The 144,179-nt window shown below is 39.1% G+C and overlaps 2 protein-coding genes across 2 annotated transcripts; one reads left to right on the top strand and one right to left on the bottom strand.

The window, feature by feature from the left end:
* Nucleotides 1-52,984: 52,984 nt before the first annotated feature.
* On the bottom strand, nt 52,985-53,990 carry LOC134384620 (peptidyl-prolyl cis-trans isomerase FKBP3). The gene has a single exon (XM_063106265.1). The coding sequence runs from the start codon at nt 53,960-53,962 to the stop codon at nt 53,288-53,290; it is 675 nt and encodes a 224-aa protein (XP_062962335.1). The 5' UTR covers nt 53,963-53,990; the 3' UTR covers nt 52,985-53,287.
* Nucleotides 53,991-65,214: 11,224 nt separating this feature from the next.
* Nucleotides 65,215-141,605, top strand: C8H1orf87 (chromosome 8 C1orf87 homolog). Its single transcript, XM_063103747.1, has 11 exons — nt 65,215-65,321; nt 84,752-84,968; nt 96,144-96,284; nt 96,963-97,223; nt 99,366-99,487; nt 103,708-103,873; nt 110,273-110,370; nt 128,855-128,916; nt 133,382-133,461; nt 135,314-135,521; nt 141,445-141,605. Exons 1-11 carry the CDS (start codon nt 65,215-65,217, stop codon nt 141,603-141,605), a joined length of 1,623 nt encoding a protein of 540 aa, XP_062959817.1.
* Nucleotides 141,606-144,179: the final 2,574 nt, after the last annotated feature.

Raw genomic sequence — 144,179 nt, 5'->3', positions numbered from 1 at the left:
GAGCAGAGCCAGGATTCAAACCTAACTTTGCCTCTGAAGTTTAATCTCTTTCTACTTACTTCATCGCCTTTCTAAAGTGGAATAGGAATATCTCAGATAGGGATGGATGGGGTAGTATTTATTAGCATCAACCTAAACCTTGTGCTCTTCCAAGTTCTGATAGATTTGCTCCAAGGAGCCATTAAGAAAAGCCACTGATCCAAAGGCTATAAATTCACACTTTCCTCATACACAGCGATAAGCAGCTATTTAAAAACCTGGGTAATATCTTCCTTAAAATAAGTATCAGTTGTCTGGGCATTTATGCTCTATCACTCTTGGTTTTTCCATCCTTGACTCCATTAATAGAATTCTTCTTAATTCCTTTTCTCTTTTTATGGCTTTGCGAGGAGCTAATTTGCAGGCAAAATTGCTAATTTTACAGCTGCTTTCTGCTTTGTCAGCATGAGACTGACTGAGGAGTTATTAATAGAAGAATAGGATTCCCTTTTCATCCTTTTGCTCTTGACTGTTGCAGGAGGTGGGACAAAAATTCATTATTTAATAACATTTGTTCTTCTTGAAAGGTCATCGTTCCAGCCTTTCAGTTTCCACTAAACGCTGTAGCAGTATCAGCAGCAACAGCAGCCACTTTGTCTTCCTGAAAGGCTTCTGGAATTCCTCCAGGTTACATGGTTGGTAAAAGACTGTCTTCAAGATCCACCTTGGAAATGGGGTCCAGGATGGGAAATTCTTTCAGTATTTCTGTGCAGTGTCCAAATAGTAATTCCTATTCATAAAGTATTTGTAAGTGCCCCCAGTAACCTGCATGCAGATTCCTGGAGTGGATGCTAACTGTAGGCCATATCAGTTCATTGCATTTGGCTGCTAGTAGCAGAGATAGAAGTAACAGTGGCCTAAATAGGAGGTAAATTTATTTTTCACATTAATACGTCTTGAAATAAGCATTCAGAATTGTTATAGTGCCCTCACATTGTCATTAGGGACTCAGACTTCCAAGTTGACCCAAAGTCTACTTCAAAGTTTAGCATTTGGGAGCTGATCCTGCACTCCAAAAGCATCCTTAAAGACCCACATACAGACTCCTAATACACATCCATCTTAGTAAACACGGTGAGAAAAGCCCACCCAATCTCAGACTTGACAGATCTCAATAGAAACCAGTCTTCGTTACAATTTTTTTAAAAAATTAAATATCTGTACATCAAAATGAATAAATAAAACAAACAAAACAAAATGGCAAATAAAAAAAGGAGGGAGGGAGAGAGAGAGAGAGAGAGAGAGAGACACCAGGGTCTGAGTCTTCCCAGCATTCTACTGGGATTCTCCAAATTCTTTATATTAGATCTGCAAGGAAACAGCCAGGTCCAGTTAATCAAAAGGCTGGATTGATAAGCCCAAGCTACTGTCACTATCATGTGGTTTCTATTCCCAAGGTTGACCCATGGTCTAAGACATATGTGATTCTAAGTAGGAATCAGAACATGAGGGTAAAGGGCAAAAGGGGACAGATCAGCTGTCTCTCAGTCTTACAGACCTTTTGCAGAAGTCCCTCCAACAATTTCCGTTTATATCCTCAAGCTGCAAGGGAGGCTGGGAAACAATGTTTTTGTCAGCTGGATACATTTTTGCCTCCAACAAAACTAGAGGTTTTTACTAAGAGAAAGGATAGGATAATATTGGAGAGCCAGAGCATATCTGCCACATGGAGCAAAAGGATGACTAAATACATTTAGCCAATAACCCTTTATTAAGTACCCATTTTGTGTCTAGAAATGAGAAAATAAAAAATTTTGATTCATTTCTTTAAGAAACAAAATCTTACATACCTTTGCTCATGTTGTCTTCTTAGCCTAGAATGCTTTCTCCTTCCTTGCTCACCTGGAAAACTTCTATTAATTATTCAAGGCTGTTCTCAAATATCACCTGCTGTCTGACTCTTCTTGGAGTTTCTACCTTCAAGTCTGTCCCAGGAAGAAATCAGTTCCTCAGCTTTGTCCCTGTAGCACTTTATCATTACTGCCATTATGCCACGTACTTCCTCAGAGGCAGTGAACACTTCATGGGTGGTGGATAAGGCTGGCTTTGACTCCTAGGTCTGCAACTTTGGGCTAGACACTTTTTTTGCCCTTTGAGCTGCAGCGTCCTGTCTACACAATAGGGGACTGTTGAATCCCACCTCAGGGGCTTTTGTGAACATTAAATGAGATGATACGTATCAAGCACAGCTGCAAGCAATTCTTAAACTATGTTAGTTTATTTTACTATGTTCTCTCATGTGCCTGTGTTATGATTTACAGAAAAAACAAACAAACTTCTATCTTATTTAAGGTACTAGTATTTTGTGGGGTTTTGGGGTTTTTTTGGTCACATCCAGCTGAAATTTAACATACTAGTTAATTAAATCTCTGGAGATATATTATTCATCTACTTTTTCTTAAAAACCTACTTGAGGATGTATTTCATTCACAGCAGAGAGACATCAAAATTCAGTAGTGAAAACTAGGGAAGCTTGAGATGAAAAGGCTGTCAATGAACACTAACCCATGGAACCTAGAATTAAAACTGGATAATGATATAGTTGTAAAATTTAGTTAATAATAATAGATCAGTATTGATTCATAGTTGTCACAAATGTACCACACTAATGTAACATGGCAGTAATAGGACAGACTGTGTATATGGGTGAGAAGAGGTCATGGGAATTATCTGTACTTTCTGCTCAATTTCTCTGTAAAACTAAAACTGCTATAAAAATAAAGGGAAAATTTTTAAAAAAAAAAAGAAATTAAAGCACTACAAATGCCCACAATGCCTGCAACCTATTTTCCAGGAGGGGTCTAGGAAAAAAAATTTTTTTTAAATACATATAATGTAAAAATAACAATAATTATAATAAATAGGTATAAAATTTCCAGGTCATATAAACAAAAAGAAAAAATGGAGTAAAAGAGCAGAAATGAATGAAAGCAAAACTTTGCGATTGTTCTTATTTTTCACAGAGAGAGTCAATAGACAGCATTCTGTTGCTGAAGATGCTATATTATGAAAATACAAACGTGAACACATTGCTTAAAATTATAACTATGAAAGGAGCTAAAAGCAAACTGCACACCTTTCAAATTACTAGATGAGAAGAACAAAGACAAAAATCTTAAATTATAACTAAAGTCTAAATTATAATGAATATCTTTATCCTCCCCCTGAATAAAACAAGCATCTTAAAATACTGTAATTCTGATGGTTTACCTCCTGGCTTACATAGGGTCTTTTATAATATATTTCAGTTTCAACTCGTTTTATTTTAAACCTATGAGTTGAACATTAGTATTTGTGTTTTATAGAGTCAGTATTTTTATTTTCCACATGTTGACCAGGTTCTTTGCTCACTATTCCTTCGTGAATCCCTGATCATTTCTTGTGGGACTGGTCTCCCTTTTTATTGGAATACATATTTTATAGGTTCCTTTATTGAGGGTTTATTGGTGATAAATTTATTCAGTTTTATTAAAACCTATTTGCCCCCTGATGTTGAAAAATAGCCTCACTGGGTATACAACTCTACATTTATAGTCATTTTCTCTTAGTAGTCTAAACAGATTTTCTCTGTTGTCTTTTAGTTTCTGTTGTGGCTGTTAGGAAGCCAAGTGTCTAATTATTGTTCCCGTGTAGGTGGGCTGACTCTTCTTTTTATCATTTTTTAAAGATTGGGCTTTATCTTTAGTATCCTTTTGTTTTACTATGGCACATCTAGCTGTAGTTTTCTTTTATTTAACCAGCTTGAGATTCACCGGACTTCTGTCATCAGGTTGAAAAATTTTTAATGACTGTCTCTTCAAGTCCTCCCCTTCTCCATTTTTCAAAATTATCTTTTTGAAAAACAAAATTGTTTTGGTTATTTCAGCTGCACAGGTGCATCTCTACAGGGATTTTTCAATATTGATTTCAATTATGGAACTATAATTAGAAAAATGTTAGACCTCTGTATTTTATTCTCCAGTTCTCATAAACTTCATCTTTTATATTGTCTATATCTTAGTTTGTATTCATAGTGGGTAATTTCATAAGGTGCTTATATAAGTCATTCAGTCACTTTTTGGCTGGCTTATCTGACACGATTCGTTGTTTAAGTTTTTAATTTCGGTTATTACATATTCAACATTTAGAAATTTAAAAATTTTTTTCATGTCTTCCAGTTAATTTTTAACAATTACTTGGCCCATACTTGAAGTCTTTCTTTTGTTTCTTTAAACATACTGAAAATATTTATGTATTAAGTCATATAAGCATATTGAAAATACTTCCCTTATGTATACGGTCTGTTTTGGCTGTGGGCGTTTTCTGCTGACTCTCACTCATGATGGTTTTGCTTTGTGATTTGTGTGCTCTGTGTGATTTGTGCATTTTTGTTGTGGACTTATGTTTCTTGGGACTATATCACTGGGATTTCTATGAGAACGAGATTAAGGGTATGTCTTGCAAGAGAGGAATTGTCTTTCTTCCTCTCTCTTTCTTTCACTCCTTCCTTCTTTTCTTATTTCTCTCTAGTTCTTACTTTTATATGTGATATTGTGATTTGGGGATCTCAACTATTTGTGGGGTCTCTACCATCTCAATTGCCTAAGATGCTCTACAAGGTGTAATCTCATAAACACCTTTGCCTCTGTCTTCATCTCCCATGTCTCTATTCCTTCCTCACTCTGAGCTAGCCACACTGTCTTCTTTACTCTTCAAACATGCAGGCTTCAGGATTTGCCATTGCTAGTTTACTGTGCCTGAAATACTCATCTGTCAGGATCCCAAAGGTGATACTAGGTATCCCTTCACCTCCTTCAGGTCTTTGTACAAAACCATCTTCTCACTGAAATTTCCTTAACTCATTTATTTAACATTGCAACCCACATGTCATCTCAAACTTGTTGTCACCATTTCCTCTTCTGTTTTTCTCCAGAATATGTTTTACAAACTCACATATTATAGTTGACCCTTGAACAACATGTATTTCAATTGCACAGGTGCACCTATACATTGATTTTTTTCAATACTGTTTTCATGGTTTCCACACCCACAAAGTCAAGCAGCTTTGGATGGGAAATATGGTATTCACAGGATGTCAAATCTATGGATATGGAGGACAAACTTTTTATACGCTCGGTTTCTGTGGGGCTGCCTGTAGGACTTGAGCATCTGCAGGGCATCCTGGAACTAATCTCCCGTGGATACTGAGGGAAAACTATATATGTTTAACTTTTTTAAAAAATGTCTGTTTCCCCTGCAGAATGTAAGTTCCACAAAGGGAGGACTTTTTGTCAGCTTTGTTCACTGATGTATCTCTAGCACCAAGCACAGTGACAGTCACATCAACTCATATCAATTATGAACCACTGAATAAATAAATAACAATATAGGTTAAAGAAGAAATGTATTTATTTTTTGAATGCCATAAGAATATTATGACACAAACTTACTCTAGGTAGTACTATGAGGTCTTAGCAGGCCAACACTCCCACTGCAACAAGCAAAAAAATGCCAAAAGTATTCATAAAATGATATTGTTAAAGGGCTTTGGGAGCAACAAAGACTAAAGGAATTGGAATTGCAGGGACAGAAGAGCCTTTCTAAAGTGAACTGAGTATTACTGACATTTTCTTTCCTCAGGGTGTGGCCCATGTAAAGGGTCTCCACTGGGGTACAGAGAAACCAGTGAGGGTTTTGGTGGTCACACATAGTAGGCACACATAGAAGGCATGACTGATTTGACATATGAAGAACCATGATATTCTACCACACACAACCAACCAACTACACACACACACGTGTGTGTGTGCAAAGAGAGGAAAAGAGCAGTGGGGGAGAGATTTCTAAAAGCATCCAGGGAAAAAAGGCACATGCCTAGAAAGGAGCAACAATAAAACTAACAGCAGCCTCTTTAGCAGAATCTATGGAAGCCTGAAGACAATGGATGATGTTTTTAAAGTGCTGAAAGAAAAATTTCTCAATTTATAATATGTATCTAGCAATCATATTCTCCAAAAGTGAAGCCTATATAGGAATATTTCAGACAAAAAAAACCAAAAAACAAAAACGCTGTAAGTTTTCATCAGCAACAGGTCTACAAGTAAAGAAACACTAGAGGAAATTTTTCTGTTCGAATGAAAATGAACCCACATGGAAGAACAAAACTGCAAGAGGATAGTGGAGCACTAGAAAGGGGAAGTATGTAGTTAAATATATAACAATATGGACTCTTTGAAATAATATCTCATGGAATCTATAACATCTGTAGAAGTAAATTATATGAAAATAGTAGTAAAAAGGGGGATGGGGTAAATAAAGTTATACTGTTTTAAGCTTCCTATATTTTCTTCAGAGTGGTAAAATTTCTAATTTAAGGTTATTATAATAACTCAAGAATTAATGTTGTGGTCTCTAGGTTTGAAGTGGAATCACCACTTCAAACATCTGCTCACTTTCTTTTCTGAAAAGCGGTTTCACATTATTGCTGTGGCCAATATTAATTTCCTTTACTTGAGAATTTTCTTGAGCTATTATGCTTATTATTTTATTGAGTTAACATGCTATGCTCAGTGTTTTTGATGCATACTTTTTACTTCTTTTAACAACCCTCTCCATTTTCAAGATGAAGAAATTGTAATCCAGTGAAATTTAGTTTTTTGGCCCGTTGTCCAACAGCTAGCTGAGTGGACAAACTGGGATTTGAAAACAACTGACTTCAAAGCTTGTGCTTTCTCCACAGTCATGTGCTGGTCGATAAAAAGAGAGAACATGCAAATCAATGAGACACTGCTGTCCAGTCTCTGAGGGGTTAATATTCTTGTCCTCTCCTCTACCAGCTTCTGGGAGGAAGGCGTTGGGTCTTTGCCACTACAACATCTATCATGACATCAACTTCAAAGCATTCAACCTGGTGTTTGATCTCATGCCTGCCTGCTTTTCTGACACACGCTGGAAAATAAAAGTAGGAAACCAGGAATGGTTTAGTCATACTTGTTAAACATTTATGGTGCCAGTCAGGAAAGATGTTGACCTTAAAATTATGCATCAGAAGCAAACATTCCATAAAAGAAATTGGTTCAACAAGAACGAAACCAGTGAGGCTGGGGAGAGGCTTCTGGTTACCTGCAGAAGACGTGAAGCATAAGTAACCACCGAATGCTATGCTTCCTCTGGCTTTTGCTATTTACCGCACAGCTTCAGGGTGGTGTGGTTTTGTCCTGTACATATGTTTTTCATGAGTGAAGTGGGGAACTCAGGCCATTTTTGTAGTTTCAAAGACATAAGGAATAGGAAGTGGTTTAGAAGGGACAGAAAAGTAGGCAGCCCACTCCTGCTGCTGTATTCTGTCTGCTTTCTCATTGTGTGACTTGTCTAAGTCAGGCAAACTGGAGAATTAAACATTTGTTACAGATACGTCTGCATTTTGCGATCATTTCTTCAACATATTTTTTGTGCAGTAAAATATACATAACATAAAATTTACCATTTTGACAGTTTTGGAGTGTACAGTTCGGTGTACATTCCCAGTGCTGAGCGACCACCACCTCTATGGAGTTCCAGAACTCTTTCTTTATATCCCAGATGGAAACCCCATATTCATTAGCAGAAATTCCCTGTTTCTCCATTTTCCCAGCCCCTGTCCACCACTAATCTCCTTTCTCTCCCTATGTATTTCTCTATTCTGGACATTTCAATAAATGGAATAATGCAGTATGTGGTCTTTCATGACTAGCATCTTCTTTCACTTAACATCGTGTTTTCAGGTTTCATCCAAGTCGCAGCGTGAATCAGTACTTCCTTCCTTTTCATGATGGAATAACGTTCCATTGTATGGATAGATCACATTTTGTTTGTCCATTTTTTATGAGCTGATGAACATTTGGGTTGTTTCCTCCTTTGGGTTATTGTGAATAGTGCTGCTTGGAGATTCCGCACAAATCTATTTGTCAGGTCTTCAAGAGAGTCGTCAGAACCCCACCACGCCACACTTTCCCCAAGTGCCCCAAGGCTCCAAGCCTTTGCACAGGCTGTCAGCCCCACCCCGCATGGCCGAGTCGGTTTCAATTTCTTCTTCTCAGGGGCTGTCTCCTTCCATCTTACGAAAAGTAGTTCCTCCTCGCTGTGCTAGTCTCCATCTCAGGCTCTTCCTTTGTCACATTTATCACAATTTGTAGTGAGGCGGTTAATTTTGTTTAAATAAATAAATAATTTCCTGCTACTGGAATGTCATCTCCTTGAGGACAGGAGACCTTACCATTTAACTCAACATTAATGACACATCCAGCAAAATGGGCTTTTGAGATGTTATCAGACCAGGTCCCCTGCTGGGCTCCATTTAAACTCCAGGGTATAAGGTGTAGCTTAAGTACTCACCTGTGCAAGGTGTTGTGATGCAGTTGGTTCTGATCTTACCATTTGGTTTAGAAGCAGCCCGAGCACACTGAGACTTTTAAGCCAGTCCTCTCTCTAGAGTGTCCTTTCCACAGATATTCGTCTGGCTCACTCCCTTATCTCCCTCCAGCCTTTGCTTCTTTGCCTCTTCCTTTGTGAGACATCCCTTAACAATCCTCTTTAAAATTAGGGGTGGAGGGGAGAGGATCTTTTTTCTTGCACTTCTTATCCCTTTTTTTGGACTTGTTTTTCTCCTCCACACTCATCACCATCTGACACACTATCTTGGCAATTGCCTGCCTCTCCCCACTAAAACGTAACTCCAGGAGGGCAGAAATTTTCAGGTTTGGTTTGCTGTTGTAATCCAGTACCTTGAACAATTATCATGAGTATCAAGTGTGCAATTAATATTTGGCGAATGAATGAATAACTACATTAATGAAAAGACTTTTTCCTAAGGGCAGTGGAGAAATGTAAAAGTCTTTGAAAGATTTGTTGCAGAGGAGTGATCAGATTTGCAATGTTTTATCCCCAGAGACTATCAGAATTTTCTAACCTATCCAAGTTTGAGACAACTGCTCCTCTCTTACTTACTTGTCTTCCTACAAGTATAGGTGTGCACTAGAACCACGTGTTTTCTCTCCATCCAATGGTCCATAAAACAAATACACAGACTTCCTTTGAGCTGTTTAAGCATTGACTTGAGTAAATACAGAAACACAGACATAGTTTAACAAGTAGAAAATAGCCACCAATTTAAATATTTACTACAGGCTAGGCACCTGTACTACTGAGAATAATAGCTCATTTCTATTTCTTGTTTACAACAGGCCAGGAACTATAACTACTATGAATGCATCATTCTCATAAAAAGAAAATAAATTAGGAACTATTATTATATCCATCTGACAGATGAGGAAACTGAAGAACATGTAAATCACGTGTCATACGTGCGACTCAGCAACTCTAAACCATGATTCTAAACACTATATTTACATTTCTCTCATTTCATCCTATCTCCCATTAAAAGACAGACACCATCATTTAACAGGAAGCTGAGGGCTTGCCAAAGGTCAGATAATCAATGGCAAATCTACAGCTGGAGCCAGGTTTTTCTGGTGTCATAATCCTTTACCCTTTCCACTATGCTACAATTGCTCCTCCAATTGTACAATCAGAGGACAATCAGAGGACACAAAAATACATAAGAAATTTTATTTCCTTAACTGTCTCCAATCTACACCAAAATATAAATCATCTGTGATTCACTGGGAATCCTCAATTTCCCTTAGAATCAAGCCTACCAACTCCACTTTGGAATACATACTAGGCAAAGTTTCTCAGCCTTTAACCAAAGTTGAAGGCAGGTTGGCACTGCCAGTCTGTAGATTTCTCAATCACATCTAGACCAGGATGTGTGGAATTCTGTGACTCCTAGCTTTGAGCCACTAAGTCCTAACAGTGACCCTAGACTGCTTGGGTTCTATTCTGATTCCAAGCTGTCAGAAGCATGATGTGCTTCCCTAACTTGTACCCAGATGTTCCTCTCCTGAGCTCCATCCTATTCCCTTCCAGTGATGTCTATGGTTCTATTTCCTACAAATCATAGTATCCTATCACGGGCTGTTTCTATTATTTCTTAGTAGATTGCCGTGGTCAGTCTTATTGGAAAATAGGAAATAACATTTATTGTGTGCTGGGGGTTGTATAAGCTGTATTTCATTTAACTGTGGCAACAATCCTAGGAGTCAACTATGTATTATTCTATCCCTTTTATAGGTGAGGAAATAAACATTTGGAGAAGTGAAGCTCAAAGTCACCTAGCAGGTAAGAAATGATGCTCAGAACAAACTTTTGTTCAACTGTAAATTTGCAGTTAAAATTATTTCCACCCTTGGATATCACTTTAGTTTTGTCTTGCTGAACAATAAAAACAAAAACAAAAACAAAAAAAACCTTGAATTTAACACAACGCCCATTTTTTATCTCATAGCTCTGTAGGGCAGAAGTCTAGGCACACGTCTGGGTTCCCTGCTCAGGCTGAAATTAAGGTGTCAGTTGGCTGTGTTTTTATCTGGAGCTCGGGGACTTCTTCCCAGCTCATTCCTGTTACCAGGACTGAGTCCCTATTTCCTTGCTGGCTGTCAGCTGGGGCTATGATCAGCTTTTAGAAACCAGTCCCATTCCTTGTCACCATGCCCCCTTCAGCTTCAAGCCAGTAACAGTGCATTGAATCATTCTCATGCTTCTAATCCTCTGACTTCTCCTTCTGATACCAGCAAGAGAAGACTCTATGCTTTTAAAATGTTCATGTGATTATATTAGACCCACCCAGGTAATCTCCCTTTTGCCATATAACATAATCACAGGAGTGACATCTCATCATACCCGTAGGCTTCATCCACTCTCAGAGGGGACAGTATTAATACAAAGATGAGGATTAGCAGTGGTCATCCCTTGACTTGAGCCTGCCACAGATGTAAGCCTGAAACAAGGCCTAGTGTTTCACTGGCAGCCACATGGCCCCAAAGCAGTTACCAATATCCTGGGAGCATTCCTACAATCCACAAGATTCCTAAAATAGCCAGGAGCAGATTTACATCTTTTTTATTTCAATCTCTTCTGGTTTCATGAGATTCCTTTATTCTAAGAGTTGTCTGGGCTAGGTAGGGACTGACACCACTAACCATTAATGTATATGAGGATGAAGAAGGAGGTGTGGGAGAAACCAAAGTAAACTTTTAGATAGGTTTATAAGTCTAACTAAAAACTGGAAAAATATATCAATAAATAGTAGTCAAAATTACTTTTTTCCTTATCTTTTTGAAACGTACATTGGTTTCATACTTTTTCCTTATAATTTTTGTGTTCTCACTGAGTGTCATGTAAACTCCAGACTGTAAGAATTAAAGCTCCAGGCTGGTGCCAACACAATGAGCATTGATGTGGTCTAAGACGGCTGCCAGCAATTGGTGCTGTGACTCAAAACGGAAAGGGATGAATGTCTCTATCTAGAGAGATGCTGGGCTCTGCCTTCCCCTACACACCACAGCACATCAATGAGATAAGACATCCACCTCAGTTTTAATAAATGCTCCTGAAGAAGCATCAGAAGGTAGCATTCTTTACTGAAAGAACAAAAGGATCCTACAACACTCCAAAGTGGAACAGTATGTCCAAATGCAACACTTCGGGCAGTAGGAACCTTTTCTCTACCCTAGGATTTCCTTGTCATCTCTCAAATCAACAATTAAATGAAAATTTATGGCTACTAGTTTTATGAATAGTTCTCTTCTGTAGCCTTTCCTGAGACCCTGAGAACTTCCAAAATACTTTGTTCTCAACTCTGGAAGAGACTGTGAATCTTTTTAGCTTATATTGCATCATTTTTCTTATCACTTCTGTAAGGCAATTTCCTTCTTGAGAGCGGAAACTGTGCCTGATTGTATATTTTTATATAATTCAATGTCTGACACTAATAATTGATTTTTAAAAAATCTAGTGACCCACCACCACTCAAGTCAGTGGTTTATATTATTTTTGGTTTATATTATTTTTATGTTAAAATTGGTTTATATTATTTTTCCTGTTGCGCTGTTTTATTTCTAAGTCTCCTTTAAGACCAAGATTCCATATTTATGGGTTAATGGATTGAATTAAGGTACTGATTGGTAGTGAGCTAACAAGCTTCTGTCTCTGCTTACAGCTATAGTGTGAGCTTTCTGAGAGCATCTGGAATAGATGTACAAGGATCTAGTGAAAGCAACAAAACCACAAGAATGAATTGACAAAAGTCCAATAGGAACTGGTAAATCCAGTGGGTACCACAACCTCTTGCATTACTCAGATCCATTTGTTCTCTTACCATATGAAGCTCCAGGACTACAGTATAATTCCTTTTCTTTCTTTCTTTCTTTCTTTCTTTCTTTCTTTCTTTCTTTCTTTCTTTCTTTCTTTCTTTCTTTCTTTCTTTCTTTCTTTCTTTCTTTTCTTCCTTTCTTTTTTAATTCTTCTTAATGAGGGTCTTCTAATTCCTTCTCTGAGAGGAGAGCTGAAGTCCAATAACTCACATTCAATATGATGGTCAATTGGATCTCTTGGAAGAACAAAGTAAAAGAGTTTGTAGAACAAGCTACAACCCCACTGCTGTGGTTCATCTAGAGGGCACACTTAATATTCCTCCAGTCCCTCACCCACTATCCATTCTACATTGTCCTCATCCTCATCTAGCATGTCAACTGGTCTGGGTTGTTTGCCCAATGCAGTGCCCTAGACCTTAAATCCTAAGAGGTCTGAGTTCTTTGTTGCTCTATTCTGGTTCAAGCACGTTTTCCATAGATGCCAATAGTCATTACCAGGCATGAAAGTATGAAGATCCCCAGTGATTTCCGAGGATTCCAGGCTTTCCCCCATAGTGTAGTACTACAGTGACAGGATAAGCTACCGCAGCCAGTACAGTAATGCTCTTCCCAGTCTACTGCTCTACTAACACATGATGAGCCCAAAGTGATTAGGTGGCAGTCACAGCACCCGGTTTAATAGGCCTCTTGCTGTATCCTTGAAAAAGAGTTTGCCCCACAGCAGAACTAGGTTCTGTAACCTGGCAGAGCCTGAGATCAAGGGAACGAAAGCTCAGATTCCACAGGCGCATCACTGGGCATGTCGTTCCCCGGAGCCGTGGATCTTAGCCAAACAAGACAGAGTACCATCAGTTCAAGGTATATGCCTTATCTTTAAGGAGAGCCTCCCATCCCTTCAAACATTGTCCTGCAGCCTGTACCTGACTGAATCTTCAAAGGCCACCCCACTCTTCTATCAGGATGGCTGTTTCTAGGTGATAACAGTACAAAGTAAGAACACTATACCCATAACCATGGACCCATTATCATATCTCCTTTGCTGTAAAGTGCATCCCTTGATCAGAGGCAATTTTTTGTGGGACCCACAGCAATGGATAAGACTTTTTGTAAGCTTTCACATGGTAGTAATGGGAAAAGCTCTTTAGGAAGGAAGTCAAACTCCTACCCTGGAGTATGTGTCAATTCCACTTCTTACTCCAAAGTGAAAGGATTTTGATGTTGTGATCTGCCACCAGGTGGCTTCCTGGCCTCCCTGTGTTATTTTACCTTGCTGTTTGCTGCTAACAGCTTTGTACTTGGCAGTGACAATGTCTAGAACAGCCTTGGTGAGGGAGAGTTTCTGTTGTTGAACCCATGTGTAACCTAAATGCCTGCCACCATGGCCACTGTACTAACTGCACAAGCACTGGTGCCAAGAAAATAATATCGCTGACTTCTTAAGCATAGGTCAGCCCCTGCATTGAATATTCTCTGGTGGCATTAAATGCAAGACATAGAGTTCTGCTCAGTCTGACAATTGTCCCTTTGTTCCTGCTAAGACACATTAGACAAATCTTAGAATTCCTTTGGTTAAAAATTTTTTGCAGAGCTAGGCTTGTACTTTTCTGTCGGGCTTGACTGAGACCTGACTCTAATTATCAGCCAATTGGTAATGAAGGAGAGTAAAGGAGGAGTGAGTCTTGACAGAAAAAGAGTGATCTTGTGAGGCACCAGCTCCAGGTGAAATGATTACATAGTCTCCAGTGAAGGGGAGGCTATTTTCTTCTGGAAAAGATGAAGGTGAGGATTTTACTGGCTAGAAGGGTTCAAGAGAATTTGGGGATTCAAAATTCTCAAATTTCGTTTACTCAACTGTTACCATCCCAGGTCTAATGGTTCTATGTTTTTTGAGTCCCTGACATTAGCATAGGAGACCAAAGAGGTCTATGCAGATATCTCCTTTGTAGCTCAGTCCCCCTTTATAATCAGTTCCTGGGCCTGATTTCATCACAGTTGTACCCTATGACTGCAGGAGATAAGACTCCCTTTAAAGTCGTCATAAATTCCTGTAGTTTTGAGATATTCCTTAAGTTTAAATTGACTTTCCTGCATCTTTTTTTTTTTTAAAGGAGGTCTCTAGTGCTATCAAAAGTGGCCTTTATAAACAACCTTGTTTCCATACCAATTAAGGGCTACAACGTCTCGGCCTCCCAATGTTATGCCCTCCAATTGCACTGTGCCAACTTTCCTCAGGTAAAAACTTAAGTGATTACAATGCATAGCATCTTACTACCAGCAATGGGTTCTTATTGCTTTTAGACAAAAGAGCTACACAATTTAAAAATCTTGTTTGCTAGAATTACTTCTCAATTTAGCCATGTCTCTATGAAGCAGAGGTTAAAGCATGGATTGATGTGATGATAGTTCATTTAAGAGAAGCAAACCCAGAGGAAAGAGGGTGAGGAAGAAAAGATGAAATAAGGCAAGGAAATAGGAGAAGCAGTGCAGTGCAATAGACCTCACTGGCCACCTTTTCCCAGCAAGCTAGGAAGACACACAGCAGCTTGTTGTCACATGTGCTTGCTTGGCTTGCAGGACTTGTTTGAAAGGTCTACAAAGAAAATTTTCATTTCAGAGAAATACACAAAAAGATAGATGGAATTATCTGACTAGCTCTTCTCATTTGTCATTGCTCTTGGTTTGTCCCATTGCACTAGATGAACTCCTGTGGTAACTCCAAGCTACAGCATCCTCTTTGCAAAAATATCTAACCTTGAAAGTGACCAAATGTTCAGAAACCATATAAAACAGTAAGAGAGCATGATATAAAATAGACAGATATAACAACTGATTCTTAACTAAGGTACTGCAGATGATCGATCATCTATGAAAAAGACTGGGAAAGAAAAAGAGAATGGGGCCCGAAATTCATAGAGAACTCTTGGGAATTTTCTTTTGATATCAATGGTTATTTTAAGTATCTAGAAAGAAAAATCATAACATATTTTTTGTAATTCTACCCTAAAAGCAAATTTTTTCTTTCACTGCAACTAAATGGCAGTGACATGAAAACTAATGCACAAAAATTTTAAAAATTATTTACTTAAATAGTTTTTGTTTGTTTGTTTTACCTTTGAAACAAAGCAAGTACTCTTGAGTGGCCTCTGGGCCCATACTAAGGTTGTTGTATTTTTACCTAAAAGTAAAAAAAAAATTATCTAGTTCTTTTACGGATACATACTTCTATGCTGTTGCTACCATATTATCTAGAGGCCACTGGATTGTATATTCTCAAAGACAACGGACTGTATGTTTTAGTCACCAGTGGATGTGGTATATCAAACTTGGTAAGCATTAAATTACTATTTATGAAATGATACAATTAGTCAATTGATCAATCCAAAAAATCTTAGATACTTTTCCATATGTCATTTCTAATTTCTCTTAGTTCCCTCTATTTAAAGTCTTGATTCTACAGCAAACAGAAATTGTATTTATTAAATAGTACTTGAATAGACCTTTGCAATCTTTCTCATATCCCTTCCTCAGTTCAGTAAATATGAACACTGAAAATTATATAAACCTGTGGCTAAAGGATGAGACTTCTAAATGCTATGAGTTTAGTACAGGGGTTGGGCATAGCTGAATTTCATCCAGAGTACCTTTGAAGGACCCATAATGTTATTTCATGTTAATGCTCATAGATTTCCAGGGGATATTTGTTTTCCTTACAAATATATAAAAAGACAAACATCAGATTGCCTTTTTGTAGACTTGTTTGACAAATCACTCACAATGGATTCATATTTTACCTATCATGAGCCAAATTTTCTCTATTGATAGCATTTTTTTTTTCTTGCCACTGTCTTATTTAATACGGCATAGTCTATGGTTAGTAGCCATAGAAAACTGTGAACTTTGATACCCATCATGGCCTTCAGCCCAGAGCATGGGTCTGGATGATTCTCTGTGTCATGGAATAGGACTAGAAATGGACAGATAATTGGCATGGGCTCAAAATCATGAAAGTGTACTAAAAATCCTGTATCAGGATTCAACATGTTTAATATAAGTTGACTTTGTCTATACTAACCAACTGAATATAGATTGTCAGAATTGATTTTGGGAAGTCTGAGGGGTCAGTGGAGTTCTTAAAGAACTCTGTGGGAATGGAAAATGACTCTCGGGCCAATAAAAACAATAGAGTTAAGAAGAGAAACAAGATATTAGCTATAAATAAAAGAAACTAAGTGCTTCTCACCCTGGTGTCATCAGACATCCATAATATCTGTGCTTCAAGTGGCAAGTGATGCTAAACAGATAACAACTAGTGGAGTTGATGGCTTCTTGGTAAGCAAGGTGGGACAGGACCATCTCAGGCAATCAATGGGGCCAGGCCTGGTTAAGTAGAAAGAATTTTCCTGTTTGGTCCAAAGCTGAATGCACATAGTGGAGTCTTGGGAAAGCAGGAATCTGAACACAAGTCTCACAAGTTGTCCATGCCTGCTCAGGAAGAGGAATAAAGGATCATTTTTTAAGTTAGTTGAATGGCTCCTGTAATCTATTATTACAGCATATAATCTGCTGGTTAAACTTCTTAACATCTTTGATGTAAGAGCATTTGCCCATATTACAGTCTCAGAAGTAAATATTGCTCCTCCCACACTCCATGAAGCTAACAACCTGGTGATGTCAAAGAAGATTGCACGGGCTGCCCTCTCCATTTTTTAATGTACACAGACAAGAATGTTTTAGCAGTGTTCCTTTCTTCCACACTTTTCCTCCTGTTGAATTCTTTAACACTGGATTTTTCCCTCTATCTTACTGAAGTGATCAATATTCTTTGTCCCATGGAATAAGTAACCTTTGAGGATCCTCAGACTACTGGTTTTCTTGTCTCTGTCTCTGAGAGCCAATATGATGTAATTATAGGGACCATAAGGCTAGTGACAGGACACAAAGGGTTCTAATCACAGTTCTGCCACTAACTCATGGCAAGGCCCTGAACAAGCCACTTTTCCTTTCTAGGTCACAGTTTTCTCCTCTGTCAAATAAGAGCGTTCAATGAAGAATTTGTACGTTCAACTTATGGTTTAAAGATCCTTTAATTCAAAGAGTAATTTGGAGTCTAGACTTCCCTGAGACTTTTAGGCACCTCATTTACTCCAACAAAGATTAGATATTCTGGATATTAAGTATGTTTAATTCCATGTGTGTGGAGAAAGTAATTGTTAACTTTGTTGAAATTTGTGAACTCTTCCAAGTTTACTTTAGGTACCTTTGAGGAACTCTGGAAGAACTCATTTGCATATCTGATCTGATATTGGCCTGAGCAATTGGAAACATGACTCTCAGGTGGACAAATCACTTAATTCTCATAAATGGGTCAGTTCCTCTTGCTCCTCTTTGGGAATAGCCTTTCTGCTTGAGAATATTTTAAGGAAATGGGAACTATTCAATGCCTTGTGTCTTTCACACTCTGCCTCTCAGGTCCAATGGACCTTTAGCAAATGCACAATCTGAGAGAGAGTCAGGACGTTACTAAGGCATTTTGCCAATGCATATACATTTTGATTCAGTGGTTAGTGCTTCTCAATATTTTACTATCCTCACCATGGCTGATTGAATGTGAATTCTTCATATATACAGGTTCCCAATGGCTTTTCTTTCCCCCCCGCCAACAGACCCTAATATATAAAGCACAGAAAGATAGAACAGGGTCCCTCAGGCAGCTTAACTCTTCATATATTTGTGAAAAATGCTTCAAAGTTGGCAAAATGCCAACTTCTAGAGCCCTTTAGAATACTGCTTGAAGGAGGGAGCTCATGTGATATCAGATGCTGCAAACTCTCAGCTCCTACCAGCCACAGAATATGTTTTCAATAAATGTTTTCTCTTGCCATTGTTCCTATTATTGTTATTATCACCATCATCATCATTAGAAGCAATGTCAATACCAGAATTGGCATTCTACTTTTGGCGACCCTTGTCTCCAGACCACATCCTCACTGGAGTTCTAAGAGTTGAACTTAACACACATGATATGTCTAATGCCTCTGTTTCTCCTCCAGATCCACTCTCCACACTTCTGCATCAGTGATCCAGGAAGCTGACCTGTATGAACTATGTTAATAGGCTATCTTGCTCTTTAACTACCAACTGTGTTTGGCCAATAAGGAATACCAGTAAGAAGTCAGAGAGCACGAGCAAAGCGAGGCTGAGTGTTTATTTTCCTGCTCTCTCCCCGTAGGGTTGTGGGTTGGTTAATTACTGTCAACCAAATTTCTCATCCCCTATCAGACAGTTCTCTTCACACAGCTATCTCCGTATCCAGGTACCAGTAACCACTCTCTCCTCTTGCCCATCAAGCTAGTGTTTCAAGCTAGTGCTTTCCTGTTACTAACCAGAGAGCACTGCACTATTCTTCATGGTTTACACACATCCAATCACATCTAGGCTATTAAGTCCATGAGGACAGGGATCTCTGTTCTGTATTCTTCCTTGCTGTATCTCCAGCACCTAGAACAATGCCTGACATGTATTATGAACTTAAGAAATATTTGAATGACTGTGTTTTCTAAATATGGCTTTAACATTGCTTTTACAATGTTAGAAGCTCTGTTTAAGAAAAAGAATGGACAAATATCTTACTTTTGCAAAGTTTACAATAATATATGACCTTATTTCCAAGGCCCCTCCCAAGACCTTGAGTGGGTTCCATGCAAAGGAAAGTCCCTGAAACTTAAATTTCTCTAGCTTCATCCTGCCTCTTCTTGAATCTCAACTCAGAGTTTCAAGGAACCTGTCAGTTGCCTTCACAGAAATGTGAAGAGAACAGTATGGTGTAATGCGAAAAGCACAGAATTGAGAGTCAGATAAACATAGGGGGGAGTTCCACTCATCTGCTTATTAGCCATGAACTTAATCCCCAAGAACCTTGGTCTACCTCCTCCATAATAGAGGCATAGTAAGTTTTCCTTCAGAGCACTGTCGTGAGGATTACCTGCAATAACTATGGTACAAAAGAGGTGCTTGTTGGCTGTTCAATATTGCTGTGGTGTAGGTATTTCCCTAGAAGGCTCCCTTCCAGCTGACTTGCTTTCTGTTAAGATCAGTGACTTCCCTGGTAGGTCCTCTGATAACCAGTCTAAGAAGCTTCTACTTCAGGATCAGACCATGACCCTACTCACACCAAGTCCTAGAGTCAGTTCTTGCACAATGAAAAGTGCAACATCTCACACAGTTTTCCTGCTACCAAATGCCCAGCTCTGTTCATCAGGGATTCCTTTATGTCATCAGCCATAACTCAGCCAGATCTCTAAGGAGCCATTTAAATGCTCTAAGCAAATTTTTTCATTGCTTTCTCAGAAGAAAAGCCTCCCCATATTTCATTTTCTAAGTGATCCTCAAAGGCATGTCAGTGGCCTTCTACATAAACATTTTATTATAGGGTTGAGCAAGCCATATTTTAGAACCTGTGTTATTTTTTAAAAAATTCTATGTGCTTTGTTATTAATGTTCCCTCTTCCAGTTACTTAAATATGAATTACACCCAAATCCTTGCTTAAACAATGCAAACTCCATGAAGATAAGAATGTTTGCTTTCTTTGTCATTGCAATCTTCTAATAGAGCATAGTGACTGATGTGTAATAGATACTCAATAAATTTCTTTGGATTAATAAATGAATGATTGGAGATAGTATGCAGAATGGAATATCAGAGAGTGTTCTAGGGGATATGAGTTATAAGGATAAACTAAGAAATCAAAAATGGGAAATATTTTATACCACAAGATTCACATGATATTTAACTCTTTTTAAATATAAGTTCTTCATGATTGCAGGTACTAAAGCAGAAACTGTTGAAATTCTGTCAAGAAACCTGTAGAGAAAAATCTTTCATTGAAAAAAGGTAGAAGTTGCTTACCTTTCATTTTAATTCCAATTCTAAGAATATATGATTTCAGAAATGTACACTGCCTGTGTTAAGTAGTGGTTTGTAGCAATTTGGGGACCTAATTGACCTTGGAGCTCATTCCAGTTCCACTATACTAGCTTCAGTACCTTTACCGAGTTAACTTCTTTGAGCCTCAGTTTCTGCATCTGTAGAGTGAGCACAATACTGGCTTTACAGGATTATTGTAGGTTAAATGAGATAGTAAACTTAAGAGCCGTCAAGCATCACTATAAGTATTTATTAACTACTCAATAAATATTAAATGCCTTCCCTATCTCCACACCTCAAACTCTCACTATTATTATTAATAAAGTCAGACTATTTAATAAATTCTCAAGGATGCCATGTAAGAAAGAGGCTCGTACTGCAATTTGGAAGACCTGGTCTCTCAGTCTGTCACTGGCCCTAACTACTTTTGTGACTTTTAGCAAGTCATATGCCATTGTTAGCCTCCAATTCTTCAGGTATAACATGAAGGACTGAGATTAAAGACTTCCTTAGATTCCCACAAGTCCTAAGATATGGTATTTCTTCAGAAAGCTCAATTCACCAACATTTTGAAATGCTTCAAATACTCAGAGTAATATTAGCTAGGAAAACCTGCACATCCCTGTTGGGTTTGTGACTATTACAAGCAGGATCGTAGCGTGAAACTGAATCTGACTAGGTCTCATGAGTGTATCACTGTGGACTCTGGGCTTTGTGAAATGCAATAAGCCACGTGTAACTCATTAGCCATAATCAACCTGTCTTGGCAGGTATCCTCCCTGAGGCAGACCTCTTCCACAATAATTTCATTTCTTCCTGAAATGAGACTGAAGAATTAATACACTGCAGCTATTAGGACGCTATTTCAATTTTTCAAAAGGGAGTGTTCTTGACCTGGGCCTAGTACCCCTGCTGCTGCTACACAATGGAGCCTTCCATCCACCTCCTTCTTGAGCTTTCCCTTTAAAGCCCAAGAAACTCATTCTCTGCTAAACAAGTCCTTCCTTAACCACAGGGGGGATCAGATCATTTTACCCTCCTGCCTGGAAACCCTGCAGCGCATTGGTGTGTCTTCCTAAAATCTGATTAGTTCTTCAAATAAAGAGCCTGATCCCTTACCATTATGTTCTTCTCCCCCTAGGAATCATTTTCAATACTGGTAATATGAATAATAAAGCATAACATTAAAATGGGGTGAGCTAGTCAATGAAGATGAAGAGAAAGGAGTCCAGAAAAGACTCTTTTGCCTCTAACTGGGAAATTAAACTGTCCTTTCAGTTTTGGTCATAAAAGGAAGAAAAAGATTTCACTCAACTGTGAAGGTAAAAGATTTGATTGATAGAGCTGTTATCCTTAGTTAGCTTTATAATGACTTAGTTTAGATGGGTTGATCTCAAGAAAAAATGGATTTCAAAAGTATGCTTCTGCCTCCGTGTCTGTATCTCAGTTATAGCTTCCTTCCCTCCACCCCATAGCACTTTCTCATGCACTTTCATCATTAATGAGTAGTGCTCAGGTTCCGGATGATTTCAGGCCTCAATTTGCATATGCCCTGGCAGATCCCCCTTGCACTAAGCTTTGAAATGTTCTTACGCAGAGGTTCCAATGAGAAACATATGTCTCTGCCACTTGCTCTGACTCCAGCATTCACAGGGCCTGCTTCACTGAGACTTTTCAGGAAGTTTCTACAGACCCGAGTGACCCCAGATCGAAGGATCTAAATGGATACCACTGGAGTTTCTGCTCAGAAAGCATAAGAATACTGCAGACTAAAAAAAAAAGTACAGAGATAGGGCCATAATATGGATACCACTGTTCACAAAAGGCTTTCAGAAAACAACCCCAAACTAGAAACCAGATTGCTTGAGTTTTGAATCAACAAAGGCTGACTAAGCACCCACTGTAAGTTGGAGCTCCACATCCACAGATTCAACCAACCATGGATTGAAAATATTCAAAAAATAAATAAACAAATAAATAATAGTATAACAATAAAAAATAAGATAAATTTTAAGAGTGTAACAACTATTGCTTAGCATTGACATTGCATTAGGTATTATAAGTATCTAGAGATGATTTAAAGTATATGGGGGGATACATGCAGGTTATATGCAAATACTACATCATTATATGTCAGGGATGTGAGCATCCATGGATTTTGGTAACCGTATGGGTCCTGGAAACAATCCCCAATGCATACTGAGGAACAACTGTATTTCAACCTCAAATCCATATATTAAGGCGGTCAATATAACTCTATTTTATCACGAGAGGACTGAATCTCAGAAAAGTTACATGACTTCTTAGGGTCACAAAATTGTTTCAGGGTTGAAATTGGAAACTCATGTCTCCTGCCTCAGTTTCTGTCTTTCTCACCTGGGTCTGCTACTTAATAGCTGTGTGTCCTTGGTCACTCTCCCCAAGCCTTTTCTTTTCTATAAAATGATGAGGATGGACCTGAGGACTGCTCTAGTCCCATGATGCAAAGAGGGAGAATTCCCTGCCCATCTAGAATGGAGAGAATTGTTACTAACCACCTCTCAGAACTAAAGGAACAGCATTACAACTGCTCTTTGTCCAAGGTCAAAACCACGAATCATTAAGTGAAAAGTACCTTGCAATCACTAAGATCCCATTTTTCCAATGGTCATGGCTGCTCACAGCTTTTGGGGTCCTTCCTCACTTACTTTCTTCCTACTCCTCTGCCTTCCTCTCTCCTTGATTCCCAGGAGTATGTCTCCCTCGATAGCAGCGCCCCCCACCGCAGCCAATAACTGCGATTTCCCAGTATGCATGCCTCTCCCCTCCCTAGTGTGCCGTCTTTCCTTTCTTCATTCAGTTAACTCAAACACATCTTTAAAAACCAGCTCCATGGTCTCCTCTTCTGAGAAGCCTGCCTTGACTCTAGCTCAATTCAGATGCCTCTCCTCTGTGTCCTCACACTCACCATGAAGACCTTGCTCATATCAATGCCTCCTAGTGGCCCAGTGACTTGTTTGCCCCTTCACCAGATTCAGAACTCCCTAAGGACAGGACTTTGTTGAATTTATCTTGTGTCCTCAGTGCCTATCACAGTAACTGAAGCATAAACGGTGCTTAGAAAATGATTCTGAGTGAGTAAATGATTCAGACAAGATTGATCAGGAAATGCCTAAAAAACCAAATGGGAAACAATTTCTATTTCTTAGAAGCCAAAGTTTTTCAGCCACTGTAGGGTTTTGCTGACCTATACAATTATACATATTGCTCTCTGCTGCCCCTTTCTCTCTCCTCACATCTTATAATAGAAGGAATATTATCTAAATCCATTCTGAGATTATCTTTCCTTTGTTAAAGTTTAGCATCGTGCTCTCAACTTTCACTGACAAATGCTATGAAAAATCACCCTAAATACCCACTATTGAGGTTTATGGTCAAGATGGCAGAATAGTTGGCCACCAGAATCACTCTCTCCCACAAATCAACTAATTTACAACTATTGAAAAGCAATGACAGCCAAGCTGGGGCCACTAGAGCTCAGGAGAAGAGGAGAAGAGACCTACAGAGTTTATGAATGCAGGAAAAGCCACAATGAGGGAAAGAAAGTACTGTTCCTGCCATTTCAAATCCCAGCCACTTCAAGGCTGCAGTTGGTGAGTGTGCAGAGCAAGAGCTGGCAAAAGCCACTGCTGTGCTCTTCATATGAAGTTGCTTGGAGGCAACAGGGGAGAAGAGGGCCTTGGTGGCCCTCAAGCCAGCCAGACCACTAACAGGGTTCCTGTGGACCCACATAGGAGCAAGGAGCCACAACAACTGAAAAAAGGAGCCACTCAGAGACCAGTGAATCATTACAAGGGACCTGTGCACAGCCTTTCCCATGGGAAGTGTTTGGATGCAGGTGGTGGGGGAGATGGGCCCACCTGTGGAACATTGGGACACAGCATGGACAGCAGATCTGCCCACCAATCAGCACAGGCCCACTCTGTGTAGACTGGTCAGGAATATAGACCTGCAGGGAGTGCGGTTTACTGAAAGGGCTCAGATCCAGGCCAGAGTTTCTACACAACTCAGGTGTATGGGATCTCACAAGACCCAGAAGGACCTACAAAGTCAACCATTAAAAGCTGAGCTGCACAAAAGCCTTCCCCAGGGAATCAGCATCAATGCAGCAATTTAGCTCAAACACAGGACTCAAGTGCTGGTCCCAACAGGAAGTTCCCCTATTTTAGAAGTAAGCAAAAGACAACAAATTAGTTTCAGGGCAGAGTTTAAGTGGTCGAGACAGTAAATAATCCAACACAGAACTGAAAGAAAAAACAAAGTACCCAGAGATCAGAGACAAAGTTTGATATTAATTAGTAAAGGTCTCATTTCACCAAAGAACACATATAACACCTAGAAGGACCAGAAGTCCCCTGGGCTACCAAGCCAGAAAGGGAGGAGGGCCAGGGACCTCAGCCATGCCCCTGACACCAGCAACCAGTCCCGAGGGTGGGGACCGATGGCCTTGGCCACATCCCAACACTCGTAACCAGCCCAGCAATGACCACCGAGCCACCACAGGAAGCACCCCAGGCTTTCCAACCAAGACAGTGGGGGACCTCAGGCCTCAGCTGTGCTCCCTGCAACACCCACAACCAGCCCAGCAACAACTATTGAGGCATTGTAGGAAGTGCCTTGTGGTCCTGAGCTGGATGGTGGGAGGCCAAGGGCACTGGCCACACCCCCTAACACCCACAACCAGCCCAGCAATGACCACTGAGCCACCACAGGAAACACCCCAGGCTCCTGAGCCAGATGGTAGGGGGCTGAGGGCTTCAGCCACACCCCCTTGACATCTGCAACCAGCCCAGCAATGATCACCAAACCACCGCTGGAAGCCCCCTGATCTCCCAAGCCAGGGCAGTGGGGGCCAAGGGCTTCAGCCACACCCCCCTGACATCTGCATTCAGTTCCAGCAATGACCAAGCCACCACTGGAAGCCCCCTGGTCTCCCCTGCAGGAATGAGAGAGGTGCCATGGGCCTCAACCATGGCCCCCCTTCCTCCTTTTCCCACCCTATTTAGTTCACCCTTCCCGTCTACCCCTTCCACCCAAATGCTCCACAACAACAACTTAGAACATAAAAATAGATGGAGTGGGGAACTGACCCCTCCTCCAACAACTAGGCCCACTGTTGCTGCCACGGACCCACCCAGGGTCCTGAGGTATGGAGCCAAGGACCGACCCCTCCTCCCACAATCAGGCAAGGAACACACCAAATATACCACTTCCTTGTGAGTGGCCCACCACAGCCACCACAATAGCCATGGCTGCTGCAAAAGCAGCAAGATGCCGCAACCACCATGCAGATGGCCCACCAGCCACTCGAGTGCATTGACACAAGGAGACTTACCAGCAGAGACCAAAGAAAAGAAGAGGATGTCTCTCTCCACAAAGCCCATTCCAGAGTGACAGAAAAAGCATCTACTCTATGATAACAGTGGGGGACGTGAACATACCTCTCTCCGCACTGGACAGATCATCTAGGCAACAGATCAACAGAGTAACCATTACTCTTTCAGAAGGAGAGAAGAAATCTAGGGCTATCAGAACTGGGAGGGGGACGGAGAGGGGGATGGCGAGAGATTGGACAAGGGGCATAAAGAATAAGTGTGATTTGTAATAATAATTAAAAAATCTCACTACTGTTTCTTATGAATTCCCACACTAGAAATTTGCTATAGGGTTTAGCTCCAGGGAAGCTTAATTTCCCCTAATGAGTTGGTACTCTCTCTCCTCTTTGACAATATAAGCTACATAACCAAATACAATTTCATTTTCACTTTAGTGTCTAGGAACTTCAGAGTCAAATTTCTTGTCCTATTATAACAACTATATATAACTATCTGGTTTGCATATTTATATATTTTTTATTTTATTCTCTGTCTACTTCAATTCTGCCGACATTTATTGAGACCTTATTTTGTGCATGAAATTGTTCTAGAGGCTTGATGTACATCAATTAACAAAACAGATATAAAAGTCTACCCTCATGGAATTTACCCAGTGGGAGGTATAATTTTTACGTATATCATACAAACCATTTCCAAAATTAATGCAGTACATATGATCTAAACTTGATGCTTTTATTCATTAAATACCTGGCTCCTTCTTTTATAATGCATTCCTTATATCACTCATCTAAATTTTGTAAATGCTGACGTTTACAGATTTTAAACCTACAAGAAAAACATAAAATACTGGTGGAATTAGAATCAACTCATTTCTGACATTCATAAATAATGGTAATAGAAAGTTTATAGGCAGCTTTAGTAATCCCTAATCAGCGTTTTCTAACACATTAGCAGTTGGTGTCTGGAGTCTGACATTTGCTGCGAATGAGTGCCTGACAGCTTTTGTTGTAAGTCTGGGCTGCTTTTGCCTAGTAATTTACTCCCTGTTTTCTGGGGGGAGGAAACTTTACTTTCCAAGCTGCCCTACACAGGGTTGATGTCAATCTCCCAACCCACCCTGCAGCCCACTCCTCCTCCTCCAACACTAACTACCCTGAAGGTTTCCTAGCTAGGGGTCAGATATGACTTGTACTGTGACAGCGAGGGCTTCTCCTGAGATGCATTAAGTGTTCAAAAAGATCTAGAGAGCTTTTTAAAAATTTACTCAGGACCTTATAAAGACAGCAAATGCATATGCTGAGAGCTGAACCCACTTCATAGACTAAGAATATACATTTTGTGATATGGTTAACAAAAGCATAATGTATATTCAATTGTACATATTATATCATGGGAACCTGATATTTACGTTCTACTCAACCTCCCCAAAGGGTCAGTGGAAACTTTAAGAATGAAATGGCTGAGTGAATGAGATCAGTTATGTCTCTCCTCTTTCCTGTTCTTGTCTGGGCTCTTCTGGGCCTCAGACTGCTCCTGTACCCTCACTGCCTGTTCTGTCAGAGTACCTGACCGATGGACATGAGCTGAAAATTATCGCTCACTATGAAAGAAAGTAGAAATCCACTCATTAATTCTGGCCTCACCTACACCATCTCTGTTTAACTATTTCACTCATTATCATATGGGCTACACGTACAACAATGCTATCTAATTCAGCCTAATTCACTGCCCAAGAACTTAATGAATTGCTATTGCGTATGCAAAATATGCAGAAAGTGAAGATAGAATATGGAAAAAACAATGGCAAAGACTTGAACCTGGTACTAAATCACTCCTGATTATGTAACTGAAGGATATTGTCACCTTTTGGACCAAAGGGTTCTGTTTGTCTTTGTATTTGTTTTTAAAATATTGATGGAAAAAATGTGACTTTCGTACTATAGCAAAGTAGTAGCCTTTCCACTTCACCATTTAAGTATCTGGTTCTCTTGATAAATATCCCACATTCCCAACAGTTTCTTTTCTTTTATTTTCAGGCATTTGGTGGGAAAATGTGCTCCCAAGCTGTTGGTACAAGATGCAACATCAACAAATGGCAAAAGCATTTTACTCAGTGAAAGAAGCCAGTCTCCAAAGACTGTATTCTATGTGAATCCATACATAGGATATTTAGAAAAAGGCATAACTATAGGAATGGGGAACAAATCAATGGTGGCCGAGGTTGGAGGAGGAGGAGCAGGTTAGCCTAGAAAGAAAAACATGAGGGATCTGGGCCGGGTGGGGATCATTATTCTGCATCATCATTTTAGGAGGGTTTGCATGGGCCCATGTATTTGTCAAAAACCACTGAATTGTACACAACCAGGAATGAATTTTATTATATATAAAATAACAAATAAATACATGTTAAAGGCCATGTGATTTGTTTGCACAGTGTAATGGGAAGAACTTTGGCTAGGTACCTAGTAATTACGGATTTGCAACACTACTTAAGATACCGAATATTTATACCAAGTTTAGTTATTAACCCTTAGACTTACAATGTCAAAGCCAATACTAGAATTTTGCTAAGATAGATTCAAGTATTTAAATAACAGACTATCATAGAGTCTAAACATTGAAAGAGATCTCGAAAGTAATTTATCATTTAAGTCTTTTCTGCTTCTTCTTTTTTGTTCCTAAAAGCCTTGAAAACAATTACTTATCCAACCATTTCTCAAGTAGATTCTCTATTTCAACCCCAGTGCCAGGCAGTGGGTATCACAGCAGAGTAAGGCATGGCTTTTATCTAGGAATAGCTCACAGTCTAGCAAGGAAGAGCAATGTATAAACAAATGCTGTATGGCTATTCTACAATCAGAGTCTGTGCTAGAAAGAGTAGAACCACACAGACGGAGTGACTAATTTTGCTTAGCTGGCTCAGGCAAAGCTTTTCAGAGAAGGAGCAAAAAGCAGGTCTTAAAAGATGTGTAAGAGTTTATGTGGTTTACATGGTTTTGATGGTGGGGAAGGGCATTCCAAACTGAAAAAACAAAAGCTATCTTTTATGTTCATACCTATTACTAACAAAGTACCTTTCGTAGCCCGTGCTTCATGATGGGATTCTGAATGCACACAGGTTAAGACCAACTTCAGGGACACCTAGAGCACAGCAATCTGCCCAGAAACCCCCTGGCCCATTCAAAGAAGCCAGATCATCCCATGTGGCCTTTATGATCCTTGTTCTTGCCCATCCTCTGGGGAAGTACATAGAAGAGGCCCAGACCCTTGATAATTTAATCCTAGAAAAAGGTTGCCCCCTGTAAGGAGAAGTTCCACACTGAATTTGTGTTTATCACAGTATTAATATCATTTAAAGGTATCATTAGAGAAGTTGCAGGTCCTTCCCTTGGCATGTCAGACATGGATATAAGGTCTGAATGTTATTGTTTTCCAAAGAGAATATTTTTAGAGAGAATGAAATAAATTATCTGCCTCTAGGGAAATTGCTGAGCTCCTTGGAGAATGGTACCAAATAATCATACCAAAACCATCAAATCTGAAACATCTGGAATCAGATATTTTTGGAATACACCTCAGAAGCTATATATAGGGTAGATCAAGGGAGGACCCTGCTCTTGAGCTAGACAAGCTAATTTGATTTAGAGCCACAGACAACAAACTGTTTCATGTCCATTGCCATCTCATGCATCTCCTTTCTTGAAGATAACTGTAACATGCTGGTTTGATTTGAAGTTACCTGGCAGTGAGATGCACCCGTGAAATCTCATAAGTACCAGATTCTTGATTTCAAGACTTGTATTCATTTCATTGCAACATGCTGCTTCTGAGAGAATAAGCACGCTGTTTTCCCCAAGACCCACTACACCTGTTAGCAGAATCCTGAGTACTGGAACCCAGGATTGCTAAATTTCAATGGGAAAAAAGGAGAGATTGGAGATGAGGAACATGAGTCCAGGATATGCAATGATGGAACTTCCCACAAAGAAGAAACCTAATAACTAGAAGGAGTTAAAAAGAAGCAAAGTAAAGGGAACTAATTATGTATTTGTCTCTGTGCTAATTACTCAATCAAAGCCAGTGATAGCTATTAGTATCTTCATTATAAAGATAAAGAAACCGAGGCTGAGGGCAGTGAGTGTCTAGTCAAAGGATACTATTAATAGGGGGCAGAGTACAGATTGGAATGAAAATCAATCTGACTCCAAAGCAAAGCTCTTAACCACTCTTCTATTATAAAATAGAGCAGGAAACCAAATTGTACAGTATATATCAGAGCATACATTGTGAACTATGCAGTATACAGAGACCAACCTTCCCACAGCCAAGAAAGAGCTCCTGGCTAGAGATTACCTTCCCTCCAAAGTCATAAAGTCACTCAAACCTGTTCCTCCAACCACCTGGACACCATCGTAAATGTGGAGTGGACAACGCACTTGGAACAACTAGGCATTTAACCAGTGGTGGCTATGTAATGCACGAGACTCCACACTGGCAGCAACCAATATACTGTGGTTAGCCAGATTAAGTGGAGTTTTCCTGCTAAGCCAGCACAGTGGCCAATCCTCAGAAGGATCAGATCCATTACTGATAATGCAGTAGCTATGTTTTCTTTTGTATCCAAATGTAGCATGAGGATACAACTTCTCAGTAAATATGAACATCACTGTGATATAGTGAAGTAAACACACAGGGAACCATCCAATGTATTACAGAGAAATCTCAACTAACTTATGGGTTCAGGTAAGGCTAAGGAGGTGTTTGTGAGCTGAAATCAGAGGTAGTAAGAGATAACCAGGGAACGGAGTTAGGAGAGCAACCCAGGCAAAACAGCAGCTATGCCACCAGAGGTAAGAAGCAGCAAAGGGAAAGTCCTGGAAAAGACCTTGTCACCATTTACAGCCACCTGTCACAGCCAAAAGTGCTCTAAAGGAATTTGCTGAATAAAAATAAAATAAAACTCTCTCTGGACCTTCAATCAGCCAGTTGGTTAAAAGCTCTCTGCCCAATTTGTTCAATATTCAGTCCTACAGAATGATCGATTTGTCTCCCCAACACTAACTCATTGTCCAGCAAAATCTACTTGGTTGGCTTTCCATAAAACCCTCATTCTGGTTATTTTAATGTTCCAACATAGCTGGAAGTTGCAAAGTTTGATTTGAGTCCTGTCCATACGTCCTTCATTACTGCCAACATAAAATGGCCATTTGGTGGGGATACTGCATATTGAAAAGGCCATAGTGCTACAGAAGCATATTACTAAGACATGAGACTAATTAAAATCCTTACACAAGCATTTGATAAAGAATTTAACCTTTTTGTTCCTCCCTTTTGAGTGGAAATCTCGTATCCCCTTTGAACAGTGGCTTAAAGATTGCAGGAAGACATCAGCTTTTTCCAAGTCATAATAACCTTATCTGAATAGCACTTGATAGTATACAATATGCTGTTAAATTCATTCTTTCACTTGCTCCTCCCACTTTCACCTGTGTGATGAGGACAGGACATAGACTATGCTTCACTCTAATTTATACGTGATCATACTGGGGCACCAACTTTAAGTACTTTGTCTAACTTATTGCTGGAAAATAAAAAACTTAGTAGCTTAATAATAAAAACGATTTTATTGTATCTCAAGATTTTTCAGTTAAGTATCTGATTCTTCTGTTCCAGGTAGCACTGAGATCTCTCAGTGGTATTCGCAAGGCAGACAGGCTGGTTTGGAGGACCAAGAATGGCTTCGCTCATGTCTGGGGCTTTGGCTGGGACAGCTGGAAGGTGGGCTCAGATGGGACTTTTGACCAGAGCACCTCCACATGGCCTCTCCAGAATGGTGGTCCCAGGTTAGTTCCAAAAGATAGTGTTCCAGCACAACATTTATGATATAACCTTGAAAGTCACATAATCACTCTCCTGTATTCTACTGGGTCAAAGCTGTCACAAGGTCACACAAGTTCAAGGGAAAAAGCATAAACTCCATCTTTACATGAGAGGAAAAGCATCAACCACCCACATGCCTGCCAAGCCAGGCAGGGACCAGAAGGAAGAGGCTGGCAAACCAGATAACATAGACTCAGGGGCTGACCAAAAATCTGTGGACAACTGTGTTGATCTATCATGAAAAGCTAGAAACCCAGATTTTAATGTGAAATCTCTCAATTTTAAATCACTGATAAATAATTCAGAATTTTAATACACAGTTTGCAATCTCTACTCTACATTACACAATTTGAACTTTCTGTTTCGTTTTTATGTCTAGAGGAAAATGAGGTAATTATTTGTTCCTTTTAAACCAAGAATATAGTTTGCAAATTCAGGCTGAAAACCAGACAGCCCCAGATTCCAATCCTGGTTTTGCACTTGCTCACTCTATGGCTGATGCTAAGTCAATTATGCTCTCTGAACCTGAACCTATAGTCTCATCCGTAAAATGGGGATAAAAATAATAACCTGAGAGGACGGCTGTGAGAACGAAATGAGGCAATGTGTGTAAGAAGCCCAGCGTAACTCATGACACATAGTAGGTGCTCAGTCAATTGTACTTATTACTATGGTAAAATCTCCTACCATACTATAATGTAAAACAGCACGGAGAACTTTCACCAAGAATCAAAAGCCCTGAGTTTTATTCTGGGCTTCTCCTCTGGCTATCTTGCTGATTTTATAATTTCAGAGTCTCAATGACTTCATCTTCAAAATTGGTATGGTAATAACAGCCCTACCTACCTCAATAAGCTGGGGGATCAACAAACTAGGTGTGGAAAAGCTTCATAAACTGCTACTAGTATTTAAGGCACAATTAAAATACCACCACGGATCATTAACATTCTGACCCCTAATCAGATATCAGAATCAGAAAAGCAAAGAACACACTCTCAGGAATGACTGTAGGCTATGGATCAGCATCAAGGAGGCTAGAAGGTCAGAAGCCCCTGCAAAGCCCAGGTCTACTTTAGGCTGTGAATTGAAAAGATGTCTTAGTCTGTTTTGTGCTGATCTAATGGAATACCTGAGACTAGGTAGTTTATAATGAACAGATATTTATTGGCTCACAATTCTGGAGGCTGAGAAGTCCAAGATTAACATGCCAGCATCTGGCAAAGTCCTTCTTGTTGAGTCATCACATGGTGGAAGGAGAAGGAGCAAAGAGAGAACAAGAGGGGGCCAAATTTGCCCTTTTATAAGGGCATCAATCCCACCCATGAGGGTGGAGCCCTCATAGCTTAACGCCTATTGAATGTCCCACCTCTCAGTACTGTTACAATGGCAAGTACATTTCACTATGAGTTTTGGTGGGGACAAACATTCACACCACAGCAATAGAGTACGTGAAAACAGAAATCGAGATTCGTACAGAGGCTGAAGGACCAGCTGAGCAGCATGTTGAGCACTGGACTTAAGAGTCAGGCCATTACTTAGATGACCTTGGGAATGTCACTTAATTTCTCAGAAGCTTGCTTGAATTTTTCGTGGAGAATATGAATAATATAATCTCTTCTTGAAAGGGTTAATGTACAGGTCACCTGAACAAACTCATGTGAATATCTGATGATATCTCATACATACTCTTAATGAATGTTTACTAAATCACCCCCTGCCCCCCCCCCCCCCACAATACAATTGATAAAACTTGAATAAGCTCTGTGGATTATATTAATGTCCATTTCCTGCTTTGGATATTGTGGTACAGTCATACAAGATGTAACCACTGGTGAAAACTAGATGAAAGGTACACATGGGTCCCCTCTGTACTTTTTTTTTTTCTTGCAACTTCCTGTGAATCTATAATTCTTTCAAAATAAAAACTTAAAAAAAAAAAGTTAGGGAAAACAGTAGAATGTTAACCAAACAGAGAGAGAGAGAGAGAGAAATCAGCAAGACGCTAATATTAAAAAAGAAGGAAAGAAGAGAGTCAAAAGGCCAGGAAGGGGGGCCAGTGGGGGTGGGAGAGGCCTCTACAGATATCCAAAAAAGGTAGATGAAGCCAGTAGGGTAACAAATAGCTGTGGGGCACTAGTCCTAAGTCTCAAAAGGGAGGCCATCTTTTACAGCCTAAAACCTTGCCTGGCTAATGTTCTGTTAAGAAAAATATCTCGGGACCCAGCTAGACCAAGGACTGTAGACAATAATTGACAATTTGGAGCATGTGACTGAAAAGAGAGGGGGCACTGTGGAATGCAGGAGGAGACAGGGGAAAGAATAGAGGCCACTGGAAAAAAACACCACAAGTGGATCATTCCTCAAACTGGGTGTGGTTTCATATGTGTCCTAAAGCTTGCTCTGAGGCAAAGTCTTGAAGGGTACATTTGGTTTTCCTGCAGATTGGGGACCATTTTTTTGTTTATTCAATCCACAGAGAGGTTAATTATGCTAGTGACTGTGGTTGGAAAACAATTCTTGGAAAATGCTTTGATAACAACAGGTTGGCAGTGTATGGAAACCATCTGCTTCCTACAAATGTTAAGGTAAACTTTCAAATTTGTGAGGTTAGCAATTACAGATTGTATAGTAGTTTAGTGGAGTGAAAATACATGCTGTGTTGATGTAGACTTTCTGGATCTTCTTGACACCCAGTCTAAAAAGGAACACCATGTTATGAGAAGGATGGTCTTTGAGCATATCAAAACTTTAAGTCATCTTTGTTTGTGTGTATTATGGCTAACAGAACAAGAACATCACACAAGGGAATAGAATATTTATACTGAATGTCTCCTAAGTAAATTAAGCCTCTCTGGTTTGCTCTTGCCTTGACCCACTAATGGGAACAGGATCATAGATGCAAGATTTGTTTCTTATAAAAATATGCAGTTTATTCTACAAAGGAACATAAAATGCTGCTCCTCTGACCCCGTGGTGTGAGCTGCTCTCAAGGGTTGCAATTGTGGTGGTTCCAGCTGCTTTGTCATAGAGTGCCCACTCCCCGCCTCTTCTGGCTGCAGGGCCCCTGGGCTGGCCACCTCCACTCTGGAGGAGAGAAATGGAAGCAGCTAATGTGCTCCCAACTTAGCAAACACTGTCAAGGCTGCTAATTCATCACTCTAAAGGGACTTCTCAAAGAGAAAGATTCTTGCAAAAATCATTCAGCTCAAGCTGCAAGAGAACATTTTAAGTAGAGTGGAATTCAAAATTATGAATGGCAGCGGGGAGTGGGAACAAATCATATTTGCTGATGGAAATGAAAAATCTAGCTGGTCCCTCGTGGTTTCAGCTTGCAGAGCAACACCTTATAAAGCTTAAGCCCTAGGGGGCTTGTGTCCATTACCTACTAAAGAATGGCCATATAGATACAAGAATTGAAGGTTTAGACAGTCTTAAATATGCACATGATTAACACTCTCCACACAGCATTTTCAGCCTGACTGTCCATTTGTGATGCTTCTGTTAAGATTTGGAAAGGCAAGGAAAAACATGTGTTGTCTATGTCAATTTGTATGTATGCACATCTATAGGGCACAAGTAAGAGCTGAGAGCTTAAAATCAAAAGGTATTTGTTTGAATAGAGACCCTGTCACTACATACTTGACCTTGTGCCGGATATTTAAACTCTCTGAATCACAGAATTCTCATAATTAAAACTGGATGAATAATATGTCTCTTATAGGATTGCTGTATGTGACAGACATCTATTTCCTTATAAGACAGATACCTGTTATTCTCTCGTTCTTTATTAGTCAAGCCCAATTTTGCTTAGGTGTTCATACTTGCCCTGGCTGTGTGATCAGAGAAAGGCCCCCTCCCCAGGCCTAAGCGGATGATCTTGACCAGTCCAAGCCAAACATATTCATTCAATGTCCCTGGACACAATTAGGTTTAGGCATGGGTACGTGACAAAATTCTGGACAAAGAGACATATAAGGGAAGGCTTTGGGAGAAAGAGTATTGCAAAATGGATTATTCACACTTAAATGGAGACCCAAAAAAGATAAACTTCACTTTCCCACCTCAGGATAGTGACAGCCGCATTTAAACCTGGAGCTGCAGCAGCCATTTAAGGACCATGAAAACAAAGCCAAGAGAATTTCAGAGAAGTCAGACCAGATCAATGACTCAATGACAGGATGATAAATTTATTGCATTTAAGCTACTGTTTGTTTTGTTTGTTTGTTTGTTTGTTTACTTGCAGTAGTCAAGGGAATTCTATCTGGTATAATGTAGGAATCTAGTAAATAATGTCTCTGGAGGAGTATCCTTTAGATACATGATGAACCAGAGGCAAATGGAGCCTTGCCAAAGTTGCAACCCAGCTTCAAGTCATCACAGTCCTAGATTTTATTAAAGTGATCTGTCTTCTATTTACCATCTAGAAAATACAGTGAACTCACTCTGGAGGAAAATTACATCACTTAAAGATTTTATAAATTCCCATACACAATATCTGGCATTCAATTATGTCATACCAAACATATCAACAAACAAGACTAAAAGAAAAAAAAAACAGACAATAGAAAAAGAATCAGAGATGACCTGGTTTTTGGAGTCATTAGACATGAATTTTAAAGTAATATGAGTAATATGTCTTAAATAAATAGATGGCAAGATGGAAAATATAATCAGAGAACTGAAACTTACAAAAATCAAATAAAAATTCTACAACTAAGAAATTCAATAATCCAAATTTAGAATTCAACATGGACATAACAGTGAACCAGGAATTAGATCAATAGGAATTATTCAAACTACAGAAAGGAGAGCAAAAAAGATGGAATTTTTAGAAAATATTATGAGACATATAAGAGATGATTTAAAGGTCTAACACATACAAATTAATACATATATATGCATATATACATATGTGCATACATACATAGATATACACATATATGCATATATATATACATATATATAATTGGAATCTCAGAATCACATAAAGTGAAAAGAGATAAAAAGGGTCAAAAGCAGTATTTGAAAATTAACAGCAGTATTTGAAAATTGTAAAAAATTGACAAAAGACATGAAGCCACAGATTAAAGCGGGATATATACAAAGAAAACCACACCTAGGCATATCATAGTAAAACCACTAAAATCTAAAATCAAAAACATTTTAAAAGCAGCCATAGGAAAAAACATATTTATCTTCAAAGGATCAGTAAGACTGATGGCTGTCTTCAACAGAAACTGCAAAAGCTGTAGAACTATAGAAATACTATCTTTAAAGTACTGAAAGAAAATAACTATCAACCCCCAAATCGAACACTAGTAAAAATATTCATGAAAGATGAGAGCTATCCTTGGTACCCAACAGAAATAGCTGCTTATATCCTCTCCCAAATGTACAAGAATGTACATCATGGCTTTATTTTTAATAGCCAGAGTTGAAAAACAAGCCATGTCTATCAATAATAGAATGGATAAATAAATTGTGGTATATTCATACAATGGGATACCTCATACCATTAAAGTCTACGAGTACTCATAGAATATGGATGAATATCACAGACGTAGCATTGAGTGAAAGAACCCAGAAACAAAAGTACATATTGTATCATTCCATTTGTAAGATGCTCAAGAAGAGACAGAACTGATTCTTGGTGCGAGAACACAGCTACAACTACTTCTGTGAGAAGTATCTTGTCTGGTGGGGAGCATGGTGGAGCTTTCTGGAGTGCTGTAATTTCAAAACCTTGACTTGGGTGTACACATGAAGGAAATCATCAAGCTTAACACTGAAGATTTGTACTTTTAAATGTATATAAATTATTCCTCAATGTTACTTACATAAAGAAGAAAAAAAACAAAGAAAAATAAAGAATACATAAAAAATATCACCATACAAGCAAACAAATATGCCCTTACACAATTTGTTGCCAATAAAATTACACTAAGAGAAATGCTAAAGGTAGTTCTTCAGACAGCAGGAAAATCATCCCTGACAATGAAAGAAAAATATAGGAAAGAATTAAGGACAAAGGAAAAAGTTCCATAAGAATATAAACCTGAATGCATATCGTCTGTACAAAACAGTAGTGATAATGTTTCATGAAATCTAAAATATGTGTATTATATTGCTTGACATAAATGAAAACATCAGGAAGACAGCAAATAATTCTGTTTAAATGTTCTAAATGCTAGGAGTGTCTGGGAAGTAGAAAAGATCTAATTTATATTAGACAGTAATTAGTTAAGGATGATGTAATTTCTGGGAAACCCACTAAAAGAATGGTAAAAGAATATACAACTAATAATTACATTAAAATACACTGAATAATTATATTAAAATAATATAATAATAGACAAAATAATAAAATGATAGGGTAAAGATAATAGAACACACGCAAATATATCTGTAAATACATTAAGTATAAGTAGACTAAATATTTCGATTAAAGACAAAGATTATCAGACTGGATAAAACAAAACACAACAGCATGCTTCTTGTAAGAGACACTCTTTACATATAAAAACATAGACAGACTGTGGGTAAAAAGATGGCTTCTTAGGCTGAATTTCCAGAGCGGCAGACACTGACACAAGGATCTGAGTGCAAATACTTAAGTATGAAGTATATGCCAAGATCAAATGCAGAGGAGTGGGAAAATAAGACAGGGAAAGGAAGGAATACAGGATGCATTAATGAATGGTTTATTTCTTGAAGCAACTGTAACTGAATCCTGCTATGGACTGCTGAGAGGTGATATAAAATATGTTTCAGAGTTATCTCAACTGAGAGGTGAGGAAACGGGGCATTTATCCTTAAACTCCCATACCTCAGTGGCGGGAGCCTGCACCTGGAAGGTTACTAACTCCCCCCCCCCCACTTCCTGCCTACTCCACAGTCAATTAAGATAAAACTGTCAGGCCGAGTTGAAAATGCCTTCACAGGGAATCAGCAGGATGCTCTGGCACAGCCTGGAAGAGTTAGTGCTGAGGAGCTTCCGCCACAATTAAAAAAACATGTAACATGCAAGCACTGGTTAAAGGAAAAAACTAGTATGGCCATGCTAATATCAGATAGTGTATACTTTAAGGCAAGACACATTAACAGAAAAATTTTTAAAAGATTACAAAAGATAAAAAAAAATGTGCACTTATTAATTATTATGAACTCAATTGCATAGCTTCACAATAATCATATATGAAACTTAAATTGACCGAAGTAAAAGAAGAAATAAATCTATAATCATAGTTGGAAATATTAACATGCCTTTTTTCAATAATTGATATATTTGCTGACAAAAATATCAGTAAGAAAAGAGAATTGGATAACACAAATCATGCACTGAAACTAATTGACAAATACAGAACACTACAAGTGAAAGCAACAGTAGCAGAACACACATTCTTTTCAAGTGTATATAGGACATTTATCAAAATTAGCCATATGCTAAACTGTAAAACAAGTCTCAACAACTAGCAAATGATTGAAATCATACAGGATATGCCCTCTGACAACAGTGGTTTACAGCTAGAAATCAATTTTTTAAAAGCCTAAATAGAAAATCCCTGAAACTGGGGCCGAGCCCGTGGCGCACTCGGGAGAGTGCAGCGCTGGGAGCGCGGCAACGCTCTCGCCGCAGGTTTGGATCCTATATAGGACTGGCCGGTGCACTCACTGGCTGAGTGCCGGTCATGAAAAAGACAAAAAAAAAAAAAAAAGAAAATCCCTGAAACTGAACAGTATGCAAAATATTTCTAAATGACCTTTGAGTGAAAGAATAAACCACAATAGAAATTAAAAAATACCTGGAATTGAATTATAATAAAATCATAACATACAAAACTTGCAGGATGCTGCTGAAGTAGGCTTAGAGAAAAATAAGTTGCCTTAAATACAAATATTAGAAAAGAAAACTTAAACTCAAAGTTTTAAGTAATTAAATCAAAAATATATAATAAAAAAGATTTTAGGAAAATGAGCAGAAAATAATAAATGGAAAAAACACATAGAGAAAAGGAGCTAAACAAAAGTGATTATTAGATAACAAAATGAAGAAAGCAAGACCTAGCAAGATTGATAAAGGAGAGAGAATAACGAAGTGTGAAAAAGAGCATATCACAACATATCTTACAGATTTTTAAAAAGGTAATGATATGATATTATGAATAACTTTATGCCAATAAGTTGAAAAATTTTAATGAAATTGCCAAATTAAAAAAAAAAAACTTGCCTAAACTAACAAAAGAATAAGTAGAAAATCAGAATGATCTCTATCTCTTTAAAAAGTTAAATTTCTAGTTTAAAACATTTTACCAAAGAAGTCTCCAGACTCAGGCAGCCTCACTGGTTAATTCTTCCATATATTCAAAAAAGGAAGTATCATCAGATTTCTACAAACCTTTCCAGATATAGAAGAGGGGGGAAGTTAACTTTATGAGGCTAGCGTAATCTTGGTACAACAACGTGGCAAGAATATTACAAAAATGAAAATGTCAAAGCAATCTCTCTGAAGAACATATAAAAATCATAAATAAAGTATTGACAAGTCTAATCTAGAATTATGTAAAAATGACAAGACACCAAGATCAAGTTGGGTTTATTTCAAAAATAAAAATTTCTGGTTGGTTTAGTACCCAAAGTTCAATCTATATAATTCAGCATTTTAAGAGAATTAAGAATAAAATCATATGATAATCTCAACAGATAAAAGCATTTGCTGAAATTCAATGCCACGTTTTCTAAAAACTCCCAGTAAGATTGGAATAGAGTGAACTTCCTTAATAGGATAAATAATATTTTTTTAAAAAACATATCAACTATTATACCTAAAAGCAAAATATTGAAAACTTCCCCTCTGAAATGGGGCATGAGACAGAATGCCTGATACTACCATTTTTATTCAACTTTGTATGGAGGACCTGGCTGGTACAATAAGTCAAGAAAAAAATTAAAAGTATAAAATTAATTGTGTTTTTTTGTAGCAATAACAAAAATAAAATTTTTAAAAAATACCATTAACAGTACTGTTAAAGACATGAAATATTTAGGAAAAAAATTTAATGAAAGATGTGCAAGACTGCTACATTCACAACTATGAAACATTACTGTATTATTCTGTTTCTGTTGTTTACAACAAAATACACAGAACTGGGTGATTTATAAAGAAAACAAAATTTATTGCTTACAGTTTCTGAGGAAGTCCAAAGTCCATCTGGTGGTGGTGACAGTGACCCAGGGGTCTCACATTGCAAGATGGTGGAAGCAGAGAGAGCACACAGAGAGAAAGACAGGGTCTCCTCTCCTTTTGAATCCCTCAGAACAACAACCCTGACCACCATTTTTAATCCGTTCCCTAAGGTATGATCCTACAATCTAATCACTTCTTCAAGGCTCCACCTTTCAATTACCATAATAGGATTTCCCACCCTCTTAACGGTCACAGTGGGGACCAAGTTTCTAATACATAAAACTTGGAGGACACAATTCAAGCTTCAGTGAGTTTGGGGGGGACATAATTCAATCTACTACATTCACTGAAAGAAATTTTTAAAAAACAAAATAAATAGAGGGTATACTATGCTCATGGGTAGGAACTCTTTTATACCATAAAAGTGTCAAATACCTCCAAAACAGTTCTACTGATTCAACACTATCTCATTCAACATCCCCGGCAGGATTTCTTATTTGTTTCTGTGAACGATGACCAGGTAATTCTAAAATCTGTGTGGAAATCAAAAGGCTAAGAATAACCAAGACAATCACAAAAGAGAAAATACTGGGAAATTTACCTAAAAGATATCAAGACTTGTTTAAATCTACATTAGTTAAGACACTGTAGTATTGGTGCACTGAGAGACAAATACATCATTAGAAGAGAAGAGAGAGTTCAAAAACATGTCTACACATATACAGTCACTTGATTTTGACAGTTATTTTTCTGCAGTGCAGCTGGGAAAAATGATCTTTGCATTAAATAGTACTAGGTCAATTGGAAATTATAAAAACTAGGAGTAGGAGAATATATTTGCCATACATATATACAGCAAAAAATCCACATCAAAACTTAATAATAATAATAATAAAAGCTTGCAAATCAAGAAGAAAATAAAACCTGAATGGGCATTTTACAAAAGAAGATATCCAAATAGCCAATAAGCATATAAAAACAAAATGAATGTAAGTGAAAGTACTTTGTAAACAAGTTTTGATTGCTCAACTGTCGGAACATGGTAGATGTTCAAAATATGTTTGGTAAAGAGAAAAAAAGAAAGAAATATACAAGGTGGACTGAAAGACAAGTGGAAAGGAAAAGGCAGAAGGAAATAGAGGTAGACACTGTCAGTTCAGCCAGGGATGTATACGCCCTGGACAACCTCTGCCCTGCTAACTATGATCCACTGACATAACCTGTACTTGTACAAAAAGCATACAACTGCAGCAGTCCATTAACTCCTAAGTACAGTCTCTGGATTTTTCTTCAATCCTGCCAGGTAGGTATTATTATACCCATTATATAGATAGGTATAATGAGGCTTTAGAGAGGTTAAATACTTTGTGCAAAATCAAAGAGCCAGGAAAGACTGAAACAAAGATCTAAATCATGTCTTTGTGACTTCCACACCATATCTTAAATGCCATGCTCTACTGCTAGCACAATACTATTTAAATATATGTTTTGAGAGGCTAGATAAATAACAAGACTTAAGTCTCTCCCATTTCTCAAACTCTTTTCCTAATATTTACCTTCCTTTGTCTTTGATAAATAGTGAAGATGTCACTCAGGAAATGAAAAGCAACAACTTGATTTCCTACAGGGCAGTCTGGAATTGGGTCACTAGGAGAAGTGTTTTCAGGGTTTGCACTTACAGGTGGCAACAGTGAGGCTCTAAAATCAAATTTATACATGTGCATGTACTTAGAGCTACTAAATAAAGAAAAATATTCCCTTGCTCTCAAAGCAAATCGTGTTCCTTTCCATCATTCAGAAAGATTTCATTCTCAACCTGGCATTGGCCTCAGACTGATCTCACAAAAGTAGGATCAAGACCACACTGAGAACTCTTCCATGTGACGGCCGCATTCCCCCATGCACTTCTTTCACTGAGGCAGTGTTCAAGCTTTCACTCTCCTCTTTTTAATATTTTTATATTGTTTTCTGCTCCTCTGAAAATTCTTATTAAAAACAAGTTTGTTGTTCACCTACTGGGTGATTTTAAGGCCTTATTTCAATTAATCCTGATCACACATCTATGGGGTACCTCATTGAATTCCCATTTTGCAGAGAACTATGTTGAGAAATATTGTATTCGAGGTCACACAAATATTAAGAGGCAGAGCCAGAATGTGTCATATTCTAGGGACCTGTCTTTCCTTTCTACACATGGCCTAAATCAAGCCCACAGTTATAAACTGGTCTGAACTCCTGGAATCTGGAAAAAGAGGGAGGAATGTGAGAAACTCTAAAAAGCAGATGAAACACAGAAATCTTAGTTCTCTGGGGCTAATGAAGTATACTTCAGTAGCCTCTAAAACATTGGTAATTGAATTATATTACAATTACTCAGGACTACTTATACATGCATTTATTAATCAGGAGCTTTCGTTAACATCTATTCGATGCCAGGTACTGGGCGAAGAACTGGGAATTCAGAAGAGACTATTATTATTATGACAGCATGCTATCTGCCTTCATGGACTCTACAATCTAATAGGAAAGATAATCAATTAAATTAGCAACATGATAAACTGTGTTGTCTTTTACGACAGAAGACGTTGTGACCCAGGTCATCAACTAGAAAGTACAATCACAATTAGAGTTCTGTTGTCCAAAATGCATGAAACTGTAAAATATACTTTAGATTCAAATCAAGATAATATTAAAATAATTTGGAACTGTAATATGTATATGTCTTAATAACTAAAAAAGAATTGGTAAATACTTTTCTTTGGATAATACAGAATAATAAGAGATTATTCCAATATGATTGATTTACGGTAAAATCAAAGCTCATTAGCATGAATTTTCAGGTCTGGTTCCACCTTCTGCACTAGCAAAGTATAGTATAAATGGCATGATCTTTGGAGGTACAAACACTGAGTATGGATATCAAGTGTGTCACTAGATCTTCTAGTTCCTTATTTTATTCCTATCAGGAAGAGCCATTCAGAAAATACTGAGCCCAAGGTTGTTATGAGAACTTGAGAAGATAACATATGTAAATGTACATTGTTAAGCATTACACTAATCAGAAACTTTTTGGTTGCAAGTTCCAAACACCTGGCTCAAGTGAGCTTTAAAAATGGCATTTACTGACTCCTGTAACTGGGAAGGATGGGGCAGATCTGAATGCTCTCCCTCTCTTGCGTTTGGTACGTTATCGGCTCCAATCTTTCCTGCTGTCAACAGTATTCATGAGTCATACCTAATCCTGGCTAGCAACCCTCCAGGACAAAGCAAGTGTCTCTCTCTCTCTCTCCTTTTGCATATATGTAAATCCCATGGATTCGGCCAGTCTTCATCCTGTACCCACACCTGGAGTCAACTGATGGGACTAGAATGAGAGAATTATTGTGACTGGTTAGGCCTGGCCACATTTCTACCCTGTGGTCACATGAAGGGATTAGCAGCCCTATTAGATTACTGTGGCACCTGTTCTGGGGCAGGCGCAACTTTCCAAAGAAGATCGAATAGAGGAAAGCATGCTGGAGAGTCAAATCTGTGATTACATAATCCACTAGACTTCATGCACCTACAGTTAACGTTTGTGGATTTCTACAGACACTTTGCTAAATTCTAGCTGTGTGATTTGGCCTAGATATTTCACTGCTCTGTGCTTGACTTTTCTTATTTCTAAATTAAGGCACTTCATAGGGCCATTGTAAGCATTAAATGAAATAATAAATCCAAAATGCTTTGTACCTTGGATATAGAATTGCCCTGTAAAGGTAGCCATTAATAATATTAATTTGCATATCAAAGACTAGGAACAAAGGCCCAGAGAAATTATGACTTATCCTTGGCCACATTCTTTGAACCTTCCAAATGGAGAAAACATAACAAGTAGCCTGGAGCCCTACAGACATCCTTTACACTATGGGACTTACACAAATGGTTTATCAATGATGACATTTGGTCCTGAGGGAAATAAAGGCTCACTTTTAGCTGTGCTTAAGGACAATCATATAATCATCATAATATCTTGTGCTGTATGGTGCTTTTATTTTTCAAAGTGTTTCCCATCAATTACGTCATTTTACTCTTAAATATCCCTATGAGTCAGGGAAGACATTATCGCCATTAGTTGTTGTTCTTATTATTGATTTTTTAAAAATGTCTGCTTGCTATAGAGCAAATACAGCCATTCCCATTTTTAAACTGTTTCTGATATATTTTTTCAATGAATTCTGATACTTAGCTTTCTCTGACTTGCGTTGTGTCCAAATTGAAAATGGCAAATTTCCTTGACAAATGCACAGCAAGATGGCCTAGGAAGAGAATCACTAAGGAGTGGGAGAGCTGGAAAGTGCATTTTTACATGCAAACAAATGGATTACAAAATCTGTATTTCCCAATCATGAACTGCAGCAGCTCAAGTCAGCAGGACCAAGGGATCTGTGAATTAGCTAACACCACAAGTTAGCAGCTGTTCTCATGGATCCCAGGCAGTTGCCAAATGAATGCCTTTCTCAATGTAAACAGAACCAATGTAAAGTCTGGGCCTCATGAAATCCTGAAATCTACTGAAATACTCCAGCTGCATGAAGATGAGTTCTTGCCTTCTTTTCTCATCATACAGATTAGAATGCATGATGCAGAAGGGGAGCTCTCACCTAGATAAAGGTCAGATGTCCAAGGTTCTACCACTCAGCTCTACCACTGTCTCACTTTAGGAAGGTCACACCTGCCCTCTGAGCCCCAATCACTCTGGAGAGTAGAAATACCATGAACTTCCAAGGAAGACTGGTCTCAGTGTGAATCCAGCTTTTCTACATTCTGAATGGATGGCAAGTTATTTAATTTTCTGAGCTCTAATTACATCATTTGAACTGCTTATATTTGGAGATTAAATGAAACAAATATGTAAAAAGACCTAATATAGTGCCTGGTATATAACAAGGGATCAAGCAATTAAGTGTATTATATGCTTGATAGACACATAGATGATATATATAATTATGGTAATATTCTGAAAAATAAAAAACTCTCAGTTGTTTAAATGATTATAAATATATATAATATAATATGCAATATACATTAAATTTTTCATACTCTTTATTACATAGGATTCTTGAAAAAATATTCCCTCTTCAAAAAGAGTACCATTGTATAAAAGTAAGGGGTAGAATCACTCTATTTTTTCCTACAGTAATTATTTACAGACCTCCTAAGTGCCAAGCACTTCCATGCACACAGCTACTAACAAAACAGATGTGGTCTCTGCCCTGTATATAAACAAATTTCAGCCACTTATAACAAAAGACTGCTCCTCCCTGGGGAAGTACCTATGGAGGGTATTTTGGGAACACTTAATAAGGCCACCAAACTCAGCCTCAACAGAATTTAGCCCAGTGGAAAGAGAAGGCAGAGGATTCTAGGCAAGGCAAAGAGCATTTGTGCCCTTTGAGAAAGGAGATGAAAGACATTCCCTATGGCAGAATCCATGGGAACTGATTGGCAAGAGATAATCCTTGTCTAATAATGTAAGATAAGCAGCCACCACATGATGAAGGCCAGTCTTTCCAAGGAGTTTCATCCTTTTTTTCTAAAATGATCAGTGTGCACATCTACAAAATAAAGCAGAGAGGAGCTCAGCTACCCACGTCTTGTAGCTGACTCAGCTCCACAAGCAGTTCCCTAAAAAATATCAATTGCCTTGAAAGAAGGCCTCATGACTTGCTGAGACATCCTGTTCTTAAACAAAGAATTCATGTAAGTTTTTAAAACTGTTGGAGTACACAATGGTTAGCCTGCTAACTCTGAATAAGTGTTCAAGTTATCTTTAAGATCTGCCCAAGCATCATCTTACACATAGACGCTCCTCCTGCACATAGACATTTTTTATTTTTTATTTTTTGCTTATGTGCTGTAATCTGTAAAGGGTTGTAACTTCTGTATTTTACCCACCAATGAAAACAATACAACTCTGAAATGGGGAGTTCTTCTCCCTTTTCCAAGCTTTCCTATAAAATCATTCAGCTTGTAATAGACTTTGCACTTCCCAACTTTGTTGGTTTGTGTTTCCTGGGTAGATCCTCATATTTGGCTCTCAATAAACCTTCATAAAACTATCTCTGCCTTAACGACCTTGATTTTGGTCCACACTACTCAACTTGCTTTCTTAGCCAAGCATTCTTGAATGGATCTCTAAAGCTAACCAGTTCCACACTCCATCCAGCGCCATATGGGAAATCCAGTTTCACAACCGAGGTAGGCCACTCACGAATCATATGTCTTTGGGCAAGTTGCTTATCATCTAGGCCTCAGCTTTCCCATTATTTTTTTAAATGCTGACAGTCATGGACAAGTTCAGTCTTCTTTTCAACGAACCACATGAGACCAACATTTTGATGACAGGAGTGTTTTGATGTCACCTCCTGCCCTATAATTTTATGCATTTATCATAAAGCCTGACTTTATCATCAACCAATAACCCCCTATAAAAAAAAATGGAAACATTCTTGCATAATAAGACTCTTGTGGGAATAGTAAGGGAATTGGAAGTTACTTATAAAAATAAAGTAGTGAAATGATTTAGCTGTTGGTTAACTCCAGCCTGGGCTGTGCTTCTCATGGAAATGAGCTCAGCTCTGATTGCAGCAGATTCTGCTTGTTTGGGTAGTGCTTCTAATCGACGCAGATATATTTTCCCTCAGTCACAGGAAAACAAATTGGCAGTGGCATATTGCTTTGATATTCAACCATTTGCTGGATTTTCATCCCTCCAAAATGTATTAAACAGAAGCATGAAGCATGAATAGGCCAAACTAGAGAACCCAGTATTTATGAGCTTATTCGAACCTTGTAAAGATTTGATCAGCAAATATGCCAATTGATACACCATAATGTTTTACAACTGCAGTTGTCTTGGTCTATAAAACTTATTATAATTCTGAAGGGATTTCTGCTTTTTTTGCAGATATTTCTGTTGTACTGCCATCGAGTGGTCTAGATTAGAATTGGCACTTTTGTTGCTGGAGTTGCGAGAGGCAGAAGAAGGGTATTTTTATTTTTAAGTATAAGGTGCAAATAAGACGCCGAAAGGCATCTTTCTCTCCTGCCTGATTCATCCTCCTTCCTCCACCTAAATACTTCCTCCCCCTCCCCCCTACAGACACACACACAGTTTACCAGCCAGAATCTATAAGGCCCTAATATGGATTATGGCCTATAGTATCTATGAGCCATTCTACCTATGGGATCTTGAATAATTCATTCTGCTTTTGGGGGCTTCAGTTTTCTTCTCTAAAGGAGATTTGGTGAAACACCATAAGATTCTTTTTAGCTCTGATGATTCTTTCCCATCCACTCTCTAGGTGGTATTTCTGATGTTTTAACATCATCCCATCTGTTATGGGTTGAACTGTGTCCTCCAAAAATTTATATGTTGAAACTCTAACCCCCAGTACCTCAAAATGTGGCTATATTTGGAGACAGGGAGAGAGGTGAGTAAGTTAACATTAGGTCACTAGGGTAAGAAGCTCTAATCCGATCTGACTGGTGTCCTTATGAAAGAGGACATTTGGACACACAGAAAAACACCAGAGATGTGAGTGCCCAGAGGAAAGACCGTGTAAGGACACAGCAAGATGGCCATCTGCAAGCCAAGGAGAGAGGCCTCAGAAGAAACCAACCCTGACAGCACCTTGACCTTGGACTTCCAGCCTCCAGAACTGTGAGAAAATAGATTACTTTGTTTAAGACACCCAGCCCATGCTACATTGTGATGGCAGCCCTAGAAAACTAATGCAGCATCTGAAGCAAAGCTATCAAATAATATTTAATGTATATACTTTGAAGCAAGCAGCTGGTGTCTTATTAAAGAGCCTGTAGCATGAAACTGCCCACATTCCCAATCCTAAGAGACCTCAACTGAAGATGATTGAAAACTAAAGGCTTCATATATGTAACTATATATTCATACATACAAGATATATATTATATATGTAAATATACATATTTTATGTGTATGTATATATGTACACAGACATGTATATATATATACACTATATATATGTACACACAGCTTTAAGAATAAGGCAAACTTAGGTTCAAATCCTGGCTCTATTGCTCATTAGCTGAATGACCTAGGCAAGAATCTTACTTCTCCAAGACTCTATGACTCTATTTCATAATGATAAAATGGGAAAATAACAAGGTGTAAAGGAATAAGTGAAGTAATACATGAATTATTAAAGGGCAATACTTTTTCCTCTTTAATCCGTACCTATACCTCAGACCATGGAGGAAAGAATTTCCATCCCTCTCTACCCCTTATGTAGGCCCACCAGGGAAGGTGTAGTTTATGCTAATCATGACACCTGACCTACACTGGGCTGTATTTTTACCAAGGGGAGGATGGCACAACATTAAAGGAAAACCCCCTCTCTTCCCACATTGTGCTCTCCTGAGGACTTAGTCTGTCCAACAAGCCCTTGCCTGAGTACATGCACTCAGTGTCTGCTCTGCTGATTCCACTGTCCCCACAGGCAAGGACCTAATCTCAATTTGGGGTGGTAGAGATGATCCCAAATCTATTCTTGCCAAAGAGTCCTGATTTTTAATAACTACTGAGTTATAAATAAAGATAACATTTGACTTTCAATTTGACATCTTGTTCCAAAATCGCTACCAGTTGGAATCCAATGGAGAGAAGCTTTCAGTCTGCTGACAAGAAGGACCAAGAAGTCGGGGTATTGAGGAGCAAGAATTGGTTCCTCAGAAGAATACTGTGCTGACCTTGGCAGAAACTTATTGCTCTGGACAAGCACACTGGGATGTCAAGTGGAGCTCCTTTCTAGGAGATTCCAAGAGCAGAAGCAATGGAAGCAAGAGAAAACCCCAGTCACAATGTGCTGAGTATACAAAAAGAAAGAAAGATCCCATTCTACAGAGGCTCTGTGAGTTCCCATAGAAATACTGGTTCTCAGGCAGCACAGCAATGTTGAGTTCCATTAGGTGAGTGATTTTCAACCCAAGAGAGTAGCACCCCCACAATGAGCATTTGAAATGGCAGGACATGTTTTGATTGTCATGATAAAGGGAGTGCACTCCTGGCATTGAGTTCTCAGAGACTAGGGTTGCTAAAAGTCCTGCAATGTTCTGGATAGTCCTGCAAGATGAAGAATGTCCCACCCAGAATACCAGTACTGCCTCCACTGAGAAACATGGCCTTACCTTCAGGACTGGGACAATTATTCACTCTTTTTTTTTTTTTTCATTCTTAGTTAAGCATTATCTGAGTTCCTTCATATCAGGCCCAGAGATAGAATCAATGGATCTGGTGTTAAAAACACAGATTCCCATAAATTTCAAAGCATCACAGTGAGTATTTCGTGCTTTCTCACAACACACTCCAATGCTGTACTTTTGTGGCTTTTACTCTTCTCCCTTGAGGATATCAAAGAAGCCACTTGAGGATAGCACTGTTTTGCCATAGTCACAGATGAGGGTGTTTTTCAGGAGGATGTTGATTCCATGCCAAGAATGCTGTGGTCCAGAGCATCTAAAGCATCAAACCCTTGGGAGACTACAGGAGAGCTACATTCCTTATGATTCTCAGTGTTAAGGCCACATTGGGCTACATGCCAAAGTAGAGGGAAATAGCCTCAATTTTCCCTTTCGTGTAGCACTTTGTCACCTGTTCGCTAAACAAGTGCTGCTTGTATTCCTGAATCTCAAGTCTCCCCACATCATCTGCTTCGTCATCTACTTCTAGCTATGTATAGACTTGGGCACATGAGTAGGATACCTAAGTTTCAGGTAAACACTGTGATGTCCCTCCTATTTCCGGCTCAGTGCTAGATACACACACAAAACCACTTTTTCACTTTTTTCTTTCTCCTTCAGCAACTTTTCTCCAACCCTAGGAGGAAAAACTCATAGAAATCCATTCCCTGAGGACTTACCCACCAGTTCAGTTCACCAGACATATCTAAGTCCAAGTGTGTAGACAAATTGGAACACCCCATCCCAATACACGTGAACGGAGTCAATTATACTTCCTTATTCATGTTGATGATAGATATAGATTAGAGAGATAGATGATAGATAGATTAGATAGATAGATAGATAGATAGATAGATAGATAGATAGATAGATAGATAGATAGATAAAGGAAGCAAGAAAGCAAAGAAGGAAAGGAGAGAAGGCAGGTGGGGGAAAGGAAGGGAGGAAGGAAGGAAGGAAGAGGCAGAGAATGGAACAGTGGTTACTAGAGTCTGAGGAGGGGAGGGGGAAGGGAAAACAGGGAGAGGTTGGCTAACAGATGCAAAATTACAGTAAGACAGGAGGAATAAATTCTGGTGTTCTATTGCTCAGTAGGGTGACTATGGTTAAGAGTTAAATTTTGTATGTTACATAACAGTTGGAGGAAAGGCTTTTGAATATTTTTACCACAAAGAAAGGACAAATGCATGAGGTCATGGATACATTAACTACCCTGACTTTATTATACAACATATGTATGTATCGAAACATCAGATTGTATCCCAAAAAGTATATGCAATTGCAATGTGTCAATTAAAATAAATAAATATTGTAAAAAAGAAGGAAGGAAGAAAGGAAAGAAGGAGAAAAGTCACATGTAAAATGCTTGGCAGGGACTTCTGGTCAAGATGGCAGAATAGACAGTCCCCAGTGTCACTCTCACCCATGAATCAACCAATTTACAACTATAAAAAAGCAATGACAGCCAAGCTGGGGCCACTAGAGCTCAGGGGAAGAGGAGGAGAGACCTACAGAGTGCATGAAGGCAGGAGAATCCATGATGAGAGAAAGAAAAAACTGCTCTGATCGTTTCGAGCCCTGGCCACTTCCAGGCTGGAGCTGCTGAGCGCATGGAGCAGGAGCTGGCAAAATCTGCTGCTGTGCCTTTCAGATGAAGTTGCTTGGAGGTAGCAGGGGAAAAGAGGGCCTTGGTGGCCCCAGGAAAGCAAGACCACTAACAGAGTTCCTGTGGACCCACATAGGAGGAAGGAGACACAACAACTAAAAAAAAGGAGCTGCTCAGAGGCCAGTGAGTCATTGCAAGGTACTGGAGCATGGCCCGTCCCATGGGAAGCGTTTGGAGCACAGGTGGTGGGGGAGTCAGGGCCACTGGGAGAACACTGAGGCACAGCAAGGACAGCTGATCTGCTGCCCAATCAGCAAAGGACTACTCAGAGGAGACTGGTCAGGAATATAGAATTGCATGGGGTGAAGTTTGATGAAAAGACTCAGGCCCAGACCAGTGTTTCTACCTAATCCAGGTGCACTGCATTTCACTAGAACCAGCAGTACCTGTAAAGTCAACCATTAAACCCTGAGCTGCACAAAAAGTCTTTGCTAGGGAATCAGCAGCAAAGCAGCAATTTAGCTCAACCACAGAGCTCAAGTACTGGTCCTCACAGGAAGTTCCCCCATTTTAGAAGTAAGCAAAGGACAGCAAATTAGTTCCAGAGCAGAGTTGGAGTGGTGGGAACAGCAAATAAATGGACACAGAACTGAAAGAAGAAACAACGTACCCACAACCAGAGACAAAATTTGATATTAACTAGTAAAGATCTCATTTCACCAAAGAACACCTATAACACCTAGAAGGACCGGAACTCCCCTAGGCTACCAAACCAGAAAAGGGAAGGGTCTTAGCCATGCCCCCTGTCACCCGCAACCAGTCCCGAGGGTGGGAGCTGAGGACCTTGGCCACATCACCCCAACAAGCACAACCACCCCAGAGCTGACCACTGAGCTGCCGCAGTAAGTGCCCCGGGCTCTCCCAAGCGGGGGGGGGCGGGCTGGGGCCTTGGTCACGATCCCCTAACACAAGCCACCAGCCCAGTGACAACCACCAAGCAAGAAGGGCCCTGAGTTCCTGAGCTGGGGTGATGGGGGGCTAGGGCTTTTGCCACACACCCCTGACATCTGCACCCAGCCTGGCAATGACCAAGCCACCATTGGAAGCCCCCCGGTCTCCCCTGTGGGAATGTGGGGGATGCCACAGGCCTCAATCCCACCCCTCCTCCTTCCTCCTTCTTCCATCACATTTCCTTCCCCTTTCCCTTCTCCCCCTCTTTCCCAACTGCTCCACAACGTCATAGAATGTAAAAAAAATAATATTAATAAAATAAGAAAAATAAATAAATAAATAAATGCTTGGCATACGTAAGTCTCTCAATCAATATTAGCTATCGTCATTAAAACATCTTACAACAGCTCTGTTGTTATCAATGTCATTTTAAAAATTAAAAACTGAGGCTCAAAGGAACAGGGTAATTAGTTCATAGAGTTAGGGCTTTAATATCTCTTTCTTTTTTTTTTTTTTTTTTTTTTTTTTTTTTTTTTTTTTTCAAGACAGTGGGTAAATTTTTATTGAGCCTTTTAGTTTACAATATGAGGTAAAAGGAAAAACAGTTCTTAACCAGTATTTTACACAGCTGTAGTAAAGTATTTTAGACTTCAAGGATTTATAAGGGATTACATTTCTCAGATGTTGGGATCAAGTAAACAAGTTTAAACTTAATTACTTGAAATTTCCAGTTGACTCTTCCCTTAGAATAGTTAACAAGCTCTAATTGGTTATATAAGTTTCTTCAAGGCCAAATTTTATCATTGTTGCTGATGTCTTTAGATCTGAAGCACTGCTATTTCAATCAATATCCACTAATTCCACTTCAAAAATGAGTTTTGCATTTGGTGGAATTTTGGCATCAGGTTGACCTTTCTTTCCATAAGCCCATTCTGGTTCAATCTCCAGTCGAGCCTTTTCTCCTTTACTCATAGTCAAGAGTGCTTCATCCCATCCTCTGATAACTTTGCCCACTCCAACCTTAAAACTTAAAGGCTTGGCATTTTTCTTCTTCTTTGAACTTGTTTGAACATTAGTATCAAACACAGTCCCATCCTGTAGTGTTCCTGTGTACCAGCAATGAACAACATCTCCCTTTTTGGGAAAGTTTGTTTTATCTCCCTTTTTTAGAACAGACTTTGTATATTTTGGTGGACCCTCATCCACAGTTTCTTCAGACTTCGTTTCTTTGGGTTTTTCTTCATTAAGTTTCACATTTTTCACTTGCTCGGACACTTTACTTATACTTTCGGTACCCTTGAAACGCTTACTTTCAAAAAGATGGTTGTAGGCTGTAACCAAGTGGTCCTTGTTCGCTGTCTTGGCTACATTTTTAATGTTTCCTAATAATTTATGTTCTGCAAGAAACGAATCTGAACCGTGGTCCTGCAGAAACTTGATAATGTCTTTCTTGGGCAGCTGCTCGCTGCGCAGCTGCTCCACGGTCCACGCCCGCTGTGGAACGGCCGCCGCCATCTTCCCCCGCTGCCTCTGCTTTACTGAGCCAGCCCGCCTCTAATATCTCTTTCTGATTCTAAAGCTCAGGCACTTCTGGGTAAACCACACCAGCTCTGCATTTCACCCTGTAAGTAAGCGTGAGGCCATGTTACAGCCTATCGCATATGAGTACAGGAGACTGTGCACACGTTTTGTATGTGTGCTTCATCCTCTAAGCATGGGTTGCTCCCCCATCCCGTTATGACACGGGTCAGACGTCCATGGTTAGATGGCGGCCTGCAGCTGAAGCTGACCGAATGAGGCAGCAGCTGTGTCAGCAAAGCCTCCATCACACGCATCGTACACCTGCTTATGCTACTCTAGAGAGAACACCAGGCAGATTACAGAAATAAGCAGCTATCTTTCTTTCATTCTGTGTTGTGGGTGGATAAGTCATTAACAACATTTCCTTCATTTGAAGGTGGTAAATGCAACAGATGGGAACTTTTCTGCTAATAGCATATTAGAAATCTTACATATCTGTATTTTGTTTGTAAATACAAACTTGTTCTGAATCAGAGTGAATTTTCTGTAAGTGTGGGTCTGGTAGACATCACTAGGGCTCATCATTACCCACTCCTCTCCTTCCAGGCACAAAGAAATTATACTTCCCACCCCCCCTCTTTTATTAGGTAGGACCAATAAAAAATTAGTCCTTCTGGCCATGGCCTGTAAGCAGAGACTGTGTGTCGTGTGTGTCACTTCTAGGTCAAAGCACTTCCTTCCAGGTGAGTAACCTTCCAGCTCTTCTTCTCTTGCCACAAACATCATGGATGTGTGTGTTGAGAGGGAGGTGCTTTAGGGTCCACATAGACCAGATTGTTGAGCCAACACATGGAGGTAAATTGTCCTGGAGAATTTCCCAGGTCCAGAGCAGAATTTGTGTGAGTAAAAACTAAGCTTTTGTTTTCTTCAGCCACTGAGATTTAGGTGTTGTCTGTTAACACAACATAATTTGGCCTCTCCTAACACTGAGGGTGAGGTAATTTCATTCATACCATAAAACAACACACACAGCTCTTGTCCCAATCAAAAAATATATATACATTTTAATCTAACAGTCAAGCTCTTCTACAATCTGTCCCAAACCTACTTTCCCAATCATTCTACCAATCTCCAAATAAAGCTGGATACCGTTCCTTGACCATATCTCCTAATCTTTTGTTTTTTGTGTCTCTACCGATGTTATTCCCTCCACTTAGCATGTTGTGTCTTCCCTTTTCACATGTCAGTTACTACCTCTCCTTTAAAGGTTCAACTCACATTCTGTCTCTTCAATGAAAGCTTCACTAATCCCACTATTCTGACGTACTTTCTCTTGCCTTTAAATTTTCATATTTGTCTTGTAACCCTTTCTCACCTTATATCCTGTATAATGATTATTTATGAGCATGTTTTATCTCCTCTCCTGTTGATAATCTCAAGAGGGGCATTTAAATCTGGTTCATCATTGTATCCTGAACAACTCACCATGGTGCCTTAAAATTATGCTCAATAAATATTTGATAGATATAAATATACCAGCGATATGAATATAGTAGGTTTTATCTTAGAATCCATCTAGGCCACTTGGAGGTGCTATCAAGAAGCGTTCCTTCTCTTGATCACTTTCTTACTTCCCCCCAAACAGAGGGAGCATTATACTAACCAGGCTCTGTTAGTAGTGTGTGGGGATGTTAGACACTGGGGCTGCATATACACAAGGCTCCTCTTCAAGGCCATGGAGCAGTATCAGGAAATAGAGCAGGTTTCCTTCTTCTCCCACAAATATTCAGGAGCTGGGGAGTTTATGGCACTCGGGCTTGGGGGCTGATAGTAAGAAGGTGGGGCCTGAAAGGACAGTAGCAGCAGCAGCAGCAGCAGCAGCAGCATTAGTAGTTATTGAATGTACGGTGTGCCAGGACCTGTGCCAGATGCTTTATGTATGTAATAGCACTTGCTCTTCCCAAGAAGAGCAGGGAGATGGTATCACGTGGTGGGTAATACATAAGCTCTGTAACCAGACTAAATGTGTTTAAATCCCAGCCCTACGACTAACTGCAATCTTAGACAAGGTATTCAGTTCTCTCTGCCTTAGTTTCCTTAATTGAAAACAATACTTTCTACCTATTATGATGATAAATGTGTTGCTAAATATAAAACACTTAGAAGACTACCTGCACATTATAAGTGCACAATAAATATTCTTTTTTTTTTTTTTAAAGAATGGTAGTTACTATTCTCCCTTCACAGATTAAGATCTTAAAGCATAAATGCTAAACCCATTGCCCAAGGACAAGAAGGAAATAAGTGGCAGAGTCAAGATCTGAATCCAAACCTCCTGGCCTCCGAATTATGCTCTTAATTCTACCATACAGCTTCTCTGAGCTTTCAGAATCACTGGGTCAGAATGTTACAAATAATATGCCTGCTCCACCTGGCTGGGTGAAGGAATGGGCAGATGAGATAACTTGTGAGGTTCCTTTCAACCTTGAGATTCTGTGTGTTTTAGTCCATTTGGACTGCTACAACAAAAGTACCATAGACTGGGTGGTTTATATACAACAGAAACTTCTTTCTCAGTTCTGGAGGCTAAGAAGCCAAGATTAAGGCACCAACAGTTTCTGAGGACCTGGTTCATAAATGGTCATCTTCTCTCTGTGTCCTCACATGGTGGAAAGGGTGAGGGAGCTCTCTGGAGTCTATGTATAAGACCATGAATTCAATTCATGAGGGCTCTCCCAAAAGCCCTACTTCCTAATACCATCACCTTGGGGGTTAGGATTTCCACATATGAATTTGGGGGGTGACACATTCAGTCTACAGCACTTTGAAAACTTAAAAGCAGGTAAGGTATCTGACAATCCAGGGTGGAGTAAGCTAATGGCCAAAGTGGCCGGATGGTCTTTCCATCATTTAGAACTTCTGTGCAGAAATCGTTCTCTAGGACTTTTTATTACAAACACATTTTTTCCAGCCTCTTTGTTATACTACAGAGTTTAAAAACAATGTCTCAAGGAGAAAATAAATTGCTTTTGAGTCAGACAAGTGTGAATTTGAATCATTGCTCTACCACTTATTTGCTGCAAGAACTTGGGCAAGTTATTCAACCTCTTGTCGGGGTAACCTCTATCAGGTCCTGTACCTTACAACTTTCTGGGAACTGTCCATTCTCTGAAGCTAAGGGCGCCTGTCAACAATGCTGTACGTGATTCTACCACTACCTCCCTTCCCCCAGTGCAATGGTTGATTGCTTCAGATGTCTCCTAACCCAACCATAATTCTTTCCTAGCAAATGGGACTAAAAAGTTCTAAGATTTGGTGGTCCTTTGAATAGACATGACATAAACTCATGAATTGAAATTGGGGACTTTCTTTCCCATGGTATGGGGGATCAGAAACCACCAATGCATAGCAGAGAGAAGAATAAATGAGGCTGATGCACAGAGGGAAGCAGAGACATGAGTCAGAAAAAAAGTCTCCTCTGTGGTCCCTGACCGGTCCAGAGGCCTGAGTTCACTTAAGTTTCAGAAGAAACTTCCCTTTCACTTGAGTAGGCTCTCGTGGAGTTTCTACTAATTACAAACATAATTCCTAGATAATCCAGCACTCTGAGACCAGATTCCTCATCAGTAGAATAAAGAAAATAAAATATCCCTTATAGGACCATTACTAAAATTAAATGAGGTACCACACATAAAGTGCCTCCCCTGGTGACTAGTACATACTAAACTTTAAATAAATAGTAGCTGCTATCCTTTGTTACATTGTGTTTACTTATCATGATCACTACTGTACTAGTACAAAGCATCCATCATATGTTTTTTTTTCTTTCATGTGTTTAATATACGTTTGTGGTCACATACAATGTACCAACCCAGTGCTTAGAACACATAGTATTTATGACCAACCAGAACAACTGAGCAGGGGAGAAAGATATTAAACCAGTAATAACTATTGAAATATTAGGTTCAGTAAGTCTGCTGGTTTCCTGAAGAGAGTGGATCATCTGGCTGAGAACAGACCATTTCACAGAAGTGGTAACATATGAGCTGAACTTAAAAGTTAGAAATAGAGCCACGAGGAAGACTTTTCAGGCAAACGAACAACAGCAAAAAGATTCTGCAAAGGCAGGTAGGGATAGAACTCCATGGAAGGTTCGAAGAGCTTCAGGGAATGGCAGATGACCTCAGATCACCACAATGACAGTCAATCAGGTGGGGAGAGGAGGTGTAGGAGATGAGATTGGAGAAGTGAGCAAGGGCCAACCCAAAGAGGCCATAATAAAGGATATGCATATTATTCTAAAGAGGTAATGTTGATAGCAGCAAACTCTTACATGTACCAAACACTGTTCTAAATGGCTGTTAACTCATTTTATCCTCATATTATGGCATATGCCGGTATTATCCATGAAGAAATACTCACAGTCGCAGAAAGGCAAAGTAGCTTGCCTGAAGTAACACCATATTAAGTGCATGCCAGGCTTTGGACCCTGTTAAGTGTTGAATTGTGTGCCCCCAAAATTAATATGTTGAAGTCTTAACCCTAACCCCCATGATCTCACAATGTGACTTTATATAGTAATAATAAATAAATAAATAAAATATAAATAAAATAAAAAATAAATAGCCACCCTATTTCTATAGGGTGGCTGCAGAGATAATTAGTGAAGATGAGGTCATACTGGCATAAGGTTGGCCCCTAATTCAATATCTTGTGTCCTTATAAAAATGAGAAATTTGGACACAGACATGCACACAGGAAGAACACCACATAAACACGAAGAGAGATATCTACAAGCAAAGAAATGCCAAAGATTGCCAGCAAACCAGCAGAAGCTACGGGAGAGGCATGGAACAGACTCTCCATCACCACCCTCTGATGGAACTGTTAAATAAAATCTATAGGTGGCCATTGGTTTGGACTAAACTCCTGCAGGAGGCCTAGCAGACCAAACCAAAATGGAGTTACTCATGTTGAAGTTCCATGTCACCAAAACTAGGTTGTTTACCTGACCCTCCAAGAAATCAGGAGAGAGAGCTAATAGGCAAATCCCCCAACAGGCCAGTTTCAGCCAGCATGATAAGGTAATCCCCTCTGCTTAACATTTACAAGGAAAGTAACTTTGAAACAACCAATCCACTTTTTGTTCTCTGTTCCTGCTTTCCTTCAACCTTCTCTGTCTGTAAAACCAACTTCCTCTGCTCAGCTTATCAGAACACTCATTCTATTTTATAGATTGAGGTGTTGCCTGATTCTAGGATTGCACATATAAGCCAATTAAGATCTTTAAACTAAATGTGATGCATTATTGTCTTTTGACAGAACCAACCCTTCCTACACCTCGATCTTATACTTCTAGCCTCCAGAACTGTGGAACAATAAATTTCTGTCGTTTAATCCACCCATTGTGTGGTACTTTGTTACAGCAGCCCTAGAACACTACTACAGGCCAAAAGTCTGTCCATCTAATCAGTACCTTACATAGTCTTGTTTTTCCAGAGCCATGAGAGCATTTTAAGAAAGAAAGAAACTTTACCATATTTAATTCTACTCTCAAACCAGCTCATTCTTGCTTGTCTTTTTACCTAAAGTCCCCCATCAGCCATATAGATCATTGGCTTGGGTCCTGTATGTCCCTTGGAGAAAAAAACGAGTGTAATACCCCCTATTCTATGTAATATAGCTCAATTTAACATTAGTATTTTTCTCTTCTCAATTTGCACAGGGAGTTCCCTGCAAAATGCCTCATTTTTATAGATTTATGATTAAACTGTTCAAAAGAGCATTTCTTTATTGCTTCCTGTTTATAAACTCATTCTACTTTGACTTATATGGGCAAAAACAAAACATTGGAGACAACTTTTCTTCTCTCTTCCTTACTAGGTTTGATGGTAAAGGTAAAATCATGAAGTTTTCGGAGGGGGCATTCTGTGGTCCTCTTATTACAGCTATTCATCTTTCTTTGGGTGGGGGAAGACAGCCCACTGACTCTATTGGATGGAGACGTTTCTGTGGAATCTTTCTCTGGTGACTCATAATCTAAAGCTGTTGAATCCAAGGAAGACAGTTTTAACCACAGTATTTAATCTTAGGGAGACATTTATTGCATAGCTTTTTGTTTTGCCTTGTTTAATATAAACCACTAGAGAGATGCTTTGTGGTTTTGTCATTTCATAAAGCAGAGTGTGAAGTAGAAAATTCCAGATAAGAAAAGGCCACTTCTCCTTAAGAATATTGTCACAAAATATGCATTCTGTAAGGGACCTAGACCCCTAAAACAACACCAGTAAAAACATTAACACTATTAATAATAATTATAATAACAATGGCTAACTAACATCCACAGAGGAAGTGTGAAGTAGTGGTATAAAGGCTACTTCTGGACTCAGACACACCTGGATTTCCAACTGCAGTTCTGACTCTTCCTAGCCACATTTGCTTAAGCCAGTTATATCTTCTCTAAGCCTCAGGTTCCTCATCTCTAATATGGGTATAATCAATGATGTTACAATCGAAAAAAAAAAAAGCAAAACAATAGAAAAAATGTAAAAATGCAAAAAAAAATGAGGATATTAATATCCTTATTTCATAAGGTTGTTACGAAGATTAAATGGGATGCTGAATAAAAAGAGTCTCTTAGCTCAATGTCTGACACATACTAAATATGTACTCAATGTAATCTGCTATTGTTATAAACAAAAATAGAATTTATTGTAAACCAATTACTTGTCTAGGCCCTCCCACGTACATTATCTCTAATCCTGATAACAATCTTATAGGGTAATTATTGTTTGTCTCCACCTTACAGATAAAAAAGTTAAATTATTTGTTCAAGGTTACTTCCCTAGGAAGTGGCAAAGCAGAGGTTCCCTTGTGTCTGAAAAACATATCAAATTTCATCTGAATGCCATCAAAGTAATATAAGAACTAATTAGAAAGCCTCCCTTCAGTGCCTTTATGTTTCAAGTTGGCACTTGTAAAACCTATAAAGTCAAGATAAGGTCAAAGATTAGTCTTTAAGAGAATAACTGATTTTATCAAAATCAATTTACTCCTTCAAGATTTATCACAGAATTTAGAGAGAAACTCAAAATGTCATTTAGTTAATTAACTGTACCCCATACATAAACTTTAACAACCTAAAATATAAGAGACTCTATACTAGTAAGAACTCTTGGGATAAAGATTAATGAAGCCCGTCCCAAAATATCTTAACCAAAAGGGAATGTATTACTCTTGTTTGAGAATTCTAGATCTAGTATCAGGCATAGCTGGATCCAGGCTCTTTGCTTTTCTCTCCTTCTCCACACTCACTCTATTTTCAGCTTTCCTTCCCTCTGTTGTCTGTCTTTCTTCTCTTCTCTGAAAAAACAGCAGTATATATTAATACAGATACTTGCCAAAAGCCTCAACACCTTATTCTTACAGTCTAGTAACCCCAACGGATAGAAGACCTTCTTTTCCTCCAATGTCTGGGTATTGGTCACTGATAAGAACTCTGTTTGGTCTAGAGTGTGATAGCTCTATGAAGAAGTGGGATGGAAACGACACTTTGATTGACAGCCCCCACAAGGACTCCTTGGAAAAGAGGTTCCCAAAGAAGAGTTCTATTCACAAAAGGGAAGGATAGGAAAATGTGCTAAGCAGACAAAACTCCAATAAGTACCATGCTCACTAAAGTCTTTTACAGAAAGGAAGTTTAGTGTTTAATTTGTGTTCTGTTCTCCTTCATTCAGTCAAAAACAACTTTGTAGAACACTTTCTATAATCTAGACACTATACTGGGTATTTAAGAAATACAGAGAAGAAAAAGAAGAGAGCCTCTCCATATGGCATTAATATTTTCTATGGCTACTGTAATAAATTACCACACACTTTGTGGTTTATCACCACACAAATGTATTCACTTACAGCTATGGAGGCCAGATGTCTAACATCAGTCTCAGTGGGCTAACAGCGAGGGGTCAGCAGAGCTGGTTCCTTCTAAAGGCTGTAGAGGAGAATCAGTTTCCTTGCCTCTCCCAGCTTCTGGAGGCCACCTGCATTCCTTGGCTAATGACCCCTTCCTCAAATCACTGTACCCTCTCACTTCCATTGTCACATCTCCTGCTTCCTCTTCTGTAGTCAAGTCCTCTTCTGTCCCCCTCCTGTAAGGACACTTGTGATGACATTTAGGGCCCACCTGGATAATCCAGGATAATCTCCCCATCTCAAGAAACTTAGTTTCTTGAAAAACTCAGTCCCTTTAGCCATAGAAGGTAACATTCACAGGTTTTGGGGATTAGGACATGAATATTTAGGGAGCCATTACTCAGTCTTCCACAGGCATAGTCCAGGAGGGATGACAACCAAAGAAAACATAGACATACGCTCAGGCAAAGACAGACATATTTACTGAGACAGAATCAATAAATTATATTTAGGATAAAGAAACCACTTTCAGCCCCTGGGATCCAAAGTTTGGCTTCTTGACAGATAATGATAACAACAAACATTAATATTGCTCATTATATATCAGGCAATATTCTAAGTGCCTTACTTACATAATTCAATCTTCACACAAAGTTGTTCTCATTGTATAGAAGAGGAAACAAAGGAACACGGATGTCAAATGACCTGCCCAAGCTCACATTGAATTAGCAGAGTTAGGATTTGAACTCAGGATGTCTGATTCCCAAGTGCATACTCTAAACCATTTGAGATGGAACTTCGAGAATGGATAAACAGGCTGAAAAAATGAGGAAATGGAAGGGTATTGTAGACAGAGGGAACAGAATGAACATAGCCACAGAGGCAGGGAAATGAAAGGCAGATTCAGGCCAGTGAGTGGACTGGCTGGATGGAGCATAGCAAGTCCAGGAAAAGGGTCGGGGGTGGGGGGCCAGGGGGATCAAGCTAGAGGCCCACCTCAAGGCCAAAACTTGAAAGACCTTGTAACCATGGACATCTTCCATGGCTGATGAGACCTTCGGGACATTCGAATAGAGGAGGGGGCTTGTCAGAGCTGGGCCTTGGAAAGACTGATCCGGCAGCAATGCGAACACTGGGCTGAAGTGAGAAGAACCTGGGCCCCTCTTCTGTTCCCATGTCACATTGTATATCACAGAATGTGCCCACGTGTCTCACCTATTAGAGAGTGAGCCCTTGGAGGGGAGCTGAGTATGTCATCAATCTCCTGATCCTTGTGCCAGAAGATGATATGGTAAACTACAAAACTCAGCACAACGAGAAGGCTGGAGGCAGGGTGTATGGACACTGAGGTGGCTGCTGCTACCACAGCAGCAAATAATAATACCATTTTGGAATTGATTTATAATGCCTTTACCCACATTTGCTCAAGTCTTTCAGCATAATAAAAAAGTGCATGAAAACTTGGGATATGCAGATCTCTATTCAAATATTAGCTCTGTCATTTGCCTCTGTGGGGATTTGAATAACTTCTCAGCACCCCAAGCCTCATTTCTTTGCTCTTTAAAACAGAAACAAAATCATTTTATTGACAATTGTTAACTTGTAAGGCAATAGCTATCCAGTTCAAATAAGGGATCTGGCATATGAATGGCACTCAAAATTATTATTGTCATGATATTCTTATATTTAATATCATCACCAACTCACCTTTAGCTCCGTGTTCTTATTTTGCCCCATTTTACAGATGAGGAAACGAAATCTCAAGGAAAAGAGGGGATTTACCCAAAGACATACAGTGCAGAAGTCTGGATTTGAACCTATGGGTGTAAGAATCCCAACTATGTGCAGATCTCACAAAGGGAAATAAAAGCCCAAAGGAAAGCGCAGGACAAGCCTGACCACACAGGTGAGCGAGATGGGCTTCTAGAAGGTCGCTCGCAGATCTTTAGAACCGCGAAGGCACAGGTTTGAGAACACCCAGGCTTTTCACCTACCTGCAGCCTCATCCTGGGCACCGGGCGGAGGAGGACCCACTGCCTCCCAGAGGTGGATGGAAACCCGGTCCCCGCCCAGCAACAGCCTTCAGCGTCCTTAGCGACCAGGGCGGGGGCAGCCTCCGCCCGCGCGCCGGGCCCTGTGATTGGCCGGAGTCCTGGGCTCCAATCCCCGCGCCCCATCCCGGTGCCCCTTGGCCTCCGCGTGTCGCCTCCCTCCAGAAGCACGGACCGCGCACCTCTGAGCTGTCAGCGTGGGGAACGCCGCCTTAGCGGTAAGGCCGCCCTCTGTTCTCTATCGGGAAAGGTCTCAGGGCTGACGCGCAGCTGCTGGGCAGGAAGGGTACTTGATAGTCACAATTTTGAGTCTTGAAGTTTCCAGTTACGAAGAGGTTGCAGGTCCCGCTGGCTGAGGGACTACCCTCGCAGTGCAGGTCTTTAGCACAGCCCACACACTAGCAGAAGCTGGGGTCTTGGGATCCCCATCTAGCTATCTAACCAGAGTACTGGAAAGAGATCTGCCCCTATCTCTCTATGTGACCTTAGTCAAATAGTACACCCTCTCTGGGCCTTGGTTTCCCAATTTGTAAAGCGAGCGTTTGCATTCAAATGACTCAGTCTTTTAGGGACTCTAAAAAGGAGTGGTCAGCCTGTGGCCAGGTTTACTAAACAGAATTCTAAGTTTCCTTTGCATCAGACCTGTTTAAACACCCAGTGCTTATCTCGTGCGGGATCTCGATTTCAGATTCATCGGTTTGTTGCGGAAACAGATAACCAACTAAAATCCCGCTTTCCTATGTACAGTACTTCTTTGGATATATACATTATCTCCTTGGATTCAACCCAAGTTCCTGAGAGCAGAACTGGAATTATCCTGATTTTATAAATAGGGAAACTGAGTATCATTCATATGGAATCTTCATATGTCTCACTAAAGCCCTGGTTTCCTCTCTGACTCCACAACAATCCCATTGATGTCTTATAGTACAGGAAGGTAGAGTCTCCTAATGACTTAGTAGATCTGCTTTGTAGACCTCTTAGGTGAGATTACCACCTCTGCTAATTACTGGTCAGGTGATGTTGAGTAAATTACATGGCTACATTATGCCTGTTCCCTCAACCGTAAAACAAAAATGGCAATAGTAATTTAAAAAGTATCTCACACCTTTATTAGGAGTGTGAAGTGAGATAATGCAGGCTAAGCATTTGTCCTGGTATTATTACTGTTGTTGTTGTTGTGGACAATATGCTGCTGTTGCCTAGTGGAAAAGCAAAAAAAAAAAAAAAAAAAAAAGATTTATTTTCCACTCCCAAGGATTTGAAGGGATTTTGAGAAGAATCATGTCTTCAGTTTGGAAGACTCCCCATGGATCAGATGCAATGCCTGAGATCGTGGTGAAAATCATTGGAAGTAAACATTTTCAATACCTTGTGGAGAAGCCAAAGACGTAAGTTTGCTATTTGAAAAATATCTGTGTTGCTTGGATGATAATGAAGTTTTGTTTGCTTTGTTTTGCTTTTTTTTAAAACCCAAAAATTTAAATTTAAAAAATGCCATCCGTGGAAAGTTAGGTCGTTAGGATGTAACGATAGAAGTAAAATAGTGTTGTTAACTTCCATGCACACTGTTTTCCTGATATTTTTCATCTTTATAATTCCCCATACTCCTTAATTACTTGGGCTGAGTTTCCAAATAGATGGGAAATATGAGTATTGCGACGTTTATAAATATTAATGGAGTATTGCTGCTTTTTCTTATCTGGCTTGTAATCTACCAAACGTAGTAATGGGGTGGGGGTTGTTAGGTTGTTAGTCAATTTGTTGTGAATTAAAGGAGTGGGATTAATAATGAATCATAAGTTGTAAGGCGTTCACTCACTCTTGTTTGTACTCGATACTCCTTTAAGCAGGTGCTTCACAGATCATAGCTAAGATGTCTTCCCTTCCAAACTCACCACAGTCACATTTGAGGGAGGACCCTCGTCTATTTCTAAAGTTCACTACATGTTTGGCACAGAAGGGAACGACTTCCTTACAGAGTTTTGGTGGTTCACACAAAAAATACTAGACCTGCCTTTCTAATAGTTGGCATTCCATAAATAGTAGCTAGTGAATAGTTGCCTTTCCCTCCTAAGACTATTTCCTTAGCTCTTTCCTCTATTTCAGAAACCCACAAACTGAAAAAATAGAAAAATAAAAATATATGGTGTTATTGAACATAGGTGCAAAAAGCGATGGTTATTAAACCTGACTATCATCAAAAAAACCTGAAGAGTCCTTAGAAATAATGACTGTGGGTCTAACTCAAGACCTACTGAATCAGAGTCTCTGAATGCAGGTCATCAGGGCCATTGTTAGGAAGGATAGGCGTTTAAAAAGCTTTAGCAAGGCAAATTGGTTTTATTTCCCCACCATGGGTTTTGTCAGCCCAGAAGGACCCCACAGTGAGTGCTACAATCATTTAGTAATGTCTGCCATGGCACAGAAAGTGAGCTTTACAGAACATGATTCATGCATTTGGGATCCCTACAGAGCTGAAGATGAGAATCCTAGCTCTATTCCTTCCTGGCTGTTTGATATTGGGAAAGTGAATTAACATCTCTGACCTCAGATTTTACATCTACAAAGCAGGGACAAAACACCTATATAGTAGAGTTTTTGTGAGGATTAAATGAGAAAAAGCATGCAAAGCACCTTTCCAGAGCCTAACGCATTCAACGTGCTTAATGTAGGGTTCTGCTATTATTGAAGCGTGTCTTTCCACGGATATAAAATGTTTAGTGAAAAATCAAACCCCTTTCTATGAAATGCTTGTCATCCCCTTTATAATCTATGCCTAGAAGACAGGTTATCTTTTTTCTGTAGATGAGGAAACTAAAACACTGTGGTAAGGGAAATGATTATTTCAAGATCTCTCAAATTCCTGCCACTGTCAGGAAAAGTAAATAGGATTTGTTTGGTCACCTGGCTCAGATCTTCCTCTACCTGGAATACAACATTACTGCTCTACTGCTAATTCCATTTCATCCTAAGGTTGTTTAACCTTGTTCTATACCAAACTCCTACCTTTTTCCAGGGGTATAAAGTTTACTTTTTCTTTTTCTTTTATTTTGTGGAGAGCTGGCCACTACAGGGTAGTGTTTTTTATTTTTTGTTTTTGTTTTTGGTTTGTTTGTTTGTTTTTAAATTTTATTTTGTCGATATACATTGTGGTTGATTATTGTTGCCCCTTACCAAAATCTCCCTCCTCCCTCTCCTCCCTCTCCCCCAACAATGTCCTTTCTGTTTGCTTGTCGTATCAACTTCAAGTAATTGTAGTTGTTATATCTTCTTCCCCCCCACACGTTTTTTTGTGTGTGTGTGTGTGTGTGTGTGTGAATTTATATATTAATTTTTAGATCCCACCAATAAGTGAGAACATGTGGTATTTCTCTTTCTATGCCTGACTCGTTTCACTTAATATAATTCTCTCAAGGTCCATCCATGTTGTTCCAAATGGCAGTATTTCATTCGTTTTTATAGCTGAGTAGTATTCCATGGTGTAGATGTACCACATTTTCCGTATCCACTCATCCGATGATGGACATTTGGGCTGGTTCCAACTCTTGGCTATTGTAAAGAGTGCTGCAATGAACATTGGGGAACAGGTATACCTTCGACTTGATGATTTCCATTCTTCTGGGTATATTCCCAGCAGTGGGATAGCAGGGTCATATGGTAGATCTATCTGCAATTGTTTGAGGAAACTCCATACCATTTTCCATAGAGGCTGCACCATTTTGCAGTCCCACCAACAATGTATGAGAGCTCCTTTTTCTCCGCAACCTCGCCAGCATTTATCGTTCAGAGTCTTCTGGATTTTAGCCATCCTAACTGCGGTTAGATAGTATCTCAGTGTGGTTTTGATTTGCATTTCCCGGATGCTGAGTGATGTTGAGCATTTTTTCATATGTCTGTTGGCCATTTGTATATCTTCCTTAGAGAAATGCCTGCTTAGCTCTTTTGCCCATTTTTTAATTGGGTTGCTTGTTTTTTTCTTCTAAAGTTGTTTGAGTTCCTTATATATTCTGGATATTAATCCTTTGTCAGATGTATATTTTGCAAATATTTTCTCCCACTCTGTTGGTTGTCTTTTAACTCTGTTAATTGTTTCTTTTGCTGTGCAGAAGCTTTTTGGTTTGATATAATCCCATTTGTTTATTTTTCCTTTGGTTGCCTGTGCTTTTGGGGTCGTATTCATGAAGTCTGTGTCCAGTCCGATTTCCTGAAGTGTCTCTCCTATGTTTTCTTTAAGAAGTTTTATTGTTTCAGGGTGTATATTTAAATCCTTAATCCATTTTGAGTTGATTTTAGTATATGGTGAGAGGTATGGATCTAGTTCCATTCTCCTGCATATGGATATCCAGTTATCCCAGCACCATTTGCTGAAGAGGCAGTCCCTTCCCCAGTGAATAGGCTTGGTGCCTTTGTCAAAGATCAGATGGCAGTAAGTGTGTGGGTTGATTTCTGGATTCTCTATTCTATTCCATTGGTCAGTGTGTCTGTTTTTATGCCAGTACCATACTGTTTTGGTTATTATAGCTTTGTAGTATAGCTTAAAGTCAGGTAGTGTTATGCCTCCAGCTTTATTTTTTTTGCTCAGCATTGCTTTGGCTATGTGTGGTCTTTTATTATTCCATATAAATATCTGGATAGTTCTTTCCATTTCTGAGAAAAATGTCTTTGGAATTTTGATGGGGATTGCATTGAATTTGTATATCACTTTGGGTAGTATGGACATTTTCACTATATTGATTCTTCCAATCCAAGAGCATGGGATATCTTTCCATCTTCTTGTGTCCTCTCTAATTTCTCTCAGCAGTGGTTTGTAGTTCTCATTATAGAGATTTTTGACCTCCTTGGTTAACTCAATTCCTAAGTATTTTATTTTTTTGGTGGCTATTGTAAATGGGCAGGCTTTCTTGATTTCTCATTCTGCATGTTCACTATTGGAGAAAAGAAATGCTACTGATTTTGTGTGTTGATTTTGTATCCTGCTACTGTGCTGAAATCATTTATCAATTCCAAGAGGTTTTTTTTTTTTTTTTTTTTTTTTTTGTCTTTTTTGTGACCGGTACTCAGCCAGTGAGTGCACTGGCCATTCCTATATAGAATCTGAACCCACAGTGGGAGCATCGCTGCACTCCCAGTGCCAGACTCTCCCAATTGTGCCACGGGCTTGGCCCCCAAGAGTTTTTCTGTAGAGGTTTTAGGCTGTTCAATATATAGGATCATGTCATCTGCAAACAGGGACAGTTTGACTTCATCTTTTCCAATCTGGATGCCTTTTATTTCCTTCTCTTCTCTGATTGCTCTGGCTAGTACTTCCAACACTATGTTGAATAGGAGTGGTGAGAGTGGGCATCCTTGTCTAGTTCCTGTTCTTAAAGGAAAAGCTTTCAGCTTTTCCCTATTCAGGATGATATTGGCAGTGGGTTTGTCATATATGGCTTTAATTATGTTGAGATACTTTCCCTCTATACCTAACTTATAGAGGGTCTTTGTCATGAATGAGTGCTGAATTTTATCAAATGCTTTTTCAGCATCTGTAGAGATGATCATATGGTCCTTGTGTTTGACTTTATTAATATGGTGTATCACATTTATTGATTTGCGTATGTTGAATCAACCTTGCATCCCTGAGATGAATCCCACTTGATCATGGTGAATAATTTTACATATGTGTTGCTGTATTCTGTTTGCTATTATCTTACTGAGGATTTTTGCATCTATATTCATCAAGGATATCAGCCTGTAGTTTTCTTTTTTGGTTATATCTTTACCTGGTTTTGGTATCAGGATGATGTTTGCTTCATAGAATGAGTTTGGAAGATTTGCGTCCGTTTCAATCTTTTGAAAGAGTTTGTAAAGAATCGGTGTCAATTCCTCTTTGAATATTGGGTAAAATTCTGCTGTGAATCCATCTGGTCCTAGGCTTTTCTTTGTTGGGAGCCTTCTGATAACACCTTCAATCTCCTTTATTGTTATTGGTCTGTTCAAATTTTCTACATCTTCATGGTTCAGTTTTGGGAGCTTGTGTGTGTCCAGAAATTTATCCATTTCCTCCAGATTTTCAAATTTGTTGGCATATAGTTGTTTATAGTAGTCTTGAATGATTCCTTGTATTCCAGATGAATCAGTTGTAATATCGCCTTTTTCATTTCTCATTTTTGTTATTTGAATCTTCTCTCTTCTTTTTTTTGTTAGCCATGCTAATGGTTTGTCAATTTTATTTATCTTTTCAAAAAACCAACTTTTTGATTCATTGATCTTTTGTATTGTTTTTTGGGTTTCAATTTCATTCAGTTCTGCTCTGATCTTAATGATTTCTTTACGTCTGCTAACTTTAGGTTTGGATTGTTCTTGTTTTTCTAGTTCTTTAAGGTGAAGTGTTAGGTTGTTCACTTGCCATCTTTCCATTCTTCTGAGGTGAGCATTTAATGCAATAAATTTCCCCCTTAATACTGCTTTTGCAGTATCCCACAGGTTTTGGTATGATGTATCATTGTTTTCATTAGTTTCAATAAATTTTTTGATTTCCTGCTTGATTTCTTCTGGGACCCATATGTCATTAAGTAGAATGCTGTTTAATTTCCATGTGTTTGTGTAGTTTCCAGAGTTTCATTTGTTATTAGTTTCTAGTTTTAATCCATTGTGGTCTGAGAAAATACATAGGATAATTCCAATTTTTTTGAATTTATTGAGACTTGATTTGTGACCTAATATGTGATCTATCCTAGAGAATGATCCATGTGCTGATGAGAAGAATGAATATTCTGAGGTTGTTGGGTGGAATGTTCTGTAGATATCTGCCAATTCCAATTGGTCCAGAGTATTGTTTAGATCTTGTGTTTCTCTACTGATTCTTTGCCTAGATGATCTGTCTAATATTGACAGTGGGGTGTTCAGGTCCCCTGCTATTATGGTATTAGTGTCTATTTCCTTCTTTAGGTCTAATAGAGTTTGTTTTATAAATCTGGCTGCTCCAACATTGGGTGTGTACATATTTATGATTGTTATGTCTTCTTGATGGATCAGTCCTTTTATCATTAAGTAGTGTCCCTCATTGTCTCTTTTTGTGGTTTTTAGTTTAAAGTCTATTTTGTCAGATATAAGAATAGCTACTCCAGCTCGTTTTTCTTTTCTGTTTGCATGGTAAATCTTTTTCCATCCTTTCACTCTTAGTCTATGTGAATCTTTATGGGTGATGTGGGTCTCTTGTAGGCAGCATATAGTTGGGTCCTCCTTTTTAATCCAGTCAGCCAGCCTGTGTCTTTTGATTGGGGAATTTAAGCCTTTTACATTAAGAGTTGTTATTGAAAGGTATTGATTTATTCCTAGCATTTTATTGGTTGTTTGGTTGTCTTAGGTGTCTTTTGTTCCTTGCTTTCTGATTTACTGTTTGGTTTCTGTGTTTGTTGGTTCATTAGGTTGTAGATAGCGTTTTTGTTTGTTTGTTTTCTCTTCATGAATGCCATTTTTATTATACTAGTGGGTTTTGATTTTTCTTGGGTTTTTAGTGCAGTGGTAGTTATTTTTCAGGAACCAAACCCAGTACTCCCTTGAGGATTTCTTGTAAGGGTGGTCGTGTGGTAGTGAACTCCCGCAGTTTTTGTCTGTCTGAGAAATATACTATTTGCCCTTCATTTCGGAAGGATAGCCTTGCAGGGTAGAGTATTCTTGGCTGGCAATCTTTGTCTTTTAGTATTTTGAAAATATCATCCCATTCCTTTCTAGCTTTCAGGGTTTGTGATGAAAAGTCTGATGTTAGCCTGATTGGGGCTCCCTTATAGGTGATTTGACGCTTCTCTCTTGCAGCTTTTAAGATTCTCTCTTTGTCTCTGAGTTTTGTCAATTTGACTATAACATGTCTTGTAGAGGGCCTTTTTGGGTTAAATACATTTGGAGATCGTTGAGCTTCCTGGATCTGAAGATCTGTGATTTTTCCTATACCTGGGAAGTTTTCTGCCACTATTTTGTTGAATATGTTTTCAATGAAATCTCCGTTTTCCTCCCGTTCTGGGATATCCATGACTCGGATATTTGAGCGCCTAAGGTTGTCTGATATCTCTCTCAGATTTTCTTCAATGTCTTTGATTCTTTTTTCTTTTCTTTTTCTTTTCTTTTTTTTTTTTGTCTGCTTGTGTTATTTCAAACAGCCCATCTTCAAGTTCAGAGGCTCTCTCTTCAACTTCGACAAGCCTGCTGGTTAAACTCTCCGTTGTGTTTTTTATTTCGCTGAATAACTTCTTCAGTTCAGCAAGTTCAGCTACATTTTTTTTCAGGACATTGATTTCCTTGTACATTTCCTCTTTCAGGTGTTGTATACTTTTCCTCATTTCATCATTATGTCTAGCTGAGTTTTCTTGTATCTCATTCAGTTTCCTTAGAATTATCACTCGAAATTCCTTGTCAGTCATTTCAAGGGCTTCTTGTTCTATAGGATCTAGAGTTTGAGATTTATTAACTTTTGGTGGTGTACTTTCTTGATTTTTTGTATTTCTGGTATCTTTTTTTTTATGTTTATTCATTGTGGCAAAGGGTTTCACAGTCCACCGGTTTGAGACTATTGACTAACTAAGATGTTGTTGTGGTTGCCAATTTGATATGGCTACCTCCGTGACTGCTCAGTTGGCCTCTAGTGCCTTGTGTGTGTGGTTGCCTCGGGTCTTGGGCTTCTCTGGGGAGCCACCTCTCTGGTCAGCTTGGACTCTGCTGGGCTGCTGGATCACGGGGCGATACCGCAGGGTGTGTGCTCTCTGCTGAGCTTCCACTTCCTGTGCGGGACTTCTCCCTGTTCCTTGTGCTCTGGCCTGGGCTGCTGGATCATGCAGTGCAAAGGTCTTTTTTTAAAGTATGCTCCTTTGCCTTCCATCCGGAGCTGATAAACTGGCTAAAGTTTCCAGATATTTTTCTCTTCCTGCCAGCGCGAATCGCACGCCAATCAGCACAGGCTCCCTGCTCCTCCAGGGTAGTGTTTAATATGTTCCTAAAAGGAAAGGGGAGAGGGCTCCTTGTACTTTTAAAATAGGGAAAAATTTCCCTTGTCTTAGCAGAAGGTGTCTTTTCCCCTTTCTTTTTTAAACTTCAGGAACCAGGAAACAAAAAGAGTACAATAAGTCAGCTAAATTGTGAAATAAAAGACACAGATCTATCTTTCCTATAACACTGTAAAAAATGGTATTTTTTTTATAGTAAGACAAATTTGTGTTTTGTTTGCTTGTTTGTTTCTGTCTGCTTCATGTAGTCTTGGCGCTACTGTTGCTGGGGTGACATAGGACAACTAACATGCTTTGCTAAAATATTCTCGTATGGTTCAAAAATAAATAATTCCCAAAAGGCTTCTTGTTGCTGAGGTAAGGAGAGACCTACCACTGGCATGTCATGCATGTCCCAGAATCTGTCTCCCTCAAAGTTTTTACACCCTTAAGCTGGGGCCTCAAGAGGGTGTTTTCTTTGGGTTGAATCAGTTGAATACATTAGTAAAAACCTACATAAGAAGCATAATTAATCATCAAAAAGGAAAGAAGTCTCCAAAAGGAAAATCTGAATTAAAAGAAAATCAGAAATCAGTAATGGATGGAAAATCAGAAATCTTCCAGTGTAACCACATTTAGCTCAGATTTCCTGTAAGACATGTGTTGAAGTTGGAATAGCATCTCAGACCTGAAAGTTACTTTTAAGATGCAGAGCAGTATACTAGCTTGCTATGGCTGCTTTAATGATGTACAACAAACTGGTGGCTTAGAAAAACAGAAGTTTATTGTCTCACAGTTCTGAAAGTCAAAGGTTTGAAGTTAAGGTGCCAGTAGATCTGTGCTCCCTCTGAGGGTGCCAAGAAACGATCTGTCTCAGGTCTCTCTCCTTGCTTCTGGTAGTTACTTGGTTTGAGCAGCATAACTCTAAGCCTCTAAGCTTCACATGGCTTTTTCCCCATGTCTGCATCTATACCCAAATTTCCAATTTGTGCCCAAATTGTATTGAGTCAGAATCTGCCTTTTAGTTGGATATCTAGGTGACTCCTATGCACACTCCAGATTGAAAAGAAGTCACATTCTCAAGTACAGCAAGCATGACCTTTCTAAAATACAAATCTGATCATGTGCCACCACCACCAGCCCCATATTTGCCTGCCCCACCTGGGGGTTCCCATAACACCCCGTAGGGATTTTTACACTCTATGACAACTTCCTATGTATTTCTGTCTCCCCCATTTAACTGCAAATTCTATGTGCACAACTATATCCTTAGCACAGAGGACGAAGTCTTGTACATGTTGAAAGCCTATGAGATAATTTAGAGCAACATTGTTGCCAAGATATAGACAGACGATACTTAGTTGCTTCAAACAAATCCAAATTTAAATGTTCATGCTGTTAAAATACCATGCAGATGTCACTATGGAACCCTGGTGAGTAATCTTTGATAGCTCATCGAAAAGAAGATATGTCAGGTGACAGGAGACAAATATTCTCATTTTCAAAAAGGAGATAAGAGTGGGTAATAAAACCACAGAAGCAGAGACTTGTGGACAATCCCTGGCAAAACTGTAGGCCAAAGAATTAAATATATTCGTTGTGAAAACAAAACATGAAAGTTATGATCACTAAGGGTTAGTGTGTGCTGACTAAAAACAAATTATGCCAAACTGGTCCAATTCTCTTTATCGCCAAGGTCACTGAAGCCCAAATGAAGGGTACGACGAAGGCAGTATTTGTTGATCTCAGTAAGTCATCAGGCACATCTTTCTCACAAAGTCCTAAAAAGGGCAGAGAATTGTGAACTAGATAGTATTAATATAAGTGAGATACCAACATAGTAGTGATTAGACAATAGATATAATCACAAAGTGCTGGAGGTGGGGAGGATTTGGGTATGACCTTGTTCTTTGTTAACATTTTAAAATTCACAATCAAAAGAAGACAGAGAATCTTTTTAATGAACACATAGGTAGCAGAATTGCTAGGAAATGGGCTAAAAACCAACAAGACCAAATCGACTAAAATATATGAAAAGTCTCTCTTTAGATAGGCATAAATGTAAATGGTTGTATGGAGTGATGTTTGGGTTTTGACTGTGTTTGAAATTAGCATGAGCCGAGGATATCCAGATGGAGGGACGTGGGGTCCCCCATCCTCAGTACTCAGTGGAGTACTGTGTTTCATTCTGGATGCCACATTTTAGGAAGAACCCTGACACACTAAAGGTGGAGGCCCCAGAGAGCATTATGGAAGATCCAGGGTGTGCAATATGTCCTAGGGGAATATTTAGAGAATCTGGGTATTGAATTGTTACATGGAAGAGGAATTGAGTCCATTGCAAGAAAGTCCTATGAGCAGAGGCTTGCAGTGAATAAAGTTGACCTCTATAGTTCCTTCCAATGCCAAGAGTCATTGACCCCAAACTCTTCCTTCATTCCATAGATATGTTGCTGGGTTATAGCATTGCTAAGCACAGGGGAAGGTGCCTTAAGTTTTAATGGGGTAACGTAGTTACGATTTGTAATAATTAACATTGATATTACTGTTACAGCCAAGAAATGCAAAGTTCTGGTATTTTCCCATGTGACTCTCCTGGAGGCCATATTCTGTCATTTTTGAATCCCCCAAAGCCCTTCACAATAATTAATTCTTTGTGACTTGTCATAAACTTTTTAAAGTGTTAACAGTTTTAGAAGTAAATGTGTGTATGGAATTCCATCAACATTCTTTCCACAAATATTAATTGAGCACTTACTAAGTGTCAAGCCTTGGAGATATAGCAGTGTACATAAACTTCTAGTGACAAGGACCCACAACAGATAAACAATGACTGTTCAAGTGGGGATAGTGCAATGAAGAAAAGTAGGGGAGGATCATTAGTGTATATCAAGTCACAAAGGGTGTTCCCAGGGGTCCTCCCTGAGCAAGTGACACTTGAACTGAGACTGTGTGGAGACAGAATTATCCAGTGAGAATTATCCCAGGCTAGTTAGCAGTGAGCTGGCTAAGACTGGCCCAGCCTTCACCCAGTGGGTATGGCTCTGTGAGATTCCAGCTTTCCATAAAACTGGTAGTTTCTTCTTCCCTCCCTTGCTGCAGAAGAAAAGGCTGAAGCTTCTCACAGGCCCCAAGTTCTCCAGGTATTGGACATCTGGCCTTCCCAGCAACTGCTACAAGCAGATGGCACTTAAGTTGACTGCCTGGGGCCCAAGCAGATTTTTCTGTACAATCTTGCCTTATGCTTGCCTCATAGAAAGTAGGACAGCATCCCTTACCCGGTGCACAGTGCCCAGAATCAGGGCACCTATATATCTGCTGCTTTCCTGGCCATTAGGCCCAGCCTGTACCAGTTGACACCACAGATACCAGGTGACACTAGCCTATACAGGGCAACACCTCCATCATCGTAGCCCCACAGATCTATGAGACAGTAAATCATGCCAATATCTGAGGGAGAGAACTCCAGGCAGTGCAAAGCCTCTTGATGTGTTTAAGGAGGAGTAAAGAGTTCAATGTTTGTAGAGTAGGATGGGCAAAGGGGAGAGGAATAAGAAATGAGGTGAGAGGCCAGCAGGGCTCAGATCATGGGTCATGGGCCATGTAGGAATTTTGGATTTTGTTCTATGTAGGATGGGAAACCACTGGAAAATTGACAGGAGCAGAGAACATATCATATTTTTGTTTTCTAAAGGCTGGTTCTGACTGCTGAGTGGTGGATGATCTGACATGAATGAAAAGAGAGAGACCATTTAGGGAGTCATATGGTGATCCAGGCAAGAGACAGTAGCAGTAACCAACTATAGTCCCTATATAAACTCTGGATAAACTTTGTGATTTAAAAATTTGAGTACCCTACTTATTCTTTTTTTGAAGAAAGAACTGATCATAGTACCTTATCTTTGCTTATTTCTTTTCTCATTATGCAATACATGTGGTATGTTAATATCCACGAACTCAATCTCTCCTTAAAATTGACCAATGATATTAGAGAAGACACTATTATCTCCATTTTTACAAGTTCAAGTATTTTGCTAAAATCAAACTTTTCTTAAGCCCATTAAACTGCTTCTTTATTAATCTCCTCCAGTGTTTTTTGTTGGTTTGGTTTTTGTTTTTATTTATTTGTGTGTTTATTCTAAGCACTGTAAGAAGTATAAGGAACATAAGATACTCTTGTTTTGGACATACGCCTGTAGAATAACACTCAGGCATACATCTTTAAGTAAGGGTTTGTGGAATTAGCTGAGTGAATGCCAAATGAATGTTTTAGAAAATAGGTGTCCATTGATCCCAAATATTGGGACTATGAGGTAAAAGCTGTTATTGTACCATTTGAAATGCTCTTCAAAAGATATGAAAATTCAAAATCTAAAACAAAACACCATTTACAACATATATGACAGAAACAAAAATTAACCCTCTTAATGTATGAAGAGCTCTTACAAATCAATAGAAAATAGATGAGCAGCCCAATTTCAAAAATTGGCTATAGGACTAGACAGGCTATTCACAAAAGGGAAAATAAAAATGAACAATAAATATGTGTGTGGGAGGGATTCAACCTCTGTGATAACGAAATTTAAATAGCAATGAGGTATTATTTTTCATAAATCAATTAGAAATGTTTTTATAATGGAAATACCCAGGGTTAACAAGCATTTAGAAAAATAAATATTCATATGCTACTGGGTTTTTTTTTTTAAGTATTCTTATGAAAAGCCTTACATGGTGTGTAATTTGACATAAAGTATGAATTTATGAAACAATTCTGTGAAAATAATTATGGATGGATGGAGCAGTTTAGTTTCAAAGACTTACACAAGAATGTCTAAGTCTGGGTCCCAGTAGGAAACAGATTACACACTCAAATTAAGGTGATTCAAAGAAGGTTTCTTTACTAAAAGACTAATTACAAAGACGTGAGCTGAGATTAAGAGAACCACAAGGTATCGTGCAGGGTTCATGGGCTAGCAGCTGCACGGTTGGTACCAGCACCAGGTCTGAAGAGGTGAGAGGAGTGGAATGTCACTGGAACTAAATGGAGGAAACATTCTGTAGCTCAGGCCATCTTGAGAAAGGATGGCAAGCATCTAAGGGCACAAGGAACATACCCAGCAGAGCAGCTATATTTGAATTAATAAAAATTTGGAAACAAAATAAACATTCAACAATATAGTACATATTAAGTAAACACTTATGTATCGAAAGGACAATATACCATTTAGACATTTAAAGTGTTGTTGTAGAGACACAAGTACTGATGTGTAAAGATACCCACATTACACTGTCAACTGGAAAAAATTTTTTTGAAGATTACAAAGCTGTGCAATCTTCCTTTGCTTTAAAAGCAAAACAGAAGTTCCTGTGTATGTATATGGAAACTTTGTATAAAGAGATAATAGAATACCTTGCCACATTTAGTTCAGTCCATTAAAATTTTGAGATAACACAGATTTATATTTGTATGGTACTGTACTTTTTAAATTCATGATCTCTTTATATATCCCTGCTTTAGTTCAATCCAATTAAACAAAATAACGTAGCTCTAATTATTACTCCCAATTCCTGTAGTCCATGTGGATTCATCCAGGGGTGGTGCAGAGAGACTGTTTATGCTGCATCCTCTCAGAGCATGGATAGACCTGGCTCAGAAACTGCCCTCCAGTACTGAGATAATTGGTGAAGAGGCCAGGCAGTTGCGCTATTATTTTGCTTAGACTTGCAGAAGCAAAACAGGGGAGAACGCAAGAGCAAAAGACATTGTACTTCAAGCTGATAAAGGTTGGTTCAAAGATTTCGAAGCTGCATACTCTGTAAAGCCCCTGGGAAGAATCCACCTGAGGACATCATAATACAGCAATATTTGGGCTTCTTTTTTTTTTTCTGTAAAATTAAGAAATGTGATTCAGAAGAATCCAGCTTTGTTAGAGTGGATTTTTAATGCTAATTAATTTTCTTGTTTTCTAAAATGGGTGATTTCTAGAACTTGTATTTACTGTAATTGGTAAATAACATGGTGGCCAGATAGATTTCATTAACTATGTCTTTCCCTCTATTTAAATAGATTTTCCTCAATACCTGTCTACTATAAAACCTTGAACCTTTGAACTTCAGTTTTGCCTATCAATCAAGAAAGTTTTGGAGTTCTGGAGGAAAGAGCATCCCTTCCTTCTGTACCTGGGTGATGAGGAAGGTGTTATAAAAGAGAGCACTTTACCTTATGACTAACATAAAACTACCATTTGTCAAGGGCTGGCTATTTTATACATCTTGTCTTGATAAGTATTACTTTTCTCATCTTACAGATGAGAACCTGAAATTTAGAGATGTGAAGTAATTTGCCAAAAGTCAAACAATATGAAAGAATTTATGTGAATTTATATGTGGTGGCTGACACATATAAGCATCTAGAACATACTAGCTGGTATAATCACAACGGTGAAGAAATGATGCGGGCATAGGTTTGGAAGTTGAATTAAAGGGCATTTACGATCTTTCTGATCGCAAAATTTCTATGACAATAATACATGGTATGTATTCATAGAATGAAAAAGAAAGAGAGAGAGAAAGAAAAAGGAAGGAAGGAAGGAAGGAAGGAAGGAAGGAAGGAAGGAAGGAAGGAAGGAAGGAAGGAAGGAAGGAAGGAAGGAAGGAAGGAAGGAAAAACCAAAACCCCTTACTCTTCATCCATCGCTAGCACAGGCTTCACATTTCAGCTTCCCTGTGGGTTTGGTGAGGTTTTCAGCACTACTCCTCTCCCCTTTCCTATTTTATTTTTTATTGTCTTTTTAAAAAGAGAAGAGTGGTTGTGTTGATTAGCTCACATTACTTCTGAGTAAGAACCTGCTTTCATTTGCTGAAATTAGATCCCCATTCACGGCACTGGCACACACTAGGCTGTCTTCTCTAGAGGGTTTAGGGCCTGTTAGATGGCTCACGGTTGGAAATTGGTGACATTGAGTCACCGCCAAGGCTGGCAGACCTATTAGATGGCATTTGGTGACCTTTTGCTGAGCCCCCTGGGTCCTCCATTTGAGATTTTATATTCTCGGCAGGGGTGTAAACCAAACCAAATGTGAGATCTGGTGAGTTGGAATTACATGGGAGGTGGAACCAGCAGAGGATCCCTACATTGCCTTGTGCAGAGAATGCTGACACGCTTGCAACGTTTCTTTCTAGTTCTGAGACTCTGAGCTCTAATAAACGGTGGAACAAAAGGGCTGCTTTGCGGGAAGAGCCCAGTGTGAGAAAAGGAACAATTGCACAGTGTTCTCCTCATTTATTTATCATTCAGCAACACAGTCATCCTCCCTAATTGCTCTAGTTCCTGGATGGCAGTAAACTCTTCACGGCATCCCCTGGAGCAGCAGCTGAGGTCAGAAGTACATATGCAGAAGCTAGCTGTGTCTTGCTTCCGAGAGAGTATTGCTGGTGTTTTCCACCCTTCTTTTGAAATGGCAAATTTCTATTTTCAGTAGTGTAGGTAGATAGCACACAAGTCTACAAGAAAGAACTGAGTTTGTGAACAACATAACAACCAATGTGTGTTGACAAATTGTTTGCACTAACCACAGACACATGCCGTTTCTCAGCTGGAGAGTCATTTTCATGATAATTTTTCAAGTGCTATGTATTTTTTAAAGAAACAGCTTTTACTTGAAACAGATTTCACAGGTTATTTTTGGTTTTACATCTTCTGTGGCTGTTATAAAATACAGGCAGATACAGTTCACATTTCTCAAGCAATTCTGTCCTGAGACTGCCCACAAGAGGATTTGGAAGGTGACTGAAGCGACAATAATATATCTCTCTTGCCTTCATCCAGAAGAATTAACTCTTTGCCCTATGACCATTTTTGCCTTCAAATCCTGTGTTTTCTGCTTTGGTTGCCTGCTCCTCTGCTTTCTTCTTCTCACATAATCCCAAACTTCTGGACCCTCCCCTGACTCTACTGGCAATAGGATCTGAGGTTGTGCAGTCCATAGATTTAGGCTTAAATCCTGGCTCCACTACTGAAAAGACATTTAGAATTGGACAAATCACATAGACTTTCTGAACCTTAATTTCTTCATCCTAAAAGGAGAATAATATGAGCCCCATGCCTACAGAGTTGATTTGAGGAATAAATAAACATGTAAATGGCTCAAATGTGGCTGTCATGTAGTTAAATCCTTAGTAGTACTATTACTTTTGTAACCATTGCAGACCATAGTTATTTCTCATTCTTATGAACTCCAAATAGTATTGATTCTGTGTGTCATTCATTTGGCATTTATTTATATGCTAATTAGGTATGTTTCATATTATTTATGTATATTTATACCAATTTAACACTTTATAAAAATATATCTATATTTATATAAAAGTGCACGTCATAAGTCTATTACTCACTGAATTTTCACAAACATGCTATACCCATGCAACAAACACCCAGATCAAGAAACAGATAGTGCCAGTATCCCAGAAGTCCTTTCACGCTCCCATCTGGAATCTACACCTTCCTGCAAAGGTAACCACTATCCTGACTTTTAGAATCAAGTTCATACCAGTCATCAACTTTATTGATTGTGTTATTTTTGGACAACAAGATGAAATTTAAGTTTCTTGAGGTCAAGGAACATATATTTCCTCTCTCATTGCAGGAACTATTTGTCAAAAATACACTCTCCTTCTAATATTCCCATCTTGCACAGTTGTCATTCAACTGCACTTGTCTGGCAAAGCCCCAGTCCTGGGTGAGCCCCACTGCTTCTTTGCATGTCTATGAGGATTACTTCTAGAGGAGAACATCCACCTTTCAGATTGATGCCACAAAAATCCATGGTCTCCAACTGTAACTGGTCATTCAGTTGTGCCCAGCCAACCTGTCTTATTTTTCTGATCAGCTTCCTGTCTTCACAGCAGCTATTTCAGACCATCAGTCCTTAATTCAGACTTCCTACTTGCCACTTCCTCCATGAGACCCAACAGGTAACCATACCTTGTTATCAGAGAGAAAATTCAAGCTGACAGCAACTTTGTCAACCACATGCCACCAAATGTACAAATTTGCCTACATCCTCACTTATCTCTCTACTACTTTACCCTGAGGTTTACTTTCTGCATCTGTCCTCTCAATGACATCCCATCTCACATTGTCAAGGTTCATCTTATTCGATCAAGGATCCTCTCCTTTTCTCTAGTTCAGCTGGCTCTTCACCAGTGGCATTTCAATGTGTTAGTTTCACTACCGTCTTTAACCATGATAATAACAAAGCCCTATCTGAAATCCTACATTCCTCATCAATCACCACTCCTCTCTCCCTTCTTGCAGCCAAACTTCTTCATAGAGGTCTTTATACTTTCTGTTTACAGTTTCTTAGTGCTGCTCTTTCCTCACCCCACTTCAGTTTAGCATCTACCTCCATTACCTCTTTGAAACTCCCCTTACAAAGATTCCTGACAACATCCTTAGGCCTAAACCTAATGGACCCTCTTCAGAACACCTTTCTCAGCAGCATTTGATACCAGTGACTATGCCCTCTCTCTGGAAACATCCTCTTTGCTTTGCTACTAAGACCTCACTCTCCTGGTTTACCTTCTGTCTTACTGGAATTTTTTTTTTTTAATCTCTTTTTAGGGTTCTTCTTCCCTCTGTAAAGGTAGGTGTCCATAAGAGTTCTTTCCTGGGCTTTCTTTTCTCCTCCTGCTACCACTACCAAGAGGATGACTGTAAAAAATACACATTTACATCACTGCCTCTGGTGTGGCCTTATTCAAATCAAAAAGTATTGGAGCAATTGTTTTATGCTTAGGTAACATGACTTGCTTTAAAATGGATCCTTTCTACTGTATCATTAATAACAACTAGAATTTATAGAATACCTTCTAGGCACAAGACATACCTACTTTGAAATTTATTTTTTCTCAATATAAAATAACATTTTCTCATGTGGAAAATTTACAGCAATAATATTGTAAGATGTAATATGATACGATATAATGTAATAGAGTATAATGTAACACCCTGAGTTCTACCACCCAGAGATACTTACTGTTAACTTCTGGCATATATTTTTCTAGATTTAATATGTGCACACATTATATACATGCATTTTACATAGTTGAGATAATCATGTTTTTCACCTATTTTTATAACAGAACATTTATTTGTGTCATTAAAATTATTCATAACTATTTTAATGGCTCCATACATTCCATCTTATGAACATAGAATGAAATATTCAATACATCCACCCATTACTAAATATTTAGAGGTTTCAGATTTCTTCTTTTGCATTTTTTCCTTTAATACACATTTTTTAAGATAATTTATTATATGTACATGTGGTATACAACGTTGATTTTCAATAATTGCATACAATGTGTGATCAGGACAGTTAGCTTATTATCATTACAATACACTATCATTTTTTGTGTCTATTAACCAATTCCTCATTAGCCCCTCTCCCTGTCCCCCTCCGCTCCCCTCCTCTTTTCCACCTCTAGTAACCATTGTTCTTTTCTCTCTTTCTGAAAATTCAATGTATTACTGTGATTGCTGTTTCTTTCTTTCTCTCTGTTTCTCTTTATTGTTTATTTGTTTATGGATTTAGCTCCCAGTTATGAGTGAGAACATGCAGTATTTCTCTTTCTGTACCTGGGTTTCATTTAGGATAATTTTCTCCAGGCTCATCCACGTTGCTGCAAATGGTCGAATTTCATTCTTTTTTATGGCTGAGTAGTATTCCATTGTGTATATATACCACAATTTCCTTATCCAGTCATCCATCAATGGACATTTAGGTTGTTTCCATCACCTGGCTATTGTAAACAGAGCTGCAGTAAACATGGGAGTGCAGGTATCCTTTGACGTGATGATTTCCAATCCTCTAGATATATCCCCAGAAGTGGGATTGCTGGATCATATTGTAGTTCTATCTGTAGTTGTTTGAGGAATCTCCATACTGTTTGCCATAATGGCTGTACTAATTTACAGTCCCACCAACAGTGCAGGAGGGTTCCTCTTTCTCCACATCCTTGCCAGCACTTGTTAGTATCTCTTTTTTATAATACACATTCTTAAAAATTGATCTACTACATCAAAGAATTTCAATTTCCTGACTCTTTACATGTTTTGTCAGGTCACTCACTATAAGAATTGTATCTGTTTAAGTTGTCATTAGCATTTGATTTTCTTATTTTCAAAGAAGTTTTCTAAGTTTAAAATGATATCTTTTTATCATTTTGATTTGTATGTCTTTAGTTATTAAAAAAGTTTAAATGATTTTTTATTTTATTATTTGCATTTCTTTGACTCATTCCTATAGCTTTTTTGTGTGTCTTTTCTCTGCTTAATGTTAAACTTAATGAGTCCCCATACCAGTCAGCCACAAAAAAGTAAAAAATAAATAAATTTTAAAAACTTAAACGGAAGACTGCTAAGAGAAAAAGAAGTCTTAAGTGAAGCAACTGAGGAGAGACATAGAGTGAACTAGAGCTGGCAAACTGTTTTAACTTTCTTCCTTTTCTAGTTGCAAAGGCTGAAAAAACCTGTTAGACTTATGAGTAAGAAATGTGATCACCTTTAGGGCTCATTTTTCACACTGTTCATTACTTACAGCCGGGGTTTTAGGGCAGATGGATAGATTATATTTATGAGTATGAGGAAGAGATAGGGAAAAGATAAAGCCTGAGAAGCTAATACCATGGTGTCTCTATGGTAAATGATCCGTAGACAAATAACCAGTGTTTACTTCTACACTACACAGTGCTGAGTTACCACTGTTCACACCACCAGACTCTTCCATCTCTATGGCAGCCTGATGCATGAGTCGTCTGCCCTGTGAGTAACCAAGTGTAAAACTGCTTCTTCACAGGAAGGAGAATGAGAACTTGAAGGCAGAAACTCAAACAGTGCTCCTGAAACCCGTGACTGGTAACGCAGGGCAGATGAGCAGAGACCCCCCAGCTCCCACTAACCCCACTGACCAGCAAACCAGTGATAGCCCAGATGATGTGGAAGAGAGCAGATACCCACAGGACAACCAGAAACTCCTAACAGGAGCACGCAGTAGCGGATTCCTGAATCACAAAGTGAGTAACAAGAATATTCAAGCTTTTCTTGGTAATTTACAAGAAAAATACAGAAAAAAACACAGGTTAACACAAACACACCCTTGTGCAAATGGTAATTAAAATATTTTACATGAAATAGAAATTAGAATCAATTTTTTTCAATCTGAAAATGAATTTCAAGGTCATTTTGTGTATTGCATCTTTGTTGACCAAAACTTGAGCTCGTCAACCTTCCCTGCCTGTGTCTAATTTGGTGACACTCAGTAATACAGTGACAAGTGTCACTATACATACACATGCAAAGTTGGGGCATTTTGGAGGGGGAGAGGCTGTCTGCTTTCACATTATAGGAAGAGATGATTTATTTTCAAAATCCAATGCAAACGTGTATATATCAAAAAATTATAGGCTCAGAAGTGTCTTGATAGAAATCTATATCACCACACTCTGTTAACCATCAACCAAACAGTCCATAACAAACTAACTTGATAATGAAAAATCCAAATGATTAGCAATTTGTAATTAAAGAGCAAGTATAGAAGCAATTTAAAGCTGGATCTAAATCAAGACAAAAATAATGATTCATTGATAACAAAGTACTATTTCCAAAAGTTGCTGAAAGTACAATTAAACGGATACATGGAATAGGAGTTTTGCAATGCTGCCAAGCATTAAGTGACAGCCAGATATTTTAGAAGAATACTGAATTAGAGTGTGCAGTAAACTCTAACATAACTAATTTTAGTTTATAATTTTAATAGCCCCTTCTAAATCACTGAGCTACTAGCTAGTCTTTAGTCATATGAGAAAATGAATGCCTATAAATTTGTGATCTTTTACTCATAAGAACCATGCAAAAGATTACAATTTTGGAGTGGTTAACAGCCCACCAATGGACCTCGGACTATACTCTGAAAGGTCTAGTTGAACACTGAAGTCCAGAAATGAAAGTGGCTTGCCCAAAATGTTAGTGGCTCCGCCTAGGTTGGAACTCAGGCCTCCTAGTCCCCGGTCAATGTGTTATTTTGGCTTTCCCATGGTGATACCTTGAATTTAGGGCCTGATTAGAGCAGGAGATAATGAATCTACAGCAGTGAAATAATCTATTGTGAACTTCGACAGACTTCTGAGTTCTTACCCTAATTTTGACTCAGGTGTTAATATATTTATTATTGTTGCTCCCTGAGGATGACCTTGGTAATAATATCATAGTTATAAAACACCTTATTATTGACTGACTGCTTTCAGGTAAATTTTATTATTTGCTCTTTGGAATCAATCCTGTATGGTAAGTGCCACTGTTATTTCTATCATCATGATACAGATGATGAAACTGAGACTTGGAAAAGTTAAAGTGACTCATGCGTGTGCAGATAAAATGTTTGCCCAGGTTTTCTTTTCTTTTTTTTTGACTTAAATTTTTTATTGATGTTTCTAATTATAAAATGTTTCATAATCATGTAGAAATCATAAAATAATGTAAAAAATATAGAAAATGGAAGGATAATTTAATAAGAAAAAAATAAAACCAGGCAAAGAAAACTACTGGTTTTCTTTCCCTTTCTTTCCCTTCTCTCTTCCATGCATAGATTTAGAATGAGAGTCATTGTGTATATACTATTTTTTATCCTGCTCTATTCACTTCATATCAAGAATTTTCCCTTCGGCATGAAAAATGCCATCCCACACATCATCTTTAATGACTCTTTGAGACTCCTACTCAAAACTAACACTTCGACAGCATTTACTGTGTGCCAGGCACTATTCTAAGCCCCTTATATGTATTAACTAATGTGCTATCTCCAAGCACCCAGTGAGGTAGAAGCTCTTATTATCTTCAGTTCATGGATGAGGGAACCGAGAAACAAAGAGGTCAAGTGCCTCGCCAAGATCATAAGGCTGACAAGTGGCAGAGCCACAATTCAAGCCCAGGTTCTAGGTCCTTAATCACCAAATTATATCTGTTCCTTTATACAGATATAACATGGCTCATTTAACAAATCCTCTGGTGTATTTAAGCCATTTCTGGTTTTTCTCTTGTAAATGGAAATCTGTTTCTTGACACTCCTCCTAATACATCAAGCTGCTCAATCCTGCCATGGATGCTGCATTTGCTGTTATAATGGGTAGAATGTTCATTCGGTAAGCTGTTCTTGGACCTCCACGATCTGACTTGTCAGCTCTGTAGTACCAGAGGGGGAAGATTTACCTCTCCTCTCCCAGAACTCAACAGGGCTTCTTGTGAGAGGCTCAGTGGAGCTAACATCCACCCACCAAACACAGGCAGGCCTCGTGGGAGGTGTAGGACTAATTGGTTTTGTCTGCCGGGCATGCACATGGTGCAGGCTGCCAGATGGTGGCCACAGTTGCTTGGTAGGGAGACCTTCATTACCACCTTGACTAAGTGGCAAATGGAATCGTGCCACAGTTACAGAGGCAAACCAATCAGAACTCCTTCTAGATCCTTATCACTCTCACAGAGATGAAAATAAGCTTTCCTGACTGGGACATAACAGGCAATCTGGACCAGCTGAATTTGTTCCAAAAGAGAAGTCGCTGATGAGGACTGAGCTAACAGGAGTAGGATGAGCAAGTGTCAAATTCTCTTGCAAATCACAGATTAAGTTCGAAGAGTATCATTGGTAGGGGGTAAGTAAAGCTGAAGCTATTAAGAGAATCCATCATTTTATGTATATAACAGTAAGATATCTTAGAAATCAACAAGTACAAACCTTCATTTCACAAATGAAGAGTGAGAAGTCCAGAGAGCTTCACTGGCTTGTCTGAGGTCTCGCAAGAGAAGAGCTCGTGACTCTCAGCCCTAGCATCTTTTTGCTTCCAAATTCTGCGCCTTATGGGTAAGTCTGAAAAAATATATACAAGTATTGTTTATATTGTTTCTCAGAAGCCTCAGCTCTGCCTTCTCTCAGAAGAATTAAAAAAGAATGTGTGACTAGCAACAAACTCAGTAGCACAGTTTCAAAAATAAAATTAGAGTGTTCTTTTTGCATCTGGCAGCATGAAAATGAAAGTGTTAGTGCTTTAATTTTAATACTTATCACAGTTGACTGGTAGGGTATTCTCTTCAAATCCCTTTTGCATGGTTTTTTTTTTTTTTTCTTTTTCTTTTTCATTCTTTGTAATAGCCCTGTGAGGTAGGTAGAGGCACATGATATTAACCTTATTTTATAGATGAATAAACAGACGTCAAGGAAATTTCTTTGTGGCTATGCATTCCCAGCCCAGACTCAGCATATTCGGAGCAGACCCTTTGATCCTGCTCCTCATCCCATAGTCTGTGTCTCACAGAATGGTCCCAGCAAGAAACCTGGACATTCTTTCCTTGTCTCTCTCCCTGACTCTGATATCTAACAATCACTGGGTTCTTTAATTCCACCTCCTTCATGTCTCTCTCCCTGACTCTGATGTCTAACTAATCACTGTGCTCTTTAAATTCCACCTCCTTCATGTCTCTCAAAGTGTTCTCCTACATTCATTTCATCTGTCCTTACCCAGGTCAGACCACCACTCTTTCTCATCAGGGAGATTTTAATTATCTTCAAGCTGACTTTCCTGTCTCTGAGCATCCCTCATTGTGTCAGTCAGCTATTGTAATACATACTGCTGTGTAACAAATTGCCCCAGTACTCAGTGGTTTATAACCATAATCACTGATGTTCACATCTATGAATGTGAGCTAAGGTAGCTTTTACTTATCTCAGTTGGGCTTGGCTGGGTTTGGTTCCACACTGTGGATTTGGTTTAGGTCTGCTCTGTCTTTTTATTGTTCTGAATTGAAGAGCCCAATGCATATTCTCATCATGATAGAAACATTTGAGAGGACAAACTCAACCATACAAGTATATTTTAAGTCTTCGTTTGTGTCATATTTACTAACATTCCATTGGCCAAAGCAATCCTCATGGTAAAGTACAATGCCAGCAGAGCAGGGATATATATGCTACCTCTTTTAGGAGGAACTTCAAAACCATTGATCAAAAGTAAACTCTGCTTAAAACGCTTAAAACCCATTGTTAAATCCCCATTGCTCTAGTATAAAATTCAAACTCCTTGACTTATCATTCTATCTCAAGTCTATCTACTCTATTTCCCTCCCATCCCCCTTTTCACTAAACTGAAATTCTATTCCACAAATAAAGTTCTGTTCCCTTTTGCTGTTCCCTTTCACCTCCCTTCCTTGGCCCATACTATTTCCTTTGTATGAAATTCTATTTCCTCCATCTTTATTTGATTAAGTCCTAATCATGTTAGAGTCTCAACTTAGGTATCAACTCTACCAAGAAGCATCATTGTCTGACTGCCAAGACTGAGATAAGTGCCTTTCCTAATGTATTTCTAAGTGAATCTGTGCATACCCCTATAGGTGATGTCATACTATTAAAATAGGATATTTCCTTATCTGTCTCTTTCCACAAGTCTATAAGGCCCCTGAGAATAAGAATTGTGGCTTGTTCATTTCCAAAATACCACTCGCTGTATATTAGCCCAAAGCCAACATCTAATTCTGGGCAAAGACTAAAGGCTTTCTCATGACAGTCTGGAAGTAGTCAAGGGTACCCACTATCTCCACTCGTTTTTAATATTATGCTGGAGGTATTAGCCAATACAATTAAATAAGAGAGAGAAATTAAAAGCATAATACTTAGAGAGGAAGAGGTAAAACTGTTTTCGGATAATAAGATTATACATTTAAAATCTAAAAAAAGCTAATGGAAAAACTGCTAAAACAATAAGAGAGAATTTGGCAAAACAGGAAGTCATTATATCTATAACACAAATCAATGGTCTCCCTGTATATAAGCAAAGACTAGTTAGAAGATAAAATGGAAGCAAAGGCACCACTTACAATAGCAAATAAATACATAACTAAATTAAATAAATCAAATGCCAAGGCATGAACTTAACAAGAAATGTCGAAACCTTTATGAGAAAAAAATTAAAGCGCTGAAAGACACACAAGTAGATTTAAACAACTGGAAAGGCATGTTATGTTCATGTACAGAAAAGGTTAAAATCAGCAAGTTGTCAGTCCTTCCTGAGGTAATTTATAAATTTAATGTGACTCCAACAAAAATAGCATTCGATTTTTGTTTGTTTGTTTTGGAACTAGCCAAATTGATTATAAAGTTGATTTGGAATAACAAACAAGCAAGAATAATCAGGAGAACCCTGAAAAAAAAAAAAGGGTGTGGGTGATGGGTAAGATACCATTACATAAAGTCTCTCTATTTAAAATAGTGTGGTTTTAGCACACGAATAGATGAAAGACGAAAGAATTGAAAAAACAAAGTCCAGATATAGATCCAATGGCATATTGTAATTTTGTGTATGATAAGGAGACATCTAAAATTTGTAGGGAATGAGAGAATTATATTAAGTGAAACAAGTCAGGCACAGAAAGAGAAATACCACATGTTCTCACTTATTGGTGGGAGCTAAAAATTAATATATAAATTCACACACACACACACACACACACAAAAACCGGGGGGGGGGGGGAAGAAGATATAACAACCACAATTATTTGAAGTTGATACGACAAGCAAACAGAAAGGACATTGTTGGGGGGGAGGGGGGAGGGAAAAAGGAGGGAGGTCTTGGGGATGGGGAGCAATAATCAGCTACAATGTATATCGACAAAATAAAATTTAAAAAAATAAAAATAAATAAAAATAAAAAAATAAAAACCCAGGAAAAAATAAATAAAAAAATAAAAGTAGTTACTTAAAAATAAATAAATAAATAAATAAATAAAATTCGTAGGGAAAAGATGGACTTCTTAATCAGTAATACTAAGATTATTGGAAGGCTATAGAGAAATTTTAGATTGTGTCTATTCTTCATAGAAGGATACTTCAAAAAGATCGTGGAAATATAGAATTGAAAGATAATACAAATCTTTCCATAAACTTTTGAAGTACCTTTGTATACCACACATATATAGGATGTGTATTAGAATATTTTCCATATGGATCAGAGATTTAAGTGTAAATAATAATAATAATAATAATAATAATAATAATAATAAAACTATACAAGTAGTGCAATTGAGCATGGGTGATTTTCTCTATCATCTGGGATAAGAGGATGTTAACTATGACTCAAAATGCAAATACAATTTTTAAAAGCATGATAATTTTTACTATACATTTATGGTCAGAAGCACTGTAAGCAAAATACATAAACACCTGACAAACTGGGGAAAAAATCTGCAACTTATATAATCGACAAATACATCCCTAATCTATAGAATATTCTATCTAAAAATGGAGAAAAGGACAGTAAACTGTTAGAAAAATTGGCAAAATATATAAACAGACATTTTCACAAGAAAATAAATCCAAATTCTCCTTAGATATTTCCAGACCTGTAGCCTTGCTCTTAATAAGAAGAGTGTATATTAATTCCACTCTGAGATACAATTTCTCATTGGTAAAATCCAGAAAATTGATAACATACGTTGAAGTCTATGGGGAAACAGATCCTCTGCTACACTGACAGGAAATTTAAAGTGGAACATCCACTTTGGAAGAAAATTTGACAATAATCAGCAGAACTATATATGCATTTATTTTTTGACATGAAAATCTCATTCACATGTATCTGTAGTGCTGAGGATAAAGACATTCAAATTCTGGTATTTAGATGGGAGCAAAGGGGGCTCAAGGACACCTTGACACCATTGGGATGATGAAATATTCATAAACACTTCTTTAGAACACCATCATATAGAAGTGTGTTAATTCTCAGAGGCAAAAAAATATTTCTGTGTGACTGAACATGGAAATATCTTATATTGCAAATAATTTGCAAAGAAACCTATTTTCTGAGACAAAACTTTCCAATCTGTGTTTGATGTTGTCTCTGGAAGTTTTCTCCTAAGCCACAACTACCCATTGCACAATATTAAGACAATCAGTTGTGTTCACTAGGCTTGGAAGAGAGTGTTCATGACTTCCACAATGTAACCACTCAAAAATAGTTTTATTTATAAGCAATATTTTAAAAGACCTGTTTATATTTTGTTTCTCTTTGCATGTTGTTTCTGAGAACAATGTGTCCGAAATACCTAACTAAATCCTTGAGAGTGAAATTCCTCTGTGAACTGAATGATGAATCTCTGTAATCCTAGGGTAGTAGTGAAAAGCAGGATTCAAATCTTATCAGCACAATTTACTAGGGAGTAGATTTTGAACACATTTGATCTAGTAATTGCTCTATTCACAATATTTGCATGGCTCCCCATTGCCCTCAGCACAAATCATAGATGGTAACAAGGCTCAAAGGTAATTCATTGCCTTTCTCCTGCCTGCATCTCCAGCCTTATTTTTGCCTTTCCCAAAAACTAAACTATGCTCTGAGATCATCCACCTCTCTTTCTTACAAAGCTGTGTTCACCTTTGAAGTTTTTATATCCCGTTCTCTTTTCCTCTAATCTTCTTTCTTCTCTTCTCCTCCCTCCCACTCATTAGCTTATCCAAAACCAAATTTAACTTATCTTTCAAGCCGGCACTTGCAAGTCATTGCCTCCAGACCTGGACCTCCAAGTCAGGTTGGGTGGCCTGTAGACTGTTCTGATAGTCGCTCTTACCACCCCATACTGTACTGTCACGGTTGCTTACTGTGTGTCCCACACTGTCTGCAAGCTCTGTGCGACTGAGTCTAGGGCCTATCAGAGTGCCTGGCCAGATTAGGCAAGTCATAAATATTTCTGAAATGAAGGAATAAAGTTGTTTAACTTCTGTATACCTCAGCTTTCAAAATGTAAAAGGGTGCTAATTCCACCTACTTCACAGGGTGGTTGTAAGGATTATATTAAATAACATAAGCATTATAGCATTATAATGAGAACTACAAAACACTGCTGAGAGAAATTAGAGAGGATACAAGAAGATGGAAAGATATCCTATGCTCTTGGATTGGAAGAATCAACATAGTGAAAATGTCCATACTACCCAAAGTCATATACAAATTCAATGCAATCCCCATCAAAATTCCAAAGACATTTTTCTCAGAAATGGAAAAAACTATCCAGACATTTATATGGAACAATAAAAGACCACGCATAGCCAAAGCAATGCTGAGCAAAAAAAATAAAGCTGGAGGCATAACACTACCTGACTTTAAGCTATACTACAAAGCTATAATAACCAAAACAGTATGGTACTGGCATAAAAACAGACACACTGACCAATGGAATAGAATAGAGAATCCAGAAATCAACCCACACACTTACTGTCAGCTGATCTTTGACAAAGGCATCAAGCCTATTCAGTGGCGAAGGGACTGCCTCTTCAGCAAATGGTGCTAGGACAACTGGATATCCATATGCAGGAGAATGAAACTTGATCCATACCTCTCGCCGTATACTAAAATCAACTCAAAATGGATTAAGGATTTAAATATACACCCTGAAACAATAAAACTTCTTAAAGAAAACATAGGAGAAACACTTCAGGAAATAGGACTGGGCACAGACTTCATGAATACGACCCCAAAAGCACGGGCAACCAAAGGAAAAATAAACAAATGGGATTATATCAAACTAAAAAGCTTCTGCACAGCAAAAGAAACAATTAGAAGAGTTAAAAGACAACCAACAGAGTGGGAGAAAATATTTGCAAAATATACATCTGACAAAGGATTAATATCCAGAATATATAAGGAACTCAAACAACTGTACAAGAAGAAAACAAGCAACCCAATTAAAAAATGGGCAAAAGAGCTAAGTAGGCATTTCTCTAAGGAAGATATACAAATGGCCAACAGACATATGAAAAAATGCTCAACATCACTCAGCATCCGGGAAATGCAAATCAAAACCACATTGAGATACCATCTAACCCCAGTTAGGATGGCTAAAATCCAAAAGACTATGAACGATAAATGCTGGCGAGGCTGCGGAGAAAAAGGAACTCTCATACATTGTTGGTGGGACTGCAAAATGGTGCAGCCTCTATGGAAAATGGTATGGAGGTTCTTCAAACAATTGCAGATAGATCTACCATACGACCCAGCTATCCCACTGTTGGGAATATACCCAGAAGAATGGAAATCATCAAGTCGAAGGTATACCTGTTTCCCAATGTTCATCGCAGCCCTCTTTACAATAGCCAAGAGTTGGAACCAGCCCAAATGCCCATCATCGGATGAGTGGATACGGAAAATGTGGTACATCTACACAATGGAATACTACTCAGCTATAAAAACGAATGAAATACTGCCATTTGCAACAACATGGATGGACCTTGAGAGAATTATATTAAGTGAAACGAGTCAGGCACAGAAAGAGAAATACCACATGTTCTCACTTATTGGTGGGAGCTAAAAATTAATATATAAATTCACACACACACACACACAGACACACACACACACACACACACGCACACAAACGGGGGGGGGGGGGAAGAAGATATAACAACCACAATTATTTGAAGTTGATATGACAAGCAAACAGAAAGGACATTGTTGGGGGGGAGGGGGGGAGGGAGAAGGGAGGGAGGTTTTGGTGATGGGGAGCAATAATCAGCCACAATGTATATCGACAAAATAAAATTTAAAAATAAATAAATAAATAAATAAATAACATAAGCACAGCACCCATATGGTGCTTTGTACAGAGTATGTGATGAATAAAGTGTTATTGTTAGCCTCTTCTAGAACTCTCTGTCATTACTGCCCACTCCAGCCACTCTAGAGAGCCTCTTGATGTTTCCTTAAAATACTTCATGACTACAAAGCATCTACAGGTTGTTGTCTATACTGTTAGGTTATTCCACATGGCTATCAATTGAGTACAGGCACTCAGTTTCCAGAGAGTCCTTATGATTATGTCTCCTTTCAATTACCTGATATGAAAAATAACCATGTGTCTTGACTTGTGCCCAGGATTCTCCTTTAATCAGGTATGGTAAGGTAATAGACATGGAGACAACTGTCTTTGAAAGGAGAGTTAATTACCTACATTCCCCAAGAGTAGGGGGCATACCACACCACACAGGGCCACATGGGAAAGCACCACATTCTGTTCTGTCAGGAGGCTGAAGGAGGAACGAGGCATGGGGGCTGTCCCTAGTTGTCCGGAATCTGGTCCTGGGTTGGTTTAGGGCAGGGGAAATACTGGCTTTATGTGTGAGTTAGATAAAGAAGGTGGCCATGGGATTGAACTCAGATTGGTTGGTTTACATATGAAAGGTGTATTAGCAGGCAAGTTATTTACTGTCTCTAGCAATTAGCTAGCCCTGGGAGGGGAAGTCTCCCCCAGCCAGCATGGGCCTCTCAAGAAGTCAAATCATCATAAGTGGGAGTTAAGAGAGAAAGAAGGAAAGAAAGGAAGACCACAGTGGTGTGTTGGACTTGCAAAGGGAGAGAGCATACCCTGGGATACAAAGTAGAGTGAGGAAAAGGAGGATGTGGAGGGAGGTTGTGATTAATTGGGCAGGGGACATGGGGTATAATCGTAATTCGTGGTAATGGGCATGCTGCCAGTATGGATCTGGCCATAACATCTTGGGCATGAGTGATGACAGTCAGCTTTGCACCCCATGAAAATTCATAACCAAAAAAAAAAAAAAAAGCCAAACCATCAAAATACAGAAAATTTTAAAACATGATTAATACGCCATGGTGGTACATGGCAAGAGAGAACAAGATTTTATCACTGACCCTAGTTCCAACATTTATTCTATTACAACCTTTAATAACATTGTTCTTGGGGTATAATATTTTGGGCTTTTTATCTCCTTTAGTCCATTCTTGACAAAGCTCACAGTTTCCTTTGTGGCCCTTCCTGAATGAATGTGCTGATCAAAACAGCCTACAGATACCCCATTTCTAATAAGAACCCTACATTTACCTACAAACACCTTATGTTCTACCTATTTTTTCAACTAAGCCAGACACGTTTCTTGCAAAAATGAGGCAACATCTAATTGTTCATATACCTGTTGAACGTGTGTTAATTTCCCAATGTTGGAATTGGTGTTGAGGCAAGCTTTCTTCATTGGGGATTGAATGACTCAATGACTAACTACATGGGATGAAGTTCATTTAGAACTGGGAATGTGTTTAATGGAATTAATTGGTTAGCTCATATTCTTTCTTCTCCCCTCTTTCTCTTTTCCTTCTCCTCTTCTGCTCTTTGTTTCCATTTGTCTTTCTTTCTTTAAGATTCCCAGTCAAGCAAATGTCCATTGCAGCTCTGTACCAACTGGAGACCAGTCTCTATCCTATATGCATGGCCTCCCCAGGAGGAAACATAGAGACTGGTCCTTGGAACAGATGGTGAAAGGCAGCTCTGACCAACCTGAGGTGTGTATACTAAGAGTTGTTGTTTTCTATTGTGGATGAAGGGTATTATTTGTTGACTGTGCATTTTAATATGGAGCAGATAACAGCTGGAGAATGGAATGACAGACACCAGATGCCCTATGTCCAGTGAACTTTCAACGAAGCTTCCTGGGGAAGTTCACAAGTAAACCCTCAACTGAATTCCCCATCATCCCCGCACCTTCCTTCCTTTCAAGGATTCCTAAGCTCAGGAAGGGACACTGCACTACCAGGGACCTCAGTCAGGATCTGGGCACCATCCTGATCTGCATCCCTAGCACTAAACTCCCAGATCCAGTGGGTCTCTGAGATTTGTTATTCTAAGTTTTCATACAGTCGAAAAAGTTATGTTGTAAAAGACAGATGGTGTACATTAAAGAGACTTCGAACAGAGTACATACTCTGATCAGATTTGCTTCCTTCTCCTAAAGGAATAGATCTGAGGTGATGTAAACTAATGAATTAGTTTACAGATTGAATTCTCCCTTCAGGTGCGGCCAACTTGTCCTGTTCTAGAACAGACCTGAAAGTGATGGATGCTCTGATACCAGCCCCAATATGCTTTATTGCTTTGACCTTTAGCCATCTTGTTCTAGAAACATGTTTTTTTGTTGTTGTTGTTGTTGTTTGGGTTTGGATTTTTTTTCCCCATTGTTTTAGGATATTGGTCAGAGGTCAAGTGGAACAAGAGAAGACACTTTTCTTCTTGCTTTGGTCAGAAAAGAACTCAAGTCACACTCTTTGAGTCCCAGCTTACTAGACAAGCTTCAGAAAGAGCTGAAAATCCTGGACCCTATCTCCTCAGGACTTCTTCTGCAGTCTCAGCTAAGCCGCACCTTCTTGAGGCATGAAGTTCCTCTACAGTTACCGACAGTCAAGATCCTTTGCCAGAGATTTTCTAGGAGGGGCTCTCCTGAAATGGTATGGCCATCCTGCTATGTTAAGTGTAGATTCCTTTTGTTTCTTTTATTAGTGCCCACCAGGGTAATAGAATTAAGAACTTAGTTCCTTTCTTGAAAATGACCTTTACTATTGACCCCTAAGATAAAAAGCTTATTTGTATTTATATGTGGAAATTTCTAGTCAGATAGATGTAGGTCTTTCAGCCCTGTTTAATTTCTCTTTAGAGGGTTTTCCTGTCCTAACTTTCACTGTCTGCTCCTAACACTATTGGGAGAGTTACAGATTCGAGATAATGGGCTCATGTGAGTCCATTCATGAGCTGACTCAGTCTGCAGGCCTCAAGGTAAGAATGGAGAACTTGATTAACATCTCCTATGTATCATGACAGTTTCTTAGAGAGTTAGAGGTGGGAGGTATCTTTGAAATATAGTTCATCACCACCATTTTATTGATTGGGAAACTGAGGCCCAGACGTTGTTAAGAAATTAACTCAGGTTACCTAGGGAATAATGGCAGACTTGAAACTGAGGCACAGTTCTCCAATGACAAGGCCAGGGTTCTTTGGGCACTGCACTTCCCAAGCTCACACTTGTGGCTGAAGGTAAGTGTGGTCCAAGTGTAACCAACTTCAGGGAGCCAGAGAAAAATATTCTAAAATAGGAAGAAGTAATAGCAATGGGCAATCATTAATGAGCATGTATCAATAGCGAAGCAATTGACAGAGAGCACAAACTTCATAAAGGAGGGCCTGGGTTTTAATCGTAATGCCACCAGCATTAGTTCTGTGGCATGGGGCACACTCTACTTAATTTCTCTGATGGCTTCAGTAATCTCATCTGAAAAACCAGGCCAAAACCAACTTAATAGGTGTAGTCTTAGCATTTAGTAATAGGATAAATGTAAACTAATATAATTAGTTGTATATTTATGAGAAGTATTTTGCAATACAATACCAACTTATCAGTATAACATGTATGAATCTTCAGTTTAACCAAATTTTCTAGCCTGAGACCTAGTTTACATCAGGGATCCTGTCTAGCTTCCCTCCTCCACTTCTACTCCCTACACTACCCTGGAGTTGTGTGCCCACTAGAGCCCCTAGTATGTCATCCAGCCCAGCAGTGGAAATGGATGACATTCCTTCCGTTCTTTACTAGGTAGAAAAAGGGTCTTGGATTTTTCACTTAGCATGAAAAATTCTTGTGCCCAGATTATCTGAATATATCTGCTGAATACATATAAATATAAGCATATATTATCTATAATAAATATGTGAGATGTGAGAAAGAATGAGAGAGAGGGAAACAAGCTAGAGGCTAGGTTATGCTGTAGTAACAATCCCAAAGTCTTAGTGGCTTAAAACAACAAGAGTTTATTTTTTTATTCACATTGCATTTCCATAATGAGTCAGCCACAGGTCTGTCTCAGCATTGTCATTATCTTAGCTCCAGGACTCAGGCTGATGAAATAGCTACTCAGCAATATTTTTGGATGTGATGACAGAGGAGGAAAAAGAGAGCTCTGGAGAGTCTTATGTCAGCAGTTTAATCCTCAACCCAGAAGTGGCACCCATCTCTTCTGCTCACAACTCATTGGCCAGAACTGGTGACATGGCCCTACCCAACCACAAGGCAACCAGGAAGCACAATTTTACCATTAGTCCAGAAGGGAGAATAATAGGGATATTTGATTAAAAGCACTAATAATTATGATACTATACAGATGCCCCTCGACTTTCGATGGGATTACATCCAAATAAACCTATTGTAAACTGAAAACATCGCAGTTGAAAGTACATTTGATACACCTAACCTACCAAACATCATAGCTTAGCCTACCTTAAATATGCTCAGAACACTTACATTAGCCTACAGTTGGGCAAAATCACCTAACACAAAGCCCGTTTTACAATGAAGTGTTGAATATTTCATATAATTTATTGAATATTGCACATTACGTCCAAATTGCAATAGTCTCACACCATGAAAAAGTCAAAAAATTGTAAGTCAAATTATTGTAAGTTGGAAAGTGTCTGTATCTTTTAGGCAGTTTTTAAAGCTTTTAATGGTTAAAATTTTCCAAATACATTTTATCCCAGCAGGCCTCTTTTCCTTACATGTAAATTAAATGAGGTTGTTCTATCTTACATTTAATTTTCAGGTGAATTATGAAAAGCTACTCTGGTTTTTAAAAAGTGCAGTGTCAGATGATCCACAGCAAAGCAAAATGGCTACAGACAACAACTTGAGGGAAACTCAGAGTCATAGCAATCACAGCCAAAGGTATTTTTCTCCCTTTTTATGGGCATGCTGTTCCTAGACATCTTAGTCAGTTTGGGCTGCTATAACAAAGTGTCATAGACTAAGTGGCTTATAAAAAGCAGACATTTATATCTCACAGTTGTTGAGGCTGAAAGTGCATGACCAGGTGCCAGTATGGTCGGGTTCTGGCAAGGGCCTCTTCTGGGTTGCAGGCTGTATCCTCCCATGGCAGAAAGAGAGCCAGCTAGCTGCCTGGCCTCTCCTTATAAGGGCACTAATCCCATTCATGAGGGCTCCATCCTCATGACTTAATCACCTCCCAAAGACCCCACCTCTTAATACCATCACATTGGGATTAGAGTTTTGACATATGAACTTTGGGATGACACAACCACTCAGTCCATTGCACAAGACTTCCACAGCTGACTGGGATCTTGGAGGCATTTAGTCTAAAACCTCACCCAAAGCAGAATCACTTACTCTTCACCAGCACTTGACTTATTCCTACAATTTTCTCTTTCTCTCTTGCACGCAGGCCAGCAAAGTCATTTGCAACAATTGCATATGTTTCTTAACATCAAGCATGTGTCTTTTTATGAGGTTGCTATGTAGAAAGGAAAAACCTCATTATGAAATAAGAAATGAATGTACGGATTGCAGCGCTCATCTATAAACTGTGATTCCAGAAATATGTTCAGTGAACTCTTGGGTAACAAACACCAGTAAAGGAAAGTTTGAGGTACAGGAATCAATAATCCAGTCACATAATCGCAAGGGAAAGAAATGACTCGAAATAACAGTAGGATGTGAGGACTATTATTAGCGATGAAGCACAGGAAGGTCTGATTTTCTCCCTTTTCACAAAATGCGGTAGTTAGGAGCATAACCTTCACTGCCAGAAGTGTGGGTTCAACTCCTATCTCTGCCACTTAGTGGCTGTGTGATCTTGGTTGGCATTCACATAACCTCTCTGTGCTCTCATTTCCAACTGTATAATGGGGATAAGGATAGACTTCACTTCACTGTTGTGTGAGAATCACTGAGTTAATAAATGCAAAATTCTTGAAAATGGTGCCTGGTACGTAGTAAGTGCTATATAAGTGTTTTTAAACTATCCTTCCAAAAGACCCTTTTCGGTTACATCTAGGTGTCACAAATAGGTGACATGGCATTGGAGTTAATAATTGCTTCACTCACTTTGGCTTTGATTCTGACTGAGGTGGGAACTAGTAGGGGCGTTTGAGTAAAAGAGGGCTGTAATCTGCCTTAGGGGGCAAGGATGGCACCCAGGAGACCAGAAATATTTAATATATGGAAAGATGTTCACACTAGAGTAAGAAGTAAAAACAAAACAAAACAAAAAAAACCCCACACAACAGCATGCATAGATATGGTACTATAATTATGTGAGCTGTGACCACTGGGGAAAGCTGGAGAAAGGGGACATGGGATCTTTATGTGCTCTTTGCAACATCTTTTGAATCCATAATTATTTCCAAATAAAAAGTAAAAGCGGACAAAAAAAAAAAATTGCTTCACTCTAGAGAAAAGGTAGTGTTCTTGAAAAATTGTTCTTGGCCCAAGTGTTGGACTTGATTCCCTTCTACAATGTACCCCTTTTGACTGTGATACTTCATTCAGCAAACATTCATGGAACATCAGCTGATCGCCAGACCAACTTTGCTGAGCACAGTGAATTCCGAGGTTGGCAAAGCCCAGTCTCTCTCTCAAGGGTTTATAGTCCAAGGAATGATACTGCCATGTAGGTGCTCCAGTCAAATGTTGCTCTGGAAGCAACTGTCTTATGAGAGGCACAAAGCCTGGGAGTTTTCAATGACCAGCAACCGCCCTTCACATAATAAAGATCATAACATTTTGGCCCTGAGCAGTGATAGACCATGGATGGGTAGAACAGATGGCCACTCACTGACACATACACAGCTTAGGAGTGCTAGACAGGACGCCCTTGCTGATCCCTAGACTAGGTTGAACCTTGTTACTATATGGTCCCATAGCCCTTCCTCTTCACAGCAATCATTGTATTTGTAATTATTTATTTGTCATTTGAAGCATGAATGATGTTTGTCTGGCCAACTCTGTGTCTAGCATAGTTCTAACATAGTTCCTGACATATGGGAGATGCTCAATAAATATTTGGTGAATGTAATTGGCACTTTCAGTTATCTAAAGAGCTTGTATCACTTCACTTCCAGGGACACCTCACTATCTGCTCTATGAAAAAAAGTGCATAAAGAGATCATTCTGAGCTAATCACAGAATGTGGTGCTTTATACAAACCAGACAGTGTGCTTGTAGAACATGCAGGACCGATGGCCTGTAATGAAGCCAGGCTCTTTGTTAATTAGTATGCTGCTCAGGAAAATGCCCTCCCCATGTTCTGTCAGGTAGAGCCTCTAGTAGGGCAGCTCTGTGATGTTTTAAAAGGTTCCAGCATTGCCAGTGGCAGCAGGGGTGGCAATAACTCTCCTCTCCTAAGTTGGACCAGATGACATAAACTCCTGCAACAGGCTTTGTAAGAAACCCCACCAGCTGCAGCAAATGGGTTCCATACAACACCTGCCCATTCAGTACTCAATGTACTGAGCCATGGGCCAAAGCCTCAAGAATTCCTACCACCACAAACTGGCACTGCAAGAAAAGAAAAGAGGAAGGAAAACTTGTGATTCAAATCTGGGATAAAGGCATCTGATTGGCAGAGTCTGGTCACATTCTCTAGCAGCAAAGAGAGGCTGGTAAAGCAAATAGCTGGCCCTGTCCTCTGCTAGGGGGGTAGGCAGCCTCTGTGTCACAAGCTGGGGAGGTCTCTGAATATGGAAAGGGGGGTGCAGAGGCTGGTGACCAAGGCAAAGGCACATATCCATTATTCCTTCCCAGTACCAAACTTTTGAAAATATTATGTGTTATTAGGTGGTTCAGAATAGTATAATTTGGGGCCAAAGAGTCACAGAACAAAAAAGAAAAAAAAATACAATGTGACCTTTAGAATAAGTTATATGCAGTACATCTAAAACTAATCAAGTCCAGCTACTATACAAGATCCCTGGGAAACAGTAAGGAACAAAACAGATTTGGCCTCATGGAATAGTCTATTAGGGAAATCAGGCTTGAAACAGTAACAAGGAAACAGAGGTGTGATTGCCACCTGAAGGAGACCTATTAAGGAAAAGAACAAGGCACTTTGAGGGTGTGCTGGATCCAAGCATGAGGGCCGATTATGCACACCTCTTCCCAACTCCTTATTCAGAGACATCACATCGGTAGTTTGAAATCAGCCATGGTGGGAGTCATTTACACCATGAAAATAGATAATGCTATAACTTTGGACTATATATTGGAGAGTCAGTTGTCAAAGATTTACCAGTGCACCACTAAAAGGAAACTGACATATTAGTGGAGCTTGGGGGATGTCATAGACTGTCCCCTGGGGAAGTGATATTTAAGTTGAGACAGTGGAAATCAGGAAAAGCATCACAGAGGAGATAACGGTCCAGCTAGATCTGGAGGAATAAATTTGAAGCTTGAACAAGTGAACACCTCAAACTAGTTTCATAAAGTAAATGACTGTAACATTTTTTCACTTGTTGTTTTTCATCTATTTAATCACAATAGTCAGTTAGACAAACCATCTTAATAATTATATACATTTGCATGCCAGACTGTGAGTAAATAATTCCCAGAACACGTCTGGGTTTTCCAGATATGAAGAGCAGAATCCAGGATAATGCAGGAAGTTCTCCTGCTTCAGGATTTCCTCCTACATAGGTTCCCTGATTACAGCGATCTAGCAGGATCTGCTTGACTTGGCTTGGTGTGGCTTGTGGCAATGAACAGTTTGGAAATTTGATTTGCCATCAATAACTATCTGAGTTTAAGAAAAGTAAGATCAAGCAGGTAAAGTGAACTACTCTGATCACTTATTTTTTCTTTCAACTGGGAAAAAAGAGCTAGAGAGATGGATTAAGAATTTCGGTCTACATTGTAGTCAAACTGGTTGGTGCCTCCTGGAGAAGGAACTGCAGAGCCCACTCAGATGGAACAGATTTGAGGTAATCTATGAAATTCCACATGCATTTGCGTGACCAGGTTACCAAGATCTAGAACCTTAGGAGGTTAGGTCTCACTCCACAGTGTACAGCAGAGTTGAGAGACATAGCGTGATAACATACAGCTGCTTCGAGAGGACCATCTTTTCATAGACTTTCCCTGTCCCCTCCAATCAGTACTCCACCTCCAGACCCCTGCTCACAGTCAGAAGTGAACAAGAGCCTGCTGGAGATTTTGAAGATGGCACTAAGGACAACCAATGGCAAACTCAACATAGAGAACCTCAGTCTGAGTTTTCGAAAAGAAGATCGCTCATTCTCTGGCTGCCTCCCTCCACCAAAGGTAACCAAAATTAGATTTCAGATTTGCTCATCTCTAAAGGACTACTACAGGGCATTGGGTCTATAGTAATAAAACACAGTTATGATCTGTGTTCTGCCTGTGGATTACATTGCACAATTGTGTGTTTTCCATTCCTGAGAGGAGAAAAACAAAATAGAAAAGGAATTATGAAATATACAGAACTGGTCTAAGAATTACTTACATTTGGCTATGTTTTCTGTTAAAAATAGAGAATATGACAATACCCAAATAATATTTCACAATGGAAAACAAGTATTTTTCCAGGGCCAAATGTTCATTTCTTACACCCTCTTCCAGCTTCCAATGAGATCAACATGTGTTCTCCCATTCCTTAGGCACACCAAATTTTAGGGACTGATGTAATTTATTACTGATAGAGGTTAGCAGTCTGTTTTGGAGCATTAATTAAGAGGGCAGATGTGTTTCATGGAAAAGGAACCAGAACCATATTAATTCATGGATGTTCTGTAGCCAAACAAACCCCAATCATGAGGCTACATTGGACATAAGTGAAATAATAATTATCACTATTACTATGATTCCATTAATAATATCTCATCACCACCACACTTTGAGTTCTTACTAAGTGCCAAGCATTGTACTAAATGCTTTATTTACATTCCCTCATTTAACACTTACTGAGTCAATTCCTTACAAAATCTACATAGATGTTATTATACCCATTAATAAATGAAAAAAACGGTCTTGGAGAGACTAATTGAATCACCTAAGGGCCACAGCTAACAGGTGACAGAGCCAGGATTCCAAATACAGAAGAGTTCTGGAAATTGGGAGCCAGAATTGGAACTCCATTAGGTGGAAGATATCTGGTGGGTTTCATTGAGTCCAGTATACAAGAGTTAGAATTCCAAAGGATTAGAAAGGATCAGAAATTGCAGGCAAAGAAAAAAAGTGCTATTGGAAAGATGAGAAAATACCTTTCATCTAGATATACACGGGCTAGAATTGAAGGAATCAGCAAATTTAAGAGAATGGTGGTATTTACTAAGAAAGGAAGAACACAATATGCTGATAGTGGGTTCTTATTCTAGGACAATAGCAGCTTTCTTTGTGCTTTCACTTACACAGTCAACTGTGCAAAGGCAAAGCTTGTTAGTGTGTGTGTGTGTGTGTGTGTGTGTGTGTGTGTGTGTGTGCGCGCGCGCGTGTGACTATTACAAGCATTATTGCAAGCATGTTTCACTAGAAAGAGACATAGAACACTGCAGGAGAGTCCACACATCATAAGTGGCCTTTACTATGTTCATGAGAAAATCTGTAGAAATAGACTAAGAAGCAGCAATTTTTTGTTTGATTAGAAGCCTCGTAACACCATTGGTGAAACTTGAATGTTCTCACATGATACTCATAGAATGGAACATAAACTGCTCGAAAATTAAAATACATTTACTTAAACTCTTTGAGTCTCAGATTTTCATCTAGAAAAACTGGGTTCCAAATATTTCCCCTCCTGTGTCTATCATGAGTATTAAAAAAGATAAATATGTGAAGGCATACTACCTGATAGCCAAGGCCCTAACTAAATATTTGTTTCCTTTCCTCCTTATAAAAAAAATAAAATAAAATCGGTGTTTAGTGAGAATATCACTTCAAAACAGCCTAAGGAAGGAGGATGTTTCCAGTGGTCAAGTGCTGACCACATGAGCACTGGCTATCAGAGCACACCTTGAATGTTCTTCCCCCAACAGCTGGCCCTGAAAGCTTCACTTTGTATCCAATTCCAAGGAAATGGGGCACATTTTCCTTGAAGCTGGTCTGCCTTTCGTGAGCCATCTGGCTTCTCTTAAGACATCTGGAACTCACTCAGAGTATGTTACAGTTCTGGGAGGCATGTAAAATAGAATTCTATTTCCCCAGAAGGGGAGGCAAATTGAGGCCCAAGGGATACTGGATAAGCAAGCAGCAACAGCCACACCCAGCTTCCTTGCTCCTGGACACAAGACTTCAGAGTGGGCTGGAAAAGGCCATGTCTGAGTTTGAAGTGTCTTTCTTTGTAACCAGTTAATCTCCTTGGGTGCAGGAGAGAGAATCACAGACCTTCTTGAGTCTCTCGCCAGGAAAATAATAAATTTTTAAAAATAAGCACATTCATATAGCTACCCTTTCAGAGGATTCACAGATCATTTATAGTTTCCAAGATAAACAAATGCAGTCTTAAAGGATAATCTAAGGGTCTTGTCATTCAAATCAATGGAATTTTTATCATTCACCAAGAACATACCCCATATCTGTCATCTTCATTCTGTGGACTCATTCGTCCTGTACCTCCAGCACATCTTCAGTGCAACGATGGCTTCTGACAGGACTGCTGAGGTAACATGGATCCACATACATTTGTTTATTAACTATCCTGACCATTACCCGAGTCAGGCAGAGATTCAGTAGGACCATTCAGCCTAAGAAGTTCCCAAGAGTGCAGGCTCAGTTTAACCCTTTAGTCATTATCCATATTCTTCACCTCTTGAATGCACCCTCTTTCTTATTGACATTACAGACCCCTCCCACTGTGCTCCCAGACCTTCCTCCCAGGAGGGGCTAGCTAGAACACGACCTGCTCTGCCTCTAATTGCTCTTTGCTTCATTTTCATCCAGCTTCCTTATTACTGTCAGGAGGGAGTCCTGTCACTGAGATGGCCAGAGTTTATGTACGTAAAGTTCACTCTTGTGGCAAGACTCCAGCTAGGACTCTAGTTTACCTAGTGAACCAGGGCTGTAAGACCATCTTCTGCCGTTTGTCAGGCTCTTTTTTTATATTTAGTTGTTTCTATAACTGTACACTCTTCCCTAAAACTATAAAAGGATTTGTACTAACTTCAAATCATTCCCCTCCTCCAATGCAATAGCCATCTTTCTGATCAATATGGTACGTTTAATCCATTCTTGCATTCAACATAATAATCACTCAATATGTTTTAAGTACTGCGATAGACACTGAGGACAGTGAGGAGCTCAGGGGAAGGTGCCATTTTCCACATGTTGTCACAATTCGGTGTGATAAGTGCAGTGATGACAGTAACTTTGAACACAGAGGAGGAACACCACTGTAGAGCTCAAAAGCTCTCCAGAGAAGATGAGGCAAATACTGAATCTTAGAGGGCAGGCAAATTTGGCAAAGAATTTGGGGGCGGGGGGCATGGGGTGCTGGAAGGGAAGAAATGGGAAAGATGTTTTAGGTAAAAAGAACCATGTGGAACAGCACTGACGTGAGAGAGAGCATAGCTAATCCAGGGAGCTGCTCTAAGTCCCTGCTGAAGTTGACTTTAGAATAGAAAGTAGGAGCCAGTTTATGAAGGGTCTTTCTAAGGCATATGATTTTATCCTGAAGGTCCAAAGGAATCATTGAAGCAATTAAATAAGTGAATGATATGATCAAATTTGAAATTGTAATAGAATTTGCAAAAATGGTTAGAGGCAGGCAAAAGTAGGGGCAGAGAGACCCTTTTGAAGGTTGTTTCAATAATCCAGGCAAGGATTATGAGGATTTAAACCAGGATAGTAACAGGACAGATGAAGACCTTAAGGAGGCAGAAAAACATGTCTTGGTGAATAATTAGATGTGGGCCCTCAATTGAGAGGAATCTGGAACGACTGCCAAGGTCCGGGCTTTGGCCACTTCCTTGGTGGGTGGCGGTGCCATTCTCTGAGAGAAAACAGAAAAGGAGTAGTTTGGAGGGGTCAGGGAAGGAATGATGAGTTCAGGTTTGCACATGTTGATCTGGGTAGAGAGATTAAAGCTGAATAATGATTTAAGACTCTTCAATATGGGGTGGAAGTCATGGGAGTAGTTAAAATTACCCGAGGACATAAGGGAAAATGAGGAGGGAAGAAGGTTGGGGAGAGCACTCATTGTCAAGGAGCAGGTGGATGAAGAGCAGCCCACAAAGGAGACTAAAAATAATCAAAGGAGACATGGAAGTGGTCAAGAAAACCAAAAAAGAAGAGAGCTCGGACAAGGATGGAATGAATAGCCATGTCCCATGCTGCAAAGAGACCATCTGTAATTAGGATTACAAAGTATTCATTAAATTTAAGACCATAAAGGTTCCTAGTAACTTGGTAAACAGAGCTTAAGAGTAACGGGGTAAAATGCAAATGGAGCTATCCGTGGGAAAAGAGGAGGTTGACACAGTGTGCACCACTCTTTCAAGGAGCATTTTGGGGAAATAAATATTCATTTCATATGTCACTTTTTAATAACATAGATATTTTATTTACTTTTTATTGAAAACATTTTCTTATTAAGCAGAAGAAACTACCATAATTAATTTTTTTAATTAAGGGTCATCACTACGAATATTCATACATTAAAGGATTTTAATAATAATCCTGACTGATATGAAATTGCTAGGATTTTGTGGTAGATGTTTCTACTGCTCCTCTGCAACTCAGCAGCCAGTTCTTAGCAGCTATCAATCAGTATGTTTCTAGGAACCGTGATGTACTATTTCTAGTCTGTTGTTCATTTTAGCCTGGAGCAAAATACAATGTTGCCAGAAATAACGTGATTTGTTTTTAGAATAACCTCTTAATATTGATGTATTTTTAAACATCAATATGCTCTAAATCATGATGATAATCTAGTTCTTATTTATGGAGTAAAATGGCATAATTTGACCAATTTCTATCTCTGACTTTATTTTTGCCAGCCTCTACTCTACTCGTCAGTGAGTTCAACTCATTCATTTACTCCCTCATTCATCTATGTATTCATTTATTTAACAATTATTGATCCTCTATTTTTCAGTACTGTGCTAGGCAATGATGATAAGAAAATGAATTAAACATAGTTCCATCCCTGAGTAAGCCACAGTCTTGTAGAGAAGCTCAGTAACAGATAATTACTGCCCAGCCAGAAAAGGAGTATTAAATGATAGACTGGATAATGTCAAAATACTCATCATTTCTAAAAAGCATCATGCTCTTTGTCATCCATTATTTACACATGCTTTTCCTCTGAATTGAATTCTCCTCAACTCCTTAATCTTTTGGCAAAATCTATTTATTTTTTCATGTTTTAAATCAATCTGTTTGTTTTTTAAGCTTCTCTGACATTACTCCTCTATACCCTAGTAAGCAAGCTATGAATGTTTTAAACTCAGATTTGCTAACTTTCCTTACATAAAGACAAATGAAGATGCTTTTTGTCACTGTTTTAAAATGTAGGTTTTATTATTATTCAGGTATGATGAGACCAACAGATCAGGAGACAATTGCGATTGAAAAGATAGTTTGTTTCTCACAGTTCCCAAGAAGAGGGGCATGCCACACCACCCAGAGCCAGTTAGAAGCAGAGGGAGTAAGGGGAAAATGTGAAGAAGAAAGAGCCTTTGCTGTGGTTTTCTTGCAAAGAAATGGATGAAGTTAGGATAAGCAGGCTTAGGATCGATAGTTTGAACAACTTCATTGGACTCTGGGCCATAGGGGCTGGTACCTACCCCTGCGTGATTAGAGCAGAACAATGGTCCTGTGAGAGCCCCAATAAGGTAGATGGCTGGGGTAGGGGCTTGTGATAAATTGGTTTGCATATGAAAGGCACAATTTCAGTGAGTCTCTTACCACCTCTAGGAACTGGCTAGCCTTAAGAAGAAAAGTCTCTCCAGGGTCCAAAAAAGCCCCAGAATGTTAAAGCATAAGAATACAAAGATATACTCCTTAAGAGTCTGGCATAGTTGAATCTAAGTATCACACACCCACTAATCTGAGAACTGAACTGGTTTGCCAGTTAGACTCAGAGCATATTAAGTATGTAGGAAACTACAATGACACCTCATTTATTCATTCAACAAATATTGAGCATCTGGTTTCTAGACTAAGTTCTGTAATTTATTAGCTATGTGACATTAAGGAAATATGTAATCTCTCTAAGTCTTGGTTTCCTCATATGAGGAGTCTTCAAAAAGTTCATGGAAAGATTCACATTATTTTTAATGCTATTTTTCCATGAATTTTTTTGAAGTACCCTTGTATATGAAATGTAGCTAGTAATACTAACCTGGCTGATACAACAAGCTTGTTTTGCAAATTAAAGTCAATGTTACAAAAATATTTTGCAATTTACCTGAATAATGAAGTGTAGATAATTCCTAGGTCTTGACCACCCATTCCATAGCTGACAAAAAAGTAAGGTAGGCATTTCAAAGCCCAATAGCTTCTGAAATGAACTATACTTCTGTGTCAACTAAATAAAAATTTGCTGTTGAGCATTTACTTGGACATTTTTGTCCTAAATACTATCCCAAGGTAGTATGCATTCTGGGTATTAATTCTTTGTCAAAATCATATGGGTTCTAATTAGGGAAAGGAAATTAAAGTATTAATTTCACTCTAGTAAAACTTCAAATTCTTTTTTATTTGCAGGTCAGGGCTATATGTGGGAAGCATGGATTGTATCTGACATTGAGCCTGCTGGAAATATTGCTTAACCATCAAGATTTGGGTTACCAAGAAGAGATAAAGTGAGTTGACTTATGTTATGGACTGAATATTTGTATTCCCTGCCCTCTCCTCAAAAAAAATTAATATGGATAAGCCCTAACTCCCAACGTACTGGTATTAGGGAAGGGGGCCACTGAGAGGTAATTAGGTTAGATGAGGTCATGAGGGTGAAACCCCCATGATGAGATTAATGCCTTTAAAAGAATAGAAAGAAATACCTGAGCTTCCTCTCTCTGCCATGTGAGAGTGTATCGTGAAGGTGGCCATCTATGAGCCAGGAAGAGAGCCCTCACCAAGAACTGAATTTGCCAGCACCTCGATCTTGGACTTTCCAGCCTCCAGAACTGTGAGAAATAAATGCCTATTGTTTAAGCCACCCAATCAATGGTGTTTTGTGTAGCAGCCCAAACTGACTAAGACAATATTTTATTCACATAGTCTTCTATTAGGATGCCAAACACAAAGATCTGTCTTTAGACTGTAAATTTTATATGTGAAGCAATTTCATCACTTGGAGACTGAAGTAAGGAATGTATGCTTTTGTTAAGTTCAAAAGGTTTTCCTGGCCATAGAAAGACAAAGCATGAAACTTCCATTTGCAGCCATTACAGACTATTAAGAACTAGACGTTCCCAGGGAACTCAGCAGCTGTGGGCAGCCCCAACCAGTGCTGCCAACACCACTGCTGTGTGAGTGATCCATTGCTGTCACTGCTACAGCAACTTCTGCCACAAGGGCAGCTTGCTGCCACAGCAGCAGCTACCACTGCCATGCAGGCAGCCCATAGACCACTCAACTGCATTGACACAAGGAGGGTCACCAGCAGAACCCAGGGAAAGAGGTGAATGAGCACAGAACTGTGACCCAGTGGCCCAATCCATAGGAAAAATTATGCTGCCACATGTAGCAGCACAGCAGGGTGTGGAAGGTACGTATGAGCCCAGACGTCTGCCTTGATCCATGGAGGAATACACACAGGACTCCCCGTGAGTGCAGAAACAAGATTACCCAAGTAGAGTAAGGAAGAAAATTCCCAGTCACCACCAACCCATTACCCCAACTAGGAGAAGCAAGGACCCAGAAGGAGCCTCTGCCTGTAGGAAAGAGGAAAGAGAAACCCCACCCAGGGTCACCCATTCAAACTGAGGAGTTCCAATATATCCCAGCCCACACATCAGGGTCATGGGAAACTAGCCGGGGTGCCAATAAGCCTGCTCAGGGTCACCCACTCCAGCCAAAGAATGACAGAGCACCCAGGCACTTCTCCCAAGAACTTGAGAGCTCATTCATCCCCTAATGAACAAATACAGCATCACTAACCTCAGCAAGGAATTGCTAAGTGTCACAGTGCCTTGGGCACAGAGGCACTCACATGCAACTCCAACACTGAATACGGCTGAAGTACCCACATGCAGACTACACTACTGTGTCTACCCAGAACCACTACTAAAACACCTACTCAATGGTCAATATAAAGCACATCTACAGGAGGAAGTCCCTCTCCTCAAAGCCCACTCCAAATAATAGAAGAAACTGCTCTACCAGATGACTAGACATCAATGTAGAGATACTAGAAATATGAAAAAATGAGAAAATATGACAGCACCAAAGAAATACAATAATTCTCAAGTAACAGACCCCATAGAGAAAGAAGCCCTTGAAATGACTGAAAATGAATTCCAAGTAAATATCGTAAGGACGCTCAATGAGATAAAGACTGAGTTAAACAACACAACAAAATGAGAAAAAGTATCCAGGACATGAAAGATGAAATTTACGAAGAGATTAATAACCTAAAAAAGAATGTAGCAGGACTCTTGGAACTGAAGGAGTCATTTAATAAAATAAAAAATACAACTGACAGCTTAAGCAGCAGATTAGAGAAAACAGAGAAAAAATTTCTAACCTTGAAGACAGTCTTTTTGAAAAAACCCAGGTAGACAAAAAAAAAAGAAAGAAGAATTTTTTTAAATGAAGAAAATCTAAGACAGCTAGCAGACAACCTTAATTGCACAAACATCCAAATCATGGGTATTCCAGAAGGGGAGGAGAAAGGAAAAGGCATTGAAAACACATTCAACAAAATAATAGGAGAAAACTTCCCAGGGATAGGGAGAGACATGGACCTTCAGATCCAGGAGGCTCAAAGATCCCCAAAGAGATTCATTCTATAATGATTCTCTCCTAGACACATTATAGTCAAACTGGAAAAGCTCAAAACAGAGAGAGAATCATAAGAACAAGAAAAAAGCATCAAGCTGCCTATAAGGGAGTCCCCATCAGACTAACCTCAGACTTCTTGACTGAAACTCTATAGGCCAGAAGAAAATGGTATGGCATATGCAAAATACTAATTGAAAAAAACCTGCCAGCCAAGAATACTATACCCAGCAAGGCTATCCTTCAGAAATAAGGGAGAAATAGTATATATCCCAGAGAAACAAAAACTGTTGGAGTTAACCATCACATGTCCAACCCTGCAAGAAATCCTCAAGGGAGTCCTGCATCTGGAATCCAAAAATGATAATCATTACCACAAATACACAAGAAAGAACAAAACCCACTGGTAGAACAAAAATGCAAAAAAGGAAGAGAAAGAAACTAAACCCTACTGCCTCAAAAAAAAACAACAAACATCAAAGACAAACAATAAAAGGGGAAGAAAGGAACAAAAGATGTAAAACATCCAAAGGAAAATTGATAAAATGCCAGGAGTAAGACAGTAACTTTCAAAGACAACCCTAAATGTAAATAGACTAAACTCTCCACTCAAAAAACACAGACTGACTGATTGGATTGTAAACCTAGACCTAACTGTATGCTCTCTTTGAGAGACTCACCTCACCTGTAAAGACACACAAACTAATAGTGAATGCATGGAAAAAAAAAATATGCTGTGCAAATGGAGAAAAAAAGATATGCCACCAAAAATGAGCAGGAGTAGCTACTGATATTCTTATATCAGATAATAGAGTTTAAACCAAAAACTATAAAAAGAGACAAAGAAGGCCGCTACATAATGATAAAGGGATCTATCTAGCAAGAAGACATTGATTGCAGTAAATGCTTACATCAAAAGAATAGGAAGATTTCAAATAAACAACCTAATGTTACTCCTCAAAGAACTAGAAAAACAAGAACAATCCAATCTCAGAATTAGTAGACAGAAAGAAATAATTAAGATCAGAGCGGTACTAAATGAAACAGAGACCCCAAAAATGACACAAAAGATCAATGAATCAAAAAGTTGGTTTTTTGAGAAGATAAACAAATAGACAAACCATTAGCTAGGATAACTAAAAAAAGAAGAGAGAAGGCACAAATAAAAATTAGAAATGAAAAAGGAGACATTATAATTGATACTACAGACTTACAAATAATCAATAGGGGCTATTATAAACAACTATACACCAACAAATTTGAAAACCTGGAGTAAATGGATAAACTTCTGGACACTTATAAACTACCAAGACTGAACCAAGAAGACATAGAAAACCTAAACAGACCAATAACAAGCAATGAGATTGAAACAGTAATCAGCAGTCTCCCAACAAAGAAAAGCCCAGGACTGGATGGCTTTACTGCTGAATTCTACCACACCTTAAAGAGGAATTAATACCAATTTCTCTTCAAACTATTCAAAAAAAGTGAAGCAAAGGCCATTCTTCCAAACTGATTCTATGAGGCCAGCATCACCCTGATACTAAAACTGGACAATGAAAAAACAACAAAAAGAAAGGAAAGAAAGAAAGAAAAAGAAAACTACAGGCTGATATCTCTGATAAACAAAGATACAAAAATCCTCAACAAAATATTAGCAACCAGAATACAGCAACACACCCACAATTTTATACACCATGATCAAGTGGGATTCATTCCAAGGATGCAAGGATGGCTCAACATATGCAAGTCAATAAATGTGATACACCACATCAACAAAATCAAGGACAAAAACCATATAATTATCTCAATACATACAAAAAAAGCATTTGACAAAATTCAACATCCTTTCATAATGAAGATTCTCAGCAAATTAGGTATAGAAGGAAAGCATCTCAACACAATAGAAGCCATATATGACAAACCCACCATAATATCATCCTTAAAGGGGAAAAGCTGAATGCCTTTCCCTTAAGAACTGGAAAAAGACAAGGATGATCACTCTCACCATTCCTATTTAACATAGTATTGGAAGTACTAGCCAGAGGAATCAGACAAGAAAAAGAAATAACAGGCATCCAAATCATAAAAGATGAACTCATATTGTCCCTGTTTGCAGATGACATGATCCTACATATAGAAAAACCTACTAGTCTCTACAAAAAACTCTTAGAGCTGATTAATGATTTCAGTAAAGTTGCAGGATACAAAACAACATTTTTTAAAAAGCAGCATTTTTATACTCTGATAATGAACTAGCAGAAAAAGAAATCAGGAAAGCAAGCCCATTTACCATAGTCAACAAAAAATGAATAAATAAATACTGAGGAATAAACTTAATCAAGGAAGTGAAAGATATATACAAACAAGAACTACAAATCACAGTTTAAAGCAATTAAAGAGGATACAAAAAGATGGAAAGACATTCCATGCTCTTGGATTGGAAGAATCAACATTGTGAAGATGTCCATACTACCCAAAGTGATTTACAGTTTCAATGCAATCCCCATCAAAATACCAAAAGCATTCTTCACAGAAATAGAAAAACAATCCTACCATTCAGTAGAACAACAAAATACCCTGAATAGCCAAAGCAATCCTGAGGGGGGAAAAAATGAAGCCAGAGGCATAACACTACCTATCTTAAATTATACTACAAAGCTATGGTAACCAAAACAGTATAGTACCAGCATAAAGACAGATACTAAGGCCAATGGAACATAAAAGAGAACACAGAAATCAAACCACATACTTACAGCCAACTAATCTTTGACAAAGGCAACAAGAACATACATTGGAGAAAGGAATCCCTCTTCAATAAATGGCTTTGGGAAAACTGGACTTCCATACATAGAAGAACAAAACTAGACCTGTACCTCTCACTGTATACCAAAATCAACTCAAAATCAATTAAAGACTTGAATATAAGACCAGAAACTATAAAACACTTAAAAGAAAACAGGAGAAACACTTCAGGAAGCAGGAATGGGCAAAGACTTTGTGTATAAGACCCTAAAAGCACAGACAACAAAAGAAAAAATTAAAAAATGGGATCATAACAAAATAAAGCTCTACACAGCAAAAGAAACAATTAATGTAGCAACAACATAACCTAAAGAATGGGAGAAAATATTTGCAAAGTATGCACCCAACAAGGGATTAATATCCAGACAGTAAAAAGAAAAAAGAAGAAAAAAGTAGCCCAATTAAAAAAGGGCAAAGGAGCTAAATAGATATTTCTCAAAGGAAGATATACAAATGGCCAACAGACACATGAAAAAATGCTAAACATCACTGAGCATCAGGGAAATGCAAATCAAATCTGCATTGAGATATCACTGCACCTCAATTAGACTGGCCATTATAAAAATGACAGAGAATAAAAAATTCTGTCAAAGATGCAAAGAAAGGGGAACCCTCCTACACTTTTGGTGTGACTGTAAATTTACATAGCCATTATAGAAAACAGTATGGAGGTTCCTTCAACTACAGATAGAACTACCATACAATCCAGCAATCCCACTGCTGGTACATACCCAAAGGAATGGAAATCATCCTGTAATTGTGTTGAAAGAATACCTGAACTCCCATGTTTATCCCAGCTTTATTTACAATAGCCAAGAATTGGAAACAAACTAAATGTCCACTGATGGACAACTGGATAAGGAGTATGTGGTATATATACACAACAGAATACTACTCTGCCATAAAAAAGGATGAAATTCTGCCATTTGCAGCAACATGAATGAAATTAAAGAAAATTATTTTAAGTGAAATTAGCCAGGTACAGAAAGAGAAATATCCTAGCTCATAAGTGGGAGCTAAAAAAATAATAAAATAAACAAATAAATAAATGAAAGAAATATACAACAATCACAGTAATTCACTGAACTCTCAAAAGGAGAGAATACAACTGAGACCAACAGAGGTGGGAAAGGGGGAGTGGTGGTAAGTGAGAAATTGATAAAGGGCCACAAAAAATGATTACAATGTGTGATGTTGAATACACTAATTATCCTGATTTGAACATCTCATATTGCACACAGGTGTTAATATTCAATGCTGTACCCCACAGATATGTACAATCAATTATGTTTCAATAAAAAATAAATAAAATGTAAAAAGAACTAGACTTACCATTTCACCTTAAACAACTAAAAAATAGGATAAGATATATGAAGCAATAGTTCTCAGACATTGAACATGAAGTAGAACAGAATGGGGATTCCTAAGAAAAGGAAAACAAATGAGGTACACCCAGCTTATTGCACAGGAAGGGGAAATGTAAACAGAGCCCAGAATTCTCCTTGAATTAAAGGGATAGAGTTTGGAGTTCCAGGAAAGTCAAGGAAGCTAGAATGCACAGTACAGAGGAGCAGAGAGGTAAGAAAGAGTTCTCTCTGGAGACTTCCAAGAGTTGCCCTGGAGTCTTCATGTGACTGCTGGCCAATGTATCTGTTTGGAGAAACGACCCAAGGCCAGGGAAAGGGACACCAAAAGAAAGAGGTAGGAAAATTCTTAGATCTCACATAAGATTGGGAATGGTTCATGTTTTCACCAGCCAGTGAGGAAGACCTCCTAACACATGTGGCACTGAGTAGAGTCCTTAGAAGCATATTGCATTGTAGCAGGATCAGATTACCCTAGACAAACTCAACAAATCTTAAAAGCCCTAACAAAACTTAGAAATGATCCAACTATTTTTTAGCAACTTAACAACATTAAAAACCTTCTTCAAGTTTTTGCTCAAATGTCTCTTTGTCAATGAAGCATATACTAACCCTATTTAACCCTATTTAAGGTTGTAGTCCCTCACTCCTTTCCCTTAACCTACTCTCCTTTTGTTTTGATCTACACACTTATCAACTTCTAATAAATCAGGTAATTTGCTGATCTGTCATGTTTATTGCTATTATCTGTCTCTCCCTGATTGACAATAGGCTATAGCACCATGGGGCAAGCAGAATATTGTTTTATTCATTGATGTATCCCACGTGTCTAGAGCAGTGCCTTGTACATAGTAGGTATGCAGTAAATATTTATGAATTTAAACTGAATTAGGAGAGTAATAGAGTCTCAAAATACTCTCAGGGATGCTGCCCAGTCTCTAGCTCATAGTCAAATTGAAAGGGGCTTTCCCTAAATACCTCATCAAAATCAGGTTATTTGTGCTGTACTATCTCATAGGATTCAGTCTTCTTATTTCCTAACATTTATTACTATTTGCAGTTATGTATTGGTGTGATTTGTTAGTTTAGTGTCTACATAGTGATCTCTATGCTGGCAAGGAACATAACTGTTTTCCTCACAGTATATTCCCAAGATCTAGCCCAATACTTGGCACATGGTAGATATGCAGTAAATACTTGATAGATTCATTTATTCATTTATTTAACAAACATTTATTGAGTGTCTAGTATATACCAAACACTACTCTAGCCATTGGGAATATGGATATGAATAAAACAAAGCCCATTCCCTCATGAAGCTTATATTCTGCCGGGGAAGAGAAAAAATAAATAAGTGAGAAAATATGAGGATACTTCAAAAAATTTGTGGAAAAATAGAATTAAAAGATAAGATAATACAAATCTTTCCACGAACTTTTTGAAGTACTCTCATATGGCATATCACATGGTGGTAAGAGCAATTTACAGAAAAAGTAAAAAGGATTAAGATTATGGAGAGTATCAGTTGATGAATAAATGAATAACAAGGTTAGGAGGATGAGCCTAGTCATTGAATTTCCACTGGACTAGATTTGGACCTGGGAGTTTACTGTCTCTAAAACTTGGGGGTTGTTAGGTGAGGGTGAGGGGGGTGGCTAAGCTGGAAAAGCAGAAGACTGACCTAGGCCCTGAGTGGAAAACCAATTGAGAGTCCACCAAACATACCAATCTAAAGGGAGTAAAAGTGAGTATCAAGGGTCACATTATGCCTGGCACATAGTAGAGGCTCAATAGATACTTGTTGGTTAAAAGTTGAGACCCAGAACCAAGATTCCAGGAATCAGGAATATAAGACCAAGAAAATCAGGAGGAAATCAAGTTAGGCTGCCAATTATCCTATTGATATTCTTAATTTCCCACTTCTTTGTGCAGGTCAGAGAAACACAGATTTCTTTATTCACGTGTCTTTGACCTTTGAATGTTCAAGGACATTAAAACCAGGAGATCCAAAGAAGAACTGCGTTTATAAGAGATAAACCTTTCATCCTTAAACAGTCATTGGCTAAAGCTTCTTCTGTTGAATTAAATCCATTCCGTTAAGGGCTTTGTATGCAAACCTATATCCTTAAGAGATTAAAGATGCAATTTAGACACACATTTTAGGAGCTGAATGCACAAATCATTATTTTAGTACATATTGTCCATTAATCTGCTGTTCAATTGGGAGCCCATTTGGAATGTGGCTGCTTGCTAATTAGCAGGATTCTAGTGCTGAGCTGCTTCCTGATTAAATGTTCTTTAGAATCAATAAAACATCAGGAGGGATTATGGTGATGCGGGATTAGCCCCACCTAACCAAATAAAATGAGTTGTGTTCCCTTCTTAAAACTGTCATGTTGCAAGAGCTATCAAGAGGAGCAATTTTGCAAACCCTGTTACAGAGGTTTGGCTTTTTTTTTTTTTTTTTTTTAAACATTGAGATTTGTTTTGTGCCATTTGCCTACCAATTAGCAGACACATTAGTGAATGACTGCCAGGGTAAGGCGATTTTGAGAAAGACTTGATTACAATTTCAAATCTCTACTCTGAATCACCCTTATGTAAAATGAGTTCAGGTTGTGTTGGATGGAAATTATTATCCCTGTTCTTGGCCAGGAACATGTAAGTCAGAATTAGCATTTAATGTTTCTGTGTGACTTTGTGATAAATGGTAATTAAGGAGGGCAGAGAGAGAACAGGAGGCAAACTAATACTCTAAAATTGTATTGGCAAAATGAAATGCTTCAAACCAGTTTAAAACACATGCACACAAGCCAAATTGTGTTGGGAGAGGGGATAAATAATGAAGCTGCTATAGGAGCTTCGAGAATAGAGTGGACCAATTGGTACAGCCACAAGTAGGACTTATCATACACATCTGGCCCATTATTGAGAGTGCAATTAGGTTGAAAAGGACTGGTTTTGCTAATCCCAGGAACAACCAGAGGATTTTAGAAGATAAAGAAAACATGAGGTGTCTGAATCAGCAATTACTGTTTAAAGGGAATGGGAAAAGTGTGAGGCAGCAAGCTATTAGAGATGTGGTACAGATCTGCCCATTGGCTGGGCCTTAGAAATCAGACCTGGCTTTTTTCTTCCAGATTCTAATAATAATAATAGTAAATATGCTATTACATTATCACTATTAATAAGGCCACCTTTTATATAGTACTTACTATATTCCAAGTAATGTTTCAAATGCTTAATAAATATTAATTCTTCTTTTATTTATTTATCTATTTATTATTTTTTATTGAATCGTAATTGATTATACATATTTTGGGGGTTCAACATTGACATATGTTGATCAAATCAATATTATTAACATATACATTATTACAAATCATACTTATCCTTTTATGCCCTCGATCCAATCTCTCCCCATCCCTCTCTCCCTCCCCCATCCCACCTCTGATAACCCTATATTTCTTTTCTCCTTCTGAAAGAGTAACTGTTAGTCTGTTGATTTGTTGCCTAGATGATCTGTCCAGTGCTGAGAGAGGTGTATTCAGGTCTCCCACTACTATTGTAGAGTAGATGCTTTCTCTAGCACTCTGGAATGGGCTTTGTGGAGAAAGACATCCTCTTCTTTTCTTTGGTCTCTCCTAGTGACTCTCCTTGTATCCATGCACTCAAGTGGCTGGTGGGCCATCTGCATGGTGGTTGTGGCATCTAGCCATTTTTGCAGCAGCCATGGTTATTGTGGTGGCTTTGGTGGGCCACTCACATGGAAGTGGTGTTTTTGGCATTCTCCTTGCCTGGTTGCAGGAGGAGGGGTCGGTCCCTGGCTCCATCTGTGATTTCATTCAAAGATGTTGTGGTGGAGCATTTGGGTGGGAGGGGAAGAGAAAAAGGGGGAAGGAAATATGGTGGGAGAAGGAGGAAGGAGGGGAACATGGTCGAGGCTCATTGCACCCCCCTCATTCCTGCAGGGGAGACCAGGGGGCTTCCAGTGGTGGCTTGGTCATTGTTGGGCTGAATGCAGATGTCAGGGGGGTGTGGCCATAGCTCTCAGCCCTGCCACTGCACCAGCTCAGGAGCCCAAGGTGTTTCCTGCGGCAGCTTGGTGGTCATCACTGAGTTTGTTGCTCATGTCGGGGAGCATGGCTGAGTCCCCCACCTGTCCCCCCTCCTTGGCTTGGGGGCCCAGGGGTCCTTCTAGGTTGTATAGGTGTTCTTTGGTGAAGTGAGACCTTTACTAGTTAATATCAGACTTTGTCTCTGTCTGTGGGTATTTTGTTTTTTCTTTCAGTTCTGTGTTGAATTATTCGCTGTTCCCAAAACTTAAACTCTGCACCGGAGCTAATTTGTTGTCCTTTGCTTATTTCTAAAATGGCAGAACTTCCTGTGGGGACCAGCACTTGAGCCCTGTAGATGAGCTAAATTGCTGCATTGCTGCTGATTCCCTGGGGAAGACTTTTTGTGCAGCTCCGATTTTAATGGTTGACTTTGTAGGTACTTGTGGGTCTTGTGAGATCCAGTGCACCAGGATTGTGTGGAAATTCTAGTCTGGGGCCTGAGTGTTTTCAGCAATGTTCACCCCCTGCAGTTCTATATTCCTGATCAGTCTACACAGAGTGGTCTTGTGCTGATTGGGGGGCAGATCAGCTGTCCGTGCTGTGCCCCAGTGTTCCCCCAGTGGTTTGTCTCCCCCACAGCCAACACTCCCATGGGACAGGCTGTGTGCTGATCCCTTGCGATGACTCACTGGCCTCTGAGTGGCTCTTTTTTTCTATTGTTGTGGTCACTCGCTCCTGTGTGGGTCCATGGGAACCCTGTTAGTGGTTTTGCTGGCCTGAGGGCCACCAATGCCCTCTACTCCCCTGCTACCTCCAAGAAGCTTCATATGAAGGACACAGCTGTGGCTTTTGCAGCTATTACTCCATGTGCTCACCAGCTCCAGCCTTGAAGAGGCTGGGGTTCGAAATGGTGGGAGTGATCCTTTCTTTCTCTCATGATTGCTTCTCTCGCCTTCATGCACTTCGTAGGTCTCTCCTCCTCTTGTCCTGAACTATAGTGGCCCTAGCTTGGCTATCATTGTTTTCTAATAGTTGTAAATTGGTTGATTTGTGGGAGAGAGTGATGCTGGAGACCATCTACTCCACCATCTTGACTGGAAGCCCAATATTAACTCTTCCAGTCCTTGCAACTTCCCCATAAAATAGTTAGTATTATTTTTCTTAGGCATTGAAGCACAGAGAGGCTAAAACCAAAACATAATGGATAAATGAATTCATCAATAAAGCTAAGTCAGGGCCGGCCCTGCGGCTCACTTGGTAGAGTGTGGCGCTGGTAGCGCTGAGGCCACAGGTTCGGATCCTATATAGGGATGGCCAGTGCGCTCACTGGCTAAGCGTGGTGCAGACCACACCATGCCCAGGGTTGCGATCCCCTTACTGGTCAAAATAAATAAATAAATAAAAATAAAAATAAAGCTAAGTCAAATGCAGACTATCTAGCTTCAGAGTCTTGGCTCTTAATCATTACCCTATACTGACTCTCCTGCAAGTCTACGAAACTCTGAAGGTTATAGGATAGTGGCTAGACACAGGGGCTTTGGGCAAACTGCCTGAGTTCCAGACCTGCTTCCGCCTTGGGCTTGGTGCTGAACATAGTTCTGGATTTGAGGAGTTTGGTATCTCCTGCGCACTCCTCCAGGACCCAAAAGAGGTGTAAGGTATAGACACAAAAGGGAGAAACTTTCAAGCTCCAGGAATAGGTATAATCCAAAGAAGCCCAGGGCTTGAAGGCAACTTTTCCTCACCAGTGTAGCCCTTCTCCCACCCCCTCAGGCCCTGTCCACGGGAAAGGCAGCACGAAGCCTGGAATCACACAGTCCTAAATGGAAATGCTGGCCCTGAAATACACTGGTTTTGGGAACTCGAGCATGTAGCTAATTTCTCTTAACTGTGATTTTCTCACCTGTCAAATGGAGAAAAGGATCTGTTTGTCTGGATTTGAGAGTTTCCTGCCTTTATATCAGGGAAGGGCTCTGCTTCCCACAGTTAACTGGAAAGTGGGAAGAATACAACTTAGACTATATGAACCAGAAGGTGAGAGCACAGGAAGACAATGCAGTTGAATGAGCATCCCAGCAGCAGGGTTAGATAATATGACCAAAATAACCTCCTGACTCAAGGGGTGAGGGGCTCATGCATGCACACCTAATACATCCCAGGCATGGGCCGAATAGAATGCTCTACATGGCTACACAGCAGACTTCCAACATCCCCGTGAGTTAGTTTTCTTTTAGACCCACTTCACAGATGAGTAAATAAATTACCCCCAGAAGTTGTGTTCTTTGAATCTTATTTGCCCCTGATTTGGTCTGAACTGTGTCTCCCCACCAAATTCATATGCTGAAGTACTAACCCCCGGTATCTCAGAATGTGACTACATTTGGAAATGATTAAAGAGGTGATTAAAATAAGGAAATCTGGACACAGGGAAAGACACCAGGGATGCGTGCACACAGAGGAAAGATCATGTGAGGACGCAGCAATAAGGAGGCTACCTGCAAGCCAAGAAGAGAGGCCTTAGAAAAAAATAATCCTTCTGACACCCTGACCTTGGACTTCTGGCCTCCAGAACTGTTAGAAAATAAACTTCTGCTGTTTAAACCCCATGGTCTGTGGTATTTTGTTATTGCAACCTGTCTTAGTCCATTCAGGCTGCTATAACAAACCACCGTAAACTGGGTGGCTTATAAATAACAGAAATTTATTTCTCACAGTTCTGGAGGCTGGGAAGTCCAAGATCCAGGAGTCAGCAGATTTGATCTTAGGTTTGATCACATAATCTTTCCTCTGGTGAGGGTCTGCTTCCTCGCAGATGGCTGTCTTCTCATTGTGACTTCACATGGCGGAAGGGTGAGGGGTGTCTCTTGGATCTTTTTTATAAGGACACTAACCCATGCATAAGGGCTCTGCCACCATGGCCTAATCATCTCCCAAAGTCCTAACATCTTGGGGGTGAGGATATCAATATATGGATTTGGGGGAGACAAATATTCAGACCATAACACAGCCCTAGCAAACTAAAACAGTCCCTACAGGCTGAAGGCCTCCTGAGTGGTCTCCTTCCTATCCGCCTCCTCCTTCTAGCATATTTGGTACCCTTCGCCTGGAAGAGAGGATTACAGGATTCTGAAGGGAATGGCTACAATGAATAAAGTCTTCAAATCATGGGATTTAATTTATAATTCTGGTAGTCTAAACAGAGATGACTCTTCAGCACCATCCTGTACTATGTCTCAAGTGAGCTTTGGTGGAATTTGGAGGAAACAACCAGGTGAGATGGGGAAAGAGTGTTTCAGAGAGAAGTAGAAAAATGTACTAAGACTAAAAGGAAAGCAAAAGCTGCAAGTTTGGAGAACTGCAAACTGTTCATTATGACCAGAGCATACGTTTCCGAACGTGAAGAAAGGTGATGGGCTTGGGAGTCGAGCACCAGCGCACCTTTCACGTCAGTCTGTATGAAGCTTATAGAGGAACATGGCACCTGTAACTAGCTCATCAAGACTATGTGGTGTTTTAATGAAATAGCCCACATTTTGTGTATTTAATATGTTTAGGGTTGTTTTGTTTTTACATGTGGGGCTTTTTGTATAAAATGGCATCTGCTTCACAGCCCCTGACTAAAATTCCTTTGAACAAGGAAAGAGGCAAAACACATACGAGTAGCAAAAATGATTAATAGGCACTCTAGTGTCAGAATCTAGAAGGAATCTCCACTAACCATATAAATGCAACGTGGGAAAATCAGTGGTTTCCTGCCCCAAGCTCTGACCTGACTATGTATAAGAGGTGTGGAAGGTAGAAGGTATTTTGTCCTTTCTCCACAGCCTTTCCCTTGGTTGGAAAACACCAGTCTTAACCAATCAGAAAAGTACACAGGTGCTGCTTTCTGTAGCAGCCTGAACACTACTGTTGCTCACCTCTCCTTTCCCTCCCTCCTTGCCCAAGTGTGGATACTTACCCACGCACCACTTTCCTGTACCTGCCCAGAGAACACATCTCCCAGGAGTGGCAGAGCAGAAAGTAGGGATGAGCAAGGTGAGAAGGGAGAAACCTGGCTATGGTGTTTGTATCTGACAAAGTGTAATTCTTGAACATAAAGTCATAGGGGTTACAGCAGAGAAAGGGAGATTGCTGGCAGTTATACATGCTGAGGTGTGTATAGATTATGACATACTACACCAATTTGAGGTGCCTCATATCCAACAAGGGTGGTGAGAAGATCCCACCTCTGTCCCACCAAGGTGCACGAGGCGAATACCTGAGAGACACCAGGAATGTGTGGAGTGGCCATCTGCCCCTTGAATGCAGGTCTGAGTGAGCAGTGAGCAGGGACAAAGAAACCAACACAAATCATCTACAGGGTTATGTCGAGTGTGAACAGATCCTCACGTGAAGCTGAATAAAGGGAAAATTCCAACAGCCTAATTTAAAAAAAACAAAAAACTGCAGAACATGTGAAGGGAATCACAATCCTGCAGACTCCAAGTCACAACAAACCTTTGAAAATGATCTACTCTAGAAGCCAGAAAATATTAGAAAACCATGTGGTTCTCTATAGGATCTAAAAAGCCATGTCTTCTACTGGAATGAATTGGAAAGTATTAAGCACAGTGAGATAAAAAGGCTATAAAAATGAAAATTAAAATGCACAAAAAGTAAACAAAAAATTGGAAAGAACTTGGAGAAATATGGATGATTTCAAGGACACTAAAACTTTTGTAGCAGAATTAAGAGGTGGCCAGTAATCAATAAAAAGCAAAATTAACACTAGAGAAAATCTAACACGTAATATCAAATGTCAGGGCTTCCGTGAAATCTATAGAAAAAGAACAGAGAAGAAAATGAGAGAGAACTGTCAGATGATCAGTGTTAACGTTGGCTGTGATGAGTCATGTTGTTAGCAGGTCTTCTTGATAGGATGTGTTGAGAATAGCTTCTGTGGTCTTCCTTCCAAGAATCCTCCCAAGAATTCTTGTCATAGTCTAGGGTCGCCTAATATGTGATGTGCTATCCTGGATAAGATACTGGAACAGAAAAGGTAAAAACTGAGGAAATATGAATAAAGCATGGAGCTTAGTTAATAACAATGTATCAATATTGGTTCACTGGCTGTAACAAATGTGCATACCAATATAAGATGTAAGCAACAGGAGAAACTGAGTGTGGGGTAAATGGAAACTTTCTGTTCTATCAGCTTTTCTGTAATTCTAAAACTATTGTAACACTTAAAGTTTATATATAAAACAAAATAAATAAATTGTAAAAAAGAAAAAGAAAATGAGAGAGGAGTAGATATAGATGAATGAGGATTCAACCTGAGGTCTTGGTACTGTAGAAAAGAAAACTAGTAAAATTGGAAATGAAGTCAAAAGAAAAGTCCCAACTAGAGAAACTTCACAGAGCTGGAGAAAAAGAAAGAGTCCTCTGTGTGCAGATATGATCTAAGCTAAATTAATAAAAAACTTATTCAGGTCTATTCCAACAAAACTTTTGTATTATAAAGACAAAGAAAATTATTCAAGGACCCAGGCCAAAAAGTAAAATTAAACCAAAGCAAATAAAGAGGAAAAAATAATTACAAATGAACAAAAATCAGATTGACCTCAGACTTCTGCTGTAATAAATGTCAATGTCCATGGAATTTCAAATAATACAGCAGTGTTCATGAAATTTCAAATGAGGGAAAAAGGAACTGAAGCCATGTTACATTATATTCACGTGGATTTGGAGTCAGACAGCTGCCCCTTGATCTATGTGTCTTGGGTGAGTCATTAACATGCCTCATAGGATGGATGTCTTGATTGAATGAGATAATGCACAAAAAGTTCTCAAAACACTCACCAAATGCTGTTTTAACCTGACAAACTCAGTTGCAGTTGGAATTTGAACTCAGATCTGCATGAATCTAGAACCAGGCTCACACAACTTGTCCCTGAGTCCTGAGCACACTAGCTTGGCACTAGGGGTTTGGTACCCTCTTTCATTGTTAAAATTATAGCACCTGTTATGGCAGCTAGAAACCATGCCCACATTTAAGTTGTGAATGGCTCTTTGAAGGTCTTAGGGTAATGTAAAGAATATGGGAGAATGGAAATATTTTACTAGAAGGATCTTATTTTAAGAATTTTATTGATCACATAAGTCCTATACACCATTCAAATCAGGCAGTGTCCAAGTTCAATACTTAGAAAATTTTCCTGCAGTCTTCTTCCCCTACTGTTAACATATAGTCAAGAAGAGGCAGGAGAGTTTCTGGTGCCTTTTATCCTGAGACCTTATCTCATATTTGATATTTAAGAGAACACTACCTGATAACTCCTAACAACTCTGAAAAATAAATGTTATGCAAAGTGTAAATATTAATGGATCGGGGTTTTTTGTTATTTTGTTGTTTTTTAATCAAAAGGGTCAGAAGATGCTTTAGGCATAAGCCTGGACTTCCTAAGAGGGTCTGGAAAGAAACCGCAGAACTGTAGAAGACAGGAAATGCTTCTATTACAGCTCACTTCCAGATCTGTGCTAACATTAAATCTTTATATGATTGTTAATATTTCTCAAGAGTGCTACTTCTTTTCTAACTTACTCTTACTTTCCTAAACCTGCAGCGTCTGATCTAGTCATCAGCTTCTCTGACTTGCTGTCCTGCATACCGATGCCTTATCTATTTATTTGTCCAAAGTGACATGAAACACTAGAGGCCACATTTTCAAAACCCAATATCAGGATGCATATACTGACCGAAGAACTTTTCTGACTTGTGATATCATATACAGGAAAATTTTTATGAGGTATATGCAAAACAAACTAGTTACACATTTAATGAATCATTTTTATTTAAAGAGAATTAAATCATGTGATGTTAGAACTCTTCCAGAAAATCCAGGATATAAATTTCACAACCTGCTCTTTATTTTTACTTTAATTCTTATTATGGGCAAGACAGAGATAAGAATTCATATCAGCTGCATTTGATTGCTAGCAACAGAAACTGTCTTTTGCTAACACAAGCAAAAAGAAATATTTTGAAAGGATCTGAAATAACTTATAAAATTGGGGGGAAAAAAACTTTCAGAAGGACCATAACCAAAAATTAATGACACATAGAGACAGAAACAGAGAGTAGGAGACAGGGAGGAAGGGAGGGACAGAGAAGAGAAAATGACAGATAAATTGAGGTTAATTAGACAAGGTCAGCCACAACATTGGCTAGGACAGGGTATGGGACAATGTCAAAGTATGGGACTTTGACCATAGTCCCATCTGCAGTGTATCCAAAAGATGGCTATTACCCCCAGGGAAGAGCATATTTATGCATAAATGAAGGATGTATGCTGGGTGAGCAAATGTAAGTGACTTTCACTACTGAGGCTTTGCTAAAGTACTTTTAGACTTTAAATGTTTACCTGATTGTAATTTGCAGACATGTTGCTCAGTGTAATTTCTGCTTGGACATCTCTCTAAATATAGTCTACTTGAACTTAGCAACCATATCTATCCTCTTTTATGCTCTTTTCTGTGTTACAATACTTCCCTTACTTGTGAAGTCTAAAAAGAACATTTTTTAAACCCCTTGACACTAAATTACTAGAATGGATTCAAGTTCTATCAGTGAGATACAACTCCATGATGTTTGAAAGGCAGAAGCCAGGGAGTGGGAGACAGTAGCACAGAGACAGTTTATGTATTTACTTACTTTCCTATAGCAATAGCAACTCCAGAAACTGTCAAGTATTAGTTTTTCTAGGGGCTGAAATGTACGTTGCGCTGCCTAGTGACCAACTTCATGGCTAGAGGCAACTGAGACATCAGCCAGATTTTCCGGCTGTTCCCTGATCTTGGGACGACATCTGCTGAGGCCTGACCCTGAACCTAGCAGCAGACCACAACCTCCATTCTACTAGTCTTGCAATAATTTTGTGGAGACCTAATTCTCTCTATCAAAGCCCTTTCTAATAGAGATACCTGAAGTCGTTTTTGTTTCCTGCATTGAATCCTAAACGATAAAGGTATCAAAAAGCCTTTTCAATATCACTACCAATATAAACTCGGAGCTTCACTGGACATTCTTCCAGAGCAATGACATTGATCACAATATTATGTTTCCTTTTCTTGCCCAGGTGGCAGAATTTTGTTGAGTTGCTGAGCAGAGCTTCTTCTGATTTGTCTGATTTGCCTACAGGTGAGTTCCATTATTTTATTGCTCCTGAGAGACCTCCCATTTCCCAAAGCTATTGTTGACTATGCTGCTTAGCTTGAGTGGTTTGCTTGTTGGATTTTATCTCATTCCTCCCAGAAAGTTAAATGGATCACTGGCTATTCTTTTAGGCCAGTTGGACCATAAAAGGTATAATTCTCCAAGTTTTATTTTATCATGAGGCATTCTCTAACAGTAGCCCTTTAAGATGAACACAACACATTTATAGAAAAAGTTAGTATTATTTATTTAGATCTAGGTATCCTGCAACTACATATTTATTCTACTGACATCTCAACAAAAAGGATTCCCAACAGGCATATAGTATATGTTTAGTCCAGAAATTTTTTTGTAAATGTTTTTAAAAATGAAAACAATGAAAAGATCCTTCAGGGGCCACTTAATTAAATTATGGTACAACCAATTGATAAAACTGTGCAGTTCTGAAATAACATGGCTGGGCTGCTACAGGAAGATTTCCAAGACATATTATTAAGTGAAATTTTAAAGATGAGTTGGGCAAAATATTTAGCAATTAGCAAGTTTTAAATATGACAGGTGAAAAAATATGCATTGATATTAATCTGCTGTTGTAGTTTTTCTATTTACTACATCCATCAACCATTTACTGATTACCCTTTGATCAAAATACAAGGTATTGAGAGAGAGAATGAGAGAGAGAGAGATAGAGAAAGAGAAAGTGGTGGGGAATAGATATATCTGTATTTAAGTAGAAAAACAGAAACCTTACTAGGTATTTCAAACAGAGGGAATTTATTACAGGAAATTGGTTATACAAGTACCAGAAGCCTGAAAATGCAAAAAGGGGATGGTGAATGTATCCATTTCCCATTAGCACTTAACCCACTTCTCTTCCTTTTTCATTGTGCCTCAGGCTCTCCTCTCAACAACTGCTTGAATGCGCCAAACATTCTTGCCTTGAGGTCTTGGCCTTTGCTGTACTTTTGTCCTCCAATGCTCTTTTCCTATATACTTTTATGGTTTGCTCCCTCATTTCTCCTCTGCTCCGTGTTCTATTTAAATAACACTTTTTAGAAGAGGACTTGGATAAATTTCTTATCTAAAATAGCAACTGCCATTACTTTCCACCCCCATAATTGGCTTTAGTGGTTTTTATGGCACTTACCACTACCTGACATTATTTTCTGTATCTATTTGTTTGCTCTCACTACTAGAATGCACATTCCATGAGAAGAAAAATTGTCTTGTTCACTGTCGTATAAGGTGCCTAGGACAATGCCTAGGGTTCAGTAAGCACTTGACAAATGTTTGTTGAAGGAATGAATGAGTTAGACTCACAGACTGAACCCTACCTGTCTTATGCAGGTAACTGATATTTTTATTGCCTCAGTTTCCTCATCTTTCAAATGGGGATCATTTTTGCATCACAGGATTATTCCTTCAATTATATGGGAAATGTCTGTCATTTGTAGATATTTGACACATACAAGTATTAGTCTCCTTCTCACAAAAGCTTCATTCAGTAGGCCTGATAAGGTAAGAAGCCTTTATTTAAATCAGTTGAACTCTATCTTGGTTTCACTTTAGAATCACGTAGGGAATTTTTTAAAGTACTAAGCTGGGTTCTCTCCTCCTGAGAGTCTGATTTAATTGGTCTGGTGTGATGCCTGAGCACTGGTAATTTTTAAAGCTCCCCAGGTGGATCTAACATGCAGCCAGCTCTGAAGACCACTGATTTCAAGTCATTAGTGGGGGCAGACAGGAGGGCTGGCTGTGTAACTCTCAGAATCCACTGGAAGCCCTGTAAAACCTGGCCCTTCCTACACCTGGAAATCTCTCGAAGCCAGCTTGGCTTATTTCCTCCAGTACAAATCTTCAACTGGCAGACTAGACAGATGGTTATTATTTATCCTTCCTGCTGTGTTAGAAAGAAAAAAAATGAGCTCTGCTTCAGGTTTTTCAAACAATTTTTACATATGTAAACCATTACCTTTTTATATGCTGTTAGGTATTAGAAAGGAGAAAAGGAAGCTTAAAAGAGACTGAGTAGACTAACATGTATTTTGTCCCATTAAAACTTTTAGAAGAGAAGACAGTAAAGAGCAAATGTACTGGGACAAAGTCTTAGCTCTATGTCTTATTCTAAAAGGAATAGAGCACTGAACAGTGCCCAGAAAAAATGCCTGGCACATCATAATTAATGTTAGGTCCTCTTTCCTGGGGAAACTAGATTTGCTTCAGATCCTATAATAATACCACCACCACAACAAATAATAACATCTTGTATTGAGCATCTTCCCTGTGTTAAGTATTTTATGTAGGTAATTTTTTTTTCTCCACAATATTACTGCATATTGCTGTGTTTTCACAAATGAAAGAATTAGGATCCAAAAGCTTGCAGCTAATAAAGGAAAGAATCAGGATTAGCACTCAGGTCTGTCTGACACCAAAGTTCATCTTCCTGCCCTTATGCAATATACCACTTCTAGAATCCTTTTACTGTCAAATTCTAGGATTAAGAGTAGTTTGGGGGCCGAGCCCATGGCGCACTCGGGAGAGTGCGGCGCTGGGAGTGCAGCGACGCTCCCACCGCGGGTTCGGATCCTATATAGCAATGGCCGGTGCACTCACTGGCTGAGTACTGGTCACGAAAAAGACACACACACAAAAAAAAGAGTAGTTTGGACCTTTTTTCTCCTATGATACACAAAAAGCTTTTCTTTCACATACTGGGTGAAATAAGCAAGGGCCAATGCTACTAGGTGACAATGGGTTCTGATGACATGTTAAATTTTCAACAGATCAAAAAAGAGCTGCCTGGAAGGGGCTGCCCTAGCTGGCTGCCATCATAATCTTCATTGAGTGTCTGTTAAGGTTTATCTATATAGCATCTGGGTTAGGTATGGGAGGATAAAGAAATGCAGTGGAAAATCTCTCCTCTTCAAGAATCAAAAAAGAAATTGGGAAAACAGAACTAAATATTCAGTAACTTTATTTTCCAAACTACAAATTAGTGCACATGGTCATTCATTTATACAACAAGTATGCCTTGAGTCCTTATTGAAATTGTGGGTGCTGGGGCTCCAGAGAAGATTATGAAATCACATTGTCATCTCTGTAGTAAAACTGCGGGAGAAGATTCAAAATGATTCATTGGTGCAGTGCTAAAAGTCTAACAAAAGTCTTTTAAATCTGATATGTGAATTTATTTATAAAAACATCCTTACCTAGAAAAAACTATTAGTTAACATTTATTGAACTCTTGCTAAGCTCCAGGTACTTGCTTTATACTGCTTTCTGGTCCATTTAATCCTCATGATAACCTATAGGTGTCATTATCCCCATTTTACAGAAGAGGAAACTGAGGCACAGAAAGAACAAGTAATTTGCCCGAGACCAGGCAGCTGATAAAGGAGCCAGGATTCAAACCTAAGGCATCCAGCTTCAGAGCCTATACTCTCAACCACTGTTACACTGCCTACCCTCTACCTTTTGTTTAAAATTTATTGATTGAATCATTTTATTGAAAATAAGGAGACCCAACAAATGGCATATTTGAATTATGCATGGAATATTGAAGCTGAGGCTCCCAGAAACCTCCTGCTGTGTGGTCATCACGTGGATCTGCAAAATAAATAAATAAGTCACCAAGTCAGATGGAAGGTGCTACGTGATGAATGAACAATACTTGCAATAAGCCTTGGAGGATTTCAGTGGAAGGTGTTCATGTCTTTTTCCTTTATTTTAAGGAAATTTCTTCTATTCATGAAGGCAGTAGTTTGCAGAAAGTAGTACCTGGACTGTTGAATCCCCTGGTTAGGGATGCTGTTCAAACCTCTTCCCATACAGGCCCTCTGACTATTGAAAGGAACAAGGAAGGAGGAATAGAAGGGTCATGCCTGATCCTTTGGGTACACGCCTCCATGGAGAGAGGACAGAAGTGCCTGTTTCTTAAAAGGCAGGGCCACAGGAAGAGGCCTCTTTGCACTCCCCAAGCTATCAAAGCCTTTCTGCTTCAGGGCCTTTCTACCAGCTGTCATCTCTGCTTACCTGAAACTCTCTGCTCCAGGTGCACCACCACCACCACCTTCTGGATAATTCCTATTCATCCTTCAGGTCTCCAGTTTGTGTCACTTCCTCCAAGAAGCCGTCTCTGATCTCCCACCACTCCCACCCCTGCCCCAAAATAAGTTTAAATACTTTCCTGTGCCTCCATATTTTTCTTTTGTAGCATTATGGTAGCTTATAGCTAACCAATAATTTTGAGCTAATTATTCAGCATCTGCCTCCCTGATCTGAGTTCCCCAGGATGGAAACCAGGTTTTTCTTATTCATCAGTGTGTTTTCAATACCTAACACAGTGCCAACCACACAGCAGAGCCTTGAGATTTTCTTTGCTTGTTGTATATGTTTGGATTAAATGAAGTGACCAAACTAAACCCTTCCATTTTTTTCCTTTCTTTTTCAGAGAAGAATGAAAAGGAATTCCCTGCCCTGCCAAGAGAGCCTGAAGTCCCTGAGATGTCTCAAAGCAAAACTGCACACGTGGTATGCACCTGCAGTATATACAGTTTGGGGAAGGTCTTCACATATATTTGGCCTTCTCTTCTCTGATGCTGGATGAGGCCCTCCCTGGTGGGTTTCTGATTTCCATTTAACCCCTTAATGTCAAACTGTCTTTGACTTGACTCTCTTCAAGCAGAGAAGGGAGGCAGGAGAGTTGTTAATTGGCTTCTGGCCTAGAATGTGGGTTGTTTTCTGTCCTAGCTGTTATGCAGAAACCTCTTGCCATCACTTGGTGATGGGCTTGCCACCTGCCCCAATAAATTGCACTTGTAGCATTGTGTACAGGTGTCCTTCCAAAGCAACTACCATCTAAATAAAGAGTGGTTATGAGACCTGTTTTCACATCTTAAGTCCAGCTTCCAGAAACTGAGGGTGACCTTTTCCCCGCATTTTAAAATGTAATAAATAGGCTCTCTGATTCAAAAAAAAAAAAAACCTGGCAAGCTGTTAAAATTCATTTTAATATTCCCAGCATTTAGCCAGGAGAAGTTGTAGACAGTATTAAAAAAAACAGCCTGGGTTTTTCTGTTTTTGTTTTTTTAAGTGCCCGGATTAGAACATAATTCATCTTAAAATGACGGGAGGCCTCTTCATACACTTCACATGTTGAAATATTTTAGAAAATAGTATCCATTTTGGCAAGCCTCTTGCCATGCAAGAAACAACAGCAAATGCTTTTCTCCTTGAGTGTTAAGTCTGTTGTGAAAAAGATTATAAAAAATATACTTTGCTCTTTTATTTTGCCTGTTGTTTGAAGATTTTACTGTATCTGTGCAATAATTAATTCTTCTCACATTCCTCTTTACACAGAATACATTGTATCCCTTTTTAGAAAGAGGAACTGAAGCAGAGGGTTGAAAAGCAACTTTCCCATAGTCCCAGAGAAAATCATTCATTCATTCATTCATTCACTTATTCACTCATTAAGCGAGTCTCGAGAACCTACTATATTTCACCCACTAGCTAGCCCTTGAATGTATATAAATATCTCACAGGGCCAGCATTCAGATCTCCAGTAGAGGAGATACTCAGACAAATAGACAAGTGTCCAGTGGTAAGTTCTGCCATGGGTAAAAGGATCTACAAAGGATCACCTCTTACTCAGCCTGGGACTGTCAGGAGGGCTTCCCACAAGTGGAATATGCTGGGACTCATTTGTCTATTTCACTCTGAAAACAACTTTATTTTGTACTGGGCATAGGGTTAGGATACCAAGATGAGCTAGATATAACCTGTACACACTGGTTCTAGTTTTGTGTCTGTCATCCACTGTGTGATCTTAGTAAATTGCTTGCTCTTTCTGGGCCTCAGCTTCCTTTGTTAAACAAACAGGACATGCAGCCTGGAGGTGCTTTAACATCCTTTAAAATGGGCCCTAGAGCCTAAGATAATATCACTATTGTTTCAATAATTCTTTGGTCAAAAACTTCACACTCATGACCCAGAGGTTTTCCTATCATGAAGCTGTAAGCATTGACGGAAGCCCATCCCCTGTAGATCCCACTGGCACAAAACAGAGTAGAACATCATGAAAAGTCTCAGCCAGTTACAAAGTCCTTTGCTTAGTGCAAGTCAGAAATGAAAAACAAAAGTCATTATGTCACTTTTCTCTTGAAAAGAAAAAACAAAACAAAACTGAGTATGTTTGTATCCAGCAAGACTTGGCAGATATGGCCCTATGGCACTGAGGATTTGAAACTCATCCTTCTAGCTCTCCAAAGGCAGACTGTGCAATAAATTTTGCTAGTTGTGTGGCCTCATCTCTGGCCAAGAGACTGGAGGAACTCTAGGTAGTGAATTTGCTGCCAGTGAGATGCTTGTGTTGTGTTGGTAGAAAACTCCAGAAGAGGCGCTGCAGTCAGAAAACCCTCCTGCTGAGAGTTTGGCCCCAAAAGATTCTCAAAGCTCTTTGAAGATCAGGCCAGTCTCCCAACCTTTTGTGAATCCCACCACGAAGAACAAGTCTGAAGAATGTGAGCTGTGGATAGACAGGTTCAGGAAGCTGGAGAACGCCCTCTACCTGTGTGATCTGAGTAACACAGGTGAAGTATGAATTTTAAAGCTGTCATACCTTTCTGTTTGTGCTCTCGTCTAAAAGTGGACACCTCATTTTCTTTCGTTTCTTAAACAATTCATACAATTTGTATATAAGCCATTGCCTGGCACTGTGCTGAGCACAATCAGGAAATTCAAAAATGAATCAGACACGAACCCCCCACCAGGTTGCTTACAATCTCTTCATGTCTCTGGTGTTTCCTCCACTCTGCTACCAAAGTCTAACCCACAATCCAGTCTGGTAATTCTGCTGATTAAAATACTTCAGGAACTCCCTCCTGCTAACAGGATCAAGTCCAAACTCCTTAGCAAGGCAAAATCTGGTCCCTGTCCACCTGACCAGTCCCTTCTCCTATTATTGTTATTCTCTCAGCATATCTTGTTGTAACAAATAACTTGCCTTTCCTCAAACATGCCTTGCTTTCTCTTGTGTCTCTGTGTTTTCTAACTCTAAGCCTTCCATCTGAACTGCCTGTTTCTCCTCTACCTACCTCACCCCCTACCCCACCCGCTGCCAACTCCCTATCTCATCCACCTGGCTAATTGATGCCTGAACATCCTTTATGTTTGAATTCAGACACTACTCTGAGACTCTCCAGGCAGATCTAGGCCAACCTTCATCTGGTCTCTCGGGATTCTTTAACATCCATAATCATATTTTATATATTGTGTTTTTTATTTGGGGATTTATTACTATCTCACCAGTATACTATATTCCTTCTTTTTTTGTCCCTGGTACCTTACAGAATTCTATTCAACATTTTTTTGAGGGAATAAACAAGTGAACAAATGTGCATAAATAACTAAATCCAAGATAGAAGGAAATAAATGCATTAGAGTGTGCTATGCGGGCATTCAGAGAAAGGAGAACTGCTTTCTGGTGGGGTGATCAGGGAATGCTATATTAATATTAAGTTGATCATTAAAAATAAAGTGCAGTTTGGACACAAAGGAATGAAACAGAGAGCCTCTTCTGGCAAAGGTGCAAGTTAACCAAGCAAAACAGCAAGTGTGAAGCTCAGTGCAAGGAGTTCAGTTTGGATAGAATATAGGGGCTATTAAGAAAAATATTAAATGGTAAAAATGGAAATATACAATGGGGCCAGATATTGAAAGGTTTTAAATGCCAAACCAGGGAACTTGGTCTTAGTTCAAAGACAGTGAGTAGCACTGAGAGTTTCTAAGCAGAAGAATGATATGACAGAGTTGTACCTCAGAAGGATCCTTGATGACTATGTGCAGAGTGAGGGAGAATGTGAAATAAGGGAAAGTGGGAAGGAAGCTGTTGCAATGACCAAGTGAGAGAGAATTAAGTCCAGAACTACATCAGAGACCTGGAGGATGGGGAAGAGGGAGCAGATACCAAAGCACATGGATTGAAACTTTCATACTTATTTACATAGTGTGGTTCATAAAGAGTTAGCGTACAGGTGAGTACTCTCTAGAAGTAATCATCTAACAATAGCAATGTCTGACTCTTCAGTCTCTTTGTGTGTCTTTGTTTTTCTTTTTGCTTTATTTTTGTTTTGTTCTATTTTGAATTTCCAAAGCAATTTAATTCTATACCACATGAAGTATAACTACCCTACAATAACCACGGACTTTTAATACTTATAATGAAGAGAGGGGAAAAAAAGCCCTAAAATCTTTAAGTGAGAGATTCATCTAGCTGAATTATAAGGTTATTTATTAAAAATCTGTTACAAGCCTAGCACTGTGTTACAGGCTGGACCAGGAGGAAAACTAGAAAGGCTGAGACATGATCTGGCCTCAAGGAGCTTATTTTAGGTAAGATTCAGAGACTGGCAACAGTCTAATACCAGTAAAAAATAAAAAATAAATAAATAAGACAGTGTATAGTAAAGTACTATAATCGAAGGCACAAATGAGAGTTAAAGAGTCAAAAGGAGTAAGAGAAGAGATGAGAGGAATCTCGTCATCTATGGTGAGCGGGGGTACGCAGAGAGCGCTGCAGGGGAAGAGAGAGTTTGAGCTGAGACTGGACGTGATGTAGACTTTGGACTGGGACAGGGAATTTCGAGTTTGAAACTATCTTCCGAAAAGGTGAGGAGCTGGGAATGAGTATGAGGGGGAAGAGAATGAGCAAGACAGGACCGGAGGTTCCCGCTGGATTGCATGGTAAGGTCGAGACCCTGCTGTGAATCCCGAGGGCTAGCATGAGGCTCCATTCTCTACCCAGTATCCACCAGAGGTCCAACCACAGGCGAACATAATGAAAGCAGAGATGGATTATTTCGGATGATACTGGATAGAAGGGAGATGAAAGGTTTACTGAAGCAACCCCGAATCTAGGTGTTCACACCAGGGCTATGAGAGTTGCGATGGGATTACAAACACAAACAAAAAGCAAAACAAAACAAAACAGCATAAATAGAAAAGGCATTTCTAAAGAAACAAACGCTGAGCTGTGGCGATGGATGATGGATCATAAGCTTAGTTGCTAAGAGACTCCCCAAAGGCTAGGACCTTTCTCATACTTCTGAACTGTTCTGAGGAAAAAACCAAGTTTTGTTGACTTTGGAGGCAGATTTTGACAGATTTGAAATGCCTTTCTCATGGCCTCTTCACTATTTATGCCTGTTTTCTCTGTTTCTATGAAATTCATTCGTTCCTCAACAGCCAAGGAATGTGTCAGCCAGATCTGGGAACATCTGCAACTGTCTTTAATAAGGAAAGAGGATTAACTGAGGTCATTTGGTTGGTTTATTAACCACAGGATTTAGCAGACCACCATGGATGGCCCCATCCTAGAGGCTAAGCAGATGATACCTATTTTGCCCATGGATGAATCACTCTTTATTATGTGCAGGGAAATATGTAGGCCAGGGTGTTCTTCATCCAGGATGCGGGCAGACCATCCATCATCCAATCAGTGTTTCTGGGAACCTAACTGTGCTTATTCTCTAACGGGGGATGTCAAGAAAACAGCTTTGAGGAGAAGGAATAAGGAATGACTATGAATAACTGGTCATGTTTTCTAAAAAAAAGAAAGAAGTGTAGTTGAGATCAATGTCTGTGTGAGTGGCAGATTTGGAATTTGCCCAGTGAGCTAAAGGCTAGATGAAAATATTTCAGAGTTCAAAGAGGCAGAATGCAAGAACAGCCTTAAAGGACATTCTCTGCATGGGCCTGAGCTTTACATACACCGAATCACTAAATCCTCACATCAACCACATGCAGAAGGGTCGCATCCTTAAATATATCCTCAATTACAGAGCAGAAGCCAAGCCCAGAGTGATCACATAATAGCCAGTAGGAAATTGAGCCGTAATTCAAACCCAGCTCTTATTGACTTCCATCTACACCAGACTCCCATGACAAACTAGAAGGAGCATGAGGTTTTGTTTGTATGGTTGGTTTTTATCAGGAGATTTAGATTCAAGTCCAGACTTCACCAATTACTGAGCCCTGAAAACCAGTTACGTTCTCTGAGTCTGTTTTCTTATCTACAAAATGGCACTAATAAAACATACCTCCCAGATTTGAGAAAGGATCAAATAAGATAAGAGATTTTAAAGTTCTTTGTAAACTATAAAGTAAAGGGGATGGTAAAGAGGTTATTATTATTATTTCTTTCATTTTGATTCTGGCTGGAAAAGGACAGGCTTTCCAATACTAAGATGGATATGAGGGTTATTTTATGCAGCTTTTCTGGGCAGCCCTTACTGACAGAGTAAATTGAACAGATACAAATTTTAATAAGTGGACTTTTGTTTGACACTAGGAATCCTGTACCAATGGTAAAACTTAGAAGACCGAAAATACTCCCCTAGTGGTGATGTATTTTTTAATGTTACTTTTAATTTTTAATTAAAATATGAACTACATATTATATATTTTAATAATTTCTTATTATTAAAATACATTTTAAGTATTTTAAATAATGCTGGTAATATAATTATTATAATTATCTCATAGTAATTCTTGGCATTAGTGAGTGCTTACTAGTACTGAACACTGTGCCAGGCACCTATTATTTTATTGATTTTCACACAGTTTAATTGTCCCTATTTTAAAGTTGAGGAAACTGAGGCCCAAAAAGTTAAAGTAACTTCCCCAAGATCTTACCGTCAGAAACTTATTCCAAAGCCCATGACTTATATTTCTAGGATCAGCTATGGAGAAATGTCTAGAGGAAGCAAATCGTTGAATTCAGAGAAATTCAAAGATGCAGTTGGCCAATTTGAAGAATGAGACTTATATAGAAGAAAGGACTGACATTCTAATAGGAGAGATAGACAATAAACAAACCAGAATATAACAGACAATAAACAATGGAATGGAATATATCACATTAAGACTCCATATGTCTGTAGTCCACTGTTAAAGAATATCCATTAGAGAGCAGTGTGGAGGGGGACATCATGTTCGACAGTTCTAGCACATTTAAATGCAAACAGCACTTGGTAGCTTTTATGAGAGGACAGGTATCCACCACTGTCCAACTCTAATGGACTAGTAGTGACTTTCTACAAAATAACCATGGCGGTACCTCTGGATTCTCTGAGAAAGAATTTCACAATCATTCTGAAGTCTGCACAGGAAAAGGAGAGAAGAGCCACATGCGAGGGATGTATCTTTCTTCCCTGTAAAAGCTTTTCGTTGACACCTGTAGCAATTTTAAGTAACCCAGTTACTTAAAATTTTCTTCTATTCTAATAAAGCTTGCTATTAATATCACATCTTCACAATTCAAGGAATGTATGTGGGAAACAACAGGACCCTACTTGAAGCAATCTCTTTCTCCTCGTTCCATAATGTAATATGGTGGTTAACCGTGAGCAACCTTGGGCGAGTGACTTACCATCTTTAGATTTCTCCCACATCTCTCAGTTTCTCCATCTGTAAAATGAGTTGTCATGAGGACTAAATGAATTAATATTGGTAAAATGCTTGGAGCAGTGCCTGAGATATAGTAAATTTTATAAATATATATCAATCATTATTATTATTGTACTCTCATTAATTTTCTGCATAATTTATCTCGCCAATGGATCAGGGAGTTTCCGGAGGTAACAGATCACTTCTCTTAATCCTCCGTATTCCCAAGACCAGTATCTGACACAGAAAGCATATTGACATTGGTATTGACACACGCATATAATGCATGGGAACCAGAGCATGTCCTATGGTGATAAGCATCACCATCTCTGTTACATAGGTTCAGACTCTGAGGAAAAGAAATTAGATGATTTACCTGTGATCACACAGCAAGCTGAAGAGAGTCACAGTAAAAACTCATACATTTCCAGAAATGCATTTTAAAAAGAGGTGTTTAAAACCCTGCATGTTAGGGCCGGCCTGTGGCTCACTCGGGAGAGTGCGGTGCTGATAACACCAAGGCCACGGGTTCGGATCCTATATAGGGATGGCCGGTTCGCTCACTGGCTGAGCGTGGTGCTGACAACACCAAGTCAAGGGTTAAGATCCCCTTACCGGTCATCTTTAAAAAAAAAACAAAAACAAAACAAAACAAAAAACCCTGCATGTTTAGGAACATGTTTGAATACTTCAACAAGATCAAAAGAATTAATAAGAATTACTATTAAGAACTATTAAGAATTACTTTCAGCAGGTATCTCACCTGTTTCAAAAATTGGCCTTAAAAGTTTTATAGCTACAAAGAACAAGCTTGAATTGCCTTAGAATTTATCTATGGATTTTATCGGACCACATCTCCTCTTTCCTCAAAAATCACTCTAAGATTCCTGTTGAAATCTATGGTGCATACCCAGGACTAAATATTTTTTAAGGTGTCACTTGATTTATAAGAAGCTTCAAAATATTAGCATTTAGGGTCTACCTGGAAGTCATTCAAGCCAATATATATTTTTCTCTGTTTTCCCCTTCCTCTTTAAAAAACCTTCCCTCCACCCAACCCAATCACAGGAGTCCTGCAGAAGGAACGAGCCAGACGCCTCATTCACAACTACAATCTCATTTACAACCTGTCCCTGAGCCCTCGGAAAATCGACCAGGCCTTGCGGAGATTCCGTTCTGGAGAAAATGTGCTCTTGGAGCCAGCGCTGCAGTACTTAAAGGAGCTATGATAACAAGCCCATATTGTGAGAACAGATGTTTCCCTTATCTCCCTTTTTACCCGGACATGTGTTTCTCCCCAGCCTGAGTGTAGCAGTGAGGCATTGTTGGAGTTGAGGCCGGTGCAGCTATTGCAGTTGCTTTGGACTTGGACTTAGTTTCACACTTGCTCGCAAGCAGCTCAGAGTGATCAGAGAAAACAAGATTTTCTCTCTTGATGTGGCAAGAACCCAGTTACTTAGAATTTTCTTCAATTCTAATAAAGCTTATTATTCATGTCACTTGTTCGATTCTTCTTTCTACATTGCTAATCAAACTGTGTTCTTGCAAATTCCACAATTTCATATAGTAAGAAACATGCTAGATGTTCTCAACCTCTGAAAGTGCCTGGCACATAGTAGACCTAAATACATTGTTTTTGGATAGGTAAATCAGCCCTTACCCTAATCACTATACTAGGAAGGAGTTCCATATTATAAGAAAAATAAAAGTATTAACAATATATTATCTTAGTACTGAGCAGTACAAGAGCAATTCCAAGTGAGGTTTTCTGAACAAGTCCAATGTTTTCTTCAGTACAAAACTAGAAAATGTTACACGGTCTCCAGGTGTATATATATATATATTTTTGGCGACAGGTAAGGGGATCAGAACCATTGGCTTGGCGTCGCCCTCACCGCGCTCAGCCAGTGAGCACACCGGCCATCCCTATATAGGACCCGAACCTGCGGCCTCGGCGCTCCCACCGCCGCACTCTCCCGAGTAAGCGACGGGTTCAGCCCTCCAGGGATATTTTCCAAGAGCCCTGGATATAAGTTTCGAGGAAGGACTCCTGGGGACAAAGGATTCTGGGAATAGTTAACACCCTCTCTTCTTTCTGGGCAGGACAACCAGGTGAAACTTTCCACAGTTCCCAGAGTTTTGCTACTTTAACATTCCCCCCAGCCCTGCACCTCCCATACAACACACAGTTACACACACATCACACCACATGGGTAGTACACGCTTATTGTAGGAACACTGGCCTGGGGCTTCAGAGACAGGTGTTCTCAGTACCATCAGGATCACTGGGTGACCTGGATTCTGATTTTCAAATCTATGTGCGAGACAGGATGAACAAGTTAGGTCAAGGGGAAAAACAAACAGAAAGGCCTCTGAGCATCCCCTGTGATCCATTTTATATAGTGGTGTGTCCTATGAAAACTTATGAACAAAACCTCAAGAACAAAACCATTTGGATCCACTTAAATAAATGCTCTCTAAGAGTCTTCTACTCTACCTGCTTTCATTTTTATAATCCTTGAATTGCTCCCAAAAATGCCTCTTGAGGCAGACTGATCACTTCCCTACTTTCAGAACCCTTGGACTTGCTAGCTGCCTTTTAGGTCACAGGAGTAAGCAAACAGACATGGTTTTCTCATTCTACCAAAATACCAAGTGAGAAAAACTAGAATATTAAGTCAAACAATTTAATACGCACTGGGCAATGACTGTGTGCCAGGAACTTGACGTATTTTGTTTCATCCAACTCCGAAAACTCAATAAGACAGGTTTTACAGCTCCATTTCACAGATGAGGAAACAGAGGCTCAGAGAAGTGAAGGGTAAGAAAGCTGTTGGTTTCCAGGTAATAATTTGCCAGAGGGATACTGCTTCCTGGGAAGCACTGGTCAAATGAGACCTAAGAAGGCCCCATATACCTTTCATCTCTGTAGGGAAGTGGGTGGGAGAGGCAGTTGGGCTAAAGGAAGACCCCAAACATGTTAGAGATATTAGTTAGGGATATTAGACTCAACCATAAGGTCCTGAACAGCAATGATTTTACCTTGCCCAATTCTTTATAGCCAGCATCTGCTATAGTCCCTGATACATAGCTTCAGCACTACCAAGATACACCAATGCAGAGGACTCCATTTACACAGAATGCAGCATGAAAGGTGCCCCCGCAGCTGTGGGACTACAGGTCAAGCATAACCTGGCTGCTATGGTGTTGGCTGAATGAATACTTTTGTAAGTGGGGTAACCACAGCCAGATCTGGATCCACAGTCACCACCATTACCAGCACCACCCATATTTCTGGAGAGTAGAAAAAGAATAGGCTTTAAAAACAGCCAAAATCCAGCTCTTGCACGTAGTGGGTGCCTTGGCTAGTTGCTAATCTCCCTGAGCTTTGGTTCCTTCACTTATAAAATGGGAGTGAGTGTACCTATTCTCAGGACTGCTATAAACAGCAAAAGCAATGCCACTTGGACATTTCCTTGCAGTTAGTGAAGATGTACCTCTCTTATGTCCCTTCCATTAGCTGCTGAGCATTCAAGAAGCTTTAAAAAGAAACCTTTGAACAACGGCCTTTGTGAAATGACAAAGGGAGGTCAAGCCACTACTACAGCAAAAACAGGGTATATCTGCCTTCCAGACCCAAGCGACACTTGCTCCTGAATCATCTCCTGTCTGGAATTCTCCACTGCTTTACCCCAAGAGGGATGTGTGTGTGTGTGTGTGTGTGTGTGTGTGTGTGTGTGTGTGTGTGTGTGTGTAATAAAAAATTATTCTGACTTTTGTTAAAACAGCAGGGCAGACTTTAT

Source organism: Cynocephalus volans, chromosome 8 (genome assembly GCF_027409185.1).
Source record: "Cynocephalus volans isolate mCynVol1 chromosome 8, mCynVol1.pri, whole genome shotgun sequence".
In the NCBI taxonomy this organism is placed as follows: domain Eukaryota; kingdom Metazoa; phylum Chordata; class Mammalia; order Dermoptera; family Cynocephalidae; genus Cynocephalus; species Cynocephalus volans.
Note: the sequence above shows the minus strand (reverse complement) of the source record. Positions and strands in the feature narration are given on the sequence as shown.

Coding starts and splice junctions, on each gene's coding strand:
- C8H1orf87 (XM_063103747.1), top strand. CDS start 65,215: ATGTCTTCAGTTTGGAAGACTCCCCATGGATCAGATGCAATGCCTGAG. Junction 99,488..103,707: donor CATAGCAATCACAGCCAAAG/GTATTTTTCTCC, acceptor CCCTCCAATCAG/TACTCCACCTCCAGACCCCT. Junction 135,522..141,444: donor GTGTGATCTGAGTAACACAG/GTGAAGTATGAA, acceptor ACCCAATCACAG/GAGTCCTGCAGAAGGAACGA.
- LOC134384620 (XM_063106265.1), bottom strand. CDS start 53,962: ATGGCGGCGGCCGTTCCACAGCGGGCGTGGACCGTGGAGCAGCTGCGC.